Here is a 141,172-nt window from a genome sequence, read left to right as displayed (position 1 = left end):
TTTTTAAGCATACTCTATCTTATCTGTTAGTACTTTTTGAACCAAAGATGGGGTCTATATTAGCTGTGGATAATCTCTCTTTCTGTGGGGCCAGAGACTTTGGGTGTTCCGTCTCTTTTCTAACTGTTTAACCTTGGTGGCTAGGTTGAAAGCCACATAAGCAAATAGGTTATGACTCATCAACAGTATAAAACAGGTCATATGTTTCGTTCACTCCCAGCCTCTATTAGTGAAGAATTCCGTATTCTGATATATTTTATTAAATCTCTGCCTGAGCTCTTGTTCAGTTTTTATTTTATTTTATTTTATTTACGTATTTATTTTTTAGGTATGAGTGCTCTGTTTGTATCTATACCTGAATGCCAGAAGAGGGCATTAGATCTCATTATAGATGGGATTGAATCTGGGAATTGAATGCAAGACCTTTAGAAGAGCAGCCTGTGCTCTTAACCACTGAGCCATCGCCTTGATCAGCTGTTGCTTTTTGTTTTTAACATCATAAGCATGAGCTCTCTTTCTTTTTCTTTTTTTAATTAAAAAAAATTTTAAGTCACTTTACATACCAACCACAGATCGATTCCTCTCTCATCCCTCCTCCTGCTCCCCTGCCATCTCCACCTAAGCCTCGAACACACACACACACACACACACACACACACACACACACACACATACACACACACACACACCCTGCCAGCCCACCCCTCATCCCCTTCTCCAAAAGGGTAAGTTCTCCCATGGGAGGCCAGGAGAGCCTGGTACATTCAATTGAGGCAGACTCAGCCCACCCCCCAAAGGGTGAGCAAGGTGTCCAACCATAGGTAATGGGATCCAGAAAGCCAGCTCACACCCTAGGAATAGATCTTAGCCTGTCTCCTATATTCTTCACATAGCTCCAGAAACTAGGGGCGTGCCAGTGAATAAAACCAGCTGTCCTCAGGAAGGCATCATTTCCTGAAGCAAAAACACATAAAGCACACAGAAGATACATGTCTGTGAGATTAACCCCAAGAAAGAAACAAAGCAGGATGAAGGCTGAATGGGGCTGGGCTGAGGCTGGGAGCTGGGCTGGATGGGGCTGGAAGTTGGGCTGGCTGAGGCTATGTTTTCTCATGGCCTAGCAACCAGGGAACACCATCCCAGGCCCCTTGGACTCTAGAAATATAAGGCAGATCCTTTTTCCTTTTGTGTGTGTGCAGGGAGGTAGGGTTACGGGAAACAACTGGGGGAAGGGAGAGAGAACAAGACAGAAAGGGGTCCTGTGTGTCCTGAGAAGCCTCAGAGTGCGGGGACAGAGCAGGGCCTTACACCATTTAATGTTATATATTTACTATTGCGTGTGTCTGTGTGTGAGGGCTGGTGCCTGTGCCACACCATGCATGTGCAAACACATTTGAAGGTGTTTTCTCTCTTCTGCTGTACGTTTCTTGGGATTGAATGCAGTCATCTTGTTGGCCCAATTTTTTTTTTCTTGTTTGTTTTTTTTCAAGGCAGGGTTTCTCTCTGCAGCCCTGGCTGTCCTGGAACTCACTCTGGAGACCAGGCTGGCCTTGAATTCAGAGATCTGCCTGCCTCTGCCTCCTGTGTGCTGGGATTAAAGGCGTGTGCCACCACTGCCTGACGTCTGTTGGCCTGACTTCTAAGGGAAAAAATACAGTTAAAGTATTTTAAAGAAAAATCATAGTTCGTGGCCTAGTTGAGCTTATCCTCAGAAAGGATAAGGGGGAGGGTGTGGGATGTGGAAGAGGTAACGGGGAGTGTACAATCTCATTTCAAACTGGAGTGCATGACAGGTGAGTGTCTGGGAAAAAATGACACTTGAGAGGAGAATGAGTCCCCTTCTAATACCCCCCTCCTAACTGCATACACTGGAGTTTGAACTGCCCCTTTCTTTCTAGCAAACCCTAGAGCACACAGGACAACTTGTCTGCCCAGCTTCTCCAAAAGGAAGAACTCTTATAACCCTAATCATTCTTAAACCAAAAGCAGATTCATCTCATATCCCACTTTCCCCGACACCCAATTCTATCACCATATTTTTTCCACTCTGAATGAACTTCGATCTATTTTCATTGATGAGTGCCTTCTTTCCAAGGCCCCTCCCCAAAACATTCACCCATACCCCATTCATCAAATAGTCTCCTACAGCTATTTCTTAGGTTCTAGGAACAGACCCAAGGATTTGTAAGTCAGAATTGCCGTCTCCTATACCCACACCTCCTTGGGTCCATCAAGTCAAGCTCTGATTGGAATGATAACACAACACAGCCTTGTCCTGTTCTTCCCAGCCTGGAAACACTCCAAAATACACACCCTCAACAAGCTCCCAGATAGGCTGCAATAGGGTGGGTTTTGAAATATGACTCCCGGGGAATTAATCCGCCAAGGAGTCTGGATCCCAGGCATATGTTGAACATATGTTGTTGCCATGGTAACTGTGCTTCAGTTTGCTGGACCAGGTTGGCTATGGCTTGACTGTTTTCTACCCACAGCGGAGTTTGTGGTAGACAGGAGTGGGAAATAGGTCTCTCTATTCATCCTCAGTCTGAAGAGCTAGGGTGGCCACATTTATCTGTGTGGGTCTTAGATACAGCACTCTGTATTGAGATACACAGGGTTTTTAGAGATGATGGAGTCTCCAAAAAGAAGAAAAAATGCAGAACCTAGAGGAAGTCATGCCCTCTTTGAACCTGTTCCTAAACCTAGGGCTTCTGTATAACTTCATACAAGGGAGATGAGAATAACATGTTGGGAAGTCCTTGTGGATTTTGTAGACTTGTATCGATGATAAGAAATGTCTCAATATCCCATGGATGTATCTAGTCCAGTGGTTCTTAACCCTCCTAATGTTGTGACCCTTTAATACAGTTCCTCATGGTGTGGTGACCCCTACCATAAAATTGTTTTGTTGATACTTCATAACTGTAATTTTGCTACTGTTATGAATCATAATGTAAATATCTGTGTTTTCCGTTGGTCTTAGGCAACCCCTGTGCAAGGGTCATTGGACACTCAAAGGTGTCGCGACCCACAGGTTGAGAACCATTGATCTAGACTCTGAATTATCAAGTCACCAAAGGGACACAATTCTTGAGTAACAATTTTAGGTATAAAGTATGACCAGCATTGTGTCAATGCTTTTTCCCAATGCATTTAAGTTTGCAGGGTGTGGCTCGGTCTTGGATATTGCAGCCTTGTCTAGATGAGGTCTGTCACTGGCCTCTCATTGGTAGATCCTAGGTCCTAGATACAGTTGCCTTGGTGAAATCATACAGATATGTGTGGGTAGGGACAGGCTCTTCAATTTATTGTCTCCTCCTAAAAATTGAGGTTATTCCCACAGACACTTCAAATGGGTTGTGGCATGCCCTGACCTCTGTTTTCTTTTTCTCTCATGTATGTCTCTGCAAGCAAGGAAGGCTGCCATTGTTTGGGCGACTGAAAGAGCAGGAAAAGAAGGAGAAGCAAGTATCTGCCGTGTCCCAGTTAACTCCATTCTTTCTTAGCCCTTCAGCCATAGGAGAAAAATCATGTTTCAGGTAGCTGAGCAGGGATGAGGCTCTCTTTGAAGGACTCCTGCTGGCCTGCCTTTTATGATATGTGCTGCGGGGGGTGGGGTGGGGTGGGGTCAGCTCCTGTTCCTCTGCCTTCCGATGGTGAGCTCAGGGAAGTGGGGAGAGCATGTGGTTTCACACAGAGGGCGTGGAGGGTGGCTTGCACAATGTCAGCAATGTGTGGTTCCTTGAACGTCCTCTAACAGGCCAAGGGAATTAAAGTTGAGTTTGATGTTAATGTGGTAAAAACCCACTCAGGAAAGTAACTCGCAAATCCCTTATAAAATTAGGCCCCGTAGTAGTAGTTCATAATCTAAACAGGATGGTGTGTGTGTGTGTGTGTGTGTGTGTGTGTGTGTGTGTGTATGACTTATCTGAATTAATGTTCTTCTCACAACCTGTTTTGAAGGGATGATGATCTAGAAACTTCATAACATACTCTCATTATTAGTGTGATAACCCAAAGAGGTGGAAGAGGAAGTTTAAGACATTGAATTCAGAAAGAGAAATAGTTGAGACTTGTGCCAGCACAGAGCGAGCCCAGGTGAACACGTCTAGAGTCCTCCAGTGCACTTTGTAGCCCACAGGCACCTATATTAACCCAGATACTCAGAGAAAAGCTGGTGACAGATGTGGAACTTAGGAGTGAAAGGAAAAGAAAAATAAAAAGGTACAGCAGCCCTTCCTCAGGAATCAGAAAGGAAGCCAAGTTCAAGGGACTGCCTTGGAGCCCCGGCATCTATAAACTTGGGGTCCAAAACAGATGTGATTGAGCACTGTTTTTATTTCCACTTATACATACAAACAGAATGGGAGAGAGAGGAAGGGAGGGAGGGAGGGAGGGAGAATAGGAAGAGGAAGGGAGAAGATCAAATGCAGTTGAACAGCAGAATTTTTTGTTTTTAAAGGAAAGTCAGTCTTTGTTCTGTTCATCTGGCCTTCAGCTTATCTGAGAAGATCCACCCACAAATTGTGTCTTCTAGTTTATTCGAAATCTAACAATGTAAATGTGCATCCAATTCAAATACAGTTGGCAGAAACATCCAGAATAATGTTTGATCAAATATCTGGATACTGTGGCCCCACCAAGTTGACACAGTAACACTCTATCCTTACTTTATCCTGAGGTGCAGGTCCAAAAGAGAAGAAAGAAGGATCTAGAACTCAGGGATGAATAAGCTATAGTCAGAATTCAGGGACATGATCCTTCCTCCTAAGACAAGACATCAGAATCTAGAAAACGATGAATAAGCTATAGTCAGAATTCAGGGACCTGATCCTTCCTCCTAAGACAAGACGTCAGAATCTAGAAAACTCTACTGCTTGTGGCACACAGAGTTTAAGCAGGTTGCCAAGGTTACACAACACATGTGATGCTTAATTTTAGGTCATGTTTGCTGGGTTGTAGTGCCTAGCTGATTACAACCTAGAAGTTGCTATGAACTTATTTTTAGATGTGATTAATATTTAAATCAATAGGCTTAGGGTGGTGCATATTGTCCTTTGTCCTGTGGATGGGCCTCATCTAATCAGAGAACATGAGCACAAGAGCAGGGGCTGAGGTTTCCTCGGAGCTGCCTATGGAAACCACTACCTCCAGATTCTGGAGGCTCCAAATCCTGGTGGCAACACCAACTCTTGCCTAAATTCCCAGGGACCAGCAGTCTGGGGACTTGCCAGCCGCCAAAATCATGTGAGCCAATTCCTTAAAGTCAGACTGTTGGTGCGTCTGTGCTAGGCCTACTTCTAAATACTGCTCGGCCCTTTCTGTTCACAAAAGAAAGATGACAGAAAAGAAATACAAGTCCCTGCTTTCACAAATGCTGGAGGCATGGGGAGTCCAGGACCTTGAACAGGAAGGGATGTGAGCAATGGGGCCAGACCTCATCTCTTGGACAGGGCCAGAGGGCCGTGTTGCTCAGCATGGAGGGAGCCAGCCCTGAACCAGCAAGCTAGTTCCAGCCTGAGCAAGTCTCCTGGCCCTGCAGGGCACCCAAGGTCAGGTTCAGGGACCACTGTCAGCTTGGCTGCGAGCTGCACGGTCTGTTCCCAGGGCGAAAGCCAGGATATGCTTCAAAGGGAACAGACTGTGGCACCAGAGGCAGCAGGGCAAATTTACAATAAGCCTGACAATTTAAACAGTCAACACCGGCTTGTGCATCTACTCGACGATTTACTGATCACATCTTAGATACTTAGAAGAGATAAGCGAATTAAAGAAAACTGACGGCTAATACACCTTCGGCCTCGCATTTCATGCTTTGGAAGATCAAGGAACATAGAGGGCCATTTTAACGGCTGTTTTCAATTCCCACTTTAGGAAAATCCTTCCTCTCAAGAAGCTTGTACCTGCAAGGAATGAACACAAAGTCTAACCACGGGTCAGGCCTTCATCTCGTCCACAACACGAGCACTTTATAAACCAAAAAGACAGGTGAAGTCCATATATGTTGAACAATTCCAAACGTTCTACAAGCAATTGAGAGAGTCTGGGTTTTTCTTTGAAAGAAGCATCAGCATGCTTTTTAAAGGACCACTGATCAACTTGTAAGTCCCACTCTGATTTTAGAATTAGCCCTTTGACATGTATGGTTGTTTGGGATGCTGTGAAGGAGCCAGGCCAGAGTCACCTGCCTACAATCAGATCGCAACCTTCAAGTACCATTCTTCTGTTATACTACGACAACCAGGAAGTCACACGCTGGCCTTGGCACACCCTACAAGACACGAACCTCAGCAGAACTCTTTGTAACGAGCTGAAGAGCACAGGGGGATGAGGATCCTGAGAGGAGGGGGAAGGGGGGGAGACGGGGAGGAGGAGGTGGGGGAGGAGGGGAGATGAAAAGTGGAAAGGCGGGATGTTTTAAAGGTTGCAAACACACTGAGAACGTTAACCTACTTGTGAAACAACCGAGCCCCTTGCTCTTCGGTGACAGAGACATTGCTGGGGTCCCGTTGAGCTCCAACCCTCTCTGCCTCTTCTGCCACAAGCGCGTCTTGTAGGATGCTTTGGGTCTGCTCTGCATTACAACACAGGGGATTGTCACATGTCTGACAGACACTGGTGTGAACCCACTCACGGCTGCTACCCCTCTTTTCTTCTCTAAGGCTGTAACAACATAGATTTGGCCTTCTCAGATTGTACGTCAAAGGACAAACAGGACCCAGTTCACATTCTTCTGAAGAAAGATTCTGTTAGTTCATTTAAAGATGATCCAGGCGTCAGGGCCCATGCTCTCATCACAGCTCTTGAGTGGTGGAGACAGAAGGCTCAGGAGTTTAAGACCATCTTCCAGTTAGCCAGTTCAAGGCCAGCCTGGGCTACATGAAGCCCTAGCTAACACAATCATTAACTGTTGAAAATCAATACTTGCCTGTCTTGACTAGGAATAGTCAGTTTCTCTCTCTCCCTCTCCACCTCTCCAAGAGAACATACTGGCATTTTTTTCTAGATATAGAGGTTTGGGGGGGGGTACCCATTTGTGGGCTAGTGGTAGGCTCAGTGGCTAAGGGCACTTGCCATCAAACACAAGTTTGATCCCTGGGACCCAGAGGGCAGAAGGACAGCTCTGACTGACTCCGTACCTGTAAACTGTCCCCTGTCCCCTATACACACAGTAAGTAAAATGTATATTTAATAAATACCAGTTTTCCTTGAATTAAAAATGGGAACACGGGGAGAAGGAATCCATAGTGGCATCAGAATCCCTTCCAAGCATGGCCTCTTCGGTCCCTGACCAGTGATACTCATGCCTTTCCCTTCTTGGCCTGACCTGGGAGCAAGTGTCACAGGGAGGGTCCCCATGAAATTCACCAGTGGTATTCATCTCTTTCTTCTTTTTTCTTTTTCCTTTTCCTTTTTTTCTTTCTTTTCTTTTTTTTTTTTTTTTTTGTTTCTTTTGTTTTGTTTTGTTTTTGGAGACAGAGCTTCACAATGCAGCCTAGAACTCTCTATGTACACCAGCCTGACCTTGAACTTACAGAGATCCACTGCCTGTACCTCTTAAGTGCTTGGATTAAAGGCATGAGCCACCACACCCAGCTGGAACTAATTCTCTACCTCTTCAGAAAATGACCATGTTTTCTACCTTAGCTTGGGCCATTGACTTCCCTCATGCTGGCCTGAGAGGCAATGGTACCCAGCAAAGAGTTGATGATACATCAGTTACAATGTTTTGTCACCCCTCTTGGACATTTGATGTCATTTCACCAACCTGTTCACCCACCCCCGGCCTGACCTGCCTCCAGCCCATTCACACTGTCCTCTGCCTTGTCTTCCCTTCCTCTAGCTCTTGGAAGGCAGCCTCTCTCCTCCTGTGATGGTTTGAAGGAGAAAATGTCCCTCTTAGTCTCAGGTATGTGAATACTTGGTTCCTAGTTAGTGGTGCTGCTTTGGAAGGTTTAGAGGGTGTGGCTTGCTGGAGGAGGCATGTCAGGAGGGCTGGGTTTTGAGAGTGCTTCTCCTCACCCTACCTCCAGTCTGTTTTCTCTGCTTCATGCTTACAGTTCAAATTATGAGTGCTCAGCATCCAGCTCCTGCTGTACGCCTGCAGTGTGCTGCTACACTTCCCGGCCATGATGGACTCTTAACCTCTGGAACCGTAAGTCAAATAAACTGTCTCGTCTATACATTACCTACATCGTAGTGTTTTAGCACAGTAACAGATAAGTAACAAATACACACATATGAGCCCGACTCCAGGCTTGCCCATTGCAGACATATGACTTGTGAGCTATACTAAAACCTGTGAGAGGAGAGGCTCACCCTGGGGATGAGCTATAGGAGAGGTGGACTGGGGGGGGGGTGCCCTCCTGGCTGTCCCCCTCATGTGCTCACACCTGAATTGTCCTTCCAGCCCCACTCCTCTTTCCTCCTAGACAGACTATTCTGCCTCCCTCAGAGAGGGAGCTCTGCCTGAGAGCTGCTCACTCACACTCACCTGAACGTGAGTGACAGCAGCCAGCCCCTTCTGTATTATAGGAACTGCCAAGTCTCTCTGGTGTCAACATGGGCTGAGGCTACTCACACGCAGTGAAAGAAAGAAGGTGGATGTCACTACAGCTCACCATAAAGTAGCCCCGTTCTGGGCCACCAAGGGCAAGCCGTTGAGAGCAAGACGTGCCACCCAACTCTGGGGGGACGTGAGCCTTTGCAGATAACTTGCTTAACAGTCCAGAATTAGCCCCAGGTAATGTCCCTTCCACAACCAGGCTAAAACTCAAATTCTGACAGTCAAGTGCTGAGAGAGCACGGACATTATTTTTGATTTTAGTTTTCAGAACTAATGTTAGAAACCAGCTCTCCAATGCTGGGCATGCTGACACAAGCCTCTAATCCAGCACTGGGGAGGCTGAGGCAGGAGGATCTCTAGTTTGGGGATAGCCTGGGCTCTATAACAAAACCCTGTTTCACAAAATGAAAACAAAAATCACTCTCCAGTCCCATCTTGATTGTGTTGTTGCTATTATCTTTCCTTTGCAACTTTGTTACTTTTAAGTCGTTTTGGAGTTCCATAGAAATTTCAAAAATAGCATGGAGAATTCCCAGGTAGGCTTTTCTCAACTTTTCTGAATAATAACATTTTTTTTATAGCCTTACACTGATTAAAATCAAGAAACTGATGCTGGCAACACACAACACCAAACTACAGATGTTATTCATATCCCTTGTGCTTTATGGTGTTCGTTATGGTGCATTTGTATTTCCATAAGATTCTATCAGGTGTACAATTAGTGTAATTATAATCAGATTATTTCATTTTCAAATAAAATGGTATTTATGTGTGTGTTTATTTGTTATTGTCTCTGGTATATGATAGGGGGACGTGCCATGGTATGTGAGGCCAGGGACAACTTTGTGGGGTTGGCTTTCTCCTTCCACCTTTACTTGGCTGGTGAGACTTGAACTCGGGTCTCCAGGCTTGCACAGGAAGCACTTTTACTCCCTGAGCCATCTTGCCACCCTTCAGACTAATTAAATAATAAATAAATAAATAAACTTCTTCATTTCATTTATTTATTATTTATTTTTACTTTGGCTTAGTAACATTTTAAAATGTGCGGGAAAATACAGAAAGTAGTGTGATGGGGACCCATGTTTCTAACTCTCCACTTTTTTGTTTTTTTCAAGACAGGGTTTCTCCGTGTAGTCCTGGCCATCCTGGAACTCACTCTGTAGACCAGGCTAGCCTCAAACTCAAAGATTCATCTGCTTCTACCTCCCAAGTGCTGGGATTAAAGGCGTGCACCGCCACATTTCAATACATATGCTTTAGAACTGTCTTAAAGAATAATACATTAAAGATACAGTAAACATCTCAACTGAACTGTTTTCCTGGCTCTCTTCCTTCTCAGCCACGGCTATTTCTTTAGATTAAAAAAATGTAAGCAAATGAGCCAAACTCACTCTATGTTTGTCCCTCACCTAAAATATTAAATAGTCACTGCAATAAGATATCTAGCTTATGTTAAATTACCCTGTAAAAATATTTATCAGTTTTCAAAATGTTTACAAATATTTAATAACAATAAAGTATTTGACACTATAAATTGGTTTCAGTAATCATAATGCATTAATACAGAGTAGACACTATGAAGTCAGTCAGAATAATGGATAAATGATCAAATCCACACATGTCTATGACACAGAAATTCAGATTATGTTATATCCTAATGTAAGAAGATTTTGATTTAGACTTGATTTATCTACTGACTGTATATTGACTACTTTATTGAGAGCTACAAGGCTGTAGGATGGGTAACCTACCATAAACCTGAAATCCACAATGACGATCCGAAAAGCTAAGGACACCTTTTTGCCTACAAGGATAAATCTTAAAAGACACCCCGAGAAAGCTGGGCCCTTAGGACTTGGTCATGGAGAAGTGTCATAAACAAATGGAACTCAGCAGCCAACACCACTTCCGAATGTTCAGACCTCCTGTTGCAGGCCCGTGCAAGCCTCAGCCTCACGAACAGCAATGCCCTCCATTGGCCTCTGTTCCCACTGGTCCTGCATCTGCCCTAGACGCATGTCACTGTCCTAAACCAGACTTGGTCTAGTTTTCCTCCTTCAGTCCATCCTCCTCCTCACTTTTATTCTCGTGTTAGGCATCCCAAGCACATCTCAGTAGTGTACGAGCCTCTCATTGTAGAAGGAAGAAGTTGAGAATTTGGGAGACTCAACTACAGGGAAGACTGAGAGAAGAGAAACAACGAATATTTGCATGATTATTTTTAAAAGCAGCTCCCTGCACATGTAACTCACACGCCATAATATTTCCCCTTGCTTTTCGGTGTTTTTACAGGGGTGTGCGGCCATCAGGACTAACTCCAGAGCATTTTCATCACCCCTCCCCCATTGCCACAAGCATTCATCCCCTACTCCTACACCCCTACTTCCAGCTCTAGTGACCAGTAATCTGCTTTTTGTCTCTATGGGTTTACCTATTTGAGACTTTTTATTCTTCGGTGCTGGAGACTGAACCGGGGCCTGATACGTGCCAGGCAAGTGCTCTACCACAGAGCTACAGTTCCAGTGTTCCTCTGGACATTATATAAATGTAATTCTATGAATGTAATTTCATGGCATTTTGAGTTGCTTCTTTCTTTTCCGTAACGTTTTTGAAGTTCATCTGTGTTGTAGCATGCACGAAATCTCCAGTCCTTTTAATGTCAGGATGATATTCTATTGTATGGACACACCACACTTCGTTCACTCCTAAGTTGGTGAACATTTGGGATATTTCTGCTTTGGGGCTGCCGTGAGCAATGCTCCTGTGGATATTGCTATGCTGGTCTTTGTATGGACACATGTTCATTTCTTCTGGGTGGATGCCCAGGAGTGGAACTGTTGAGACCTATGATAACTTTGATAGTTTTGAAGAAGCATCATAATATTTGTGTCTTTCGTGAATAAAATTTCAGCCCGATTTCTTAACCCATTAGCACTTTATGGCTTGCACTTGAAATTACCACTGAAACAAGAAAGATATTTTAGATATTTAGACACCCCCTCAGGCTGTGTCAGAAGCTATGCACCATTTTCTTTTGTATCATAGCATCCGTTTCTACATTGTGAAAATTTTTTTTTTTGAAATCTGGACATTTTTAGTAAGCTCTAAATTAATGCTGCTTTGAGACTCATTCCTCAGTGTGAGCTGGGTTATCACAGATGTCTGGATCTGATCATAAATTGTTACATTTACTATCTCTAGAGCAAATTGTGTCCTTACCTTGGTAATAAAGGAAAAGCAAGGTGAGCAGGTAAGGGCTGAACTCCTCCAGGTGAGAGCAGAAGGCGCAGAAAGCGCCCGGACCTTTGGAGAAAAGCCTCAGGAGAAAACAGTCCACTCTTTCTGGGTAGCAGTCCCGAGAGAGGATCTCTCTGTATTCTCTCAGGGAGAACACGCCGTCGTACACCAAGTAGGGGAGCACCCGGCCCAGGTGGAAGTCCTTCAGCATCTGCTCTTTGTACCTCATCAGTATGTCTGAGAGCCACTGATTCCTCCTCTCCTTCTCCCTCTGTGCCCTTGTTCCACAGGAATAAAACCAAGAGTTGGCTCCTCTCTCCAACATGCTGGGTCCTGTAGACCTGGGGACACCTCTCCCTCCTGGTGGCTGCTGCTCCGAGGCCCCGCAGATGGGACCCACACACTCAGACACCTGGAAACAAAGGCATCCCGCTGTCTGGTGTTAATATAGATCTGCAGGGAGAAGGGGGGGAGGCATCAGATTAACCCCAGGGAGAATTCAGTGAAGACAGTCTTGGCTCAAGAGGATTGTGCTACATACATTAATCGTCAGCTCCTTATAGCAGCCAACTTCAAAAGATTAGCAGGAGACAGCCTAGATAAAGTCCATCGAATTCACGTTTTTCCCTTTCACCTCCAAATAACCATTTTCCTAGCAGTTCACTCCACTCCCCACATGACTCCTTTCGACATAATGCATCTGCCATGCCCTCAAACGGAACTTAAATCATATATTGGTAGCGATATCAGTTGGCACACTGCTACCTATATGTGGTGGGTACGCTTCCCAGCACGCATTTGGGGGCTTGAAGCCGCCTTGCCGTCAAGCCGTAGGAGGAGAGGTGAGGAGTAGAAGTCAGCTGTCAATGAACAGCCTTCCCGCTTTGTGACACTGTCCCCTGCGTGCTGTTTCTTAAGATCATAGTCCTTTCGCTTTTAAAGGCATTTAAAAACTTCGCGGTGGTCCTTTGACGAAGCAGCTCCGTCCCACAGAGGACCCCACGCCTCTGCTCTAAACCTCGTGCCCATTTAATGAGACCGGATTAGAAGAAGGGATTATCGCTGGCTTGGGGCTGCCTGCTGCCACAAACAGCGCGTCACTCAAGATTGTGCGGCTATAATACAGCTGTGCCCAGCTCGCCTTCACGTTTACACCCACCTGGAAACTCCCCGTCCCCGGGGTCACCTCGGGGCAGCACCCTGGTTGGCTGCTTCGTGCAGGCCGACTCTTGTCCTGGTCCTTGCGCTTCTGCAGACAAGTGAGTCAGGGCCACAGGACCCTTCCTCAGCTCTCAGCCCTCACGGGACCACGAGCCTGTCATGAGGAGTGATTTGAAGCTCCAGGGTTGCGGGCTTTTTCTGAGTCAGGGAACTGGTGGACAAACTCTACTGCTATGATAACATTCTTGCTGGTTTGGGGGTTATAGAAGAAACTAGATCTTTTTCTATAGCATGTGTATGGAGGATTTGCTCGGCAGTAAATCCGAACTCCCTCGAGTGATCTGAGGGTTCACAAGAAAAGACTTCACTTGGCTATTGTTTTAACCTCACATGTGACCTTGGGTTCTCGTGGAATGACATTTTGCCTTGCTGACCCTGGAGAGATGCCCCTCCTAGATTAGACAACTCCTAGAGATAGCAAAAGAACTTTCAGGAAAGTTCGCTTTTCATGAGCAAGCCAACCAATGCAGAGGCCACCCCTAATCACCCATTTACCGGGCTCTTAGACATGGGGCCACTGTCCCCCTGCCCCCACCACCCTAGGACCAGGTACCAGACACAAGGAACAGCCCCTATACTTGCCCCAGAGCCCTAAAATTATTCAAACCTGCTAATCCTAAACCAAATGCCCTGCCTCCGTTGTTGCCATAGTACCACAATAAAGGCTCCGGCTGCATCTTCCTCCTCCTGCCTCCTGGCCTCCAGCTGGGATGTGTCTTCTCTGGGGGGCTGTAATGAGCCGTCTTCCCAATAAGGTCGTCGGCTGATCTGTTGGCCTCACCTTATCTGAGTAATAATATAATCTACACTTAATGAAAACCCATTGAAAGTACACAGAGCGGCTGGGCTGGGGCAATATGGTGAAGGCCTGTGAGCTTCAGAGCCAAGGCAGAGGAAGCCACAATCCCAGCGATGTTCTCAGCACCAACAACTTCCCTGATTGGGGTCCTCATTGAAACTTCTGAGAGAAATGGCGCCATCTGGTGGTATTTTGTGGCCTCTGGTCTCTTAGCTTTGTGGTTGGTTTTTAGTTATTTTTATTTATTTTTTAGTCAGTGATTTGCAGCTCTCTTGTACCCCCAGCAAAGTTAAGAAAAAATGATGGACTTTCCACATCCCTCTCCACATGTGGCCTCACTTTCTGTCCACATCCCTGCCCACAAGTGGCCTCACGTGCGGGCAGCATCTCCCAGCAGCCTGCATTGTTCTGGTGACGTCACTATCCAGGGCCCTGGCACAGTCAGGTTCGAGCTGTATTGTGCGGTCCATGTGTTTGAAGAATGAACAACACTGGCCACCATTGTACTGCCATGGGGAACTGTTTCACTGTCCTAGACACCTCTGTTCTCCGGTCACACCCCACCCCCAGACCCTGGCAACACATCTTTTGTTGCAGGTCAATTTGACTCAGAGGCTTTACAGAGCAGCCCTTTTTATTTATGTTGGATGCATAATAGAGAATAATGATGAATAATACACTCTACCTCCCAACTGCACGGAGGAAGTAAACGTAGGGTCAGGTAAAAATCAAGTAGGTAAATGCATGGACTAGTGATACCACACAGCTGGAAAGAATATGGGCAGAGCTACCTCAAATAGAGTGGGGAGGGGGCATCTAAGCTAAAGCCTCCGGGATGGAAATAAATTAGATACTGGGCTGGAGAGAGGGCTCTGTGCGTAAGGGTGTTTGCTGCCAGGTCTGGTGACCTGAGTTCAATCTGGGACCTAAATGGTAGAAGGAGAGAACTGATCCCTGATGGCCTCTGACTTCCACATACAATGTACACACAAATACACACACACACACACGCACGCACGCACGCACGCACGCACGCATGCACACACACTACACACACATATACCACACACACACCTACACACACACACACACACACACACACACACACACTGATTTGAGCGAAGTTGAGAAGAAGTCAGATACTGGGGGAGGACAGAAAATATTAATGAGCACCTAGAAAGAGCAGAGTTGAGGATCTGAGAGCTTGATGAGTTAGCACAGGGGTTCATGGTGTGGGGTGGGGTCAGACACAGGCCGATGTTAGTTAGAGAGCATTGGGGACTTGGTCTTGCTGGCATAGTAAGTTCTGATAGGAAGCTATATGTGATGATGTTATCTCAACTGATAACCTGCTGAGATACAGAGTCACATGAGATCTCTAGGGATTATTTTGATTCGATTCATTGATGTTGGAAAAAACTGTCCCCTATGGGCGGCACCATTTTTTTTTTTGTCCTAAGATCCTAGACTATAAAAAGGGAGAGAGTGAGCTAAGCATCGGTATTCATCACTCTCTGTTTCTTGACTGTGGACGCCATGTGAGCATCTGCCTTAATTTCTGGCCTTCCCCACCATGATGGGCTGTACCTGTGAACTTTGAACTGTTTATCTCGAGCCAAAATGAATCCTTCCGCACTTAAGGTGCTTTTTATCAGTCTGTTTTTATCATAGCAACATCAAAAGGAATTGACATGCTTCATTTGCAGTAGAAAGCTCGTGAAGCCTTTACCCACAGGAGTAACATAATCTGATGGACGTTTTAAGAAGTGTGTTGCCTAATTTTATGTCAACTTGAGGCAAACTAAAGTCATTTGGGAGGAGGGAACCTTAATTAGGAAAATGCCTCCCTAAGATTGGGCTGGAGGCAAGCCTGTAAGGCATCTTCTTAATTAGTGATTGATGGGGCCACTCCTGGGCGGGTGGTCCTGGGTTCTATAAGAAAGCAGGCTGAGCAAACCATGGGGAGCAAGCCAGTAAGTAGCATCCCTCCATGGCCTCTGCATCAGCCCCTGCCTCTGGGATCCTGCCCTGTGTGAGTTCCTGTCCTGACTTCCTTCAGTGATGAACAGCAATGCTGAAGTGTAAGCCAAATACACCCTTTCCTCCCCAACTTGCTTTTGGTCATGGTGTTTCATCACAGCAATAGAAACCCTAACTAAAGACAAGAAGCCTAGACTTGACGCTACTATTTTACCTTCCCTGCGCCATCTGTTCACTCCCCTACAATTTTCTTTCTTGAGCCTTTTGGACATAAGTTACATGGTGACTAGATGTAATTCCTCAGCCTGTTTTTTTTTTTTTTTTTTTTTTTTTTTTTTACAAAGACTACAGATAGTGTCTTATCTAGCTGTTTTAGCTTGCTCTCTATTGCTGGAATAGAATGCTCTGACCAAAAGCAACTTAGGGAGGAAAGTGTTAACTTCATCTTATAGTCCATCATGAGGGGAAGTCAGGAACTCAACACAGGAACCTGGAGGCAGCGACTGAAGCGGAAGCCGTGAAGTGATGCTGCTCACTGGCCTGCTCCTCCTGGCTTGCTCAGCTTACCTTTTATACTGCTTGGGGCCATCTGGCAAGGGATGGTACCACCCCAGCTTTTATCCCACCCAGGACTCAGTGTGTGATTAGATATTGCATCTGATTGCCATGACAACAGTTCTCTTTAATTTGGAACTTTTCTATGGGCTTAGTCTTTTATGACATTAGTATTTTGAATTAAAATGCTTATTTTTATTTTATGAGGTTAAGTGTTTTGCTTGCTGATTTTCCATTTAGTCTTTGACATTGGTCTACGAACTAAGCTCTGCTTCTCTTTTGGTTTCAAAGAATTATTTGTATGAATATATGAATAACTATTTTTCAGTGGCTTAGAATTCATTATAGTACTTAATTATGTTCATGTTCAAATGGCCCCAGTTTGGTTAGTCAAAGCCTTGTGAGCTGGTTCCTGTCTTCCTGGGACAAATTGATGTCATGTAGTGCAGAGCCCTCCCTTAATCTCCAGCAAGACAGGCTCCTCCAGTGTTATCTCGCGCCTGCATGCCCCAACCTCCCCATAACCCTTCCTCCCAGGAGCTCTGGCTCCTCTACTGTGGAGAGGTGTGAGAGGTCAAGACCTTGACACCAGCTGTCCTAACTGCTACTGGGTATATACTTCTTCATTCTTCTCCTTCTATAACAGCTTTCTTCTCCAGTGAGAATGCCACATTCCCGAGTCAGTTCCCTCAGTCTTGTTCATGTGAGCCCATTTGTCCTAAAACGATGTCAGCATTTCTTCACAGTTCTTCCGCCTTCCTTGGCCAAGACTCTTTAGAGTCACTCATTCCTTCTTCCTCTCTACTGTCTTCAGTTTGGATGACGGTAATTTGAATTTTTTTAAAAGATTTATTTATTTATTTTGTATACAGCATGTATGACTGAAGAAGGTCAGAAGAGGACACCAGATCTCATTACAGATGGTTGTGAGCCACCATGTGGGTGCTGGGAATTGAACTCAGGACCTCTGGAAGAACAGTCAGTGCTCTTAACCTCTGAGCCATCTCTCCAGCCCCGGTAATTTGAATTTTTTTGCTTCAATTTTCTCTCAGTGTATCCCGTGCTTTTTCAGTTTTAAATACATTGACTATTTCAAGCCCTTGAAAAGTCAAGACTACAAAGGATGCAGCCAGAGAAGTATAGTTCTCTGTTGTCGCTCTCGCCCATTTCTCCTCGTCTGGTCCTTTGTAGATAGCTGTCTTCACTGCTTGCCGGTTTGCCGCTCACTTTCTCTCTGTACCGGTAAGCAGATGCAGACATGCTCTGTTTTCTCTTCTTTCTTGCATGGCATGTAACATGTCATATAATCTCTTTTGAACTTAGCTTTTTTCATGTCACGGTACCTCCAGGAAATGACTCCGTATCGATTTACAGAGATCTCCCTAATGCATTTTAAAGAGCTACCCAGTATTCCATTGGGTCTGTGTATTAAAACTGACGATGCCAATCTCCTTGTGGAATTTTACAAGCACAAATAACCCCGAGTTGAGTTTTTGTACAAATGCTTTTTTTGTGTTCTTAGAAATGTATCTTCAGAGTTAATTCCCAGCAGTGAGATGGCTGGGTTGGAAGAGCCATGTGTACAATAACAGGTCCTCCATTTCTGTTCATTCTGCTTCTGTAGCTCACCAGACCTCAGGCTAAAAGTATTTGGGAAGAAGGGAAGCTGTACACCATGGACACGCTTCTCTTCTCACTCCTTTCTACACAACACCACAAGTTACACTGCAGCTACATCTTCTTAGATGCTGTATGTCACTACAGATGATGTAAGGAACACAAGATTGTGTGTATAAGTTAAATGCAAATATCTGAACATTTTATGTAAAAGACTTAAACATCTATGGGATATCTTTGGGGAAGGGCTCTTCCCCATGAACCAATTACCCATGAACACTGGGGAACAACTCTTATGTAGTTTTCTTTGATATGATCATTGTTTTGTCTTGCTGGCCATTTTCTAGAGTTTTTAATTGATAACTTCTGATTTTTCGTTTTCGTCAATGTAGATGCTAGTTATTATATGTTCTCAGACGCATGCACGCCTTACATTCTTAGTATTTCATTATCCTCATTTTAAATTCTGTACCTCTCCTCCCTCTTCCTGCCCTGCTGTGTGTGTGTGTGTGTGTGTGTGTGTGTGTGTGTGTGTGTGTGTGTGATTCCTCAGGATCCATGTCTTTTGTCTTTTGAACAAAGCCTTTCACTAACACTTAGACTTTCCATTCAGGATAAGCTGGCTGGCCAGCAGGCCCCGGGGATACACCTGCCTCTGGCCACCAGCGTTGTGTTAGGATTACAGGCACACACCACCTCATGGTGTTGGGGGTCAAATTCTGGTTCCCATGCTTGCAAGACAAGCACTTTACCAAATGAGCTATCCTCCTCTCCTCTGTTTCCTCCTTTCCCTTTCTTCTTTTTGCTTTCTTTTCCTTTCTTCCATCCTTCCTTCCTTCCTTCCTTCCTTCCTTTTTTTTTAAATCTTGGCAGGATCTTGCTATGTAGCCCAGCCTGGCTCTGAGCCACTGATGTCCCTGCTTCTACCTCCTGGAGTGCTGCTGTACAGGTGTGTACCACACCTGACTGCGTTTTTCTTTCCACAGTTGCTTACCGGGTGGTTTTCAATCTCCACATGGCAGACAAGGGGCTCTCTTGCTAGGAGTGGTCTGTGATGCCAGTGAACTTAGTTCCTCAGCTCCTTCCACCCAATTCTCTAGAGTAACATTTGTCCGCCTGCCTGTCCACCTTTCTGACATCACCCAACTGTCATTTTCCAGAGCCATTTCTCACCCTCTGAACCACCCCAGCCCAAGAGAAACCTCATTTCAGAACTTTAGTGGTGTTTATTACCCATATCACACCACAAGACATGTTTGACTAAATTTTACCAATTGTGAAAGACACCAGAGTAGCTGCTTAGACCTTGGTACCAGACGTCTGGGTTGGAACCCAGTCCTGTACACAGTAGCTCTGTGACCTTGGTCAGGTGACAGACATTCTCTGTGCCTTAATTTCTCCATCATACTTGAATATAAATGACAGCATCTCTTATGATGAAGATGTAAGGAGTGACTACTTACAAACAGCAAGGCTTGGCATATTCTTGGACTTAAGAACAGTAGAAGTCAGCTTGTGCTCTTACCACGGGAAGCTTCCTGCTCATGGTCATAAGAGATACAAAGTCACATGTGAAATTATCACTGGAGTTGTTAGAGGCAAAGCCTGGATGCTGAACGTCTCAACAAGATAAGCTCGGTTATGCTCCTGCAACATGCCAATTAAGGGGGCAGTGAACAGTGGAAAGCAGAGAAAGGGGATTTGTTCATTGTGGTTACAGTGTGAGGATGAACTCACTGCAGTTACTGCACCCAAGCCCATCTCTGGGGTACTAATATGAGATTTAGGTTTGAAGTAGAGGACTAAAGGTATACACAATTAAGCAGTGCTGCTGGAGGCATGCCCCCATCATTGACTCAGGTCCAGTCTGCCAGCAAGGTGGTCTGGTAAATGTGAGAGCTATGTGAACTCTCTCCCTAGATAATTCCTCCTTTCGGGGGAGTGTAGCAGGGCTTCAACCTTTTCCTTCTCCAGGATGAGCTACCTGGGGTGTGGGGGAGACTTAATTCTTTGCATACTATTGTTTCCATAGTCTGATAGCACAAATATTTCTACTTAAAATAATCTTTCTTCTTGTCAGGACAGTTACAGACAGTATTTGTTCTAGACCCAAATAGTCAGCAATGTTGTGCTGGTCAGGCTGGAGTTTTTGTAGTGCCATTCTATGTGTCCTTGCCAAGTGGCTGCTGTATTTGCTCAGCCTTGGTGGGCATGAAGGTCCGTTTTTCAGTGGCCTCTTTTCAGAACCTGTTTGCACACTGTGGAGATTGCAAGAACTCAAGAGGGGAATAAGAGAACTTCATCAGGCTTTGCCAACACTTTGGACGATTTGGTCAAGGACATACCTCCTCTGTGCTTCAATTTCTCCAACTCCAATTTCAACAGACCGAGCACACTTCCGGTAGCACCTGGACACGCCTCCGAACGCTAGAGAAGCCCATAAAGTAGTTCCACTCCTAGTGCCTAGGTCCAGAGCGTAGTCCTCAACTCTACCGTGCACCCAACGTTGGCCACATCCCTGCCCGTGGTCCCCTTCCCCTGCCCATATACTCCTTGCTACCTGAAGTTTTGCCCAACCATCCCATAGTCCTCAGCATTGATGCCTATACTCCAGCTGGGTCTTCACACTTGGTCTCTGCAATGTTGCCCCGCCCCGCCCCCGCCCACTCCCCCCGCCCCTTCATGATGCCCGGCTCAGGCCCCGCCCCTTGACCTCCGTATAGCCCCTCCCCTCATGGGCCATCGCCCCGCCCCCTGCACCGTTGCCCAGACGCGGCTCCGCCTCCTGTCCGCACATCGCTCCGCCCCTTGCAGGGATACCCAGCCTCAGGCCCGCCCCTCTTCCTCCGTCGCCCCGCCCCGTGTGGGGATACTCCCCCGCAGACGCCGCCTCCCGGGGCTCTTCGGCTCCGCCCCGTCGCCTGGTCGCTGCAGCTGGGCCGGCGGGCGCGGGTGACTTAGCTGCCATGGCGGCCCAGGCCCTGGCGGCGCAGGCCGTGGCCTCGCGCCTGCAGCGGCAGGAGGAGGACATCCGCTGGCTGTGCGCGGAGGTGCAGCGCCTGAGGGACGAGCAGCTGCGCGGGCCCGAGCGGGGCCAAGCCGAGGGCCCGCGCCTGACGCGCGAGGTGGCCCAGCTCCGGGCGGAGAACCGCGACCTGCGCCAGCGCCTGTCTGGCCTGCGGCTGCGCCTGGCGGAGCAGCGCGACCCCGGGGCCAGGCGGGCGGCGGCGGCGCAGGAGGTAACCCGGCGGGCTTCGGGGGACGCGGCCCAGGCGCACGCACTCGGCGGCGGTCTCCAACTCTCTGCACCCCGGCGCGGGCAGGGCTGCAGGGTGTGTCCCCGCCGGCGCCCTGCCCGCTGCCCACGGCCTGGGGGAACCGCTGGGTTTTCACCCAACCTCCTAACGGACCAGCTGGGGCAATTTCTCAGCTCTTGGTTGGAGAGACTTGCAACACTTTTTCCCCTCCAGTGGCACAAACGACTGAGGGGGCACGCCTCGAATCCAGAACTCTGGAGGCTGAGGCAGGAGAATGACTGAGAGTCTGAGTAAATAGCGAGTACCAGATCGGCCAGGGCTGTGTAACAAGACACTGTCTCAAATAAAACTTTTTAAAAGACCGCTAAAGTGTTTAGGATTCATGGTCTCCCTGGGGGAAGAGGACCAACGATTTCTGTTCCCTCTGCTGGCTGGTTCTGTGCTATCTATGACAGGTTATTTTTACTGTCTTGTTTTGGCAGTCTACTTTGAGGGCTTATATGTGTTAGCAGGATTATTTGATTGCACTATTTCCGTGTTTTGGAAGATTATTAAATAAGTAATTATAAGAGAATGTTTCTAAGTTCTGAAGGCTTTCTAAAACTGAGATGTAATTTTGTTCTTTGACAAGGGTAAGCATGGTGCACTGACCACATCTAATAAAAAAGAGTCTGGTGGCAGCCACACATTTTCCAGTGACATTATTTAAAGTTTGGTGGGGACAGAGAAGCACAGAGACGTGTATTCCAGGGCCTGGCACCCATGGCTTCATGCATGTTGGGCAAGTGCTCTACTACTGAGTCACACCCCCAGCTCTTGATTTGAGGCATTTTGAAGTCAAAATATATTTCACGTCTTGGACAGAAAGGGCTGAACTCTGTTTTTTGTCTTTGTTTTTATTTTTGTTTTTTGTTTTTTCGAGACAGGGTTTCTCTGTGTAGCTTTGAGCCTTTCCTGGAACTCGCTCTGTAGACCAGGCTGGTCTTGAACTCACAGAGATCCACCTGCCTCTGCCTCCCGAGTGCTGCAATTAAAGGCGTGTGTCACCACCGCCCTCCCGGCTAGGGCTGAACTCTGAAACTTGATCCCTGAGGCTTGTAAGTAGGTCTTGGTTCCCACAGCCCAGCAGGGACTCTCAAACCTTGGGGCCCTGCCCTGAGCTGCCTGGCTTCCCTCTTTCCTTGGGTTTCAAATGTGTTGCTCTTACCTGTCATTGATGTGCCATTTCTCTTTCAGCCTCCTACTCAAAACCAAGAAAGGGACACCAAAAAGAAGAGACTGAGAGAGAGTGAGCCCGACAGGGAGGTAAGTCGTTGCTATAGAAACAACACAAACTATTCGCTGTCATTTTAAACACGGGTCTGCAGGACGTGGGGGAAGAACATAATTACTGATGAAGTTACTGTTTGGACCACATCAGTAACCTCTTGATGGAGAGCCAAGCCGGAGTCAAGCTAGCCACTGGCTGGATTCAAAGAGCTCTCCACTCTTTTTAAGGTGAAATAACAGCTCTTATTTAATATTACCTGCTTTTTTTTTTTTTTTTTTTTTTTTTTTTTAAGAGAGTGTTAAAACAACCAGCAAGGGTTTATGGAGACTCAGCACTTGTTAGGCACAAAGGAGGAATACCTAACCTCAAAGATATTAGTCTAGTTATGTAGACCAGACAGATGCAGGACAGACACTAGAGAGGCAGACTGGGAGGACACAGCCTCCTCAACATGCATGTACATGTTCCTCGTTTGTGGATTTTTAAATCCAAAAATACTTGTGAAAAACGCTTCTGTACTGCCTTTGTTGGTCATTATTCCCCAAACAGGACAGTATAGCAAGCTATTTCCCAAGCATTGTATTTTGTTTTTTTAGTAATCTAGAGATGACTTAAAGTATATGGGAGGATGTGAGAAGATGTATCAATACTATGTGACTTTATTTACTAAGGACTCGAACATCCATGGGAGTCTAGAAACCCAATCCCGAGGATACCAAGGGTTGGATATTAAGAAGTGCTGCACTGTATAACCTTGCATAAATCTACTGTAAACAGTAGGAGAGGGAGAGGTCTGTGCAGTGTTCAGAGGTGTTGGGTGGGTGGGTGGGGCTCTGCTGGAGGGGTGTGGACAGAGGGACACTGCGGGCAGGGGAAGTGGGACTGAGCAGCCGGCTCAGTAAGCTGAGTGTAAGTGAATGACTTTCAGGTGAAGCAACCGACTTTTATAAAAGAAAGATTGAAGCTCTTTGAAACATTGAAGACAGATCATCAGCTCTTACCTGCTGCTCAGGAAAAAAAGAATGCAAGCAGTGTGATCACCGTGAGGGTGGCTGGCGGGAAGACAATGCAAGGAGAAAGGTGGAGAACGACACCTTACCAAGTGGCCGCCGAGATTAGGTGAGAACCCCTCGCACACACAGACACGCGTGCACACTTAAGCACGCTCACATGCACACACGTACACATACACACATGTACACATACACCCATGCACACATACTCCTTGTGTATCTATCTGCCTCCTTCCATACCTGTTGTGAATGTATTTGGAGAGGATATACTATAGTATTAAGTAGTTGTGCCAGAGCCCACTGAAAGGTTTTTTAAGACACCACTGAAATAGTTTTTTTCCTGCCGGAGTCCAGCTCTGGATGAGGGCAGGGTCTGAAGCAGGTGGATGCCAGAGCGGTGATGGAGAAAGCAGACATGGGACACTTAGTTTGGTTTTATGGGAGATGGACAGAGAGGAGATGGACATCTCGGTATGGCTTGATCTACTCTGACAACCTGCATCTCTCACAGGCTTTATTTATGCACAAAATCATTTCCGAGTATATTTTATTCATTGATTACAAAGCCTTTCCGTGGTACATACTTTCTCTAAATTCTTCCTTGATTATATAAGCATATCAAAGTAAAAGAAGCAAAATGAGCAAACAGCAAATGTCATGACAACTAAAATCTAACATGATAAAATCAATTCTTTTAACTCAGTGACTTTTTCCTTAAAACCAGTGTTGTAAAGTTTTGCTGTTACAGAAATGCTAGACAGGATGTCTCTAAGTTAGACTAAGTCAATAGACATAGAAGTAGAAGTTATTTCCTACTACCTCTTATATCAAGCCTCTCTTGTATTATTCTATTAATACACTATAGTGAATATCTGATCTTTCTAGGGAAACCCAATCCCTCAGGCCTGGTTTAATTTTTCTTTTCTTTCTTCTGTTTCTCTTTTGTATCTGACATGAGACCTCCATCCTTTCCTCTGACTTTTAAAGCGCTGCTCTCTGCCCGTTATTCTTTCTACAATATCAGAAAAGTCCCTATCTGACAAGTCTGCTCAGGATCCCAGGCAGTTCACTGATCCAGAATATTTCCTTTTGTGTCACTGTCATACCCCTGTCTCAATATGGTCCCTATCTTTATTACAATCCTGCAAAGGATAGAAGAACAACACCAAGGTTCCTAAAACTGCTGGCTTTGTCTTCAGGAGGGTACCAAGGCTTGTCATTAATTTTATAATCAAAATCTTTTCCTGTCCATGCTGGTTCTGTGGTTCTAAGGCAGAACATGAAAACTTAATGATCCAGTTATAGTTTGTCAGCTTCTAAATTTTCCCTAAGTTTTTCTTCTTTAATGATTTTTTCCAAATCCTATGTCTCATGCTTACTAATGCCATTTAAGTAATAGGGTCTAATGAAGACTCAGTTTCTTGCATAGCTGATTCTCCTGAGGAACTGCCGTAAGTTTTATTCTTAACATCCGCTTCTATAAGAATTGTTACATTATCCCAGCTCTAGCCTTTGGTGAGGGGCTCTTAACAGGAGGGAATGCAAACCCCAAGACAAGGGCAAGAGCTGTGTAGCAAATTCCACCAAGGGCAGTGAAGGGTGAGTCCCAGCCATCCAGACACTAGAGCTTTGTCAAGCAGCACCTTCAAGACACTTGGCATCACCTTTGTTCTTATTCAACTAGCTAACTAAATTAAATATAATGACTATTTCCCTCTGACTCCTAAAAAGACCACATAATCAAATGCAAGATCATGATCTCTTCCTGTGTAAAAGTCCAAATTTTAAAGTTCTAATAAAATATATACACTAGAGAAAAAAATGTACCCTTGACAGGTCATCCACACTGGCTGTATTCATGCACCAAGTAATTTTCATAAAGTTTTACAGTTTTTCAAGTTGTGATTTAAAGATACAAGTTGACACTGTTGTCAGTCACAGAGCAGTACTTGTCCTTCCTAGGAACTAGATACATTAATAAAGTCCTGATTGACGGAAGTTCCTGCTCACCCTATTTGCTTCCTCCTGCTCTGATGAACACAATTACCGAAAGCAACTTGGAAAAAAAGCAAGGGTTTCTGGCTTACAGGTTACAGTCCATTGTGAAGGGAAGCCAAGGCAGGAGCTCGAGGCAGGAACTAAAGCCGAGACCATGGAGGAGTGTCGCTTATCCTTGGCTTGCTGGCCACCTTCGTTACCCTGCCCAGGTCTACCTGCCCAGGAATGGGACTGCCCACGGTGGCTTGGGCCTCCTACAGCAGTAAGAGAACACCCCACAGACTTAGCACAGGCCAATCTGATGGAGGCAGGACCTCAACTGAGGTCCCTCTTTCTAGGTGTGTCGAGGTGACAACCAAGATGAGCCACCACGCTGGTGTTAGTGGAGATTATTGGAGTCTGGTGGACACCTGCCAGATTTCCAGATTCTTTTGTCTAGGAGCAAAGCCTTGGGCCTGGACACACATTTACTAACAAATGGCACACTTCCAGGGAGGGAGTCACAGGCAGAGCTGGGAGAAAGGTTAGATACTCAGTGGCAAACACAGAACAAAACTGGGACTTTTAAGTCCCCTATCACACACAGGCTTTTGGATCATTGAATCACTGGCCTTTGTCCATTGTCCTTGGTGGTAGTCTTTTTTTCCATCAGCAGGTTTTCGGGTGCTAATTTACAGCCTAGCCTTCAAACACCCTACTCTCCACCTTACACTCCTGCCTCAGTCACCTCCTGAGAGCTGTGGTCCCGGAGATCCTTTGGGGATGCTGAAAGAAATTGATTCATTTTCTATAACTGCTTACACAGTGATTAGGGGCATAGCCCTGCCTAGAAGGACCAGGAAACTCTCACCCTATTCTAATTTTGTGGAGAATCTAGTGTGTGGTAGGAATTTACTGGAATCCTTGCATCACAAGGAGTCTAGTCTGAACTGGAGTATTCCAGAAGACACATATTTTACAAGGGTGCTACAAACGCTGGTCCAAACAAGAACAACATGGTTGTACCAATGAATGGTCCCCAAAGGGCAAGAATTAGAAAAGCCATGGCTACAATTGGCCCCTGAGAGCAATCTTCATATACCTTGTTCCCAAGGGTGAGATCCCTTGGTTATATATCAACAATGTGGCAAAACACAAGAGAACAATTTTAAGAAGGAATCAGGTAAAAGAGCAGAGTATCCAGGACAGAGTAAAGGAAAATGGTGTGAGGTTGTAAGCATTGAGTACATATTGTATACGAACAGTGGCAAGAGCAAAAGAATGAAAACTATATATAAAGGCAGGTTACAGCTACTGATAGACTTGTAAATGGGACTTACCTTTGTATTTAAGAAGTTAAGGCATCCTTGTTTGTTTCACAGAGAATTTCTACATCATTCAAGAGTTTGCAGGTAGAAGACATCTGTGTTCAGGATGATTTTTGAAGCCATGGAAACTTGGAAGTTTTATTCTAGAGAATAAATTTGTTTTAGTCCGAATGAGGTAGGCTTCTGTCCACCAAGAGAAGGTGTCAGCACCTGTCAGAAGATATTTAAGTCTTTGAGAAGGTTCATCGACCTGCTTTGCTGTGGGGTCTATAGGCTGTAAGCATCTTAGATGACCATATGTTACAGAATAGCTGGAGAGGTTAGCCATGTCTCTAGGAATGTCCCCTGACTTTGAGATGAAGTTTGCCCATGTACATGCCATGCTGCATTATCAGGCCATATTATGGAGTGAGTCCCGAGACCCCAATGACAGAAATAAGTCCTTTGGCTTTTGGGTATTTCCATCTGTATCTGCATCTACAAGTTCATTTGGTAGGATATCACGATGGTTGTCTGCAGTTGTTTGAGTGCGGACTTTTACCAAGGCACCTTGGGAAGTATCAGTCTTCGAGGGCCACCCTCATTGGAGATGAAGGTCCAGCCTCTCTTTAGAGCAGTGGTTCTCGACCATACTAATGCTGTGACTTTTTAATACAGTTCTTCATGTTGTGGTGAGCCCCAACCATAAAATTATTTTGTTGCTACTTCATAATTGTAATGTTGCTACTTCTATGAATCATAATGTAAATATCTGTATTTTCCAGTGGTCTTAGGGGACCCTCATTAAAGGGGTTGGTACCTACTGTTTTAGAGTGTAATATTCTCCTCAATATGGTTCCCCTCTTTTTAGAGGGGCAATGCCCTGTTTCTTAGAACTCTGCTGAGGTCCAATACCATGTCCTAGTGCCTAGCTTGAGAACAGTGGAAAAGCACTCTGTGCCTCTGCTGTTAGGAAAGTTTAGCATTGTATTCCAACAGAAGCCATTAGCACTTCATTGCCCTTGACATCACAGTTTTACTTTGAATTTTTTCCTGAGAAAAGAATGGCTACTAACGTGTGTGTTCAAGAATGTTTATTACAGCAACAACAAACCAAAATCCACAAAATATAACCAAGATGTTCAGCAAGTCTTGGTTCTCTTGTAATGATTAAATAATGTGCTTTGGAAGTCTGTCCACCAATAAAGACAATGCCATAATTTATTGTTAATTTTACAAAATGGGTTACAAAGTAACATATACAAAAGGATGATATTAAAAATTTTATATTGGTGTATGTATAAAAGATTATGGAAGACCATAGATCAAACTGTTAACAGTCCTTTTTGAGAGATATGATTACAAATATCCCACACTCCCATCTCGTGCTTTGCTAGGTTTCTTCTTATAACTTTATAACTCAGTAGTTTTCAAACCATGAAAGTTATTTTAAAACAGGAAGGGAGGGAAGGAAGGAGGAAGGAAGGAAGGAAGGAAGGATGGATGGCCGGTCTCTGTGGAAAATAGGTAAAGGAAGCAGACAGTTCACTAACAGTAAATTAATCATCAAATCAAAGCACCAGTCTTCAATATCCCACTGACAAAGATTTGAAAAATCATGTAGGGTGAGTGCAAGTGTACTAGACTGTATTTATCATAAATCTGTGGGGGTGGCTGCCCTCAGCCTGCAGTTCTAGTTCTGTGCACTTACAGGGGCACAAGGAGGCACGTGCTTCGAGGGCGGTGCGTGTCCCCTAAGAGAGCAAAACCTGAGGAGACGAGAGTGCAAAAGCAAGGGCTTCCTCAGTGAAAGGACACCTCTAGGCTGCGTGGGGTCGCTGACTGATAGCATGGCAACAAAACGTAGACTATAAAACTATGTTCATAACTAGTTTTTCTTTTAACATGGATAAGAAGCTGATATAGAAAAAGACTAGATAGTGATGTAGCAAAATGTTATGAACAGTTATTTCTAGGAATAAGGGGTAGGATTTGTATAAGATTTTAATTTTATTATTTGTGCTTTCTTTATTTTTCAAGTTTTAAAAATAGCAAATGTATATGACTTTTATACATAAAATAATTGTTACAAAATAAAAGATCTCTATCCTATTAGTTCATATTTGTACTTTCTAGCTTTCCTTTTGAGCCCTGAAAATTATTTTAAGCTTTTCTTATAATGAATTATAATGTGATCAATGTTAACCTCAAATGGTTTTTCTCCTACTAGTCGAGAATTGGCTGAAAATACAGTAATTGCCAAAGTGAATGGTGCATTATGGGACCTGGACCGCCCCTTGGAAGGGGATTCCACTGTTGAGCTGCTGATGTTTGACAACGAGGAGGCTCAGGCTGTAAGTATTTAAAAACCAATCTGCCAGAGTCGGCTCTTTATGATACAAGAATTACAGGAAAAGCCATACATTGAAAGCAAGGTGATGACACTTCTGCTTCTCAACGTTTAAAATTACAACTTGGCATTTAATGATAGCTAATGAATATTCGCAAAATGTGTACTCAGATAAGCAGCCCATGCTTGTTATTTCTTAAAATAATCGTTTCCTTAGGTTAAATGTTTATTAACATCTATTAAATCAGTGTGTATTCAAAATTAATTCCTAGTCAGCTCTTAAATGTATGCACCTGTAATTTAATATCCATGGGAGAATTTTGACAAAAATCCTTTAAATAGTTGTAAATGCAGTCTTTTATATGATAAGTGCCACATTTTGTATGTCTCTGGTATGCATATCACCTTAGCTTGTAGCCTCCTTTCAACTGACTTATTGCCTCTGTAAAAACCCACCTATGGTTAGCTGAGGTTATATTATCATGCTTTCTGGATGGTAAAAACTGTATAACTTCTGGTTAAAATATGCCACGGTTATTAGTTATTTTGTGTCACTGTGTTAAAACATCATGACCAAAGGCAGCCTATGGAAGAGTTTCTTTTGGCTTAGGGATCTAGAGGGGCAGTCCATTATGGCTGGGAGGCGTGGCAGCAGGTGGCTGGAGCAAGAAGCTGGCTGATCACATTCCCATCCACATGCTGGAAGCAGAGAGAGCAAACGAGAAATTGGGCAAGGCTATGAGCTCTCAAAGCCTGCCTCAGTGATATGCTTCTTCCAGCCAGGCTTTGCCTCCTAAAAGTTCTGAGATCTCCCCGAACAATGCTATCAACTGGGGACCAAGTGTTCAAATACCTGATCCCAGAAGGGACAGCTCTCAGTAGACTGCTACACCAAGTCTAACCATCAAATTGTTAAGCAATGTAGTATTAATAAAGCCATGTTCAAAAGTGATTCTGAAAAACGTAAGTCCATCAACTGTCCACATCTTGCAGGTGTACTGGCACTCCAGTGCTCACATCCTGGGGGAGGCCATGGAACTTTACTATGGAGGCCACCTGTGCTACGGCCCACCCATTGAGAATGGATTTTATTACGACATGTTCATGGAGGACAGGTAAGGCTGCCGAGTGCTGAGTTCTGATTGCATGTGTACATGACATTGTTTTATAATGGTTTCATATTATAGCTCAGTCATAGCGCATTGTGTGGTTATCAAGTGATTATTAGCCAGTTATGAAAATTGTTATCATATGAGCCTAGATTGGAGAGTAACTTTCAATATATTTGGTAGATTGTGTCACTAATTCAAACCAGAGTCATGTGCTCCATGCTAGAGAGCAGTTGTCCACTTCTGCTCACGATGGTCGAGGCACTGTCAACTTCACTGAACGTCTCATGCATGTGAGTGCCAGGTGGTGGTTCACAGGGGTCTCACACTCAGTAGGCCTGGGCTAGAAATCAGCCCTGTAGCCCTGCCCTCATCCACCCCTGCTCTGTCTCCTTCACAGTTCCCAGGGACACCACCAGTGGCCAAAACTGAAACCTCAGTCCTTCTAATTCTTCTGTGATCCCTAACACCCCCATCTAGCAGCCCTGTCCAGTTCAGATTCCCTGTGCCCCTCACCATCCATCCAGCAGCCCTTCCAGTTCAGATCCGCTATGGTCCTCGCCATCCATCCAGCAGCCCTGTCCAGTTCAGATTTCTGTCTTCTTTCACTTGTGCTTTCACTCAGGCTCGCAGCATCTCTTGCTTGGGCACATATAGAGCATTTTGACTTTGTCCCTCACTCTCAGGCTGTGTAATGGCCTCCTGAACAGTATGTCTGGCAATATGTAGCTGGGGTTTTTATTTCTTTTTTTAATTTTTGTTTGTTTATTTGTTTTTGAGACACAGTCTCACCATATATCCCTGGCTGGCCGGGAGGGAACTTACTTTGTAGACTAGGCTGGTTTCCACATGATGATATTAAAGGCATGTGCCACCATACCTGGCTTATGTCACTATTTCTTATAGTCTTCTCCCGTTTTCACCAATAAGTTTAGAGCAGTAGTCCTCAACATGTGGGTTGCAACTCCATAGGGGCGCATATCCAGATATCCTGCATGTAAGATATCTACAATACAATTTATAACAGCAAAAATACAGTTATGAAGTATCAATTAAATAATTGTATGCTTGGAGGTCACCACAACATGAGGAACTGTATTAAAAGGTCAGAGCATTCGAAAGCTTGAGAACCACTGGTTTAGAGTATGTTTATTTATAATACTTTGACCGTAAGTATATGAGGTTTTTGTTTTCCCCATGTAATAGTTGATTCTCCAGCCTTCTGGATACCAACCAGTCATTAACCCAGACCTTCAACTCAAGCCTCAGGCCTATAAGGTGGCCACTTGCTGATGCCAGTCTCACGTTGAGGCTTTCTACATGTCTGACCCACTACCTGAGTTCAGTAGTTGGTAAACTGGCTTATAGAAAACTATTGCTTTATTGTAAAGGCTGTTCCAAAGGGTACAGATGAGCAGCCAGGAAGGGTGTGGTGCTTCTCATGTCTCTTGGGCTGTACCACCTGCTTCACAGCTCTTGGAGCCTTGTTGTTCAGTGATTTTCAATGGATGTTTCATAACATGCACATATTCATTGTAATCACTGGCCATTGTTAATAGAGTCCTCTATCCCTTCTCCCTTTCTGGAGGGGGGTTTGGGGCTAAAGTTCCACACCTCTATTAATGCCTTCGTCTTCATGTCTTTAGTACAGTGAAGGCATGGATACAGGTCGAGACACTCTGTTATCACAGTGGCATGTATAGTGTCCTCTCTGTCACCATACCCCAGTTTCATGTGGGCAACAAGAGCTTTTTCACTGTTTACCTGACAATCTAAGGCAGTGGCTCTCAGTCTTCCTAATGCTGCTCACACACACCTTCCTGTGAGGCTAGCTCCTGCCAGCCAACAAGGGCAGGGATATGGGGAGCCCATCATACAGCTCTCTGAACAGAAGTGTACGTGCCTGAAGCCCCAACTCAGTTTAGAAAGCAAATCAATTAGTAATGAAGGCTGCAGGACCAAGGAGGAAGGGGTGGGTGGCATCTAGATCGTACTGAAGTGCAGGGTCTCTTCTTTGGTTTTTAGAGTAGTATCCAGCACTGAGTTGTCTGCCCTGGAGAATATATGTAAAACTATCATCAAAGAGAAGCAACCATTTGAAAGATTGGAAGCCAGAAAAGACTCACTCCTGGAAATGTTTAAGGTAACTAGGAAAACTTAGCATGAAGTTCTCTCATTAGGAAGGAATATTAAAAGCTATTAACATAGACTAGCTTTTTCGTTCCTGTTGTTTTTCTTTTGGCTTAGCAGCCACACCTGAATCTACTGATATTTTAACTACCATTGTTATGCCCGGATCATAGGTACCCCAAAAGACCACCATGGAGACCGAATTCCATATGTAAAAGCAGAGAGCCTTTATTTTCAAGCTCTGAGCTTGGTCTCTCTGTCTGTCCCACACAGCAGCTCAGCAGTGGCATGAGCAGAGAGCCCAGGGGTAGGGATTTTATCATAACAGAGATTGGGGTGAGGGGATTTCCAGGGTTCAGGACCCTGATAGGCTGACATTTATCTAGGTTTATAGGGAATGTTTGGGATGTCAGGTATTTCCTCTTAGATGTAGGCCCTCCCTGAGTGAGGTCAGCTTATGCTTTTCCTGGGTCCAGGTGTTGCCTGCCAGAAGCTGTGTCTGGGCTTCTAAGCCTGTCATGGCAGCTGTGTGGTCAAGATGTTTTGGCGCCCCCTATGCCACCTGTGTCCCACTGCCCTGCAGTCAGCACCCCCTGCTCAGACCACGCCTGGTGGGATTTCTCATCCCACTGGCACTGGCTCGGCCACAGCTACCAAATGTAGGGTTTGGGTTTCTTTTGGTTTTTGGTTTTTTTTTTTTTTTTTTTTTTAGCCAGGATTTCTCTGTGTGGCTTTGGTGCCTGGATCTCGCTGTGTAGACCAGACTAGCCTCAAACTCACAGAGATCTACCTGGCTCTGCCTCCCAAGTGCTGGGATTAACCACTGCCCAGCCAAATGTAGGTTTTTAACTAAGTCTCTATCATTCTATTTACCAATAAAGACTCAGGAGTCAGATGTTGGGGTGAAAACCTGCTACCTCAGAGAAGCTGAGAAGCAACCGGCTGACCTTTCTTTTTGGTGGGAGACCCAGCAAGAGAAGCATCTCTCCCCTCATCCCAAACAACAACCAAAAAAAGACAGAAAATCTCTAAGTCCCTCCCTATTCCTTCCTGTGTGTCTCTCTATCCGTGTTCTTCAATCCTCCATCCTCTCTATGGCTAATTCCTATCCACTAGTTGCTGGCTCTGCCCACTGACCCAAGGTTAATTTTATTAACACGGTTTTGGAGTTTCACAGTGTGATGTATCTCACATGTCCCTCCCCGTAAATAAGTGACTATTGCCCAGCTGCCAGTTGTATATTCTGGAGAGCTGTTGTGAGGTGTCAGCGGTCACATGGACAGTCTGCAGAGCTGTTGTGGGGTGTCAGCGGTCACATGGTCACATGGACAGTCTCCAGAGCTGTTGTGAGGTGTGAGTGGTCACATGGACAGTCTGCAGAGCTGTTGTGAGGTGTCAGCGGTCACATGGACAGTCTGCAGAGCTGTTGTGGGGTGTCAGTGGTCACATGGACAGTCTACAGAGCTGTTGTGAGGTGTGAGCGGTCACATGGACAGTCTGCAGAGCTGTTGTGTGGTGTCAGTGGTCACATGGACAGTCTGCAGAGCTGTTGTGAGGTGTGAGCGGTCACATGGACAGTCTGCAGAGCTGTTGTGTGGTGTCAGTGGTCACATGGACAGTCTGCAGAGCTGTTGTGAGGTGTCAGTGGTCACATGGACAGTCTGCAGAGCTGTTGTGAGGTGTGAGCGGTCACATGAACAGTCTGCAGAGCTGTTGTGGGGTGTCAGTGGTCACATGGACAGTCTGCAGAGCTGTTGTGGGGTGTCACTGGTCACTTGCTGTACCATTTCCCTCATATTTCCTGAGACATTTCAGGCAATCATTGGCAGGTAAAGAGCCAGGAGAGTAATTTTTGTGTATGTTTATAGGTCTGATTAGTTTGGAGTATGAATAATATGGCACTGCTGGGATTACTGATCCACTTGGAGAATGACATGTTGTTTAATTCTAAAGCAGAAAGTATGGCCAATTAACAGTTGAACTAAAACATCTGACCACTGCTCCTAACAATATCTATTTATAATCCTATACAAACTCCTCCAGTCTACGTTCCCTCCCTCCCTCGAATTGTTTATGTGCGTAGGTGTTACCTGAGTGTATGTCTGTGCACCATGTGCATGCTGTGGCTATGGAGGCCAGCAGAGGGCATTGCAGACCCCGGAACTGGAGTTATAGATGCTTGTTAGCTTCCATGTGGGTGCTGGGAATCGACCTGGGTCTTCTGCAAGAGCAGCCAGTGCTCTTAACTGCTGAGCCAACATTTCAGAAGCCCCTTTCTGAGTTCTTAATTAATTTTCTTGTTTGTTTTAAATATCTAACCCAGAGTGACTTGCATAAAACTTTAAGGGTGTCTCTTTTTTTTTTTTTTTTTTTTGACCAATGCACTTAAATAAATTAGATTTTTCTGGCCGGGCATGGCGGCAGGCAGATCTCTGTGAATTCGCAGCCAGCCTGGTCTACAGAGTAAGTTCTAGAATGGGCTCCAAAGCTACACAGAGAAACCCTGTCTCAAAAAACCAAAATAAATAAACAAACAAACAAACAAATAAATAAATAAATAAAATAAAAATTAGATTTTCTTTTCAAATTACACATATCAAAGAAAACCCATACTTTGAAAGTACAGCATTGTCGGCTGAGGGGCTTGACTTTAAGAGCTAGATGGTTTTGATTAAAGGTACAATTATTCCTTTTTGTGTGGGAAAATATGTAAAAGTAACTGTCTTAGCTAGGGTTTCTGTTGCTGTGAGGAGACACCATGACCATGGCAACTCTTGTAAAGGGAGACATTTAATTGGGGTGGCTCACAGTTTCAGCTGTTTAGTCCATTATCATCATGGTGGGACATGGTGGTGTGCAAGCAGACATGATGCTGGAGAAGGAGCCGAGAGTTCTACATCTTGACCCACAGACAACACAGTGGTTTGAACTAAGCATAGCTTGAGCACAGGAGACCTCAAAGCCCGCCTCCACAGTGACACACTTCCTCCAACAAGGCCACACCTCCCAATAGTGCCACTCCCGATGAGCTCATGGGGGCCCATTACATTCAAACTACCACAGAAACATTACCATTTTAACCGTTTTTGAATACACAGTTCTGTGGCACTGAGTAGATATGAAAATATCAGCACAGTCAGCTCACAGAACGGTTTCACCTTTAGATTGGAAACTACCATTAAGGCCCAACTCTCCACTCCCCCACTACCCACCCTGGCATGCAGCCCTCTGCTTACTGTTCTGTGAGTTTGAGAAGAACCTCACCCACTTCAGTGAATCACACACTGTCTACCTGTGACTGGCTTGTCACTCACTGTGAGGCCCTCAAGAGTCGCTAGTGGTGCAGAGTACGCCAGTTTCCTCCTCCTCCTCCTCCTCCTTCTTCTTCTTCTTTTTTTTTTTTTGTAAAAGCTAAGTAATAAACCCCCCTCCGTGTGTGTGTGTGTGTGTGTGTGTGTGTGTGTGTGTGTGTGTGTGTGTGTGTGTCTTTGTGTTTGTCGGTTCATCTGCCCATAAATACTGGAATTGCTTACATTCCAACAATTGTGTATATACTGATATGAATATGAGCATAGAGATTTCTGATGATTTTTACTTCATATATGTATATACATACTTTACACACACACACACACACACACACACACACACACACACACATCAGAAATGGAATTGCTGGATCATGAGGAGCTCTATTTTCAATTTTTTAGCATGTTCCATAGCATTTTCTATGGCAGTCTCACCATTTATAGTCTGTACAGTTTTTCCACATCCTTACCCACAAATCTAGTTTTCTGGATTTTGTATTTTATAACAGCCATCCACTGGGTGTGGAGTGGTGTCTCATTGTGTCTTGATTTACATTTTCTTAGGACATGACGATGCCGAGCCTCTTTCAGGGCACTTACTGGCCATTTGTATACATTCTGTTAAGGCCTGGCAACTGTCTTTGAATGACAACAGGCTGTTTGCGGGTTGGGTTGACATTATAACAACTTATATGTTCCTGGTGTCAGTCTGCACACCAGCCAGTCACAGATGTTACTTCCATTCTGTGGGCTGCCTTCACTTTTCGGCTAACTCCTGAGAACTAACCATACCAGCTTTTGTGAAGGAGGATGGCTTGACTTGAACATACTGGGATGAAGCAGTTACATTGTACAAAGGCAGGCTTTTTTCTCCCAACAACTTTCTTTAGTTATTTAATATGAATTAATACTTGATACTGTGATTATTGCAATAAAAACAGAGAAAAGGGTGAATTACCTTAGTATGCTCACTGTAATTAATGATACCATGTCTTTTTTAGCAAATGAAATGATGTAATATAAACTTGGTTTTTATGAAAATCATGGAAATGTGCCCTAGGAATTGGATTTATTTTATGTAGTTTAAATGGGATCTTCTAGAAGAGTACTGTCCAATAGAATCTGAGCCAAGTGTATAACCTTGAATCATATGATAGCTACGTTTTAAGAGTAAATAAAGATGGGATTAATTTTAAGCACATAGCAGATATAAAAACACGTGCACTCCACCTCTGTGGTCCTCTGTGTTTATACTCATGGCGTGGTCGTAGGTGAGGTTTTACCAGCCACGTGACTCTGGAGTCCTGTACTGGACAGTGTCGCTCTTTGCTGTGAGCACAGCATGTCCATAGTGTCCCAACACCTTGAACAGAGTAGAGTGTCTCTCAGAGCTTCTTAAAAGGAATAGTTTTCCCATTAAAACATTTGTGTAATAATATGTAAACTTTTTTTTTGTAGTACAATAAATTTAAGTGCCGGATTCTGAAGGAGAAAGTCGACACCCCAACGACCACTGTTTACAGGTCGGTGTGCACCAGCTTTAAGTGGCCCAGTGGGGTCTTGGAGCTTAGCAGCAGCTGCCCTGAGTCCTGGTGGGGAACAGAGGATGGCTTTCTGGTTTATCACAGCGATGGGACAGTTAAAAGGATGTCTCCGCACATAGTGCCTTCAGAAGATCTTTTGAGCTGTTGGAATTTGCATAGAGGCAGTGATCTGTGATCTGAGGCTCGACGGGTCGTTCCTCTCACTGACCCTGAATGAAAGCTCGCCCCATATGTGTAGACAGTGCATCCTTTAAAACCTGTGTGTCCTGGCTGCCTTGCCACGGCCGTAAGAAAACACGCCGAGCAAAAGTCAGTTAGTGGAGAGAATGCTTTATTTGGCTTACATCTGTGGGCCACAGGCAGCCACTGAGGGAAGTAAAGGCAGGGATCCAAGCAGGCACTTGAAGCAGAAACCACGCAGAAGGAAGGCAGATGCAGGCAGAGCTCTGTCTTCAAGGCCTGTCTGGTCTACATATTGAGTTCCAGGACAGCCAGGACTGCATAAAGAGACCTTGTTCCAAAAAAAAAAAAAAACAAAAACAAAAAAAACAAATGAACAAACAAAAATAATGATGGAGGGAAGGAGGGATAGAGGGAGGGAGGGAGGATAGAAAGAAAGAAAGAAAGAAAGAAAGAAAGAAAAGAAAGAAAGAAAGAAAGAAAGAAAGAAAGAAAGAAAGAAAGAAAGAAAGAAACCCTGCTTCCTGACTTGCTCTCTGCTAGCTTCTTATATGGCATGTGACCATCTGCCTAGGAAGGTGCTTCCCATGGTGGGCTGGGCCCTGCTATGTCAATTAAGACAAGACAAATCCCTCACAGACAAGTCCACAGACCAACCTGATAAAGGCAGTTACTCAGTTGAGACACTGTTTCAGTTGATTCTAGGCTGTGTCAAATTGATAGTTAATGCTAATTGGGACAATATGATAATGTGGCTTATAACGAACAGTCCAAATATAACTATGTCTGGGCATGTCTTAATCTCTCATTATAGGTGTGGTCCACTAATCGACCTTTGTAAAGGCCCCCATGTAAGACACACTGGAAAAATTAAAGCCATAAAAATTTTCAAGGTAAGGATTTTTTTAAGTTTATAAATATAGCAAACAAGGTAAACTACATAAGGGATTTCCCTCATGTCTGCTGTAGTTTGAACATGATGGTATTTTAAAACTCTTCCTTCTTATTTCACTAAAAGTAATGTTTTAGAATCTTGAAAATTAAAACACTATATAGCTTCTGATGATTATTTAATCTTATTCTAAATAGTATAATGCATATCTTTTTATATGGCCATTTCTTTATTTATTTGTTTATTTATTATGTATATGGAAGAGGGAACCAGATTTCATTACAGATGATTATGAGCCACCATGTGGTTGCTGGGAATTGAACTCAGGACCTCTGGAAGAGCAGCCAGTGCTCTTAACCTCTGAGCCATCTCTCTAGTCCCTATGGCCATTTCTTAAAGCTTTATTTTTATGTATATGTGTGTGTGTGTGTGTGTGTGTGTGTGTGTGTGTGTGTGTGTCCCTGCAGAGGCCAAAAGTGAAGTTACTGCCTGAGGTGGGTGCTAGGAGCTGAACTCAGATCTTCTGGAAGAGCAGCAAGTGCTCTTAACTACTAAGCCACCCCTCTAACCCGCTATACAGTTTTTAAGTATACTGTTCCTTCTTTAGATGCCCCTGTATCCACAGGTTTCACGTCTATGGACTTAGTCTATGGAAATATTTGAAGAACAAATTGTGCCTATGCTGAGCATGTATAGACAGACACCTGCATGGCTTGCATTAGGTACTCTGGAGATGGCTTAAAGCGTGCTTATACAGGCTTGCAAATGTAGTTTTATAGAAGAGACTTGAGTGTCTGCAGGGTCAGGTGCCTGTGGAGGAGGGAGAACTAGCCCTCTGCAGTCACCAAGGACAACTATGCAGAGGATTTCTTGGATTTCCCAATGAGAACAAGAGCATCTTTCTGCATGTGAGAATGATGTACCATAGTCGAAAGAGACAAGCAGAAGGGGTGGAACCCTGCCCTGGTGATCATAAGCAGCGGGGCTGACTTTCAGGCCCCAGACTTTCTGCACTTTGATTTTCTCAAGGTGAAACACAGGTTTGAATTACCCATCACCCACTGATGCTCATCATCTCAAGCCATAGACCAGAGAGGCTGACACTCCCATGAACCTCTGGCCTTTTCTGGTTCCAGCTTGGTGATCACAGTGGCTCCTCAGTCTTCCCTCCTTCCTGCTACCTGTCACTTTCATTCCTAGAAGTCACAGCAGACTTTTTATGCACTTCACTGATTGCTGCTATAATTTGGATGAAAAGTTTCTTATTAGACTCAATTTGAGACTCTTCCAAGCACTACAAGGAAATCTGTAACTGAGCATGGTAGATTTTAGAATGGAAAATTGCATACATGTTGTAGAGTGGTGTTACTGCCTAATGTTTGGTTGTTTTTGCTTAGAATTCCTCAACATATTGGGAAGGCAATCCTGAAATGGAAACATTGCAGAGGGTCTATGGAATATCCTTTCCTGATAGCAAAATGATGAAAGGCTGGGAGAAGTTCCAAGAGGAGGCCAAGAGCCGGGACCACAGGAAAATCGGGAAGGTATGCCCACACCATCGTCACACAGACACCCCTTTGTTGCCCATGAGTGCACCTCACAAAAGACAGTCTTAAGAGGGGTATTTCTTCTTCCTTTGTGTTCCGTTCCCTTGACACTTGTTGTCTGCAGCTGAGTTCTTCAGACCCACACCAAAAGTTGTTAGCCAGTTCCCATCCTCTGTCTTCTGTTGGGGGTTTAGAAGCTCTTGTGAGAGTTTACTTTATCATGGTATAAAAACAAGGTAGGTGGACCTAGGGTTTTAATCTCCATCCTGCCAGGATTGAGCTGTGTCCTGTGATGGGCAGAACATTGTTTATGAAGCTGTCCACATCTGTGGTGAGAAGTGGTTGGCGGTGCTGCTGGGAGACACCCTGTGCAGAGGGCAGACTCTCAGGGGTTGGCACCGTGAGAAGGTCACATCACCTGAAACCCACCTTCTGCAGTGGACTTTCTTTCTCATCTTATTACGTTGTCCCCGCATGAGACCTATGTTCTAAATGTCTGAAGAAAACTCAGTCAATTAGCTACTGACTTACACTTTAAAAAATTAGTAGTGAAGAAGAAAAGTAATTATAAATGTAACTGACAATTTTTCATGTGCTGTTGTATATGCATTATATACCTGGATAGACACTGAGGGACTTTGGGATGCCTAGCAATAAACGATGGGAGGAAAAAATGACATTTTATGACCGTCACATCAGATATGATAAACATTAAGCAAGAGATGAAATTTGAAATGCAATTATTGTTTCCATCTAGGAACAAGAGCTTTTCTTCTTCCATGACCTGAGCCCTGGAAGCTGCTTCTTTCTCCCCAGAGGAGCCTTCATTTATAATACACTTACAGAGTTCATACGAGTAAGTTAGTTTTTAGAAATATTCTTATTGATCTACATTCTACATCTTACTATCTTCTCTCATAATAAGGGTTTCCATTAATTTTTAGTAATGTAAGAATTTTGGAACTAAAAACAAAATGCTAGATTCTACCTGAAGACATGGAGATGGTTTACTTTCTTGAATTTCATAAAATACAGGCATTGTATCCTAAGTCTCTAAGGATGTGGAACATTAAGGATCTACTGAGTGTAGCTCTCCTGTGGCAGAGAATGCTGCTCTGAGAGGCACTGCTTCTCCAAGGTGACTAGTGGGCCCCAGTGCCTTCTGCTCACTCGGCATACTACCAGGTAACCAGACATCTCCAGGAGGGGAGTGAAGTTGTGTCTCACCCCCATGGTTGAGCATGCTTAGTGTTGCAGGCTTAGGGCTTTGAAGATACTGGTCAGAGGTGGGCCGTTGGGACTGCTGGAGCTAATTTTCCAATCTTCCCTTGTTTAGTCTTTCCTCTAACAGTTACTGCCTTGCACTGTGGCATGCTGTTGACATGTGGTGGTGATTCCTTAAGAGTGTGTTGTCCAGACTATAGTGGGCAGCCTTATGGTCCCATGGTTTTCAGTTCCTGTTGTTTTCTTAGTTTGTGTGAGGGGACTCTTGGGTTCCCACAATCAAACTGCCCCTCAGTGCATTTCTCAGAACATACCCAGCAGTGAGTGAGGTGGAATCTGCCTAAGTTTTGCTGCCTGATTTCTATGTACTGATCACTGATCGCTCTCAGACTCCCTCCAAAGACCATTGTGCTCTCTACAGCTCATTTGCAGAGGTTCCACTTGGCTCAGTAAATATTTCCTTCTTATCTGTTATGAAGAAAACACTCCAGACTTACCTTCATGCTTAGACCCTTGGGACCTCATGTCTTACTTAGCACCTCTTCCTCCTGTTCCTCTTCACCCTGGTTGCTGTCTTCATGTCTCAGATTTTGGAATCCTTCTGTTCTGAGCATGTCTTCCTCTTGCCTGTTTCTCCCTAACCCCCATTCGAGGGATCGCTTTCTTCAGGACCTTTCTGGGGAAAGGGGCATCCATCATATGTGCTGGGCCGTCGCTATGGCTACAGCTCTTCCTTCTCTTCCCTCCCTTCTTGCACTGTGCCTGTGGAGGCTGAGGTTGACCCCTATGGAGTAGCACTTGGCCTGCATTCCTTGCAGTAAGAAGGACCACTATAGGCAGTAGAACAGAGGCAGGGGAGTGAGGCCTGAAGAGTGATTGAAGAGTCTGGAGGTTTGGGTGGGTGGTAGTGATCACTCACTGCTGCTTCCCTGTGCTCTTTGCTTTGGCGTCAGCATAGCCCTGGTCCCTGAAACTTCAGGCTAGGTGTGGATGAAGAAACACAAAGCTGTTCTGGTGGCCTAAAGGGCTCTCTTGTCTTTTATAGATGCAAGACAGGCATGGCTGATGGTCAGGCCCAAGTCTGATTGCGTGGGTCGCTGCATTGGAAAGCATTTAAATACACAGCCCCAGTGGTCTCTAATGCTAAGGGAAGGGCTGAGCCCCTTAGGTTCCCAGATACCCTTGTGTGAAGTCATGGTCTCATCATGCATAAAAGAACTTCCAAATGACCTCAGCTAGTTTTTTATGTTTGTTTTTTACTTGCTTTTTTCTTTCAAGGGACTCATGTAGACCTGGCTAGTCTTGAACTTGCTATATATACAAGGGTAGATGAAGTCCTGATTTTCCTGCCCCACTTCTCAAATGCTGAGGTTACAGCAAGTGCCACCATGCCCAGTAACCCCAGCTAGTTGTGACCCTAATTCTCAGTCATGTGATTTTGATTCTTTCCTCCTCTAATAATTTTTCAATTATGTGTCTTATATAATACATAAAATAACTAAAGAGAATGATGCTGTCTTCCTGTGGGATGTTCACCCTCTGCCAAGATGGAAAACAATAACTCAGTGACCTGGTTTATTTGTTTGTTTGTTTTATCAACTTGAAACAAGCTGCAGTCATATAGGAAGAAGGAACCTCAATAGAGAAAATGCCTCCATCAGACTGGCCTGTAGGCAAGTCTGTGTTCATTTTCTTGATTGATGATTGATATGGGAAGGCCCAGCTCACTGTAGATGCTGCCATCCCTGGGCTCCATGGTTCTCTATATCTCCATTTGACAGGCTGACAGGTCTGGGTCTCTCGTCAGCTCCCAAAGACTCCAAGAAAGCAGTTCTGCCCCACTCTTATGTTCTGCTAATGAGGAGCAAACTATTAGAAGTCTCATCTGGTTGACACACCACTGAGTGTCCAATAAGATCTTGTTTGAGAGCAGATGAGGTTCCTTAGTATCAAGTACATTCCCTCTCTATCTTCAGACCTTTGAGTGAAAGATCTATGACACCTCCTGGCCACCTCCTTCTTCCCCCACATTATATAAAGATGATGGAGGGAAAGGATACAGAAGACAGTTCTCTTCGGAGATGGCAGGAGGGTAGGAGGCACTTGGTGGTGGCCAGGCTGTAGAAGTTCTGATGTCTACCACTTGTCTCTGCCCCCACCTGGTCTTCCCTCTGCTCACAGATGTCAACACAGATTAGCGTTGCCTGATCTTAAACTTCATGCAAGTGGGATCACATTGTTGTGTTTTGGTGCTTCTTTTGTTCAACTTTGTGTCTGAGATTCAGCCAAGCTGTGGTGGTGTGTTAGGGGTTGGTGGTGTTATTTCAGGTACTTCATTTTGTGGGTGTAATACATGATAATCCATTATGCCATAGGTGTTTAGATCACTTCCAGTTTAGAGCTACCATACACAGTCCACCATGAACTTTCTTGTCTTTTGGTACATACAGCTACTCACTTCTGGGAAATAGAAATCACAAGACAGTCGTTTGGACTAAGATTTTATACTAGACTAACAAGTCCAGATGGAGTCAACCATGCTAAGGTTCATCACCAATCAAGGGCCTACTGCTTACCTCACCTTCAGAGAGACCTGGGTCAGAGAGGGAATAGCCAAACTCCTTAAACAGGCCATTGTCTGTTGGCATGAGAGTGACATTTCCCTCTGTGTTCCTTCTTTTTTTTTTTTTTTTTTTTTTTTTTTTTTTTTTTTTGGTTTTTCGAGACAGGGTTTCTCTGTGTAGCTTTGCGCCTTTCCTGGAGCTCACTTGGTAGCCCAGGCTGGCCTCGAACTCACAGAGATCCGCCTGGCTCTGCCTCCCGAGTGCTGGGATTAAAGGCGTGCGCCACCACCGCCCGGCTCTGTGTTCCTTCTTAATGGAAGTAATATTAGTGAAATAGCCAAGGCTACCGCAACAGTTGTTTTCTGTTCCCTGTTCCCTCCTGGCGAGGGAAATCATTTTGAGATGAGTGGTTCACTTTTGGGTTTTGTTTCCTTTTTAAATCTTCCTCTGTCCTTGAAAGTCCTAGAGCAGAGAGTAAAGCCATTGAAGATAACTAAATTGCTATAATTTTGTCTTTGGTATTCTCTAAAAATAAAATTGCTAGGTCATGGGGTATTTTTATTTACTGTAGATTGATTTTGAGTCACAGTCTTCTATATCTACATCAGTCTCAGACTTGCAATCCTCCTGTGTCAGCCTCCCATTTCTGCATATTAAAGATGCATACCACCACACCCACGTAAAACTTGTTTTGCACAAAACCAGATATGTAGATCAACAAAATAGAACAACAACAACAAAAAAAAAAACAACCCAGATTTAAGTTCATGCAAAGATGCCACAAAGAGTGGAGAAAAGATAACATCTTCATCAAAGATGTTGACAGGTAAAACTGGCTATCTACATGTAGAAAAATGAGATTAGATCCCTGTCCCTCACCCTGCACAAAACTCAACTCCAGATGGATCAAAGACCTCAACATTAAACCCGAAAGTGAAACTGCTAGAAGACGCTAGGGTGTATGCTACAGGATACATGTAGGCATAGGCAAGGGTTCCCAAATGGGACGCTGGTCACTCAAGAAATGAGGCCAACAACTGACAGATGGGGCTCAGGAAACTGAAGAGCTTCTGTGTAGAGAAGGGAATAGTCAAACAAGCGAAAGGTGTCTGGCAGAATGGGAGAAACATTTTGCCGGCTACTCCCCGCCCCCACCCCTGCACCGTGTGCTCCAGGCTATCTGGTCCTCAAGCTCTGGGCGGTTCTCCCGCCTCCACCTCCCATCTTGAAGTAGGAATGCTGGGATTACAAATGCTCACTGTGGCCTCTGGCTTTTTTTTTAAAAAGCGTGGGTTTAGGAGATCACACTGAGGTTGGCAGGCTTATCTGACAAGTGCTTTTCCTCTCTGAGCCATCTTGCCAGCCCAGTTTGGCTATCGATTTCCCTAAAAATTAAGGCAGTATTAACATAATATAGCCAGTCACCTCTTTGGGTTATATAACATAATATAACCAATCAATTCTTCTCCTAGCTGTGTATCAAAGAAAAATGAACAGGTGTTGCTACTCAGTGACCTGCACTGGGCTGTTCCTAGCTTTCTTTCCTAATGGTGCAGAAAGTCACCAGCTTGTGAGAGGCTGGGCATCATGCTTGTCCAGTAGACCACTCCTCAGCTAAAAGAAGCAAGGTCCTAAAACTGCAGTGAGGAAGCAACCTCCAGACATTATTGAATTACATACTTCAAACTGGTGAACTTTCTTGCATGTAAATTGTACCCCAATAAGGTTGTTTTGTGGTAAAATATATATAGAATCAATATTGACAATTTAGGCATTTTAAACTTACAGCTCCTTCTCATTGAGCATGTTTATATTGTTATATAGCTATCACCATTCTTCCCCAGAATTCTTTTTCTCTTATAAAACTCAAAGTCTTCAGGGTTTTGTCATGATCCCAAATTGAAATTCTGTACTCATCAAACACTAACTTTCCTTTGCCCTCCCCAGTGTCTAGAGCAGTGGTTCTCAACCTTCCTGATGCTGTGACCATTAATACAGTTCCTCATGCTATGGTGACCCCCAACCATAAATTATTTTCACTGCTACTTCATAACTGTGATTTTGCTACTGTTATGAATCGTGATATAACTATTTTTTGGAGATAGACGTTTTCCAAAGGAATCACGGCCGACAGGTTGAGAACCACTGGTCTAACACCCCCACTCTGCTTTCTGGCATTGCTCAGAAGTGAAATGAGAGGATAGTTGACTTTTTACAGACTTTTTTAGTCTGTTTTGCTATTAATATAGGCAAACGAGCTCTCATATGCTTTAATTTACATAATGTCTTTATTTTCTTCCTCTCTCTGTTTCTTTACTTAAACTATATCTTTTGTAAGAGGAATGTTGTGTAGTTCACCTTCCTGTATTTGGCTACCTATGTCTTCTTTTTCCTGTGTTCTCCCTGTGAGCCTCTGTTTTTGTGAATTATTATTCAGGAGAGGGCTTGCACAAGGGGCAGATTCTCGGCAGTGCCAGGCTGCCGAGACCGTCTGCCGGCCCGATAGCAACAGCCTCTAGCTTGATGCCAAGTCCTCGTCTGCCCAGGTGAGGGCAGAGAGATAGGGATGTGTGGTGTGAGTACAGTGAGCCTCTGTGGAGGCAGTGTGGGCAGGGCCTGTCCCCTCAGAGCTAAGGCTGCCTTTCTGTGGAAGACCATACAGGCAGCTGGGTGGGCTGGTGGGCACATCTTCCAGACACAAAGGAAACTCCAGAGCTCTGAAGTCAGATGGCTCTGGCGTGTAGTGAGTAACGGTGAGGCACTTTTGTTTGTATTGGCTACCAACTATCTGGACAGCAGATCATGCATAAACAGTGATGCCCTGGCACCTCTGCCCATCCAGTTCTTCTCCCTTTCATCTTGAAAATTGTCTATCCACTGCCTCTTCCTTTACCCCTCTTGCCTTTAAAAGAATCGTTTTAGCCGGGCGGTGGTGGTGCACGCCTTTAATCCCAGTACTGGGGAGGCAGAGGCAGGTGGATCTCTGTGAGTTCGAGGCCAGCCTGGGCTACCAAGTGAGTTCCAGGAAAAGGCACAAAGCTACACAGAGAAACCCTGTCTCGAAAAACCAAAAAAAAAAAAAAAAAAAAAAAAAAAAAAAAAAAAAAAAAAAAAGAATCGTTTTTATTTCAAAATTTTGTGCGGTGAATTGTGCTTTTTGATAACATGGAATAGTTTTATCATCTCTAACAATTCCCTCTTGCTACCCATTTTGAGCTGAACCCTCCCCTCCCCTCAATCTTAGGTAAACTCGGTGGATTCATTCCCTATCCCCAAACTTTTGGTATATAAATGGGATTATAACTGTATAGCCTTTTGAAAATGACTTTGTATCTGTTTGGTTTCTCAGTGGTCCACCCTTTCCTGCTGAATGGTATTCTGTTGTTCAAACACACAACAGCTTATTTATCTTCTCCTGACTGAAGCTCATTTGGATATTTGTTCCCAGTTTTGACAATTGTAAATATTTTGCTATAAATATTCATGTATGGGTTTTTGTATGAGCATAAGTTTTCATTTTTTTTTTTTTTTTAGCAAATATCTAGGAGAGTCATTCCAGGGTCTCATGGCAAGCTATGTTGAACTTTAAAAGAAAACATCACCCTAGCCAGGCAATAGTGGCACACACCTTTAATCCCAGCACTCGGGAGGTAGAGGCAGGAGGATCTCTGTGAGTTCAAGGCCAGCCTAGTCTACAGAGTGAGTTCCAGGACAGCTAGGACTGCTTCACAGAGAAACCCTGTCTCAAGAAAGAAAAGAAAAGGAAAGAAAGAATTACACCAGTTTCCATTTTTAGTGACTATTATTTTTGTGTTCCTTCCAGCACTATATGAGGTTCCCTTTAGGAATCTTGTCAGTCCTGTGTTTTGAATTTCCAGATCCGCCTGACTCCCTGAGATTAGGGACATAGAAGGAGAGGTTCTCATCCTCAGACTCACTCACCTGTTGGCCTCCTCTTTCCTCACAGTGGCAGTGGATTTCTTTGCAGACATGTAAAGTCTCAGAACACTATCTTTCCATGGGGGGGGGGGGGTCCTGAGGGATGCACTCAGTGGTTTAGCTGAGAAGAGTCTGCTGAAGGAAATAGTGACAGAGAGGTCTATCTAGAGGAGGGACTACAGAGGGACGGTGGAGCACACAAGGATGACCCAGGGGGAGCTGCTTCGTCTTCCCTGTCAGGTCTGAAGAGGGAGAGGATGAGTAAGATACCCAGAGAGCTGAAAGCCACAGAACAGAACTTAAGTAGAAAACAATGTCGGGACCAGTGTAAACTCAAGGCAGAGAAGGAGCAGGGAAGGAGGCAAGTACCCCAGCTTCCCTCTGCTGTTCTTGGAATCTTCAGAGTTTTCTATTGGCCAAACCCAGCCAGAAGTAACAAGAGAAGTATTAAAGATTTGCCTGAGAAACAGACCAATTGGGCACACAGAGGAGAAGACTTATTGTGCGGAATTGCCATCGAGAGACGGGGTGATGTAAACCCAAGTCCAAGGGCAGGAGACTGCCTCTACCAGCCCAGTAGGCAGTCAGGAGCCAAAAGAAGCCAATGTCTCCCTCTTTCGCCTGCTGTCCTTTTCACACACTCAGTGGATTAAATGATGCTCATCCACATCTTCAAGGGTCATCTATTTACCCTACCAACTTCAGATGCTGGTCTCAACCAGAAACTCTTTCTTCGATGCACCCCAAAGCAGTGTTCCATCTGAGCACCCCTCAGTGGAATCAAGCTGACAAAGAATTAACCATCACAGCTTATGGGGTGGGGTGGGGTAGATGGGGTCAGTGAGCATGCCCAGCACCAACACCCCTTGTGCCTCAGCACCCATTCATTCTGGGCTTGGATAGTGGCATTTGTTCCCCACAGTCTCAACCATGTGTCATCAAGTGATCTTAGTGCAATTTCACTTCAGATCTGAACTGTAGGTTCAGCAACTACTGGTGTGGGAATGCACACGAGTGGGCATCGGCACCACATACACACAAATAAACAAACTTTATAGTTATTTTAGTGGGACTTTGTGAAAGAGCTCTTGATGCAGAATTGCCTTAGCTTTTATAGAGAGAAGATATGTGAAAACTTTTTCAATAGTACTGATACTTAGGGGCCACTGAGATGTGTTTGAGTGACCAGGTCACTAGGCACAGGCAGAGAGATATGACAGGAAACTGTTACTTCAGGAGGCAAATGTGGTTCTCAGCACCCAGTCAGTCATCAAGATTCTGCAGGAGACCAGATGGAGGTGCCTGGTGCTGGGTTATGGGCAGTGCTGGTGAGGTGGCTAGTCTTATGTCAACTTGACACAGGCTTAGTCATCTGAGAGGAGGGGACCTCTCAATTAAGAAATGCTTCTATAAGATGGGGATGTGGGCAAGCCTGTAGGGCATTTTCTTAATTAATGATTGATGAGGGAGGGCCCAGCCCATTGTGGGTGGAGCTATCCCTGGGCTGGTGGTCCTAGGTTCTATAAGAAAGCAAGCTGAACAAGTCATGGGAAGCAAGCCATGTTGAGCAAGCCAGTAAGCAGCTCCCTTCCATGACCGCTGTACTAGTTCCTGCCTCCAGGTTCCTGCCATTTGAGTTCCTGTCCTGACTTCCTTCAGTGATGGATTACGATGTAGAGGAGTAAGCTCAATAAACCCTTTCCTCCCAACTGCTTTTGGTTGTGTTTCATCACAGCAATGGAAACACTATCTAAGACAGCTGGGTCATGGGCACTGCTGGATTCAGGAGCTTGCTCTTTCTCAGCAATTGCCTTTCTTTGCCCTTGAGAAATTGACAGCATAGTGTCAGACATATTTTCCCTCAACTTTTTCTTTTGAAAAGTTCAAATCTGTAGAAAAAGGAGCAGTGAGCATACACTGTTTTCATTGGGATGTATCAGTAGCATTTTGAATTTGTGCTATCCTATATGTGATTCTATATTATGTGTATGTTATATTATAGAGAGATACATATCACCTATGTGTGTATATTTTATATTAAAATGTAGAATCTGTTAATTTCCAGGCATGGTGGGTATGCCTGGGAGGCCAAGGCAAGGAAGATGATGAGTTTGAGGGCCAGCCTGGGCTGATGGTGAAGCCCTGTCTAAGCAGCAACAAAAGGTTCCTCCTTAAATAAATGTAGTATCTACTGATGCTTTGCTTCATAGAAAATTGTCGTATTTGGTCCTGTGTGCCATAACAAAGTTCTAGGGACTTAGTGGCTTATAAATAATAAAAATCTATTTCTCACAATCCAAGGGTTAAAAGTCTCAGATCAGGTCCCAACAAAGTCAGGTCTGTTGAGGGCCTGCTCTAGGTTGCAGACTGCCGCCTTCTTCTGGTAGCTTCATAAGACAGAAAGATGCCCAGGAATCCCTTTGTTAGGGATACTAATTCTTTAATATCTTTATGGCCCAATCAGCAGCCTGAGGCCTCACCTCCTAATGTCATCTTTTAGGGTTAAGGTTTCAGTATATGAATTTGAGGAGAGAATACAAAACTTTATTCAAGAATAATTTGACATAATTTCCAAACACCTTGATAAAATATTGATATCTAATATGAGTGTATTCATCATGGATAACTTTTTGAACATCTCCTTAGTTCAGCCTTAGAAGAGGTCTCTAATAAACACAATACATACTCACATATGCATATACACACGGACTTTTGGTTTCCAAAATCATCTTTATTTAAATGTATAGAACTTTTTCTGTCATAACCACAAATAATTACCACCATTCATATGACATACCACTTTGTCAAGGATTTCTAATCTAGACAGACATGAAGGATGGGTAAGTGCCTTGCTGGGTAGCTGAGGTCCAGCATGTCCACCATTGTCCTGGGAAATGTGTTCCGCTGAAAAATACCAGGGGCAGCTCTTTCCATCATAAAAGTATGCCTTTTTAAAAAATATATGAGAAATACTTTTTAGCTTGTTTGAAATATGGTTGTCTAGATTTGTGTCATGTGTTCATTAAATTTTTTTACAAATGATTTATGAATATCTAAGGAATAATCAACCAAACTGCTATGTTGAAATTTAAAAATAGAAATAAAACTTTAAAAATACTTGGGGGATTCTCCTCTCTTAGCCCCACAGATTTAATGAAGGAAGCTGCTAATACGTGGGAGAAACTGCTGTGGCTTAGTAGATACAACACTTGTTGTGTTACACATTAAAACTCTCAGTTTTATTGCTGCTTAAAACTAAATGGGCCAATGCTATAACGTGGAACAGGGCATTCAGATTTACAAGTTTTAAAATTATTAGGTCTTCTAAATCATAGGGAAAAGTGTTATAGTTTATTAGACTTCAAATTTTTAGTTATAGTGAAATAAGACACTATGTATATAGAATTTCAGTTACTAAGTTTGAAAACACTGAAACATTTGTGTCTATACTATTTGCATCTGTTTGAATTTTTTTTCTGTAAGATACCGGAAACAGTTTAAAAGAGGAAGGACTCATTTTGGCTCCCAGCTCAGAGAGTCCATTGTTGGCTGGCTCTGCCATCTGGGGAGCTGTGCTGAACCAGAGCATCATCTTAGAAGGCTGGAGGAGCAAAGTGACTCACCTCCTGACAGCCAGGAACAGAGGACAGAGATGCAGGGGACCAGATTCAGAAGATGCAGATCCCAAGGAGACATCCCAGGGATGTACATCCTCTAATTAGGCCCTGCCTCTGAGAGTTTCCATTACTGTCCAACAATGTCATCAAATTAGGAATCCACTGATGAAGTCAGAGTTCCCATGGCTCAGCCATCTCCCAGTGCTTGAATCCACCAGCTGTGGACCAAACCTTCAACACATGAGCCTTCTAGGGGATACTGAATGGCAGTACTGTGGTATGCTGTGAAATAAATATACTAATGCAAGGTTTACTGTGAATATGCAGACTTTTTGTTCATAATCCACAAAACTGCCAATCTTAAACCTGTCACACCTGAACCTGAGGAAACAGGAATTAATAGAAGACATGACTTGAGTTTTAAAACAGGAGTTCATAGTGTTAGTCTTCTTGGAGTTGTGCTCTAACCTGGCAGATTTTAACATCAACCATGTTTGTCTTCAAGGAGGAGTATCACAAGCGTAACTTCACAGAAGTGCTCTCTCCTAACATGTACAACAGTAAACTCTGGGAAACCTCAGGCCATTGGCAGCATTACAGTAACAACATGTTCACCTTTGATATTGAAAAGGACACTTTTGCCCTCAAACCCATGAACTGTCCGGGGCACTGGTGAGTACTGGACATGAAGGGGACCCTGCACATGTACGTAGTCCTTCATCCAAGTTAGCTTTGCATGTTGGTACTTTGCTTTTTAAGTGATTTCCTGTAACAGGAAGTGTGGAGGCTATTAATTGCCTTACCTCGTTATTTCATTCTAGAGAATGGAGCTCCTTTTTAAAATGAGCCTGGCAGGCATGGAATGTTAGCTGGGAACTGTAGCTGGAAGTTTTCCTGTGTCCTGCCAGACCCTTAGGTCCCACAGCTACTTACAAAATAATCACTCAGAAGCTTATATTATTTGCCAACTGTATGGCTTATGGCAGGCCTCTTGCTAGCTAGCTCTTTCATCTTAAGTTAACCCATTTCTAGTAATCTATGTTTTGCCACGTGGCCGTGGTGTTACTGGTCTGCTGGTGTCTTGTTGCTCCTTGGGCAGCCAGCTCACATCTCCCTCGACTCTGATCTTCTTTCCGCATCTCTGCTTGGATTTCCCACCTGATTCTAAATTGCCTTGCAATAGGCCAAAACAGCTTTATTTATTAGCCAATGGGAGCAACACATATTCACAGCATACAGAAAGACATCCCACAGCAGGGAACTCTCATTTGCTGTACTTCTCAGAGGCTAATAGTGTGTGTTGATTTTATAGATCATTATATTTGCCTTCCTAATTATAATATACTTCAAAGATACATGTTCATAGGATATTTAATTCTTGCATACTGTTTGGGTGATTATAATAAGATCCACAGAGTCTTGATCAGTGGACCATTCTGGAAGTACCTTTCCCTCTACATTTCAATGTCTCTGGACTGTGATACATCTTAGAGTTGGTGGTGTGTTAATATTCATCACAATATCAATCAACAGTTACTGTCTAGGGCTGGGGAGGCGGCTCGGTGGGTAGAGCGCTTGCTGTGCAAGCGTGAGAACCTGAGCTTGCATCCCCGCATGCATCCCTAGTGTAGACATCAAAAGCTGTGCACAGTGACACATGCCTCTAATAGTCCCAGTATTTGGGGACAAGGAGAGGGCAGTTGTTGGCATGCCAGTTTGGCCAATGAGTGAGCTACAGTCTCCTTGAGATATCTATTCTCAAAATTAAACAAACAATGAAAAGGTGGTGTGTGATAAAGATGATACCCAACATTATCAACCTCTGGTCTCTACATGTGACTCAGGCATCTGCATGCCCATAAAGATGTGCATACACACATACACACACACACACACAGAGTTTTTTTTTTTCCTTAGTGGCACATGAAATAAATGTATGTCCTACAATCAGTGCTGTTTTGGATTCTATGAAAGATTATAATTATAAAGTTAGCATGCAAATTCAACCTCCTAAGATAAATGGATTTTACAAATAGAAGTGAATAAACACAATATTCTACACACACACATTCCCAAGCTTATAGTTTTTCTTAGCAACATACATAGTTTCTAGTACATTGACATCAGAAGCCAGCTATCAAAACAAATCTCTAGACATTCAAGAAAGCCTTCTGCCTTTTAAAGAAAAGATTAAAATAAATTAGAATTTAAGATGGAAGCACATAAAAAATGTGTTTGTAACTCTAATGTGGAAACTGTCTGTAGATAATCTCCATCCTCTTCCAATGAAGTGGGGCCAGCTGGTGCCCACATTCGCAGAAGCATCGTTAATTCCTCAGGATCCCTTCCCAGTAAGTTCCATTTCAAGCTGTAGCCTGTGGTCCCAACTCTAAGGAAGGCTGAATGAAAGCAGAGAATGTACCTTTGCATCTTCCTGCCTCAGGATAAGAGACTGAGAACACGGTGGCTGGGTGGCGATGAGATGAAGGAGCCAGGAGTGTTTTCTATGGAAGAGGACGCTCTCATTCGGCCGGGAACCTTAGTTGAGCACGTCTCATGCTTGGTGCTAGAAGTCATTAAGACACATTCTCTTTTCTCCCGGAGCTCAGAGGAGACCAAGAACAGATAGGTAGATGATCATGTACAACAACAAAACTAGACCAGCACCATGTCATCCTGCTTGAGGTGTTGCTGGAACCTGAGGAGAAATTCACCAGCCTGCTGGGGGCAGCATCCAGGGGGCAGTCACTGAATGGATGAAGACAGGGGCAGCATCCAGGGGGCAGTCACTGAATGGATGAAGACAGGGGCAGCATCCAGGAGGAGAGAGTGGCCAGGACTCTTTCTCAGTGCTGCTGTGATGGCAGTTCACAGATGTCTTCTAGAAGAGGGCTAAGGTTGTCAGTCACTTATATGGCACATCCTTAGTATGTGAGGCATAGGGTTCCATCTCCAGGTCAAAAAGATAAATAAAAATAATCACAGGAGAAAAAAAAGCCTGTTGATCTAAGACCCAGCACAAATCTAATTGATTTAATATTTGCACATCTAGACACTTAGTGTCAGAGTGTTAGATGATCACTTTTCTCTCCACCATGTAAAGTCTGTTCAATTCTATGTCTTTTCAAGTCTAATGTTTGCGCATCGCCCACGATCCTGGAGAGAAATGCCTGTTCGATTTGCTGATTTTGGAGTTCTTCATAGAAATGAATTGTCAGGAACTCTAAGTGGCTTAACCCGAGTCAGGCGCTTCCAGCAGGATGATGCTCACATCTTCTGCATGGTGGAGCAGGTAGGCAAGGACACTGGGGAGGGCTGGCTCCATAGACCACACTCAGGCTCTTCCAGTGGTTGTGCAGTGTGATGTGTTTGTACCCTTGTCTCTGCACAATCACTGAGAGAAACCTTTCCTGGTCCTCTGGTTTAGAGTTAAGAGGCCAATCATTTCCCAGAGTGGAGTTTACTGTTTTCCTTCACTTACTTTATTAACTCAACTTCCACAAGTGGGGTATTTTAAGGGAACTTGGGGTGTTTGTTTTCAATGTATTGCCTGGAACTTAGTTTTATCTTTTTAGTTCAAATTAAAATTGCCATGCAAAGGTCATTGTCAGACACTGCCAGACAGTTTGGCCTGGCATAGAACAACAGCACATGGAAAGTTAGCCAAGAGATTCTGCGCTGTACGACAAGTCTCAGGAAACTTAAAGGATTTGTTAAAATAGAATGTTTCCTGATTACTGAAATCACTGTAAAAACTAATATCAGTAATTTCTTTGGAAACTTTCAAATGACCCATAGATCAAAAGAGAAATCCAAAATAAGATTAGAAAATATGATCTATGCAATAAAAATAAAAACACATGTATCACAAATTATGGGATACCATTAAAATGATGTCTGCAGGGACATTTATACACCCCAGCTTCTACTTAAGAAGCCAGGAAAAGAAAAAGAGCCAGTTACATCCAGTGTAAGACAAGGAAAGAAAGTACAGTGATTATGAGTGTGCTGGCTGGTTTTTATGTCAACTTGATGCAAGCCAGAGTTTGGATGAGGGATCCTCAACTGAAGAAATGCCACCACCAGATGGGCCTGTAGACAAGCCTGGGGTGAATTTTCTTAATTTATGGTTGGTATGGTAGGGCCCAGCTCACTGTGGGCAGTGCCACCCCAGGGATGATGGTTCTGAATTCTTATAGAAACTGAGCATGCCATGAGGAGCAAGCCAGTAAGCAGAACCCCTCCATGTCCTCTACTTTAGTTCCTACCTCCAGATTCCGACCATGGCTTCCCTCAGTGATGGACTGTGACATGGAAGTGTAATCAGAATCAACCCTTTCCTTCCCAAGTTGCTTTTGGTCATGGTGTTTCATCACAGCTATTGAAAGTTTATCTAAGACAATGGGCAAACAAGAGACTATTATTTGGTTCTTAAATTCCCCTCAAGTTTGTTACTGAAGGCTTGGTCCCCAGCTGGTGGTGGAAACATTAGGAATTAGAGCCTTGGGAGGTTAGGTCGTGGGGTGTACCTTAAAGGATCTTGAGTCCTAACCCTGTCCCAAGGTCATAACATGAAGCAGCCTTGCCCTACCTACTACAGGCTCCTTGCCAGGACGCTTGGACTGGCACAGTGACAGAAACAGCAGAGCCGACTGAAAACAGACAAATGAAGAGAACACCAACAAACCCAAAAGCCGGTTCGCTGAGACGATCACAACATTTGTAAGCTTTTAGTCAGGTTTAAAGGAAAAACGCGAGTTTCCAGCATTAGGAATGAGAGGTGTGATTGGTACAGACTCCGCAGATACTCAGGAGATAAGGCATATATTTTTATCACTGCAAAAAGACTTTATTAGACCAATAAATAAATAGACTAAGTTTAACTATTTGGTTAGAAAGCTACCAGGCCTTTTAAAGCTGCCAAAGTCCAGAGTCACATGCTTCAGGCATATTTATGAATAACCTTATGCCAATAAATTTGGCAACTCAGATAAAGTAGACAAATCATTGAAAAATGCAAATGACCAGCCTTTGCTCAAGTAGAACTCAATGAGTAGCCTTCGGCCATCACAGAAATCAAATTGACAGTGCATGTTGGTTTTACTGACTCCAAACACTGAAGGAAATTCTAGACAGAATCTTAAAGAAAACTCAAGAGTCGTTATCAACTCCTCCTAAGAGGATTCTAGTACTCTGAAACAAAGCATGACAAAGACATTTCTAGAAAAGACTGATCTGGGTGTGGCACACAAAGGACAATGCATCTTAACCAAGTAGACTGTCCTAGAAATGGAAGATATATAATATTAGATACAGGTGTAGTATTATAAAATGAGCCATTATAATTCACAATATTATCCAACTGAAAAAAAAAGACTTATCTTGAAGCTGAAGAGATGGCTGGGTGGGTGGTCAAGCACACTTGCTGTTCTTGTTCATTCCTAAGAGCCCCGAGTTTGGTCCCCAGCATCCACATGGCCTCTATAGACACTGCATGCACATGATGTACAGACATCCATGTGGGAAAAACACTCATACCATAAAAATGATTTTAAAAAAGAAAGAAGGCATATCTCAATAGTTATTCTATCAGTGGATGCTGGAAAAGCACAGGGCAAAACCCAGCATTTGTTTCCCATTGAAAACTCTTTTTTTTTTTTTTAAAGATTTATTCATTTATTATGTATACAGTGTTCTGCCTACATGCATGCTTGCAGGCCAAAAGAGGGCACCAGATCTCATTACAGATGGTTTTGAGCCACCATGTAGTTGCTGGGAATTGAACTTAGGACCTCTGGAAGAACAGCCAGTGCTCTTAACCGCTGAGCCATCTCTCCAGCCCTAGGCTCCACCGAAAACTCTTAAAAAAGAAGGAAGAGAAGAGGACTTCCTCAACTCAATGGTGGGCACTTCTGAGAAACCTAAATCAGGAGTAAGATAAAGATGTCACCTCTCATTGGCTTTATTAGTAATTATTATCCTGGGGAGTCTCTTGATGTGAGAGAGATAAACAAGCAAATAAGCAAGAGAGAAGTCAGCAAACATCCAGATTAGGAAGAAAAATGGAAATGTTTTACTTGCAGACTGTATGACCGTGCCCAGTAGTGTTGAACCAGCCATGCACTCTCGTGTCTAGAGCCAGAGGTACCAAGCCATTGGGCAGCAAGGAGGAGCCCATTCATCCTTGGGAGTCCTGAAGAAGAAACTCCACTTCCACCCAGGAGTAACCAGGCTGGAACAGTGTTAGTAAAAGCAGCCAAAACAGTTTTCTGATCCAGAATCTTATGCTAAATGCCCAGGACTCAGAAATTAAAAACACTCATTGTGCTAACAATCAGGAGAATCTCACCTTGAGTGAAAAAAGACAACCCTTGAACAGCAACACTGTTCAACACTGTTCTCTCTCTTGCATCAAGAGATTCCCCAGGATAATAATTACTAATACAACTAATGAGAGGTGATACTGTTCTATTGCTCCTGTCTCGGTTTTTCAGAAGTGCCTGTCATTAGGTTGAGGAAGTCCTCTTCTCTTCCTTCTTTTATTAAGAGATGACTGCCATGTTATCATTATCTGATGAAGGCTTTCAAGATTTGTTCTCTCTCTCTCTCTCTCTCTCTCTCTCTCTCTCTCTCTCTCTCTCTCTTGCGCGCGCACGTGTGTGTGTGTGTGTGTGTGTGTGTGTGTGTGAGAGAGAGAGAGAGAGAGAGAGAGAGAGAGAGAGAGAGAGAGAGAGAGAGAGAGAGAGAGAGAGAGAGACAGAGACCAGTAGAGGGTGCCAGACCCCCTGCTAAAGTTACAGGCAGTTGTGAGCTTCCTGATGTGGATGTTGGGACTCTGACTTGAGCTGTCTCTCCAGCTCCATGACAAAGATATTAAAGCAACCATTATAAGAATGTTTTGGGGAACAGTTATGAAACCATTTCAAACTAATGAGAACTATTCTAAGACTCAGAAAAGGGAAAATTCCAAGGAAGAAATAAAGATCATAGTGAAGAACTAAGTAGAAATTTAGTGAAATGTGTAATTAAAAACTAAAATAAAAGCTTAGTAATTGGATACATGAGCAGAACAGAGGAGACTGGAAGAATCTATAGATATAAAAATAAAAATAGAATCCTAAAGGCAGGAAGTGAAAATGGGGAAGGGACTGGCCATGATGGACCTCCACCTGACCTCATGTCATCACCCTCTCTGCAGGGAGATGGGAGGGGATGGTAAAAAATGGCTGAGAACTTGTCAAATCCATTAAAAGACACAAACCTCCAGACTCAAGAAGCTAGGTGAGCTCCAAACAGGACATACCCAGAAAAATCTGTGCTAAAATGTGAGTTAAATGTGAAAAAAATTAAAAGACAGAAAATGAAAGGCAGAGCAAAGGAAATGAGTTACCTCAGAGGAGGAAAAAAAATCCAACTTGAATGACAGCTTCTCACATGGGGGTCAGCAGTGGTCCAGCCTTTACAAGGACTAGAAGAGAGGACTGTCAACCTAGAATTCCCCGTCTAGAGAAAATATCTTTCAGAAGTGGTGAAAAAGTCAGGACATCAGCCATCCCTCAGAAGGATGCTATGGGTAGAGAGTGGTAGGCAGAGTCTTAGAACATGGGGGACTTTAAAATTGTGAAAATAAAAATAGGCAAACATTCTGTTTTCCTTCTGAGTTTTCTAAGTCATACTCAATGGTTGAAGCAAAAATATACCCTTGCCTGATGTGTTCCTAAGTATGTAGAGAGGAAATGCTTAATCAAATGATGCTGTTAATGGAGAAGAGTAACAGGAAGTGGAGTTTCTACACACATTTGAACTTGTAAATCATGATACCTGTAGGTTACAGTGCTATATAGAACCCCAAAAGAGACAACTAAAAACTTATGTGCAGAGATATACTAAGATGCCTGTGTATAAGTCTAAACGAAATTCTAGTCAGTGTTAGCAATGGAAGGTGTCATCTGCTGGTATTAAAGCCAGGCTTTGTGGGCCTGGAGAGATCGCTCATTGGTTAAGAACACTGCTGTTCTTGCAGAGGACCCAGATTCACTTCCTAGCACCCATATCATAGCTCACAACTATCTATAATTCCATTTCTAAGGGATCTGATTCCTGCTTCCAGCCTCTGTAGACGTCATGCATGCATGTGGTGCACATACATACAGGCAAACACTCATATTCACATAAAAAATTTCTAAAAAGCATTTAAAATCAGTTTTCATGACTATTTGACACAATTTATTGTTAAAAATACTGTAAATGAATGTAAGTTGGTGTTCCTCTTGAGTGTTTCATCTCCTTTAATTTCAGATTGAAGAAGAAATAAAGGGGTGCTTGCACTTTTTGCAGTCTGTTTACTCAACGTTTGGCTTCTCCTTTCAATTAAACCTGTCAACACGGCCTGAGCACTTCCTAGGAGAGACTGAGATGTGGGATGAAGCTGAAAGGGTAAGTATTGTGACAAATGCCTGAGAAACCACGCTTCCCTGGGGATTTCAACTGAGGAGTCAGGGCGTGAGTGTGCAGACTGTGGCCTGTGGCTAGCCAGTTCTCACCGCTACAGTGAGCATCTGTTCCACACCTGGAAGCTGACGTGGGTTTTCATTTACAGTCTTCAGTGCTGGTCCACCTTTTCCTAGAACATTCACAGAAGCTAAGCATGTACCAGGAGGCAAGAGAATGTGGGGCACTATATGGAGAGGGGGACTGTTACTTTCATGTTGTCAGGCAGAGGTCACAGACGCAGGCAGGCTAGGCTTGAGCTGTAATAGGGTCTCTTCCTCACACGTACGCCTGCCCTGTGTCCTAACTACACTATTCTTCCCTCCCTTTTGAATGGAGAATCAAAGTCTATTGAGATCTCCTCCCCTGGGAAGGATGCTGACTCAGTTTACCTAAAAGTCACATGGAAGTAGAAAGAGACAAAGAGGGTGCAGAGCATGGCTCAGCATTTCCACCTCTTCACACATGTCAGCTGTGGGGAACAGCATCTCTCTAAGGACCAAGACTGAGATGAGATGTGATGGTGGTGACTGTGCTCAGGAACTTCAACGAATTCATGTATATGAGCTCATAATGGGCAGAGTGCTAGACACATGTGCAGCTGGTCCGTGTCTGTGTCCTCATAGTCCAGGCAGATGTGCAGCTGGTCCGTGTCTGTGTCATCATAGTCCAGGCAGATGTGCAGCTGGTCTGTGTGTCGTCATAGTCCAGGCAGATGTGCAGCTGGTCTGTGTGTCATCATAGTCCAGGCAGATGTGCAGCTGGTCTCTGTCTGTGTCATCATAGTCCAGGCAGATGTGCAGCTGGTCTGTTTCTGTGTGTCATAGTCCAGGCAGATGTGCAACTGGTCTGTGTGTCGTCATAGTCCAGGCAGATGTGCAGCTGGTCTGTGTGTCATCATAGTCCAGGCAGATGTGCAGCTGGTCTCTGTCTGTGTCATCATAGTCCAGGCAGATGTGCAGCTGGTCTGTTTCTGTGTGTCATAGTCCAGGCAGATGTGCAGCTGGTCTGTGTCTGTGTCCTCATAGTCCAGGCAGATGTGCAGCTGGTCTGTGTCTGTGTCATCATAGTCCAGGCAGATGTGCAGCTGATCTGTGCTGTGTGTCATCATACTCCAGGCAGATGTGCAGCTGGTCTGTGTCTGTGTCCTCATAGTCCAGGCAGATGTGCAGCTGGTCTGTGTCTGTGTCATCATAGTCCAGGCAGATGTGCAGCTGGTCTATGTCTGTGTCATCATAGTCCAGGCAGATGTGCAGCTGGTCTGTGTCTGTGTCATCATAGTCCAGGCAGATGTGCAGCAGGTCTGTGTCTGTGTCGTCATAGTCCAGGCAGATGTGCAGCTGGTCTGTGTCTGTGTCATCATAGTCCAGGCAGATGTGCGGCTGGTCTGTGTGTCATCATAGTCCAGGCAGATGTGCAGCTGGTCTGTGTGTGTGTCGTCATAGTCCAGGCAGATGTGCAGCTGATCTGTGTTTGTGTCCTCATAGTCCAGGCAGATGTGCAGCTGGTCTGTGTGTCATCATAGTCCAGGCAGATGTGCAGCTGGTCTGTGTCTGTGTCCTCATAGTCCAGGCAGATGTGCAGCTGATCTGTGTTTGTGTCCTCATAGTCCAGGCAGATGTGCAGCTGGTCTGTGTCTGTGTCATCATAGTCCAGGCAGATGTGCAGCTGGTCTGTGTGTCGTCATAGTCCAGGCAGATGTGCAGCTGGTCTGTGTCTGTGTCCTCATAGTCCAGGCAGATGTGCAGCTGGTCTGTGTCATCATAGTCCAGGCAGATGTGCAGCTGGTCTGTGTGTCATCATAGTCCAGGCAGATGTGCAGCTGGTCTGTGTGTCATCATAGTCCAGGCAGATGTGTAGCTGGTCTGTGTGTGTGTCATCATAGTCCAGGCAGATGTGCATCTGGTCTGTGTCTGTGTCCTCATAGTCCAGGCAGATGTGCAGCTGATCTGTGTTTGTGTCCTCATAGTCCAGGCAGATGTGCAGCTGGTCCGTGTCTGTGTCATCATAGTCCAGGCAGATGTGCAGCTGGTCTGTGTGTGTGTCCTCATAGTCCAGGCAGATGTGCAGCTGGTCTGTGTGTCATCATAGTCCAGGCAGATGTGCAGCTGGTCTGTGTCTGTGTCATCATAGTCCAGGCAGATGTGCAGCTGGTCTGTGTCTGTGTCCTCATAGTCCAGGCAGATGTGCAGCTGGTCTGTGTCTGTGTCCTCATAGTCCAGGCAGATGTGCAGCTGGTCTGTGTCTGTGTCCTCATAGTCCAGGCAGATGTGCAGCTGGTCTGTGTGTCATCATAGTCCAGGCAGATGTGCAGCTGGTCTGTGTCATCATAGTCCAGGCAGATGTGCAGCTGGTCTGTGTGTCATCATAGTCCAGGCAGATGTGCAGCTGGTCTGTGTCTGTGTCCTCATAGTCCAGGCAGATGTGCAGCTGGTCTGTGTCTGTGTGTCATCATAGTCCAGGCAGATGTGCAGCTGGTCTGTGTCTGTGTGTCATCATAGTCCAGGCAGACATGCAGCTGGTCTGTGTGTCATCATAGTCCAGGCAGATGTGCAGCTGGTCTGTGTGTCCTCATAGTCCAGGCAGATGTGCAGCTGGTCTGTGTCTGTGTCCTCATAGTCCAGGCAGATTGCAGCTGGTCTGTGTCTGTGTCCTCATAGTCCAGGCAGATGTGCAGCTGGTCTGTGTCTGTGTCCTCATAGTCCAGGCAGATGTGCAGCTGGTCTGTGTCTGTGTCGTCATAGTCCAGGCAGATGTGCAGCTGATCTGTGTTTGTGTCCTCATAGTCCAGGCAGATGTGCAGCTGGTCCGTGTCTGTGTCATCATAGTCCAGGCAGATGTGCAGCTGGTCGTGTCTGTGTCATCATAGTCCAGGCAGATGTGCAGCTGGTCTGTGTGTCATCATAGTCCAGGCAGATGTGCAGCTGGTCTGTGTCTGTGTCCTCATAGTCCAGGCAGATGTGCAGCTCGTCTGTGTGTCCTCATAGTCCAGGCAGATGTGCAGCTGGTCTGTGTGTCGTCATAGTCCAGGCAGATGTGCAGCTGGTCTGTGTCTGTGTCCTCATAGTCCAGGCAGATGTGCAGCTGGTCTGTGTCTGTGTCCTCATAGTCCAGGCAGATGTGCAGCTGGTCTGTGTCTGTGTCATCATAGTCCAGGCAGGTGTGCAGCTGGTCTGTGTCTGTGTCATCATAGTCCAGGCAGATGTGCAGCTGGTCTGTGTCTGTGTCATCATAGTCCAGGCAGATGTGCAGCTGGTCTGTGTGTCATCATAGTCCAGGCAGATGTGCAGCTGGTCCGTGTCTGTGTCCTCATAGTCCAGGCAGATGTGCAGCTGGTCTGTGTCTGTGTCATCATAGTCCAGGCAGGTGTGCAGCTGGTCTGTGTCTGTGTCCTCATAGTCCAGGCAGATGTGCAGCAGGTCTGTGTCTGTGTCATCATAGTCCAGGCAGATGTGCAGCTGGTCTGTGTCTGTGTCCTCATAGTCCAGGCAGATGTGCAGCTGGTCTGTGTCTGTGTCGTCATAGTCCAGGCAGATGTGCAGCTGGTCTGTGTGTGTGTCATCATAGTCCAGGCAGATGTGCAGCTGGTCTGTGTCTGTGTCATCATAGTCCAGGCAGATGTGTAGCTGGTCTGTGTCTGTGTCATCATAGTCCAGGCAGATGTGCAGCTGGTCTGTGTGTGTGTCGTCATAGTCCAGGCAGATGTGCAGCTGATCTGTGTTTGTGTCCTCATAGTCCAGGCAGATGTGCAGCTGGTCTGTGTGTCGTCATAGTCCAGGCAGATGTGCAGCTGGTCCGTGTCTGTGTCATCATAGTCCAGGCAGATGTGCAGCTGGTCAGTGTGTCATCATAGTCCAGGCAGATGTGCAGCTGGTCTGTGTCTGTGTGTCGTCATAGTCCAGGCAGATGTGCAGCTGGTCTGTGTGTGTGTCGTCATAGTCCAGGCAGATGTGCAGCTGATCTGTGCTGTGTGTCATCATAGTCCAGGCAGATGTGCAGCTGGTCTGTGTGTCGTCATAGTCCAGGCAGATGTGCAACTGGTCTGTGTCTGTGTCATCATAGTCCAGGCAGATGTGCAGCTGGTCTGTGTTATCATAGTCCAGGCAGATGTGCAGCTGGTCTGTGTCATCATAGTCCAGGCAGATGTGCAGCTGGTCTGTGTGTCATCATAGTTCAGGCAGGTGTGCAGCTGGTCTGTGTGTCATCATAGTCCAGGCAGATGTGCAGCTGGTCTGTGTCTGTGTCATCATAGTCCAGGCAGATGTGCAGCTGGTCTGTGTCTGTGTGTCCTCATAGTCCAGGCAGATGTGCAGCTGATCTGTGTTTGTGTCCTCATAGTCCAGGCAGATGTGCAGCTGGTCTGTGTGTCATCATAGTCCAGGCAGATGTGCAGCTGGTCTGTGTCTGTGTCATCATAGTCCAGGCAGATGTGCAGCTGGTCTGTGTGTGTGTCGTCATAGTCCAGGCAGATGTGCAGCTGATCTGTGCTGTGTGTCATCATAGTCCAGGCAGATGTGCAGCTGGTCTGTGTGTCGTCATAGTCCAGGCAGATGTGCAACTGGTCTGTGTCTGTGTCATCATAGTCCAGGCAGATGTGCAGCTGGTCTGTGTGTCATCATAGTTCAGGCAGGTGTGCAGCTGGTCTGTGTGTCATCATAGTCCAGGCAGATGTGCAGCTGGTCTGTGTCTGTGTCATCATAGTCCAGGCAGATGTGCAGCTGGTCTGTGTCTGTGTCATCATAGTCCAGGCAGATGTGCAGCTGGTCTGTGTCTGTGTCATCATAGTCCAGGCAGATGTGCAGCTGGTCTGTGTCTGTGTCATCATAGTCCAGGCAGATGTGCAGCTGGTCTGTGTCTGTGTCATCATAGTCCAGGCAGATGTGCAGCTGGTCTGTGTCATCATAGTCCAGGCAGATGTGCAGCTGGTCTGTGTGTCATCATAGTCCAGGCAGATGTGCAGCTGGTCTGTGTGTCATCATAGTCCAGGCAGATGTGTAGCTGGTCTGTGTGTCATCATAGTCCAGGCAGATGTGCATCTGGTCTGTGTCTGTGTCCTCATAGTCCAGGCAGATGTGCAGCTGATCTGTGTTTGTGTCCTCATAGTCCAGGCAGATGTGCAGCTGGTCCGTGTCTGTGTCATCATAGTCCAGGCAGATGTGCAGCTGGTCTGTGTGTGTGTCCTCATAGTCCAGGCAGATGTGCAGCTGGTCTGTGTGTCATCATAGTCCAGGCAGATGTGCAGCTGGTCTGTGTCTGTGTCATCATAGTCCAGGCAGATGTGCAGCTGGTCTGTGTCTGTGTCCTCATAGTCCAGGCAGATGTGCAGCTGATCTGTGTTTGTGTCCTCATAGTCCAGGCAGATGTGCAGCTGGTCTGTGTGTCATCATAGTCCAGGCAGATGTGCAGCTGGTCTGTGTCTGTGTCATCATAGTCCAGGCAGATGTGCAGCTGGTCTGTGTCTGTGTCCTCATAGTCCAGGCAGATGTGCAGCTGGTCTGTGTCTGTGTCCTCATAGTCCAGGCAGATGTGCAGCTGGTCTGTGTCTGTGTCCTCATAGTCCAGGCAGATGTGCAGCTGGTCTGTGTCTGTGTCATCATAGTCCAGGCAGATGTGCAGCTGGTCTGTGTCTGTGTGTCATCATAGTCCAGGCAGATGTGCAGCTGGTCTGTGTCTGTGTCATCATAGTCCAGGCAGATGTGCAGCTGGTCTGTGTCTGTGTGTCATCATAGTCCAGGCAGATGTGCAGCTGGTCTGTGTCTGTGTCATCATAGTCCAGGCAGATGTGCAGCTGGTCTGTGTCTGTGTCATCATAGTCCAGGCAGATGTGCAGCTGGTCTGTGTGTCATCATAGTCCAGGCAGATGTGCAGCTGGTCCGTGTCTGTGTCATCATAGTCCAGGCAGACATGCAGCTGGTCTGTGTGTCATCATAGTCCAGGCAGATGTGCAGCTGGTCTGTGTGTCCTCATAGTCCAGGCAGATGTGCAGCTGGTCTGTGTCTGTGTCCTCATAGTCCAGGCAGATTGCAGCTGGTCTGTGTCTGTGTCCTCATAGTCCAGGCAGATGTGCAGCTGGTCTGTGTCTGTGTCCTCATAGTCCAGGCAGATGTGCAGCTGGTCTGTGTCTGTGTCGTCATAGTCCAGGCAGATGTGCAGCTGATCTGTGTTTGTGTCCTCATAGTCCAGGCAGATGTGCAGCTGGTCCGTGTCTGTGTCATCATAGTCCAGGCAGATGTGCAGCTGGTCTGTGTGTCATCATAGTCCAGGCAGATGTGCAGCTGGTCTGTGTCTGTGTCCTCATAGTCCAGGCAGATGTGCAGCTCGTCTGTGTGTCCTCATAGTCCAGGCAGATGTGCAGCTGGTCTGTGTGTCGTCATAGTCCAGGCAGATGTGCAGCTGGTCTGTGTCTGTGTCCTCATAGTCCAGGCAGATGTGCAGCTGGTCTGTGTCTGTGTCGTCATAGTCCAGGCAGATGTGCAGCTGGTTCTTGTTTTGTCTTCATAGTGCCAGGCACTCTGTCACCATCTTGTGTCACCATCACCATCATCTGACTCTAGTCATTAGAATTGGGTGGGTTATAGGCATTAGAGGAGGGATGGACCTGGCATGGGAACAATGGGCTGGAAGACTTGATGTTTTCTCTTTTTGATTGACATGTCTCAAGTTTAGCAGGCAAGCCTGAAGTCTCCCGGGAAAGTGGCATTACAGGATAGACCTTCCTCTACTTCGGGGCTTTCTCCCACACTGGCCACCTTTGATCATCTGGGAGTCAGTGACATGCACACCTAAGGGGTTTTGTTTATTGTTGCTGCATTGTTCATCATCGCTTTCTCCTTGAGTCTCTGATGGCTTGAAAGCAATCCAAGCTTTCTTAGCTCGCTCTAGCCAGCTCTGCTCCCCTTGCACTGCTCATCCTGTCCCCAGAGGCCTGACAACCATGTGGTGACCTCTGCTTCATAGTCTTCTCCAATCCTTGGCCTGTCTTTGGATTTTTAATACTTTGGGAGCTCCAGGACTCTCCAATTGCTGTCACAAGGACTCAGTTTCTCTGTCTAGTACCCCTTCTCTTTAAGAAACAGTACAGTCAAGTAGGGACCTCCCAAGCCTGTGAAGTACCTCTGTGCAGGTGGTTTTTCTTGGTCCTCAGAGAGGGGAGGCTGCTCCTGTAGAGTTAGGTCCACTAGGGATGTTGCTGACATCTCAGGAATGAAATTCTCTCTGTCAAGAACACACCCTGACTGGGATCCTGGAAAAGCCCACCATAACCCCAGGAATCAGTTTCTTGGTAATTTCAACTGCAGCTCAGAGGTACCATTGTTGCCTTGACTTCCCAAAGAACCCCTGTATTACCAAGTGTCAAGCCCTTCCTTAGCTCCAATATATGGGATTATGACAGGAACCTGGGTGGAGTTTTGACATATTTTGTCTCATGCTTTCCAGGGAAACTGACCCAAGGCTTCTTCTATTAGTACTTATCTGGACACCCATTAGGCTACATCTAAAGCCTGAACTGGCTTAGGCTGAAGGCTGAAGTGAGGTTCCATCCCCATACCCCAGTAACTCATAAGGGTTGCCCCCCAGTTGAAGCAGAGGCCAAAGAAACAGAAAGGGAAGTAGTGGCATTCTTCTGTCTCCACATTCCACCCACCACACACACGGTGAGAAAGGGGAAGCAGAGCCAAGGCTCTCATGCCTCATCATGTGTGAAGCCCCACCTCCAAGGAGACAGAGGTCTCAGACACATCATAAGAGACACATTGTTCTGCTTTGTTTTTATCAACTTGTCACAAACCTAGACATATCTTGGGAGAGAGAATCTCAGCTGAGGAATTACCTCCATCAGATTGGCCTATAGGCATGTCTTGTGTCTGTGGGACATTTGTTTGATTGCTGGTTGATGTGGAGGCCCAGCCTACCGAGAGTGGTGCCACCCCTGGGCAGGAGGTCCTGGAAGGTACAAGAAAAGGAGCCAAATATGAGCCTCAGAGCAAGCCAGTGAGCAGTGTTCCCCAAAGGCCTGTGCTTTGGTTCCTGCCTCTTGGCTCTGACCCTGACGTCACTCCATGACGGACTGTGGCCTGGGACTTGTAAGATGAAATAAACTGTTTCCTTCCTCCGGTTGGTTTTGACCATGGATTTATCACAGCAACAGAGAAGCAAACTAGGAGACACCTCTGTCAGTGTGCAGGACAGAGAGGCCGCACTGGAAGGAGTGCCTCTTCTGGAATCCCAGACCCTTTATGAGAGAGTGCATTGTCCCAAGTGAAATGTACACACACGTCAGAGCCAGAGCCATTGTGACAGCCGTGCACTGCCCTCACTCGGCAGTTGATTGAGGGCCAAAGACAGGATGTAATTAATGTGTATAGGTACTTATGAACTATGTGGCCAAAAAGATGAATATGTAAAAAAGTAGAAGTGTTTAATGATCTCTTTTTTAATATAAAATAGCAACTACAGAATAGCTTGATGGAATTTGGAAAACCATGGAAAATGAACCCAGGAGATGGAGCATTCTATGGCCCTAAAGTAAGTAGAACATGTGCCTAAAAAAGAGAGAGAGAAGGTTAAAAAAGTGAAAACTGTCTCTGAGCAAGCATTATTTAATTTACAGATTGATATACAAATTAAAGATGCTATTGGCAGATACCATCAGTGTGCTACAATTCAGCTGGACTTCCAACTGCCGATTAGGTTTAATCTCACATATGTTAGGTGAGTGATTCTAACATCTTCACTATTTGTCAGAAGCTCATGGGCACTGTTGAGTTCTCCTGTCTGTGTTACGCACTATGCATTTGTTTACTTCCATGTAATCTGGGATTTTCCTCACTCATTTATATTGCTAGGTCAAAATGCTCAAGGCTGGGTACGTTATAAAGCAACGAGACATATTTGGCTAAAATTCTGGCAGCTCTAAAGTCCAAAGAGCATGGCAGAGGCATCTGGCACAGGTCTTCTCCTGCTTCTCAGCATGGCAGAGACAAAGGAAAGGAAATAGCTCTGTGTAGAAGACAGCAAGTGCAGGAGTGCCCTGCTTTATACAATTTGTTCTTGAGAACTAACCTAGTTGGGTGAGATCTACAGTAATCCATTCCTGGGGCGTCCCCCTTGACCTAATCACTAGACCTCTTCAATCTGCCGCCTCCCCAGCACTTTAGTGATAGAGTGCCTGCTTAGCCTTTGCCAGGCTTTGAATTCAACACCCCCCCAAAGAAAAAGAAATGTTCCCAATATTTCTAATGTCCAAAGAGTTTTATCAAGAATTCTGTTATGCTGTTTTCTTTAGCTTATTTATAGGATAGACAGTGTTTATTTAGAATACTGACCCAGCCTTGCACTGCTGAGATAAAGCCCACTTGATCTTGACCTGCCATTAGTCTGTTGAGAGTGTCTGAGCGCATGATCGTACAGGAAAGTGCTCTGTAGTTTTGTTTTCCTGGACCAGCCTTGGTAGGTCTCAGTATCTAAGAATGCTAGTCTTTTAAAACAAGTGGGAAGTGGTCCTTTCTGTTCTGTTTTCTGGAAGAGATGAGGCAAATTTGGTGTTATTTCTCTTATAGATAATTGGTAGAATTTCCACTGAAACTGCCCACAGCTCTAAGTTTCCCTTTTGGGGAAAAAGAGTTATTGTCATGTTTCAAATCCTGTAATTTTCATAGAATGTTATTTCCCATCAGGGTTATTATAATAAACAACAATAAGCTCTTTTCACTTGAGGGATGAGTGAAGGGCAACTAAGTCATCCATGCAAGCCGTCCATCCTAAGTGCATGGAGGGCAGAGAGTAGGAGAGCATTGGTCTGTACACAGATCAGAGATGCTGGTGGTTAGAAGCAGGTGGTATCAGGGAGATGAACCAAGTGGTGGTCTTTGTGTGTCTTCTGGAAAAGGGCTGATGTAATTTGTTGAGGCCTAAGGAGTAGCAGAGCGAAGCATCACCATGACTGCATGCCTTAAAATAGCAGGGGGCGGGCGGGCGGGCTTACTGTGGAGACACACCACGTTAACCTGTTGCGCACACAGCCTCTCGGAAGGAGGTCAGACAAAACTCAAGAGCCACCCTGTGAAATGATGCAAATACATCTCCCAGTTATGATAAGGAACATTTGTCAGCAAACAACAACAGCATCTCAACAGAACCAGGGAGGCGGTGAATATGTTACCTGTTTTATTACTGTCCAGAATTATCCCAGGAGTGCAGATAGTCAAAGCCTTTGTGCAAGCTCTCATGTCTAAAATCCTGCAAATCAAATGGAGAGGAGTCAGAGCTAGTAACAAAGGGAGCGATCAGTGACTCTGGAGTGGCCTATCCAGTCTGCCTCCCTGCATGTCAGCAGTCAGCTGCTGAGAGAAATAAGACAAAATCATTTCAGAAGTGACAGAGGGCGTGATATTTAATGGTGCTCCCATCATGAGATTGTATCAAAGGCAAAACAGTTACTTAAGAGAGGTTCAAACCACGTTCTTGGAATGGGAGGAATCAGTCTGGCGGAGTTACTGGCTCTCTTTTAATCTACATACAAAGTCTAATCCACAGAGATTGTTTGGAGAGACTTGGTGGGTATGCTAAGGCTTGTTGGCTAATGTAGGTGTGTAAGCATAATTTTCTGTTCTAGTCGACTGAAATGATGATGAGACAGAAAATGTTGGATACACAGAGGCCTGCAAAGAGGCTGTCCTACTTCCCTTTCACGTCCTACACAAAGCAGCAAAGAACATTTAGGAATATTCCATGCCGCTCCAGCTGTGGAGTAGGTGACATCTGCATAGGTCCACACAGGAATGAGTTCAAGCTGCTCCTGAGTGTCTCCTCCCCACACTGCAAGCTCTCTGGGATCTCCACAGACTAATGCCTGAGCCTGCAGTGACCGTCAACAGGAATGATCAGCAGTGACAGTGTCCAGTTTTAACACATGTGAATTGGGGTTAAGTGAGGACCTCTCCGTATTTGTTTGTCTCGGGTGTGTTTCAGAAGTAGCTAACTGCTACAATTTTGAGATAAAGTTTCTTGGAAGAACTTCTTCGGTGTTGTGGATTACACGTGCTGAGCAAACTGAGCTTTACCTTCTGAGAGTGCGCTCACAGATCTTGGTGCATCTTGCTTCATTGAAGTTGGCAGACACAGTTGGCGTCATCATTTTTTTCCTCTGGGGAATGATGAACTGTAAAGTCCATGTCATGATGGTTTGTGGTCTGTGAGGTACATTTGACTGGTGGACTTCCACAGTAATATCAGGAATATGTGGAAAAATGAGGCTTGCAGTGGGGCAGTGGATGAGGGGAGGACTGGATTAAACAAGGCTGGCTGTGAGTGGATGTCTGTGGAGCTCAGAGACGTGCGTGGGGTTCACTGTACCACTCAGCTTTTGTGTGTTTGCATGTCCACTAGTAGAGTGATTGAAAAGTAGGTGGAAAAGGATTAGTGCGTAAGGCAAAGTCTCGAGGACAGCTGCCAATAAAAACAGTTTCCTGAAGGAGACACCAATGAATAAATAACAGACAACGGAGAAGACAGGGCAGGAGAGAAACTTACTGCCGGCCTTAGGAAAATACCTAATGTGCGTTTTTCGTTTTCCAGTAAGGATGGGGATGACAAGAATAGGCCTGTGATCATTCACCGTGCCATACTGGGATCTGTGGAGAGGATGATAGCCATTCTCTCGGAGAGCTACGGGGGAAAGTGGTAAGTGACGTGGAGGGAACGCGGGGACTCTCCAGAAACCAGTTCTCAGCTCAGGAAGTTTCTTCCTCATAGTTAGCAAGTGTCCACACAGCAAATGGAGAATTCATGTTCCATTTGCAGACTGGAAACAGAAGAATGCGGCCAGAGTGACATAACACTGTGCTGGTGTCCTTGAAGGAACTCGGACTCTGTTGAAGAGTTCTTTCCCCCTTTCCAAGCCCACCAGAGGTTCAGGTGTTGTCAGGAGAACATGTCCTGTCTCCCATGGTTCCATGTCTTACCTCTCTGCCTTCCCTTTCAACTCTGATCGTTACCTGGGGGATCCCTGTGGCCAGCGGCCCACATCTGACACACACAGTACCCCAGCACCCGTGCAGAGAAGCTGCCCCAGCAGTGTGGGCCCAGTGAGGAAAGGGAATGTTCTTGGGGGCCCCAGCTTCGGGTCCTCTCTCCTGGAAGAAGAGCTGGCCACAGGTGTGGTGAGTGGGTGCCATTCTGATCGCAAGGCCAAAGATGGAGAAGTAATCAGATTGAGAAAATGGGTGACCGGCTTGGGGAAAAGGAATGGTGTTGATATCACCCATGGGCATGTGCTGGATGGTCTTATGTCAACTTGACACCAGCTAAAGTCATCTGAGAGGAGGGAACCTCAGCTAAGAAAAAGCTTCCAGATCTGGTTGGAAGGCGTTTTCTTAATTATTTCTTAATTAATGGTAGGGAGGACCCAGCCCATTGTGGGTAATGCCACGCCTGGGCTGGTGGTCCTGGGTTCTATAAGAAAGTAGGCTGAACAAACCATGGGGAGCAAGCCAATAAGCAGCACTCCTCCACGGCCTCTGCATCAGCTCCTGCCTCCAGGATCCTGCTCTGTCTGAGTTCCTGTCCTGACTTCCTTCGGTGATGAACAGTGACTGACGTGGAAGAGTAAGACAAACCCTCTCCTCCTCAAGTTGCTTTACATGGTGTTCATCACAGCGACGGAAGCTAAGACAGCTCTGGTGGTGGCATTGCCTAGTGAAAGGCTCTCACTATTGAGGAGTTTTTGAATATTCAAGAAGACCCAGTCAGTGGTTCATGAACTGTGACCAACAGTGGATATTCATGGACTCCACCTCATGAATGTGACCTAACTGGGTTCCACATTGCTAAACCTCTTCTGAAGACTCAGTTCTGACCACTAGTGACCAGTCCTAATCTGGGGGAGCAGCAAGCTAGTTTGGGGCAGTTGATTGCTTTGGGTCCCTTTCATCATGCGAGGCCAATGCCGAAGGATAGTGACTGCCTTAGAAAAGCTGGCAGCCCTGGCTGTTGCTTCGTTCTCTTCTGCCAGCAGTGCCCTGGGGCAGTTTCTTAGCAGAGAAGTAAGGAGTGAGCCGGCCTCACTGGACTCGCCAACCCCCGTGCTTAGAGACAACAGCCTCACCAACAGCCATAGCACCGCTGGTACCAACGGAACACCCTGGGATGCTGATGCTGCAAACCAGCACCCACTCATGGAGCGTTAGCTCCCCACTGCTCACGGAGCTTAGTTCTGTCCTCAGAATCTGCTCTCTCCAGAGCTACGGTCCCTACAAACAGTCCAGCTCCCACAGTGGACAGCGGGTGCCACTGCCAGGTCCACTGCCTCAGTCCCTCCGAAAGCTCTATGTCATTGCATCAACCTTGCCAGGTGATGATGCCTTCTCCGTAACGCTGTCCCCAGGCAGCATGCTGTGCTCATCTGTCTGAGCAGTAAAAGTGAGCTGGGAAATTTCTGAGCTGAGCATCTCGCAAAGGCCCTGCACAGCTAGAAAGGCTGTGTGTGTCCCTAGTAACTGCTCTAGAGCAGTGTGCTGTGATCTTGTAGAGCTTCTGAACTGTTAGTTCTGCAAAGCCGAAAGTGCAGGCATGAGGACGCGTGCTTCTGAGTATGGACTGACATGTTTCCATTTCTGGTTTAAGTGGGTGGAAAGAGGCGAGGTGATGGTGTCTTGTACTAGAATGGAGTAGTGAAGTGGGCCAAGACCTAAGGGACGCTGGTGGGATGGGGACCTGCAGAAGGGGACAGAGGGTGATGCTGTGTGGAGTGACCAGGCTCTCCTCACACCTTGTGCATTAAGACTTCAAATACCTGCCAGATTCCTGATGAAAATGTCTCTGAAAATGAGGTTCCCTGGGGGATGTAGGATAGGGATAGGGTGAGACCAGAGCATAAAAGGAGACATTTACCTTTCACTTTATACACTCCTTTATGAGTTTGCCATGTGATTATGTTTGTTATATGTATGACTTTATTTCTGTAATTTAAGAAAAACGTATGTGACTGTGTGTATTCATAAAGCAGCAGCTGGCAAGAGTCCCCACTGCACTCCATTCCACCCTTAAACTAAGTTCTCAACACCACGAAGAAAAAGGGAAATGTGACTCGCATTCAACATTGCCTTCTATATTTTTTAAAACAGCACTGTATTGTGACACAATCATAAGTTCACATGTAGTTGTAAGAAGTAATACAGAGAGAAGTATAATTTGCCCCCTTCCCCTGTGGTTACATGCTGCAGAATTATACAGTACCTCACAACCAGGACATAAGCGTCAATGCTGCCAGCCCTGTTCAGATGTTACCTTTCCACATGTGTTCAGTTCTGTGCACGGGTGTGTTTAGTCCATAAGATTGAGTCACAGGTAAACATGAAGTCATTGTCACCAGTCATGGAGCTGAAGAGTCCATCATTGACAACAACCGCTTGTGCTGTCCTTTCATGGACACACATGCTCTATCCCACTGCTATCAACGAGTCCAGCAACCATACCCCCGGTTTTCTCCACGGTTCTCTTAGTTCAGGAGTGTCACATAAATGGGGTCGTGCAGTATACAACCTCCTGACTGCTTATTTTTCACTCGCTAGAACTCCCTTGAGAGCAGTCTTCGCTCTGTCAGTTCACTGTGGTTGCTCTTGATATTCCGAACTGTGGTTGACCGTGTTGGACTGTTCCCATGCTGAAGCACGATTGGCTGTTTTCAGCCTGGAGTGTTCTGAGTAAAGCTGCTGTGGGTATCAGTGTGGAGGTGCTGTATAGACACAAGGCTTCTGGGATGGATGCCGAGGAGCGCAAGAACATGTTCTTTTGCCTCTCAAAATTCCAGGTTTCCTTTTCCGTCTTTTCTTTTTTTCTTTGTTTTGTTTGTTTTTGTTTTTGTTTTTTTGTTTTTTGTTTTTTGTTTTTTTGAGACAGGGTTTCTTTGTGTAGTTTTGGTGTCTGTCCTGGATCTCACTCTGTGGACTGACTGGCCTCGAACTCAGAGCTGCCTGACTCTGCCTTCCGAATGCTGGGATTAAAGGTGTGTGCCACCACCACCCAGCTTTTCTGTCTATTCTTATGTCTTCCAACTTAATAAAGTTTTGTTTGCTTCTGCGCCGTTTTACCAATACCTCTGTCTTATAATGCTCACCTTGAGAAAGTGTTGCTTACTTTTGAACACGTAAGTGGTCATTTTGAAATGGCTTTGAACATACATATTTTACTATTTTTCAGGCCTCTCTGGCTGTCTCCTCGCCAGGTAATGGTCATCCCTGTAGGTCCAACTTGTGAAGATTATGCACTTCAGGTAAGACTACAGACATTTAAAGTGTACAGTAACTTGTCATGTGTGCTCTGTAGGTCATTGACTTGAAATGTCATCCATGCTGAGGGTAACGTCTAACCAGCGTGTGGATGACAGCCTGTGCTCTGAGTTGTTGACGTCGGCAGAGCTGCGTCACAAGTGCTTTCTTGATGCTTTGGAGAAATGGGTGTGTTGAGCACTTCACACTTGCTCTTTCCCACGTCTCTTTACTGGGGAAGAAACCTTGTTATCTGCAGCTTTTAACAACAGATATTTATTATCTTACTTTCAGGGGAGAGGTCAAGAGTGGGAGCAGCTTAGCTGGGTGGTTCTATTTTTAAACTTTTTTTTAAAAAAAGATTTATTTAGTTAGTTAGTTAGTTTTGTTTGTTTGTTTGTTTTGTTTTGTTTTTTAAGACAGGATCTCTCTGTGTAGCCCTGGCTGTCCTGGAACATAGACAAGGCTGGCCCTGCCTCCTGAGTGCTGGGATTAAAGGCGTGCACCACCACACCTGGCTCATTTATTTTCTATGTACGAGTGTCTTCCTGCCTGTCTGTATATGTACCATATTTGTGCCTGGTGCCTGGAGAGTTTAGAAGAGAATACCAGAGCTCCCAGAATTGGGAGAAGTGGGTATTGAGCCATGATGTGTGTGCTGGGAACCAAATCCAGGTCCTCTGCAAGAGCAACACTCGCTCTTAACTGCTGAGCATCTCTTCAGCTCCCTAGCTGGCTGGGTCTAGCACGGCATCTCCTGAGGCTGCAGCTGAGGACACAGGCACCATGCCCATGTGTGAGCTGCTTCTCAGGCTGTTGAAACGCCCTCCGGAACAAGGGATCTGGACAGAGTCAAGTGGCAGGCTTTGCCTACCTGGATTTAGTAGTAATGTGCCCTCTTTTCCACGCCTCTCTGTGACTCCCATAGACCAAGTCTGAACAAAGTGGCAATCACTGCAAGGGTGTTAGTACTGGGAGATGGGCTGCTGTGGAGTCTGGCTACCATAAATGACAGAATGACAGAGATCCCTCTTTCTTCTAGGTGTCCAAGGAATGCTTTGAAGAAGGCTTTATGGCCGATGTGGACTTAGATGACAGTTGTACACTGAATAAGAAAATCCGGAATGCACAGCTGGCTCAGTATAATTTTATTTTGGGTAATTTAAACTCATACATTTTTTTTCAGATGCTCGACTTGGGGCTTTACTTAAAGAAAAAAAAAGGAGGAATATGGTGTAACCACTTACCACAAATTGACTGTTGAATTGTAGTGCATGAAGAAGTGTCCTGCAGCTCCACGTGGAGCCCACAGTGCAGCGTCCCCAGCTCCACATGCACTCAGCGGCACAGCGTCCCCAGCTCCACATGCACTCCGCGGCACAGCGTCCCCAGCTCCACATGCACTCTGTAGCACAGCATCCCTAGCTCCACATGCACTCAGTAGCACAGAGTCCCTAGCTCCACATGGAGTCCGAGATGCAGCATCCCTCACAAAAGTAAACATTTAAGCCCAAATGGAGACAGACGCCAGGATTACTTCTGCAATGGGATTGCACTGCTTCTACCGCCCTGAATGCAAAGCCCAGATGCTCCCCTTTGATTTTCTGGTTTATTAGAAGCTTGGGTTAAACTATGTAGATGTAGAAAGATTCCACGTTTTAAATGATCAAAAGAAAAGATGAATAAATAACATTCTTAGAGACATGAAATTGGGCACAAAGTCCAAAAATTTGGCTTTAAAAAAAGAAACAAATGAAAATCAACAATAAAACCATGAGAAACTGATACTGACATGCTTAGAGGTGTGGTATGGCTATGTCCTGAAAGTTAAAAGGTTCTGTAGCAGAAAGAAAAAAGAAAATGCCCGAGTTCTTCTGTCACTGGGTGTTCCCTGGGGACATTTGCCTTGTAGAACTGAGATGTTTCCATCGGGCTTTTTGTTGTGTTAGAAATCTTGTATTATCTGATTGGAAGCGTACCAGAGTGACGGCTGACAGAAAGGTGGGACTCAGAGCCAGGCTATTGAACGAGTAACCAGGAGCTCGGCCCTCACTAGGACCGTGTCTCTCCGTTTCTGTTCTGGTTTGCTCTGATCCTTTTTACTTTTAAATAGCTTCTAATTCCACTTAACAGTTTCTTCTTCCTATGTGGAAAGAAACATGGATACTGATTCCTACATCTTCTCACAGTATGGGTTACCAGAGAGAACAGGCTTTCCCCCACATTCTAGAGAATTCTGGTTGGCTTGCCTGGATCCAGCCACATGATATTTCCTTGGAATCATCAAATAGGAGAGGAAGAATCAGATGTCCATAAACACTCCCTTCCCATTTGTGTCCCAAGACCACACAATGTATTCTGGAGTAGACAGGAGACAGGCTTAGACACTTAACTACTGAGGGAGACCCTGATGCTCACTAGACTGAAATTGAGTAAGTAATATGGAGGGGGAAGTCAGGCGTGTAAACTTAATGATTGGTAATTCATTAATTTTAAAAATGTTTCTTTCACTTTCTTTTCTACAGTGGTTGGTGAAAAGGAAAAGATAAATAATGCAGTCAATGTTCGAACAAGAGACAACAAAATTCATGGAGAAATTTCAATAGCTTCTGTCATTGAAAAATTGAAGAACCTGAAAAAATCACGCACTCTAAACGCTGAGGAAGACTTCTGAAGCCTGTTCCTTGTGCGTCTACATTTTCCTAACTACTTACAATATTAGTACTTCTAAGAACCTTGGGGCCACCGGTAGGCCTTGAATGAGTTCACCTAGAAGTAAAATGATTGATATATTCAAATTTTTAATTCATTGTGTTCTGAGACTAAATAGGAGAAGCTGGAGAAATTCACAAGACTCAAGACTTCAGAGAACTCACTGGCAAATGGTATTCATTCGAAGAGGGAAACACTAGTGAGAATTATCAAAAATTATGCTGTGTTCTTTTTCAAAAGACATGCTTCCAGCTTGGGGGGCTATAGGTTTGTGACTAGAGCATCTGCCTGGCATGTATGAGGCCCTGGACCCCATCCCCAGCCGCGACCACCTCTCAACCAACAACAAAAATATGCTTTAAATAAAAGCCCACGGTCCCTTTTGAACATGGGGTTGGGGATCTTATTTTCTAATATACATGTCTCAGGTATTTTTATGGCTGTTTTACTAAAGTCCACACTGAAATTTCACTTCCAAATTTGGAATTGTTACATCGTTTAGCCAGCAATGATAAGAGATGTACTAATATTGTGTTAGTGGCAATGGACTATGAACCTCAATTTTATGTTAGAGACAGATTCCTTTCTGCATCTAATTTGAAGAAATTTTGTGGAAACTGTTATTTGCATTGTAGGTTAAGAGTTGCAGTTTTAATGCTTCTAAATCATAATTCCTTATTTATCATTAGAAAAAATAAAGTCCCAAATAAAATGCATCACGTGGTGTTTCTAGGACCTCTACAGTGTATATGCCATGCTAGGTTACTTTGCTAGGGTTGGATTACTGCTTTCATGGGGTGTTTCACTTATTTGCTGAATCAAGTGTATTTCTGACTTTTTTTCTTTTTAATTAGACAGGGTCTCAACTATATAGTCCTAGCTGGTCTGGAACTCAGAGATTTGCCTGTCTGTGCCTCTGGACTGTATTTCTGATACTTTTTATTTTAGTGTGTGTGTGTGTGTGTGTGTGTGTGTGTGTGTGTGTGTGTGTATGGCTGTTTTGTTTGTATGTCTGTGCACTTCAGGAGTGCCTGGTGCCTGCAGAGGCCACAAGAGGGTACCAGATCCCTGGAACTGTATGGATGGTTGTGAGCAGACACGTGGTGTGGGGAATCGAACCTAGGTCCCCTGGAAGAGCAGCCAGCGCTCTTGACTGCTGAATCGACTCTCCAGCCCCTGTATTTCTGATTTTAAATGAAAGGATTTAATTAGGTTCCAAACTGTACTGTCTTGGAACCTAATTAAAACAGCTTTATGCCAAAGAGAATTTAGTCACAAATTTATTTCAGTAGATGCTGCAGACTTCAAATTAGATGCAGAAAGGAATCTGTCTTTAACATATTAATCATTTATCTTCCTGGGAACAAAAGAATGAAGCTTAAGTTAGTGTCATAGATGAGATCAATGTGATGGTGTAGGGTGCAAATTGTGACGATTTTTAAAGCTAACATTTACTTCGGGGTTTGTTGAATGCCAGACACCATTTCATGTAATTTTTCACTTACCAGATGTGCAAGTGGGAAAATGGGTAGTTTGAGGACCCCAAAGTGCAGGTCAACAAAATACAGGCATAGAGAAGAGAGGCATATCAATAACATGTTTCCTAAGATATGCGTGATGGAAACAGTTCAGGTCAATGTGAGCAGCTCTCCTCCTCATGGTTGGTGGTCTCTCATGGTTGGTGGTCTCTCTTGGCCGGGCAGGGCTGGGACTCTCTTACGTGAAAATCCCACACACTTGGCTCTTGTCCCAGGCCCCTGAGGCCTGACCTGCTTTTTCCAGTCTCAGAGGAACTGTATGAACCGCATGTCTCCTCAAAGTTAGACTGGTGAAACCTAAGGCAGGAGTCCTGGGTCCTGGCGCCTGCGACCCCAGTCACCTGTCCCTCTTGGAGCTACTTCCCTAGCTGCACTGGCCAGCCGAAATAGAATGGGTTAACATTCCCACCGTCTCCCAGTGGAAAGAGGGGGACGCCTCTTCAAAAGGCGTGAGGGCAATTCAGGTCCGAGCCACCTCCTGCCGCTGCGGGGCCCCAGTTCCACTCAATTCCCCTGACCAACAGCACTCAGATTTGCCGTGGCTGAGATGCCACCCAGCATCGGTGCTGGGAACCTGCGAGGCCCGCGGGCGGAGCCCTGCAGCAGTGCGCCTGCGGGCCGCGCCCGGCCACGCCCCCTCCGGCGCTCCCCGCAGCCCCGCCTCCTGGCCCGGAAGTGCGCACGCGCACCGGCAAGATGGAGGTTGCGGCGGAGCCGCTGCGGTCTGTCCGCCGTCTGTCCCGCGTGCTGCTCTTCCTCTCCCAGTGCTACATTCTGTCGGGCGATGGTGAGTTCAAGGCCAGGGGCCGCACCGGGCGAGCTGGCGGCACGAGGGCCCCAGGACCCGCGGGAGGCCGGCGACAGACGACCGGGCCCCGCAGCCCTCCGGGCCGAGGCCGCGCAGCCGGCCCGGAAAGCCCGGTGTTCCCTAGCGGAACCCGAGTCGACCTGGTTGTTTCCGTTTCATGAACCGTATCTGCCCTGCGCAGCCCCTACCTGTTAAGCACACAAACCAAGGGTACCATATCCCAGGATAACGTGTTTCTCTAATTGTAGGATCCTTAAATTTAGAGCATTCGCAGCCGCTGGCTCAGTCAATAAAGGATCCGGGCCCAACACGCACATTCACAGTAGTCCCCAGGGCAGCAGGTACTAGACGTTTTCTATTCTAGTAAATGTGCATATTTATATCGAGTAGGTTTCCCCCTTCTCTCTGTTTTCGATAAACTTTTCTTCAGTATCCGAAGTCACCTTTTGATTTTGGCTATTTGATGTGTTGTTGTTTAGATAAGTAAATTAGGGGCAGATAGCCGCTTTCAGTGGACCTTTTTGATATTGATACCTTTTTGAAATCTACGACTCACCTCTTCATCCTGCCCCACGCTCCTCATTTCTATTTATTTATTATTTCCTTCTGTCTCCTAGTGCCTTAACCACTGCTGTTTTCCTTTGCATTAAAAAAAAAAAAAATCTACAATGCCTCCCTGTTGCTGTGCATACACAGGGATAAGAAGGGCCAGATAAATACCTGGAGTATAACCCGGGTGGGGTCGGGCTGTTGGGAGTTTGAGGCAATTACGCTCTAGGGCCTTCGTTTCCTCAATCTTTCAGGCCACTGTAGTTAGCATGACCTATGGTCATTTCAGTTCTGCCATTTGAACCGTTCAGCCTCAGGCCACATGGAAATAGGGACAATAGGGGGAAATGATATTTTATAGAGTTGGCCACGTTAGGGTAGTTTTCAAGTATTCCTGTTTTGCTAAACGGATGCTGGTCCTGTAGGTTCATCTCTTTGAAGTTCCATTATTTTGGTGACTTGGACTTGAAACTGGCAGAGGTAGTTCATGATTTTTATTTGGGCATACATGCTAATAAAAGTATTTTCTAGAATTGGGTGCCAGTGACTTCGTTTTTCTACCAATAAATTCGGACGTTGGATTGGATTTGAAGAGATGTGTGGTCTGGTTCCAGTTCTGTCAACTACTCCCTCTGGGATTTTACAGACTCTGCCTTGTCCAAGCTTTAGTTTTTCATCTGTGCCTGTAGCTGTTGAGTCTTGAACTTGGACCCAGCACTTTCCCTGAATTATCTGTCAATGAGCACTTTGAGTTTTCACGACCACTTGGGAGGCAGGGATGAAATGCTTTCTCCTAATGTCACACAGGTTACCAGGTCATAGCTAGCTGGTGACAGAACCCTCTTAGATCCCAGGTGTCCCAGGGTCCCAATGCTGTTTACATTCCAGTACATGCGTCATTGCTAATGGTTGCTCTCTCCACCTTAGAAAATTGTCTTTCATTGCTAATGATTGGTCTCTCCTCTGTCTTCCACTGTTCTTCTGCTCACTCTTCATAGAGAATAAGCTGCTCTCTCACCTCACAGAAAGTACTGAAATCCCCCCTTACATGATGAAGTGTCCAAGCAATGGTTTGTGTAGCCGCCTTCCTGCAGACTGTATAGACTGTGCGACCAATTTCTCCTGTACTTATGGGAAGCCTGTCACTTTTGACTGTACAGTGAAACCTTCTGTTACCTGCGTTGTAAGTATTGCAGTTTACTTATTCCAACTGCATGGAGTGTAGCATTAAAAATGTAGCGTACACTGGTCAGACATGTGCCAGGCTATATCCGGAAATGATTTGATTATGGTCTGTTATGACTGCACTACAGAGTATTATTTAAATGTTGCACTTGGTTCTAGGAATATATCTCAGTGGTAGAACACATGCTAGTATGCATGAGGCCCTGCCCTCAACAACCCCTGACCCACTGCCATTTTATTTTTTCCAAAAGCGAAAGTCCTGGGCTGAGAAAATATCTCACTTGGTAAGGTGCTTGCTATGCAAGGACAAAGGCTGGAGTTGGGATCCCTAGCACCGTGTAACTCTAGACATGGCTGTGTGGCCTGTAATCCCAGCGCTGGAGAGGCGGATACAAGAGGACCTTAAAGGCTGGCTGGCTGGCTAGCCCTTCTAGCTGAATCTACAACTTAGTCAGTAAAGCAAGTGCTGCGCAAACCTAAGGACCTGAATTTGGAACTCCAGGTTCCGTAGAAAACTATCAGGGAAGATGCTGGATGTCAGCCTCTGTCCCCCACATGCAGGTATACAAATGCACACACGAGAACACACATACCACACATGAGAACACACATACCACACACATTGAGATAAACAGGACTATAAATAGTCTTCCCCTTCCTTCCACACCAGTTAGCCCTGTGGTGTGAGTTCTAATGTTAAGACAGGCTGTTGGGTACCAGTGTTGCTCTGTGGGGATGGAAGGTGTCAGTTTACTAACCTAAGTCCCTCCTGAGCTTCTGTGTTCTTAGTGAGAACTGGGGCTCAGAGGGATGGTAATGTCTGTTTACCACAGGTGAGCTTACAAAGGGATCAGTCTTGTCAGTGGGGAAGCAGCATAGCACTGTGGCCAGTGCCCCGCTAGGGACCTCCCACTTAGATAAAGCCATATCCATGACTAGACCACAGAGAAGGCTCTAGGCCAAGCCAGAGTGAAGCAGTGTTTATTAAAGTAGGGATATGTGATGTGCACACTGTAGACTTCAGAATGGGTGTTGAGAGAGAGTCAAGAAAAGGACACTGTGTACTTAAGACAGTGTTGCTCTTAGGTATCTTCACAGTGGCTGTGTAACTTTCTAAGTTCCATGATTAAAGGCTGTCATTTACAACAAGATTTGAAGACTCCCTGGTTAAAATTTAAATGCAAAGTATGAGCTGGCTTACTTAGTTCTCCTACAGCCTGGCCTTTGAAATGGACTTGTGCAGTGGTTCCGTGGAGTGTGCTGTTTAGAGCTGGATGGGAGAGGAGTCCTGATGGAGGTCCAGTCACGGCCTCGAGTGAGGAAAGGACACTGCCTCTGTGGACATTTGGGTTTTAAGAGCTGTCAGCCTGCAGGAAACAAACCAGATCCCAGAGCAAGGGGCTTTGTCCCCTCCCCGTGTTCCCACAGGTCCTTCTCTCTGTCCCAGAGCAAGGGGCTTTGTCCCCTCCCCGTGTTCCCACAGGTCCTCCTTCTCTCTGTCCTGTCTCACTCCTAGTGGTGTAGAGATGGGTTGAGGAGAGGCATGGGACACCTGGCAGCTCTCTGGGAAGTAAGGGAGTGAACCTGCCAGGTAGATGATGGTCAGGTGATGGTCTTTGTTGAGAGACACTGAGCTCTGGCCCCAGGCTGGTCCTTATGTAAAGAAAGTACATGCAGGGCCTCACCTCAGTTCTGAGCTGCATCTGCTCTTTCCTGACTCGGTCTTTTGGGTTGTTTACTTACTCCATGAGCCCTTGACACATCAGCTAGAGTGCAGTCCAGCTGAGAGCCACATGATGGCAGTAACTCAAGCTCTCCATGTCGTGTTTTCCCTGAGCCCTGAGGTGCTGAGGTGACATAGAGTGCTCGCTCGCTCTCTCTCTCTCTCTCTCTCTCTCTCTCTCTCTCTCTCTCTCTCTCTCTCTCTCTCTCTCTCTCTCTCTCACACACACACACACACACACCGCCTTCTTTCTCTTCCTCCTCCATATTTTTTTCAGCGTATGGGTATTTTACCTGCATGCATATCTGTGCAGCCACATGCCTCTGGTGCCCTTGGAGGCCAGAAGAGGACATCAAATCCTCTAGAACTGGAATTAGAGATGGTTGTGAGCCACCATGTGGGTGCTGGGAATGAAACCTGGGTTCTCCGGAAGAACAGCCAGTGTTCTTTTGCATTTTTGGAGGGGGGGGGGAGTTCCTTTTTTAATTGAAAAAAAATTTTTTCTTAATGATATATTCTGATCATGCTTTTCCCCTGTTCCCAGATCCTTCCCACCTCTGACCCCACCCAACTCCACACCCTTTTTTTCTCTCTTTAAAAATAAGCAGAAACCCAAGAAACACACGTGTGCTCGTATTCTCTGTCTGTCTGTCTCTCTCTCTCTCTCAAATAAAATGCACACACACAAAATTGGAAACAGATTATTATACAAGCAAAAGACCAGTAAGACAAAAAATGTCCAAACAAACTATTTGAGACAAAAAGTCTACAAAATCTCCATTGAGTTCGTTTTGTGGTTTTGTGTTGGCCATCATCTACTCCTGGGCGTGGAACCTCCCTTGAAGCATAGTCAGTATAGCCAAGGAGACTGGTGGGGAGGAGTAATTTTTCCCTTGGAAATGGGTGTCAGTTGCAGATAGTTCCTTGGTTGGGGTGGGAGCTGGTGTCCACTCCCACTCTGCACCCTGGGACCCTGTCTGCAGCCAGTGTCCTCAACCACTGAGCCGTTTCTCCAGCCTCTTTATGTATTATAAAAGTAGGAATGTACATTATTTAAACGTTAACGAAAGTGATGAACTGCCACTCTGAAATAACTCTTTCTGGTTCTTTTCTCTGTGTAGCCTTAGCTGTCCTAGAACTCACTACAAGAACTCACTTAAGCTCAGCGAGCTGCCTGCCTCTGCCTCTGCCTCTGCCTCTGCGGTGCTGGGTTTCAAGGCGTGCGCTGCCATGACCCTTTACCCTTGTCCATCCTTTCTTTTTTTGTTTTTGTTTTGTTTTTTTCAAGAAGGGGGTCTCATTATGCAACCCTGGCTGTTCAGGAATTCACTGTGTAGACCAGGCTGGCCTTGAACTCACAGAGATCCACCTGCCTCTGCCTCCCAAGGGCTGGGGTTAAAATCATGCACCACCACACCTAGTCCAAAGCCGTTTTTCTTTAGGTAGACTATATAGACGTTTTTCCTCTTGATACTACTTATGAACCTGCTTCCTTTACTTACTGCTAGGTCCTAAATATAAATGTTTTAGAGATGTGTCATGTGACTGTGGTCTATTGATGTTGTAGCAAGCTGCCATATTATAACCGATTCACTTTGTGCTTTGGTCCTTAGGATCAAGACCTCAAACCCCAGAGGAACTTCATCATCAACATGACTTGCAGGTTTTGCTGGCAGCTTCCCGAAACAGACTATGAGTGTACCAACTCCACCAGCTGCATGACAGTGGCCTGTCCTCGGCAGCGCTATTTCGCCAACTGCACAGTGCGAGACCACATTCATTGCTTGGGTAAGGAGCAGAGTTCGAGGGAACTGTGAACCAACTATCGCAGGTCTGAAACAAATTGAAGCTCACGGGATTAGCCAGCGCACAGTACTGATGGCATGTTTATCCACCTGAGGGCGTGGCTCGCGTTCATCCTCTTGATCTGTCTTCACAGAGGTGACTCATCTTCTGGACCTAGTCCCTGCCTCCTTTCAGGAGTGTCCGTCTCCCCGTAACTCTGTCTTCCAGAGCGGCTGCCGTCGTTAACGTTCCCAGCAGTGGGTAGTCCACGCTGCTCTTTTCCAGTACTGCTGTCTCTACCGACAGCGGCTGGGGTTTGTTTACACTGCTCGGAGCAACCTTCTGTAGCCCAGGTCCTTTCCCAGGCTCTGAACTCCATTTCCTTTGGAAGGTCTTTGAGAAACAGAACATTGTGTGGTGGGGTGGAGGCCTGGGACTGGTGTTGGTGCCTGCCTTGATTGCTCTTCACTCTGTTGAGGAGAATCCAGTTCCAGCTCTGGCTTGTCAGCTTGGCGGGTGGGGCTCTCCTCTCCCTGCCTCCTCAGTGCTAGGATAGCATGCCTGCCCCGCTTTTTGATGAGACCTAGAGATGCGAACTCTGGTTCTCATGCTGTGTGCACGTCACATGCACACTGTATCCCTGGAGCCATCTCTCCAGCCCTCACAGACAGAACGTCGAAAATGCACTTAGGGTCAGAAGTTTAAGTTACTTTCAGAATCAGCCCTTTACCATGTGTTTTTATTGGTTTCCTACTCTGGGTACATAGAGATAAAAGGCATTTTCTTTTAAAACCCAAGTTTGGCTTTTCATATTTAGATCTCTTATCCTTCTGGAATTCATTTGGTAGATGGTATAAGGTAGATTCGGTTTTATATCTCTCTCCACATGGTTAGCCCTAAGTTAACTTATGTAGGCACCGCATCTGTTCAGTAAATGAGGATTTTGTTTTATGCTGTTCGACGTAGTAAATGTTTTTGTAAAGAGACTTCAACTGCTTTCAAACTCTAAATTACAAGACCATTGTTCATAAGTAAGTCCTGTGAGAGTAGTATTTTATGTGCCTATGTTTCAGTATAATTTTTTTTTTTTCTGTAAGGTAACCGCACTTTCCCAAAACTGCTGTACTGCAACTGGACCGGAGGCTATAAGTGGTCAACTGCTCTGGCTCTGAGGTACGCTTTGGTCCTGCTGAGTTTAAATGCTCCTGGGATTTCTTTTGGGTCCATGGGATCTTCCAGATGTTATACTTAGCCAGGCTCGTCTTCACCCGAGCCTCCCACGTAGGGTAGGTAGATGGTAAGAGACAGTGGTGGGACACTCTGTGGAGGGCAGCGTTAGCTTTCCTTCATCCCCAGATGTGACATGCTGGAACTCCTGTTACACTTTGTCACGTTGTTAGAGACAGCCAGGGTTTCACAGCCTGAACCCACCTGAACCACTAAATACTTACTGTAGACTGTTTGAAACAGGTCTGTAATGTATATTGTAAGTAATTTACTGTAGAGTAGAATGTGCTCGAACTGAAAACTAGGAAAAAAAGAAAATAATTTAAACATTTTTGTTTTGGGGTGTGTGTGTGTGTGTGTGTGTGTGTGTGTGTGTGTGTGTGTGTGTGTGTGAATGAGCGTGTATGAGTGTTTGCACAGCATCCATGTGGAGGCCAGAGAACAATCTGTGGAATCATTTCTCTCCTTCTCTTTCTTGGGTTCTGGGGATGAGCCCCCCGGGGTCACCAGACTTTTGAATCAAGCACCTGAAGCCACTGAGCCGTCTTGCTGGCCCCAAAAAAAGTTTTACATTACCTATAATTCTACTGTCTAGACAGTTGTACACCTACAACTCTTGCCTAAAAGTGAGTGTGTATTGGATGGGAGATGGACGATTCAGTATGTGGCATGCTTGCTGCATGAGCCTGAGACCCTGAGTTCAGATTCCCAGCACCCACTGCAGCAGCCAGTTCTGGGTCCCGGTGCTTCCCAGGGGCTGAGGTGAGCCTCAGGTGCAGTCAAGTGATACGGTAATTACTAATAGAGCGAGGCCGCTGAAGTGAGCCTCTGGCCTCTGCTCTGCGCATGCGTGCGCACGCACACACGCACGCACGCACGCACACCATGTACTACACTCACAAAAGGAGAGAAAACACTTGTGTGTTACTAAATTGTTCACAGTGTGGAAGAGAGTGGACCAGCTCTTCCCGTGAAAGGAGAAACCGGGAGGGACGTCAGAGAAATGACTGATGGGAAGTTGGGCCCTTCACATCTGAAGTCTTGGATCAGGCCCGAGACCCTGAGGCCTGCGGTGTGTGACGCTGGGCAGTGCTCCTCACCTGTCCACTGTTGATTCTTTGTCTTGGGCTGCCCTGTACCTGCTGGAATGCCTGCTGGCAGTTGTCAGGACACCCAGTTTTGGTGATCAGACTCTCCCCGTGCGTCGCCAGAAGTCCCTTGGTGACGACAGTGCCTCTGTTAGGATCTAGGCTGAGGACAGAGAAGGACCTGTCAGGGAAAAGGGTAATTGAAAGCTAACCGAGGAATCCACGGTGGAAGCTCGGAGCACAGATACGGTCCAGGAACCGGCTGTCCGTGGGCTTTGTCTGCAGTGACTGAGATTAGAACGCATGGCTTTCAGGATGCTCTGTTCGTTCACTTTGCTTTTTGAGATAGCTTCTTGCTGTGTAGTCCTGGCTGACCTGCCTCAGCCTCCAAGTGCTGGGTTACAGGTGTGAGGCACCAGGCCCGGTGAAACAACAAAGCAGATCTCATCTTAATGTAAAATAATCTAGTCTGACAGAAAAAATGCAAACACGATCGAGAGTTCCCGTGACGCCCGTCACCTGGGATCCCTTACATCGTCAACATTTTACAGTGAACAGTGACTGAAATCATGGAAGCTTTTTGTCACAGCTCAACATAGGTTGTTCAGAACGTTCACTCTAAAGAGAAGATGTCTGCGGGTTTGCTCCACAATGCTGTTGGTTCCGCAGCCCCTTGATCTCAAAATCCTAGGCGCTCAAGTCCCTTTTACCAAATAGTGTAGTGCTTGCACGGACCCATGCACATCCCATCTCGTCTCCTTCCATGGGGATAGCTTACGCTGTCCAGTGTGAACGCTGCTCATTTGTTGTTTAGGGGACAGTGACAGGGAAAGGTTGTTCTTCAGTATAGACGCAGGGCTTTTTCTCTCGAGTATTTTCGTTCAGTTGGCTGAGATGCAGAACCTTCCTGCGGATACAGACTGCTCTGCACTGGGGGAGGGCATGGACACCAGCAGACTTGGCTGTGGGTGGGTACCTGTCCGAGCTGGACCACGGCTCCTCTCCTTTGCACTCTTATGTATGCATTGGGCTTTTCCGTCACATCCTAACCTTGTTAGATCTTAGAATTTAAAGGGACTTTAAGACTCTGTGCTAAATCTTGAGAGGGAAGTAACTAAGATGAGGTGACTTGATCTGGGTCTGTCAGGTGTCAGTGCCTCCGGAGTCAGTTCCTGACTCCACACCAGCACTCTGCAGGCTGGGTCCCTGCTGCGAGAAAGCAGTGATCTCAGCAGAGCTCAAAATTGTGTGTTTCCTGATTTCCCCTGCTACCAAGACTCGAACCCAGGGTGTCGCACATGCTGAATTCTGTTTGTCATTGGCAGTCTTCTTGGCCATGATGAGTTGGTGGTGTAAATGTGTAGTCGTGGGGGTTAGATCCTCTCAGACCCCTTTCCTACCGTGGTGGTATAACTACCCGGCTGCACTTACGGAGTCGGGGCCATTCTGTGTTTCTTTTGCAGCATCACCCTTGGGGGATTTGGAGCAGATCGCTTCTACCTGGGCCAGTGGCGGGAGGGCCTCGGCAAGCTCTTCAGCTTCGGTGGCCTGGGAATATGGACGCTAATCGACGTCTTGCTGATTGGAGTTGGCTACGTAGGACCGGCGGATGGCTCTTTGTACATTTAACTGTGATTATGTGCTCCAGAGAGCAGCGTGTAGAACAAGTCCTTTGTGTGGAGATGGGTGTGGTGTGAGAGGAGTATTTATGTTTTTAATGTACAGCATCTGTACTTGGCTTGCCTTGATGAAGGTAAAATAAAGAAATGGAACACTGAATCACAACCTAGAATTTGTTTTTTTATTTGCCTGAAACCCTTTTTGTTGTTTTGTTTTTCCTGTGAAAAAAAGTTCATCTTAAAGCCAGAAAAACAAAATGGTGGAAAGTCCACTGTTGACAGTCCTGCCTGAGTCACACGCACTCTGTCCCTTCATCTCCCACCTTCAAGTCCTTCAGCTCAGCCATCGGAAGGGGGCGGGGCTATTCTGCCAGGACAACTTATTCCCGTAGACTTCCATCATCTGTAAGGCGTGAGTGTAACATGGTCACAGTATGAGCTTTCCGTAGAGTATTCTGGGTTGACTTTGCCATGTTGGATTCTATCAGCAACGTAAGCAGATGCAAGAGTACTGAAAATGAATAGAATTGCAGACCACAGTAAATCTAGAACAGCTTTTTGTGTTCCCCATGTTGGAATGTCTTGAATAATTATCATGGCTTGCTTATAGAAGTAAAATGTTGATTTTTGTTTTCAGCACATCCCTCCAGTCTAACGGGGAGTCGGTCATAGTTATCTGGATCATTGACACAATGGAAGTGTGTAAAAATCAGTGTACTTGTGTGTGACAAGTATTTTTGAGTGGTTACAGATCTAGGCCTTTCACAGGAGAGAAAAATAATAGCAATTTAGTCCAAAAGGAGCCTTGCTTAGCGCTGGTTTTATACGGTCTGCACTTCACATCTGCACGAGACTGTCAGCCAACATGCCAGATCTAAAAGCTGTAAAACAGCTCTGGGAAAATTTCTGCAAGTCTCAGGGGTGGCTGGCTGTGCTACCTCGTGCCTTATCCCAGCACTTGGGAGGCCGAGGCAGGGAATAGATCACAGGGATTCTGAGGATAGCCTGGATTACATAGTACATTTCAGGCCGGACTGTCTGCAGAGACAAACCCTGTCTCAAAGGAAGAAAATCCCAGAGACAAACCTTCTGGAGATGATTTAGTGAGTGTAGGCTGCCTGCAAGTGCCATCAGGTCACTGGCACAAGGATCCTTTAAGAACAGGAGTCATCACATCTCTGACTAGGGGTGTGGGTGTAGCCGGGAGCAGTTCCAGTTCTGGTCACTAGAGGGAGCGTGTCCCTTATGTTTATGTTCCAGTGCTGTTGCTGACATCGCCAAGCTGAGTTTCCTCTCACCCAGGAGCCCGCTGTGGGCAGACCACGGCGGCGCCGGCAGCGCTGTGGCCTGTTCTAAGCGCCGGTGATTGCTTCTCCGAGAGGTTGCTTGAACAGGTGTTTCTGTAGAAAATAACTTTTTTTCAAGAGGCAGCCCCTTGCCAATGATCTATTCCTCCCCTTCCTTAGCTCAAGACTGTAAGCTTTTCCTTTTGGACCCGAAGGAGGTGGAACAAGTCAAGGACTTAAACATGGTCATGAAGGAAATATGAGCAACGTGCTGGACAGGTGACCATCCTCATGGCCTCAGGTCTCAGGTAACAAAGCAGCAGTTAAAAAGGTGAAAATACAAACACTCAGAATCCATAAACGGAGTCCTGCGGGAACTTCTGCCCAAAAGACTAGTGTGCTGGAAGGGACAGCTTTGGGCACCAGTTGGGCTGTGGTGTGCTCAGAGGTCTGAGACAATCTTTCAAAGACAGTTTAAATAAATTCACAAACAATGGGAGTCCTGAAACAGTGGTGAACTCATGCCTGAACCCCGAAGGAACCCACAGAAAGAACCACACTTGCGGAGGCTACCAGCCTGCTGGTGACGGGAGCCAGGTTTGAGTTTGACTCTCAGATTCTCCTGTGCTCATGGACTGCTCTCACGAAAGGTGTAACTAGCTTGCTCATACTTTGTCCAGTTGGAGGTCTTGGTGGTCCGAGATCAAAGTGCTAGCAGATGGAGGGATACTGAGGCCCCCTTCCTGTTGGCATTGCCTTCTGGGTCTTGACGTCGTGTTCATATGCAGGGTCCTTCTGGGGCTCCTGAAATCCATGAGGGGTCAGCCCCCATGCCCTAATCTCTTCTTATAGGCTCACTTCCTCAAATCACCTAGAATGTTGAGGTTTCCACGGGTGTGGAGGTGGGAGGACACAAGCTTTTATACCCTAGCACGTGGGCCATGCGTATTAGGAAGCCAGGAGTCAGTCAGTCCACCTCTCCTGAGGCAGGGCTGGTCACCACAGCATCCGTCTGTCACATCATTCCTGTCTCCTCCGTGCTTTGTCAGCACATTCGCTTTCGGCCATAATTCCTCCTGGGAAGGTGTCAGTGTTAGTTATTTCTAACACCCCTTTGTCTGTAGCATGACATCTTATTCACATAGGCCCTCCATAATATCTGCTGAGTGAGTTAGATCCAGGGGTGCCTTGAAGGCATCCTCCAGTACTTCAAGGACTGGCAGTTGAGGTGTCTGCTGGGAGATAAGACATACAGGTTGGCTTTGGGTAATATCTGTCAGTAACACCATGTTTATCTATCTATATCTATCTATTTATCTATCTATCTATCTATCTATCTATCTATCTATTTATCTATCTATCATCTATCTATCTATCTATCTATCTATCTATTTATCTCTATATATCCATCCATCCACCCACACACCCATCCATCCATCCATCATCTGCCTCTCTCTCTCTCTCCATCCGACCTCCCTGTCAATGCCACATCATACAGGGCTTCCCCCTGAGCCACTGTCCAGCCTGTGCTAATCTTTATTCTGCAAACTGCTGGGGAAATTTTTGGTTTATGGTGCTCGTAAGAGAGACTTTTAAAGTGTGCAGACATCGCTGCGCCACTTCTGAGGACGAGGCGACCTCCCTCCCTTGTGCCGTAATTGCATTGATACCGGTGCAGCAGCACATCAGTTGCTAAGGAATCCGCTTTGAATTCAGAAGCAACAGTGGAAATGAGCTGTGTCTGCAAAAGTTTTCCAGATGTGGGAGGAGAGCTCAGAGTGATTATCGATCCCTCGTGATGTATCCAGTTAAGATACTCGGGGTGTGGTGATTTGGAAGAAAATGGCCCCACAGAGTGTGGCGCTATTAGGAAGTGTGGACTTGATGGAGGAAGTGTGTCACCGTTGGGGGCGGGCCTTGAAGTCTCCTATGCTCAAGCTAGCTTAGTATGTGGCCTACAGTTGCTTCTGCAGCCTGCGAATCAAGATGTAGAACTCAGTTCCTTCTCCAGCACCATGTCTGCCTGCATGCTGCCGTGAGGATAACGGACTAAACCTCTGAAACTATAAGCCAGCCCCAATTAAATGTTTTTCTTTATAAGAGTTGCCGTGGTCATGGTGTCTCTTCACAGCAATAGAAACACTAGTAAAGACACCGCGTTAAGTATGACGTACCATAAGACTGTGGGGGGATGGCTCAGCTGTTAAGAGCATTGGCTGCAATCCCAGAGTTCCAGAGTTTGCCTCCTAACATGCACATGGCTGCTCACAACCACCTGTAACTCCAGAACTAGGGGATCTGAAGCCCTTTTCTGGACTCTGTAGGTACTCACATCACACACACACACACACACACACACACACACACACATTAAATAAACCTTTTTAAGTGTAGAAGGAATTTATGTTTTTTTCTCTTATCATATTTGTGTGGATGCACTCAACTACTGAGCCACATCCCCAGTCCTTAAATTTTTAAAAATTGCATATGTTGATAATATACATGGTATGTTGATATAAAGAAGCCAAGAAAAATTAGCATACCTACCCTCACACACAGTCACCTTTATTTTTTTGTGGTAAGGCCATGTAAAATCTACTCTATAAATTTCCAGTCTAGAACACAGTAACTAGTTCCCACATACATTGTATATGTAAGCTATTTTCTTTTTTCTCTGGTGGTGCTGGGTGTTGACAGTGTTGCACTGTCAATGAATTATGTTCCTGGCCTGTGTGACCAAACTTCTGACAGAGATGATTGATGAGGTGTATTTTAGCTCATGATTTCAGGGGGTTCAGCCTGTCAAGTTCAAGTTAAAGGAGGCAGAGACACAGAAGCAGCCCCACCCTTTGCAGTGGGGGCGGGATGGTACACACGGGGAGAAGCAGGTTGGAACCAAGGGTAGGTGTAACTTTGAAATGGCCACACCTAATGACTGATTTTTACCAACCAGGTCCCATCTTCTAAAGATTCTGCCAACTTCAAAATGGCACATTAAGGTGGGACTGAGCATTCAAACCTCATGGGGAATATTTCACTGTAACACTGTACCTCTGTCGGCCCCCCAAAGGCTTATAGTCATCAAAATGTATTTAGTCCAATTTCACAAGTCACATGTTTATATCATAACACTGTTCAAAAGTCCAAAATTTCAGGATCAGCAGGTAAAGGTGCCTGTATCCAAGCTGACCCTGGGACCCACATGGTGGAAGGAGAGAGCAGACTCCCTCAAGTTATCCTCTGGCTTCAACATGCACTCCATGGCACATGCATGTGCCCCCCCACACATAAATACATGCACACATATACACACACACCAAATATAAATAATAAAATGCAATTTAAAAAATTAAGTCCAAAATCTCTTCTGAGACTCAAACTCTGAAATGTGGACCCCTGTATCAAAAAACAAAGTATATTTTTCCAATATACAATGATACACATGAAACATTCCCATTCCAAAAGGGAAACATTGGGTCACAGATAGGAAAGATCGGACCAAAGCAAAATCAATATTTATCTTTGTCTGGATAAATAGTAAATCCATGTTCATGTTCCATGTTCAAATATGGGGCACATAATGGCATCACCCATGCCCCAGCAGGGCTGGGTGGCCCTGCCCTATGGTCCTGCTTTCTGTAGCACCCATGGGCTCTCTCTCGGGCTATATCCACTCAATGCCTACAGCACACATTCCATATTTCTGGATCACACGTAGGTCACTGGAGCTTCTGGCCTGAGGTCTGACCCTTCCACACATTGCCTGACGTCACCAGCTTTTCTCTGGAACCTTAACACAAGCCTCCTTTACCTCATCACTCTTTATTTCTGTATGTCTAAAAATCTTCTGTCATGGTGAAATGTAGCCATGGCCCCCTTTACCAAAGCTGCATTGATCTCTGAGTGCCTGGGCAGCTGGACATGGGAAAACGCTCCCGTGTGGCCCTTTTCCTGCTGCATACCCTGGAAGTTTCAAGTGAATATGTATTTTTATACCTTAGAGCAGGGATTCTCAACTTGTGGGTCATGACCCTTTGGGCGGGGTCGCCTAAGACCATCAGAAAACACAGATATTTGCATTATGATTCTTGAGGGCAGCAAAATTAGAGTTATGCAGTAGCAATGGAAATAATTTTATGGTGGGGGAGCAGGTCACCACAACAGGAGGCATTGTATTGAAGGGTCATAGCTTTAGGAAGGTTGAGAACCACTGATCTAGAGCCTTCCATGGAAGGAGTCTCATCCTCGGAGCACCTTTCCTGTTGCCCAGTTGTATTGGCTTCCTTTGACCAATTACTGAAGCTTTGTCCAGACTCGGCATTGTCCACAACTTCAAGCATATTCGCTTACCTTTTTTTTTTTTTTTTTTTGCCAAACTTCATGTTTTCCACATCTTCCTACTGTGATTTTTACTCTCAATCCTCACTATCGTCCACCTAAACGTACCCAGCATTAACTGCACTACAGTCTGCGGACTATGCCATCTTGCAGTTTTCTTCTCCAAATAAGTTAGCTCTTTAGTTTCAAGTTCAGCTTCACTCTAATTTTCAGGACACATCACTAGAGCATTATTATTTGTTAGAATGTAAAATAATCGGCCTCCAGCCACAATCCCAGTTGAGTCCTTGTTCCCATCTAAAACACCGTGAGTACATTCTTCACCGGCTGCATTTCCATTAGCCTTCTGGTCTACCCGTAATTACCCACTAAATGAGGCTTATAGCATCCAAAGGCCTCTCTACCCCACAGACCCAAACTCTTCCAAGTTTCTCCTGCAAGCCAAATCCAAAGGCCAGTCCTGTGGTTAGGTCATCAAGCCAGCAGCCCCGTTTCTCCTGTACCAATTTCCTCAACAGTTACTTTTATTCTTACTGTGACCAAACACCCAAAAGAAGGAACGTTGGAAGGAAAGACCTGTTTTGGCTCCTGGTTCCACAGAAGTTTCAGTCCACCAGGAAGATGTAGCATCTGGAGTAGCTGCCTGCATCGATGCAGGAGCATGAAGCGGTGGTAGTTCATAGGGTACAAACAGGAAGCTAAGAGCATAGCCTAGAACCAGATCTAGATATGTCCTTCAAAGACGGCCCCCAGCCACCGACTTTGCCAGCTAGCTTACAGCCTAAAATCTATGCAGCCTTCAAAACAGTGCCACCAGTTAGGAAATGAGGATTCAAAACATGCGCTTCTGAGAGACAGTTCAGATTCAATCCAGAACACCTTGTATATTGACTTGATAATCTATAGAAGTTTGGTAGACATTCTTGAATTGTACGTATTCAACTTACCTTCTATAAGCAGTGTTTGCTTATAAAATAATGAGATTTAGTTGGAGACATGTGAACAGAATTTATGCAGACGTGTAACATAATTTACGTTCCGGGAGAACAGTAAGACTGGTTCTCTGCTACAGCCCACTTGAGCCGTACCTGACATAAGCGAGGTACACACTGGATAACTGAGCAGTGGACCACTGGGCGTGTCTGAGAGTAAGCTGATACCTACAAGCACTGCTAAGATTTTTGAAAAGGTGATAAAGGGCTAAAGAGATGACTCAGCGCTTAGGGCACACTGCTGTTGCAGAGGTCCTGAGCAAGGTCCCCAGCAGGCATGTTGGGTGGCCCAAAACTGCCTGTTACTGCGAGCTCCAAACAATCTGGCGCCCTCTTTCGGACTCTGCAGGTACCCAAATACATACACAAATGTGTGCATACACACGTACACATAATTAATATTAAACAAATCTTTTTTTAAAAAAAAAGATTTTTAAGGCCGGGCGATGGTGGCGCACGCCTTTAATCCCAGCACTCGGGAGGCAGAGCCAGGCGGATCTCTGTGAGTTCGAGGCCAGCCTGGGCTACCAAGTGAGCTCCAGGAAAGGCGCAAAGCTACACAGAGAAACCCTGTCTCGAAAAAAAAAAAAAAACCAAAAAAAAAAAAAAAAAAAAAAAAAAAAAAAAAAAAAAAAAAAAGATTTTTAAATGCTGGTAGTGAACAGCTAGATCATAACATCTCTCTGGAAGAAAATAAATGAATAAATAGACAGAGAAAATAGTGGAAACCAACACACCATTTCCCCAAACATGTAAGTGAGCAGATGAAGACCAGCTAAAAAAGAAAAAAAGAAAAAAGAAAAAGAAAAAGACAACCAAATGACAAGAAAAGGTGGTGAAGAAAGAGGGAAAAGATGATCAAGGCTGTAAACTACTGCAAACTGGCCAGCACATCCGGGACTCTCACAGGCAGGGAGGAATAGATTGATTTGCTGAAGGAGACAATGTTTTTATCTTCTCTCTTCCCGCTGAGAAGAAGCCAGGGAGAGAGCTGCTGAACATCGGGATGGAGACTCTGACACATGTGGAGTCGCCAGGAGAAATCAGAGGCAGAAGCAGCAAAGCCTGGGGTGAACACTATCAGTCATGAAATCCCCTCCCAACACAAGCGAGGGAACCTTGGTTCGGCACAGTTAGAAAATGCTGGCAGGTAAGTCAGGGCCCATATATTATAGTAAAGATACTGCTTCAGCTTCTCCGGGTCACCTCTAGCTGTTAGCCCACAGGATGCTGAATGGAACGCCGTGAGAGCCCACAAAGATCCCAACTTGTGGTTTGACTCAAGGTCAGAGTCAGAGTGTATGTTGGTCTCCAAGGCTGCATAACAGGGTGAAAAGGCATGGTTGCTGGGGTCTTGTACTTCAAGGCCTGATCACAAGATGCTTTGCCGTGGGGCGTGGTTACCAGATGTTTTGAAGGGTCTACACTTGGTTGTATATTGTGCTTTGATCTTGAAAGGAGGAGACCTTTTGCCTCTCCCCTTGCTGGTGTATAAAAAGCCCATTAGGAATAAATTCGAGGCTGCTGGGTATTGACCCAGCACCCCCGCCCCCCGCAAAGCTATCCTGTGTCTCTGTCTTTTTTCTTCCTCTACTTCTATATTTCCTATCTAGTATTTATCACTACCTCACTCCCCGCTTCAAGGGACCCTTTGATAGGTCAGGGCTGAACCCCAACACTGGACCCTGACAGAACACAAAAATGCTGAGAGAGAGAAGAGAGAGAGAGAGAGAGAGAGAGAGAGAGAGAGAGAGAGAGAGAGAGAGAGAGAGAATGAGTTTATTAATACAATATTATGAACTTGTCTGCATCACTCAAGGACAGGAATAAATATCATAAAAAAGGAAAATAATGAGTATTGGTGAAAATGTGGAGAAATGGCAACCCTCAGATACTGTTCTTGTGGTTATGAAATGAGTCAACCATCTTGGAAAACTGCATGACAGTTCTTAGGTGTGTTAAATAGAATGACCATGTGATTGGGGAATTATACTTTGAGATGCAAGTCCAGGAGAAGTAAAACTATACATACACTCAAAACCTTATTCATTGTGACATTATTCCTAATGGCAGCAAGGTAGAAACAACCCAAATGTCCGGCTGATGAGTAATTCATAAACTTAAGTTCAGCACTAGCTGAGTAGTTATTGGCTCTTGATGCTGGGAAAGGGAAAGTCAGGTTGTTTTTTTTTTTTTCCCCAATGGAGTGATAGCTGATGCATCAACCACCCTAGGGCAGAGCCCATACCCAAGAGTAGTCAGCCAACGTGAACTGGGACTCAGTGGTTTGTTTGTTTTGAGAGAGAGGTGGAGGGGGAGTGTACATGAAGTTGAATGGGAAGGGAGGCAGCTGGGGCAGGGATGAATAGGATAACATATTCATACAGTCACCCGCTTCCAGGCCTTCAGCCTTGGAGTAGATGGCATCATTGCCTTCTCTCCCGAGGCTTCCATCCCCGTAGAGCAAGCATACCTAAGGTTTCCCTTGCTTTCCTGCCTGCACAGGGCCACTGGAGAGTGTTCCACCTCTGATGCTGTGAGCCAGTCTATTCAATCTCTCATCATTGTCTGTCTGTCTATCTATCTATCTATCTATCTATCTATCTATCTATCTATCTATCTATCTATCCATCCATCCATCCATCCATCCATCCATCCATCTATCTATCTATCCACCTAATCTGTCTTTTTCCTAGTGGTTCTCCAAAGGCCCCTAATTAATACATATACTTTCTGCACCCTTCATTCCTGTTGCTCTGAGGTTCCTTCTGCTATCAACATCCTTTCTGTTTGAAAAAAGAAATCATCTGAGCATGTTTTGTTTCGTTTTGGAGTACAAAAACGCACTTTCTTCAATTTCCTTTGCCTAACCACACCTTTATTTTACCTTCATCCCTGGGAGATGGTTTTGTTGACTACCTATTCTGGGTGATGAGTTTTTTATGTGGGCATTCACCTTTGCTGTTCTGCACGAGGTGCACCTCTTCTTTGACAACCTTCAAGCTTTATTCTTTGTAAGCAAGGGTGCAGTGAAACCACCAGACTGGATCACTCCATGGGTGGGAACGTTTATTGTAAATATGAAACTTGTGTGTAACTGTCTCTCAGGTGGTAGAGAGAGAATAACTGGAGAGATTTGGAGGACTCCAAAGCTGCCATGGCTACTTCTTGGGAGGCAGAGAGGAGTAAAGGCATGTTCAAGGGGGTGAGGTGGTAGGGTGGGGTGGGTTTCCGGTTATGAAAAGAATGGGGCGGGGACTAGCTGCAGGGAGGGAGTTGTGCCAGCTAGAAGAGCCTGGGAACCGCCTTTCCTGCCAGCAGAGCCCAGTGGCTTTGATATGCATTACAGGTACACTGTTCAAAGGGGCCTCGAGTTAGCTAGGGCTTTGTATGTAACTAGATGCCCCATTTGCCTGAGGGAGGGAGACCAGGGAAGTGGCTCTAGTTCCTGAGGATTCTGGGTGCCAGCTTTTATCTATCTGGCCAGCAATGTTTCTTTTTACCCTGTCAGCATCCAGCCTGAGCTGAGCCCAGACTGTCATTTTGGGGGTTTGGGGCCTGACATTTTTTACCGTCAGCTTTAGGCAGCTTGGCATCAATGTGTGTAGAAGTGTTATGGGTGTAGTGTAGTAGTGATATACTGTGGTATGTTGCTCCTTTTCTTTTTGGTATTTGGCTTTGGGTCCTCTGAGATGTGTGGCTCTCTGGTTTATTGTTACTTTTGAAATAGCTTTCACTATTATCTCTTCAGCATAGCTTCTGCTCTCTTCTCTCCTATCCTTCTGTGACTCCAATCGCATGTATGTTTGACTGTCTAATCATGTCCTATAGTCCTTAAATAGTCTGTGCTATTTTTATTGTATTTTCTCCTATTGGAGTGATTTCTATTTTTGTAGTTTCAAGGATTTTGTTTTGTTTTTTAAATTTACCCAAAGCTGTATTTATTCTACTTACATGTCTAACTTTCACTGGTGATATATATATATGTGTGTGTGTGTGTGTGTGTGTGTGTGTGTGTGTGTGTGTGTGTGTGTGTAGGCATAGTTTTCCGGTCCCATACCCACTCTCAAATAACTGACTTGGGGACTTAATATAAATTATAAATGCTTGACCAACAGCTCAGGCTTGTTGTTTTAGCTAGCTCTTAAAACTTAAGTTAACCCATTTTTATTAATCTATGTGCTGCCCCAAGGCTCATGGCTTGTTACTTCATTACATACACATCTTGCTCCCTCTGCATCTGTCTGGTGACTCCTCTGACTCCGCCCTTCTTCCCAGCATTCTCTCTGTCCCCAAAATCCTGCCTAGCCATCAGCCAATCAGCTTTTTGCTGCAGAGGCAAAGGGAAGGAAGATGAACTCATGTTGAAGGGAGGTACACCATGTGGCAGAGGGTAGATTAAAAATATGGGTTAATTTAAAATGTAAGAGTTAGCTAGTAACCAGCCTGAGCTATTGGCCAAGCATTTATAACTAATATTAAGCCTCTTTGTGGTTATTTGGGAGCAGGACAGGAAAACTCCACCTACATGCCCTGCCAAAGGATGCAATAAGTGGCTTGAATCCAGTTTCACAGTAGGGCCAGATTCACCTGAAATTCATCTTATTTGATGGCTTACATCCCCAGATCTCTGCTACATCAAAACAAAGAAAGTATAATTTTGGTGTATCCTGCTTATTTTTTGTCACTGATTTCTGCAGCTTTCCCAGTTCTACATGGATGGGAGCAAGAAGGAAAGGTTGTAAATCAAAATTGCTACCACTGAAACTTGTCTGAAGATCTATCAAGAACACTGTACTATTTTTTGTTTGTTTGTTTTTCTTCAATTACATTGTTCTTGTGCAGTGGTTCTCAACCTTCCTAATGCTGCAACCCTTAATATAGTTCCTCATGTTGTGGGAACCCCAACTATAAGATTATTTTTGTTGCTACTTCATAACTGTAATTTTGCTGCTGTTGTGAATTATAATGTAAATATCTGTGTTTTCCAATGGTCTTAGACAATCCTGTAAAAGGCTCTTTGGACTCTCAGTGGGGTCACAATCCACAGGTTGAGAACATCTGTTCTAGACTGAGGAAATATATTTTTAACAGAGTTGTTTTTTTTTAAATATGGCTGTGAATGACATGCTTTTCTTCTCATTTTGCAGCCTAGGTTGTCAGCAAGAGCCAGGGGTGAAGATTATCCCTTTGAAAGAAATTTCTTCCAATCATGTGTCAACCCTGAGATTTCTCTTTGCTTTGGAAATTCTGAAATTGTCTCATTTAAATTTATGTGGGGTCTCTGCAGTCAATGAAGGCAGCATGTCCCACAGGTTCTTAAGAGAACCTGAAATGTGTTGTCTTTGTTTTTTTTAGAAAATATTTATGCGTGTTTTAGATTTGCCTATCTGACCCAGCTAGTGCTAGAGTCATTTTTGTGTTTGTTTAATGTCCCAACTTCTATGGGTATGTAGCAAATTACCTCAAATCTTAGTGGTTTAAAACAGTCCTTTATTTTCAAAGATTCCTGTGGATTGGGCATTTGAATAGGCACAACTTAATGGTTTATCTCTGTGACCCCACAGAGAGGGAGACTCAGAGGCTGGAGCCATAATCATGTGAAGATGTTAGTCATGTGCCCGGAGGCTCCTCTGCATTGGTCTCTTCACGTGGGTGTGGTTTGGCTTAGCCCTGGTGTGGTTGTGCTTTGGCCCCCTAAAGGTTGGTGTGCAGGAAGCTTGATCCCAGTGTGCAGATGTTAAGAGTTGGTGATGTTTTCAGGAGCCAGAGTCTAGTGGAATTTGTTTAAGTTATGGGGGCGGGTACTGACCTTGGAGGGATTGAGGTAGTTTCCATGGGCTCCTGAGTCAGTCCTTGCAACAGTGAGTTATTATAAAGGAACGAGCCAGACTCCTGAGTCATTCTCTGACTGTTTTATCACCACGATCTCTCCCTTTTGCATATGTGCCCAGGATGCCATCTGCCATGATGTCCTCACCAGAGCCAAGTCAACAGCAATGCCGTGTTCTTAGACTTCCAGAAACATGAACTGAATGCTCGTTTGGCTTCCCTCTTCCGTAGTACTCACCTCAGATGTTTCTTGTCACCATAGGAAGCAGGCTAGTGCTGTTGGCTAGGGAACAGCTGTCTTGCCTGTCCTAACTCAGCTCCAGAAGTCACACATCAGCGGTCATTCAACAGACCATGACTGATCCAGTTACAAAGCCCCACCCACATTTAGGGGAAATAGACAAACCCTAGCTCTTAATGAGGCAAATAAAAAGATTCAGGAAAAAATCACTACAAAACTAGAGCTATCATAGTGGGCATTTTCAGAAAATACAGTTTGCTATATCAATCTTTAAGGGATGGAGAAGATGAAGGAAAGCTGACCACCTTTGCCTAGGAGCCTGTTCAGAATCCCTTAGGATTTTCTTGCTGTGGGATGTTCTGTATGGCAAATGTGTTGCTCTGATTGGTCAATAAATAAAACACTGATTGGCCAGTGCCCAGGCAGGAAGTATAGGCGGGACTAACAGAGAGGAGAAAAGAAAGAACAGGAAGGCGGAAGGAGTCACTGCTAGCCGCAGCCATGACAAGCAGCATGTGAAGATGCCAGTAAGCCATGAGCCACATGGCAAGGTATAGATTTATGGAGATGGATTAATTTAAGCTATAAGAACAGTTAGCAAGAAGCCTGTCATGGCCATACAGTTTGTAACTAATATAAGTCTCTGTGTTTACTTGGTTGGGTCTGAGCGGCTGTGGGACTGGCGGGTGACAAAGATTTGTCCTGACTGTGGGCAAGGCAGGAAAACTCTAGCTCATTTTCTGTTTCTTTTCCCCTTAGAATTTGTTGTTGTAAGGCTTTTGGGAGACATTTAAAAAAAGTCCATTCATCTCAGATAAGGACTGACAATAGACCAAAGTAATGATTCTTCCCAAGTCTACATTAGTGAACCAGGAGCGTAGAGAACTTACAGGTAGCTGGATCACTGAAAAACCAATGATGAGTGATAAGAACACATGAAGGCTACAACTCTGGACCTCCCTGATCAAATTGTAGTCAGCTTGACAGGTCAGACAGTCTCTTTTCCCCAGCAGTCCTTACTGTTTATGTCACCCTGGGGAGGAATCATGAGTCCTGTATACTTTAGGAACTTCCCTGAGATTTGTGAATGGTTTACTTCCTGAATCTTAAAAGCCCTCCATAACCAGGCATAGTGGCATACACTTTTAATCTCAGCACTCAGAAGGCAGCGGTAGGCTGTTCCCCCTGAGTTTGGGACCAATCTGGTCTATAAAGTGAGTTCCCAGAAAACCTCCATGATGGGATGCACATAGATGATGTACTAATTTCCAATTACTCTTTTGTTTTCAACAGCCAGTGTCCCTGTCAGGAATTCCTAGTTCATTTTTGTTTTCAAGCATTTGTTAATCCCATGTCATATTTCGAGTCATGTCAGTTAACCCACTTTTGTCCAAGTTGTGTGGATGAAATCAGAAGGGGCTAGGATGTGCTTGCCTGGCATAACTACCTCTCATCACAGAAACTTTTCTTCATTGACTGAAACTTAGAAAATCTTTTCAGCAAATACTTTTAGAGTCTGAACTGAGTTTAGTTTTCTCATATCAAGAGAATAACATACACCAGTGGATTGTCCAAATTTCTTATTTCTGTTTGTTTTTAAGATACAGCCCCCAATAATAATAATAATAATAATAATAATAATAATAATAATATTGTCTCTATCAAGAGTTATCCAAAGTAGACACTGCAACTTTGAATTGTCCTTGATGGTATGTAATGTCCCTAGGGAAATACAGCCAGTCTTCCACAGTCCACACCCAGAGATTCAACCAATTGCAAATTGAAAATATCAAAAAAAAAAAACCCAAACAAACAAACAAGAAAACAAAACCCAACACCTGTGTCTGTACCAAGCATGCACAGGTTTTTCTTTCCTTTCCATCATTTGCTAAACCACCATTTCCAAAGCATGTATATAGTGCTCACATCACGTCGGGTATCATAAGCAATCTAGAAATGAATTCAGATATATAGGAGGGTGATGGATGATATGCAAGCATGACATCACTTACCTAAGAAGCTTGGCGGTCTGTGAATTTTGATATGGATGTGTGTAGGGGCAGATATTCCTAGAGTCAATCCCTCCAGGCTGACGGATGCCATTCACCTGAGTTAGAGTCATTTTGTGAAAGTATGGGGCAAACTAGGATCCTGCCTGGAAGAAACCCTGGCTTGGATCAAGACCAACCCCGTGAGAACACCAGTGGTTGGTAAGAAGGGAGTGTCCAGAAGCCTCGTCTTCAGAAACTGCCCTGTTACAAGTTTGGATGTAAGAACTCTCCTCTTCTCCGCCTGCTTTTTGTGTCTCCAGGGTTACCTGTAAGAGGCCATCTGTAGAGGGGGCAGCCTGGCGAGCTGGCTTGAGGAGAGCCTCCTCTGCTCCTCTGTCTAGATGGGCGATGCTCAGTTCGCCAATGGGTTTGATGAAATTCTTGGATCTTAGCCTCAAACTTAACACCAACAGACAGTGCTCAAGGGACCCGTGATAGTGAATATCGACTGTCAACCTGACACAGTGTGGAATCTCGTGGAAGGCAAACTTCTTGGCGTGAATGTGGGGGAGTTTCTGGGCTGGGTTCATTGAGATGGGAAGACCCACCCTAACTGTAGTGAGCACCATTCAAAGGACTGGGGTCCCAGAGTGAATAAAGGAAAAGGGTGAGCTGAGCACCAGCGTTCCTGTCTCTCTGCCCTTTGCGGGGACAATGTGAACAGCAGCCTCATGGGCCTGCCGCCATGCTTTCTCTGCCGTGATGGACCGTACACTCAAACCAGGAGCCAGAACAAACTTCTGCATCCTTCAGTGGCCTTTGCCAGGTGATTGTCACCACGGCAAGGACACTACTCACTAATGCAGATATCAACTGTGTGTGTGTGTGTGTGTGTGTGTGTGTGTGTGTGTGTGTGTGTGTGTGTGTGCTTTCCAAGTCAAGACCCCAGTATGTGTGACTGGGGGGAGGTCTCAACTGTATCACATGGAGCCATCACCTGCTGTAGCCCACCGACTCAAGACCTGGAAGAACACATCTCCTGAAGTCTGGGGACACCCCCAAGTTCGTCCATTGGAAACTTAATCTTTAAGTCCATTTGTTGATGTATTCAGAAGGACCTGACTCCGGTGGTTCATGAGGGTAGGGGCCCCAGGATGGCACCAGTGGCTTGACCAGGAGGAAGACAGACCTGAGCTAGCACGATTATTCTGTCTCACCATGTGATGTCCTCCATCATGTGATGGTTCAGCACCCTCACCAAACACCTAACAGACATGGGTACCACACACTCTTGGACTTCCCAGCCTCCAGAATTGTTTGCACAGTTAACCTCTATTCCTTTACTCAGCCTGTGGTACTCATACATAGCAAAAGAAAATAAATGAAGACAACATCTTTCACTCTAAAGAGGGAAGGTTCCTCAGCCTGCTGCAGCGAGGAAAAACTTCCTGTGGGTGAAGCTGACCCCTGAGTGGCACACTTACTGGGGGCCTGTAAATTGCCATTGACTGCAGGGAACTGTGGGGTGTGGATGCAGTAAGAGGGATCCCTAGGGCCCCCACAGTGCCAGCTGCAGAGGCCAGCCATGGCCACCAGCTCTGCTTTCCATCCTGGACACACTGTGCCTAGAGCTATCATGTCCCTATTTCCAAAGTTACCTCCTCAGCCCCAGCGGTCACAGCTGCTTCCTGGAGTTTTGAATCATTTTTATTCACTACCCAGCCTTGTGTTTCCCTTATTCCACATTCTATGTGTGGATTAGCATCCTTTGGCTGACTCTCTGAAATGCCTCCAAATGCCAAAGCCTTTTGAGCGTCCACGCAGTACGCAGAGGGTGTCAGATCTGGGAGCATTTCAGATTAGTGACACTCAACCAGTAAAGACTATGCAAATGTTTCCAAATCCAAAACCTCCCCAGCACTCCTGGTCCTGAGCATTCCAGACAAGGGAGACTCTCCCTGAACTTGTATTAACCCCTTCCTGTTTGGTGCACCCAGTGCAGTTTCCAGGGTTTGTTTGCTTTTCTCTTTTAGAATGGACCCTGCCTGCTGCTTCCTCTGGCTTCAGTGGAGAGGGAAGAATGACCTCTGCCACAAGGTCTCACTCAGAGAGGCAGAGCAGAAAGATGGCTCTTCCCTGAGCACACGATGGCGCTCCCACCCCGACTCCAACTTGAGCACACGATGGCGCTCCCACCCCGGCTCCAACTTCATTTTTCCACAGCAGAAAAAAAAAATCCTTCCTTGTTTAAGCCACACTTCGAAGCTGTTTCTAGCTGAGCTGACCTCAGCTCCAGCGTGTAGCAGGGACGGATGGGCGATGGGTGTGTAGCACATGAAAGGGGATTCCTGAGGAAGCAGCTCAGCGAATGTGAGGTCCCCGGGAGGGAAACGTATTGTGGGTATACAATGAGGCCAAATGCTTCAAAAGGCTTTGCCAGCCCGTGACACTGGTGGAAAAGGCTACAGGTTTTGTTTTTCCTTGTTTGTTTTTAAGACAGGGCGTAACTGGAGGCAGAGCGTTCTGTCCCATAGGCCTGATTATATCCGGCAGCCACTTCCCAAATTACTGCACAGAGGCTTATATTAATTAGAAATGTTTGGCCTGTGGCTCAGGCTTATTATTAACTAGCTCTTACATTTAAATTAAATCATTTCTATTAATCTATTTATTGCCATGCAGTCTGTGGCTTACCTGTCCTCAAGCATCCTGCTTCTTGGGTGGCTCCCTGCTGCGGCATCTATCTGGACCCACCCCTCTTCCTCTGAGCCTAGTTTGATCTTCCACCTAACCTCATCCTGTCCCGCCGCTGGCCAAACAGCTTTATTATCAACCAATGAGAGCAACACATATTCACAGCATGTAGAAGGGCATCCCACAGCTACAGAGTCTTTCTATGTAGCCTTCACTGTCCTGGAACTCGCTGTGTAGACCAGGTTGGCCTCTAACTCACAGAGATCCACCTGCCTCGGCCTCCCAAGGGCTGGGATCAAAGGTGTGCCCACGGTTGCAGTTCACCCTATTCCCCAGCCCCTCTCTCTTGAAGTGAAGTCAGAAACTTAGTAGGGGTGTCAACCTGAGCAGGAGGCGGGGTCAATGGAGGAAAGCAAAGAAGATCCAGAGCTTTCAAAGACATGACAGTGATCTTTAATGCCTCAGTCTCTTCCTCTGCATTCCGGGGATGAACCAGCTCAGGAGTTGATGTGAGCATTCAACAAGACTACATAAAACCCCGACACGGTGTCCATAATCCACTCTAATGTACAAACTCAAGGAATGCCCATTCATATCAGTGACGACTGTCTCTGCTCATGGCTTACAGTACCCTCCAGGGTGACATGGCTTACATTACCCTCCAGGGTGACAACAGTCACCTCAGCATTGCCTCCTGATTCTTGAGATTCTGCGGGAGAATCAGGCTGAGGACTGAGATAGCTCTCCACTTTGTGGGCATGGCCCTAGACACAGAGCAGGGCAATGCTGGGGTTTCCATGAATAAGAATGACTACCTGTGGCAGGTACCCCAGGCCTGGAATTTAGGGGAGTCCAAGGGCTGCCAGTGAGCGAGTGCCCCCAAACAAGGCAACAAGCGTTTGCCCCTTGACCCCTCTGTGGATTATAGTGAGGCAAGCCCTTCTGAAGCTCCAGGAGCCTGAACAGTCTAGAAGGCAGTGACATGTAAACCCAGCCAGAGCTGGAAGAGGCTGCCTTCCCATGAAGCACCCCGCCTCCTCCTTGGTCCCAGTTCCAGCCACTCTGGCTGCTCCTGCAAACCTAAACCAATGGATTACAAGATTGATTGCCTGTCAGCTGCACCAAAACAATTCAATTGATTACAGCGATGCTCACCTCGGCTATTTTGTGATAACTGACCCTCGTGGATGTTTGTAAATTGCTGTGGTCACACAGTTCCAGCTGACCATTAAAATGAGAACCGATATGTGAGGCTGACAGATGTAGCCACCTGGAGCCTTTTTGTGGGAACCAGATGGTCACACTTAACTCATCCTCATTGTACCCCAGGGAACAGCCCAGCTTTCCAAAGAGGACCAAGGGTCAGGAAGGAAAATGAAATTGTGTTTTCAATAGTTTAGTTAAGGTTAATTTTTTTCTGATAAAAATACCAATTTGAATGACTTCAGAGATAATTGCCATGAGCTTGAGTACACTAATTGACATAAGTAAGGGTGTGTGGTTAGAACCCTGGTTTTGCCTCTAACACCATTTATACATCTTTGGGTGATCTCGGCCAAGATTCCAGGCTAAAGTCAGAGCATCCACTCAGTGGGCCCCAGAGCCAGGGGGCGCCCCATGCAGGTTTGTCCACTCTCCAGCCTCCTGTCCCATTAAAGGGAAGGTGCTCTGTGGGTGGGTCATCAATGCCACCACCCATGCTGGTGTGGGTGGGTCATCAATGCCACCACCCATGCTAGTGTGGTGGGTCATCAATGCCACCACCCATGCTAGTGTGGTGGGTCATCAATGCCACCACCAATGTCAGTGTGTGGGGGTCATCAATGCCACCACCCATGTCATTGTGTGGGGGTCATCAATGCCACCACCCATGCTGGTGTGGGTGGGTCATCAATGCCACCACCCATGTCAGTGTGGGCTCACATCTACAGCCTCCTCTTGCACTGTCTTTCCTGCCCTGTAGAGCTGCTCCCTCCTCCACGTTTCTGCTCCTGAATCCTCTGAAGATCGCTGTACCCATTTCTTGAGCCCTCTAGGTCATACACTGCCTCCATCGAGCCACTTTGTAGCAGGACACACGCCCATCTGACTGCAAGGCACCCAGGACTGAATGGGCATGGTGTTCTTCAGGACACTGTTGAAGCTAGAAGTTTTCCCATGTCCTGCCCAGTCCTGCAGCTGCTCAGACTGAAACACACAGAGGCTTTTATTATTTACAAACTGTATGGCCATAAGCTTCTTGCTAGCTAGCTCTTATAACTGAACTCGGCCCATTTCTATTAATCTATATGTCGCCACATGTTCCGTGGTGCTACCTGTGTGCCATTACATGCTGATCTCTGGATGGCTGGTTGGCATCTCTCTGCCTCTGCCTTTCTTCTTCCTGTCTGCAAGGTGGATTTGCTACTGGTCAGATCAGAGGACAACTTCTGCTGTCTACTCTGTTCTGTAATCGTGAATATATTTCCTCAATTTATATCTTAATAAATTCTGTTACCCATTTAATAGACTCACGTGGATTGATCGTAATACACTGTCATGAGCTGCTGGGGTGGTCTGGTGGGGTGCAGGAAGGCCAGACTAAGGGATTAGAAGAGGTGAGCTGTCCAAGGCAGGTCTCAGAGTGGCCAGATAGGAGAGCAGGTGGAAAGGTGGGATGGCTGGGAAAGGGCGCTATATTTCTGCTATGTTGAAATTTTATGAAGACCAAAGCAGAGGAAATACCACATCAAAGCGTAGCATATAGAAGGGTGTATGGCTGCTCATGGAACTCAACCAAAGACCAAAAAGCCCTTCCCCCACCCCCCAGACTATGATGCCCACAGCCTTTAGGATTCTGAATCCCTAGAGCCGCATTATAGACACTGAAGGCAGCTGTTCTTCTGATGGGGTCTAGAAGGATAAGCAATGGGCTGAGCTGCCCAGGCAGAGCTGGAGAGGTTATAGCCCCACACAATGCAGAACTCAACTGCCTTTTTGAAAGCACCAGGCTGCTTATACGCCTGCTCACTGGAGGCGGTCTTCTCGCCCACAATTAACCTCTGCCCACTGCTTTTTCCAAGAAAATGAGACTGAAGACATGATAAGCACATGAAAAATGCTTAGACGATAAGGCTGACGACATGATAAGCGTGTGAAAAAATACTAAGGAAACGAGGCTGGTGACAGGGTTAGCATGTGAAAGTCCTGCAGCGCTCTCTCCCAGCCAGGTCGCGGGGATTCTAAAGACCACCGGGACTCGGCCAATAGAACAAAGCAGTCGCTGAGGTTGTTGGTGCAGACTGCATCTGGGGTAGGAGGGCTCACCTTTCTATCCCTGTTAGCATGTCCCTACACAGCCCAAAGCCCCTCTGCAGGGCTCTCCAGGACCACCTCTGCCCTGGCTGCAGCACACACAGCTGGTGTTGTCCACAGGCCAGAGTACTTTATACCAGTCTGAAATCTATTGTCAGAATCTAACTGGGGGTCTAAGAGAAGACCTCACCTCTGCACCCCTCTCTCTCTAACCTCGTCTCTCTTTCCTGAGCCTCTCCTCCTCCATTCTTCCACCCCTCATTCCTGCACCCCATCATCTTCTCAGTCATCATCCCTGTGCCCCATAGTTACACCTGCCATACCTACTTCTTCTTATCCTCCCACTGCCTCATCCTCCCAACTGAATCCTGTACCCCCTGCCTCATCCTCCCAACTGAATCCTGTACCCCCTGCCTCATCCTCCCAACTGAATCCTGTACCCCCTGCCTCATTCTCCCAACTGAATCCTGTACCCCCTCATCTTCCCAAATGAATCCTGTACCCCCTTGCCTCATCCTCCCAACTTCACACCTGTACTTTGTTTTCCTCCTGCCCTACTCCCTCATCCCGTGGTCCTTCATTCTGTATCCCTGTATCTTCATCCCAACGGGATCAGATGATAGAAACTGGTCCAGCAGGGCAAGGATCCTCTGGTGCTTTGAACAAGAATGCCCCCCATAGGCTCTGGCATTTGAATACTTAGTTCCCAGTTGGTGGCACTGTTTGGGGAAGCCTAGGAGGTGTGGCTTTGCTGGAGGAGCTACATGGATGGGCTTTGAGGTTTCAACACCTCACGCCATTGCCAGCTCACTCTGCTTCCTGTTTGCAGTTCAAGATGTGAGCTTGCTGCTCATGACTCCCTGCCTGCCTGCTGTCACACCTCCCTGCCGTGATGGTGATGGATTCTAACCGGCTGGCACCATAGGCCTGAATCAACCCTTCCTTCTATAAGTTGCCTTGGTTGTGGTGTGTTGTCATGGCAACAGAAAAGCAACTAACACAGAGCGTCAAAGCAGCAGGTCAAGAGTGTCCCTCCTGGAGGAATACCAGCAGAGAGCTCTAGTCTCCACTTCCTTGTTAACTCATACCATGCTCTTCTGCCCAGAGGCTGCATCCACACGGCCACAGGACAAAGACTGAGAGCAGGTACCTGGACACCTCTGGGCCAACTGGACTGACTGGATCATGTCCATACCCCACCCCAGTTTCTGTCCTAAGTCCTTTAAAGAGCAGTTAGATGGTACCCTATTTTCTCTCACCTGTGAATCTATGATAAATTTCTCTCAAAACCATTCTCTGCCATCCATGAATTTCATTTTTCACATGAAATCACAAGATAATACCCCAAGTACCACTAGCTCAGGAAGGCTTTGGTGGCCACTGAGTTGGCAGGAACCTAGTTCCCTAAGAAAGGCTCTTTCATTCTCCAGGACACTCAGTTTTCCCGTATCCATCCCCATGTCTTCCTCTGTCCCCTCCTGACTCTCACACCCCCTTTTTCATCTCTGCCTTTGCTTCTTTCCTCTTCCTGTCCGTCCTCCTTCCTCCTTTTTCCTCTTCCTCCCTGTCCATTAGTTGTTCTTGCCCTGCCCCTCCCCAGAGGCCACAGACATGGCAACCTCTTCCACCAGATGCTCAAAACCAGTTCTTCTGTGGTAGACTTTCGGGATGCAAAACCTCTCTCTTGTACCCGCAGGAGGTGCCACAGCTCACATCACCCCTTGCTGGTGTCCCTTGGGTCTGCAGGTTTCCTCTGGAGCGGGATCTGTCTGCTCAAGATGACCTGAACTCAGGTCCCATGGGCAGCATCTCCTCCGTCCTGCTTTGGGACAAGTAGGCTATTCCTCTAGGGCACGTCTCTACTACCAGCCACCCCCATCGTCTACACCATGAGCTCCCTGGGCCTCCTCACTGCTCTTCTTCCTGTCTTGGGAGGTGGTAGGACTCTTCCTGTAAGCTTCTGCACTGAGCTTGATGTGGGGTAGGGGTGGGGAGAGGTAGACAGGTGACCCCTTTCTCCACTCCCTAGCGTGGGAGGAAAGACCTTACCTTAGAGCTCCTGTCGTGTGGCTTCCAAAGTTTCTGAACAAAAGCCTGTCTCTCCCCAGCAGCCTGCCTAGACTCACCCTCCTCAAAGGGTTCCAGGAGGTTTAGGGCCTTGTTAACAGGTCTCCATCGATGGAGCAGTACTTACATGTATCGCCCAGTGTGCTCAGGGTGTGCCACACTCTAACAACCGACTGCTCTTTGCTATGACAAAGTGATTAACTTATAAGGGGGAAGGATTCGCTTAGTACACAGTCCTGGAAGTTCAGGACGCGGTATGTACAATGGCTCAGTTCCGGTGAGAACCTTGTTGCCAACGGCGCTAGTGAGGATTGCTTCGCTGTGCTGTAAGTTTCTATCTGCTCTCCCTTTTAGTCCTGTGGCCCTGTAGATACAGCCGCTGGGCAGAGGTGCTCATTTAGGCAGGAACAAAGAAATAGGAATGTGATACAACTTTCAGCCACCTGAGGAATGGGAGCATCAGTTTAAGAATTGCCCCATCACAATGGTCCACGGGCATGTGGAGGGGCATTTTCTTGATTAAATATTGACGTGGGAGGACCCACGTGGTGGGCAGTGCCACTTCCATGCAGGTGGTCCTGGGCTGTATAAGAAAACAGGCATGGCAGGACAGCTAGAGCAAGCCAGTGAGCAGTGCTCCTCCACGGTCTCCGCTTCAGTTCCTGCCTTGGGTTCCCTCCATGATGGATTGTAACCGGTGAGCCAAAGAAGCCCTTTCCTCCCAAGTTGTTTTGGCCAGTGTTTTATCACAGCAAAGGAAGCAGACCGGGCCACTCACCAACTTGAGCCGGGAGCAGAGAGATGAGTGACACCAAACTCAGACGTTTTGTTTGTTTGTTTGGTGTATTTTGTTGTTGTTGATGATGATGATGTTGTTTTCAGAGAGGGTTTTTCTGTGTAACCACACTGGCTGTTCTAGAACTTGCTTTGTAGACCAGGGTGGACCCAAACTCACAGAAATCCACCTGCCTCTGCCTCCCGAGTGCTGGGATTAAAGATGTGTGCCACCACTGCCCGGCTAATAGTTTATCTTTTTTTTTCCTCTTCCAAGACAGGGTTTCTCTATGTATCCCTATCCAGGCTGGCCTCGAACTCAGAGGTCCACCCGCCTCTGCCTCCTGAGTGCTGGGATTAAAGGCATGCGCCACCACCGCCCCAGCCCAAACTCAAACTTTTATAACAATCCTTTCATGGGAATTACCAGACAGTCAGTCCCATGAGAACCACTACACACCCAGTAATTAAAGACTTCCTGCCGAGGCTTCTACCTTCCGCATCCTGTCACCTCTCAATAGCACGGAGTATCTTACGATCAAGCCTTTACCACACAGGAGACATTTCATGGTCCAGGGGCACAAACCACAGTCAAGTCACAGCAGGCCCTCAGCGCTGTCCCAAGCAGGGTAGTGGCTGCTGTGAGGCGGTGGGGCCCCATCACGGTCTGCTGTGCACTGTAATCGCTTGCCGGGGCTCCCTTCAGGACTGTAATTGGTCTCAGCACCCACCCTCCATCCTTTCACTAGGAAGTCGCTCTTTCTAATGGGTGTGAAGGCTTTCCAATTTTTCCTGACTCATTTAACCAGTCTTGCCTGGGCATGTAATTAGATGTCACATTGCTGGGATAAAAATCCCGTGCTTACTCATTTGGACACGGGTACAGACCTATCAATGAGAGTCCTGAGCATAGCTCCCCATCTCACTTGCTGGTAACTTGCTGTATGTTGATATCACCAGTCTGGGCTCATCGGTAGGCCTGGCTACCTGGCTTCCTCTGGCCAGCCCCACAGAGTGAAGTGCTCCTTCACCAATTTGGTCTTAATCAGGGTGGGCAAGGCCGGTCTGTACTTGAGGTAGCCAGAGTGAGCTGCTTAAAGAAGCACTAATGATGATGAGCTGTGGTAGTTGCCAGCAGAACGTATTGAGTAGCGCCAGATGGAGTCCTAACGCCCTAGAAGGAGGAAGCGTGAAAGGTCAGTTAGCATGTGCCTTGCACCACAAGCAGCACATTTTCTCTGACTGCAGCCATGGTTAAAAACACGAGGCCTCACCATGCCTGATCCTAAACAATTGCCAAGAGCCTGAAAGGGAAAGCAGTGCCCTGGGAACTGGGGGAAGGCACTGTGCTGGGAACTGGACACAGACTGGGTGCTGTTGTAGACCGGCAGCTGGAAGGACAGGTTGTCGGGAGCAGAGTATTTGTGGCAATCCGAGTGCCCTAGATCTAGGGTCCTTGCAGCAGGCACCTAAGCATGGGTATTCCTGGGCCTCTTCAGGACATCCCAAGTGCCCAAGAATAAGCCAGTGCCCCTGCCCCAAGCATACATGTATGGATATGTATAGATACATGAACATACATGTGCATACACACATTCACGTAGGCCTGTACATCAATGTGTGCACTGGTATATTTCTATCCATCCCTCCTAAATAACCTTCCGGTGACTTGGACTTAATTTTCATCTTTTCATCTGTCTTTCACTCATGAGACCAAGAAAAGCCTCATTGGCTAACAAGTCTGTGGACCGGTGACTTTATCCACACTGGGATAAAGGCAGAGGTGAAAAGAGGAAGAGCTGATTATACAGGAGGCTCCCTGGACAGCAGGGTCCCACAATCTGCCCATTCCTGCCGGTCCAGCTTTCTCGGAATAAACCAGATGGGGTCTTAGGGATGTGTTGGGGGGGGGCGCTTAGGATGAGGCCAGGAGACAGGGGTGGTGCGGACAGGGCAGGGAAGGGGTAGGGCATGGAGGGGGTGGCTAGAAGCCAGGGCGAGTCTGGGGCAGGGGAGTCTCTTCTGAGACCTTCCCCTGTGCCCCCTCCAGGTCCTCCTGGGTTTGATTTGCCAGAGGAAGACCTTGTTCCTTTGAGGACACGGCGTAGTATGGCGTTTGCTAAGGCCTGGACTACTCAACCTCGGATGGGCCCCAGCCCCAGGAGGGGGGAAGCAGGAAGGAAAGGACCTAGCAGGGAGAAGGGGACCATCTTGGCAGTGACCAGGGGCTCGGGTGGGGGCAAGAGACACTAACTACAAATCTCTAGGGTCTCTGCCTGTGTTCTTCTGAGGTAACCTCACAGGCATGCTCAGGGATCACTTTCTCAGAACCTTTCCCTAGCGCCTTGCCAAGGCACAGCCGGGCCAAGGCCACCTTCTCACTGGCCCTGCCCAAGCTGGACCCTGGACAGTGTTTGTGAGGTTCGGTGTAGCCTAATTCCCTGGACAGCCCAGGATCCAAGCAGGCAGCAGGTAGGGAACCTCAACCAAGGCATCTCAGCTCTGTTCCCAGCCAGCTGGCCACAGGGATGCCCTAGAAGGTCATAGGGATAGGCACAGGGCATGTTTCTATCTCTACGAGGGAATAGCTCATCTGGAGTTAGATGTTAGAGGCTCTTCGGTCCCTGGGAAACATGCAAGAGTAGGATCAGATGGCTTGCCTGCGTCTTGTTTTCTGTGGGGGAAGGCTACGCTATCTGATATCGTCCTGTGATCTGGACCCGCTGCTGGTTCCCAGGAATAGGCTTTCCCAGGGAGTGTGCAATGGGCCCCAGCAGGGCTGCTTCAGCTCTCAGGCCCTGTCCTTGCTTCCTAGTGGTCCCACCCTCACTGGACCCCGGATGCACTGAGTGCGCATGGGTGCTGGATGGTTGGCTCAGAGTCCCTTTGCCAGCCAATAGTGAGGCGAGGGCTTTGCATACCTAGGTATGACCGCCTGCTAACAGTCGTCTTTACCAACCACACTTGGGAGCAAACCAGCGGCCACCAAGGCACTCATTGCTCTAAGATGCACGGAGTAAGGTAACACTGCTGTCCAGGAGTGCAGCTGATGCCAGGCTGGATGGGAGGTAGATACCGTCACAGAGGAAGACCTAAGAGACAGGTGTCTTCAATAGAGGCTCCTCCTGGCCCAGGTTCTACCCCGGGGGGGGGGGGCATCAGAAGGCCTGCTTTGTGCCCTGCAGAGGCTAGCTGTGGCTGGAAACATGCTCAGAATCCTCGGCATGTTGCCCAAGGCCTCTGTCCCAGGGCCGGCCTGCAGCTGGTTTGTGTTGCTCAAGGGGAGCCAACTCCCAAGTGGTCTGGAATTTTGTGAACCAGTTGTTATACACATGCAATTAATTATGTGAACTTGCAATTAAGAATGTTAGATGAAAACAAACACTATGAAAACAAACACTTCCTAATTATTTTGACCACATTTTTTTTTAAAAAAAAAAAAATTGCTTATGCTTAGGGCCTGTATCTCTGTGTATTATATCAATTCAACAGAAACTGGAGATAATGGCCACAAGACCATTCTAAACCCATGTTCTGTGATGGGTTGGTAGCTGGAAATTGGCAGTGAAAGGGAGATTTACACCATGGAAATTGGCCAACACTACAAGTGAAGGCTTAGATATTGTTTTGTTGATTTTCTAGATTGTGATGGGAAAACAGTAATACAGATTCAGCTTAAAAGTTGATCTTGGAATCATACATGGTAGGCTGGATCTAAGCAGCAGACAGACCTCACAGGGTGGGTGGGTGTGAAATTAATATAGAATCATTAACCACAGTAAAAGGACAATTTATTGGGGGACTTAAGGGAGCTACCCACACATGACAAAAGTTGTCCTGGATATAGACTTTGCTGGACGGAGGGAGACTCGGCTACAGGATGGTAGAGCAGGGATCCACTTTGCGGAGGCCAAAGTGACCAGGCCGGAAGTAGGTGATCAGCAACGGAAATTCTGGGTTTGTGGGAGCTCAGTGGGAGCTTGCAAAGGCGCCTGAGGCCACTGATGTGGCCTGAGGCACCAGGCAGGCTTCATGGTGGGGCTAGGGACTGGTATCTAAGCAGGGAGGGCTGACCACCATGTTTGCCAAGCAAGACTACAGATGGTAGTGATCTAAGCCTGATGCCCCGGCACACTGCCCCGGATCTGAGCCTGATGCCCCCGGATCTGAGCCTGATGCCCCAGCCAGCTCTGCCAGATCTCCTCACATCTGCATTGCTGGCTCCTCCTCAGCTACCCAGAAATGTCAGGAAGCCACAAACAATGACGAACTTGGTGGCTGAAAATAATGCACACAGATTCTCCTGCAGTTTGGGGCATCCGAAAATTTGAAGCCCTTTGGCGGAGTAGTCAGGCGAGGTTAGGAGAGCCCCTCCCTCAGGCTCTCGGAGGGGGACCATTTCCTTGCCTTCCTTGCCCACTAGGCAGCTTGGAGTCACATGTCTATTGTCAAAAGTAGCAGCTTTGGGCGAGGCCAGATGGCTCAGTAGGTAAAGGCACCTGTTTGCCAAACCTGACAACCTGAGTTCTCTACCAGGGCACACAGGGTAGAAACAGAGAACTGACTTCTGACTGTAAAAAAGAAATAGAAAGGAAAAAAAAAAAAAAAAGAGCTGGGCAGTGGTGGTGGACGCCTTTAATCCCAGCACTTGGGAGACAGAGCCAGGCGGATCTTTGTGAGTTCGAGGCCAGTCTGGTCTACAGAGCAAGATCCAGGAAAGGCGCAAAGCTACACAGAGAAACCCTGTCTCGGGGGGGGGGGGGGGAGAAAGAAAGAAAGGAAAGGACATGACTGCTCCTAGGTATGGTGGAGGAGAAAGTTAATTCTAGGTAACAAGGAGAGCATAGGCAGAGACAGACATCCGGGAGAGTCCAGAGTGAACACGACCCTGAGCTCACTCATGTGAGGAGAACGGGGAGGGGAGAGGAGAGAGGAACTGCCAACTAAGAGAGGTAGCCTGGGCCAAGACAGGCAGAGCCAAAATGGCTGAGTTACACAGGGGCCAGAGGATCTGCGGGGAGGGCAGCCCAGCCCAATACCTGGGCTGGAGAGTTCAGGATAGAGTGCGGGGTATGCCAGCCAGGAGGGCCCTTTAAAGGTAAAGACTGAAGGATGCTGGGAGAACCTGGCAGCCAGTGTCAGCTTGGATATGTTGATGGACATCTCAACCATTGTCCCAGGTTTGAGAACTGTGAAACCCACTGCTTGAGAATAAGACCACTACCACAATTTTGAGTCAGAATTTGAAGCAAGCTTTAATTAAATCCTGGCCAGGATGATGGATTCTGGCCAGGACCATTCCAGGGTTCCCAGAAAATGGCCATGAGACACATTTTGCAGAGACTTATAAAGGAAAACCTACAAGGCTGTGTATTTCCCACCAGATCCAATCGGGGGCAAGCAAACATCCTGATGTATTTCCTGCCGATGAACCTCCCACCCACATGTGATCAAGCACATCTGGTGCAGATGGGTCAAACAAACTTGTCTAGGGGAGTGAAAACATGTGGCTTGTTATCTTCTAAAACAATGGCCTCCAGCATTTCAGGAAGTGTCTATCCTTACACAAGGGGCTTGCAGGTTAAAGACATTTTTGTTTTATGGATGTCTTAGGCACAATAATTAAAACTTAAAATATAACTTTGGTTCTCACAATTTCAAAAGTTGTCCTCTTACCTCCATATTCATGCTGTGGCATGCACCCATACACATACACCAAATATATATAATATCATGGTTTTTTACCTCCACATTCATGCTGTGGCATGCATCCATACACATACACCAAATATATGTACTATCATGGTTTTTGACCTCCACATTCATGCTGTGGCATGCATCCATACACATACACTAAATATATGTAATATCATGGTTTTTGAGTAGCAGGTTGGCTACATTTTCAGCCTGCCTCCTCTGTGTCAAACATCTCTGCACCCCTCCTTGGAGAACACTTCTGACTGCAGTTAAAGCCCACTAGGTTGACCCAGGATAATATCCCTGTGGCGGTTTGAAAGAAAATGGGCCCCAAAGGGAGTGGTACTATTAGGAGGAGTGGCCTTGTTGGAATAGGTGTGGTCTTGTTGGAGGAAATGTGTCATTGTAGAGGCGGGTTTTGAGATCTCTTTTGCTCAAGCTTAGCTCAGTGTGGCACACAGTACTTCCTGTTGCCTTTGAGTCTGCATGTAACAGCTCCTTCTCCAGCGCCTTGCCTGCCTGCATGCTGCCATGCTCTCCACCATGATGATAATGGACTAAACCTCTGAAACTGTAAGTCACTACCTCAGTTAAATGTCTTCCTTTATAAGAGGTGCCATAGTCATGGTGTCTCTTCACAGCAATAGAAACCCTAAGACCACCTCTATTTGATCCTTAATCTAATGGCATTTGCAAAGTCCTCTTTGCCATATACAGTAACAGCCACAGGTTTTGTGGGTTAAGGCCTGTCTATCTTTGGGGGACACTATCTTGTCGCATATTCGAACTAGCACAATAAAAATGAACAAACAGAAAAATCTGAGAACAAATAGTGACAGCTAGTTTAGAAAATTCCAGAAGACTCTCCTGATGTGATTTGGCATAGAAGTCATCACATCATTGATGTGAAGTTCCAACATTTATTTATTTATTTATTTAGAGGAGTCTTCCAGGACCTTATAAAATGATCTAGTATTCACATATAACCTACAATAATACCCTTCCATGTATTTTACATGATCTCTAGAGAACATATAATATTAAAACAATGCTGAAGTATAAATAATTTTATAAGATATTGTTGGACAGTAAATGCAAAATCCTCTCCAAGTTCTCATCCCTGAGATTAGAAAGACATCACTAGCTGGTCAGTAACTGCAGAACTCTTCTCCACCAAAGATGAACTTGAACTTTGACATACTTAGTGAAGCTGTCTGCGAACCCCACTGCCACTTTTGGATACATTTTCGAACTTGAAATGCAAAAATTACTCCAACTAGATCTGGTTTGTCCAGTAGTTGGTCATATCATGGTCCCATGTGATAGGTGAGAAGCAGGTGTCTTCCTGTGGTACCTTCTGAGGTCAGCCTAGACCTTCCTTAGTCCCTTAAAGGCCTTGGGGGTTGGGTTGGAAGTCAGAGTCATTGGCACATAAAGCAAAGGCTACCCCCTCCCTTACCCCAAGTTCCTTAAGGGCATGGAGAAAGAGAGTGTCAACAAACGACATTTCCTTGTGGATGGGCTCCTCATCCCTGATGAGCTCGGAGTATACTTTTAAACTCTTGAGAATATTTTTAAAAGGAGGTGATCTCTTATGCAAAAGCACCATCTCTCCAAAAAGATGTTCTCATGCCCTGCTAAGAGAGACACAAATTAGGGTTGGAGATTTAGCTCAGTGGTAGAGCACTTGCCTAGCAAGCTTAAGACCCTGGGTTCGGTCCTCAGCTCCAGTTAAAAAAGAGAGAGAGAGAGAGAGAGAGAGAGAGAGAGAGAGAGAGAGAGAGAGAGAGAGAGAGAAATTTAACCCCTAGAATCCAAAGGGAAACCTTGAAACTTAAACAAGACAGAGCTCAGGCCACAGATTACCATAATGCTTTTTCAGAAATTAAAAAGCATGTATTATCCCACAGCTTCTCCAGGTTGGAAACCCAGGTGTGTTTTTAAATGACTTCTGACTCCCAAGGCTACACTAGGTGCTGGCCGAGGCTGTGGTGGAATCCAAAGGCTCCCTTGGAGGAGAAACACTTCCAAGCGGGCTCAGTGACAACCACTGAGGCCTCGAACTCAGGTTGTCAGGCCTCCATGGCAAGTGCTCTTACCTGCTAAGCCATCTCTCCACCCCGCTTTTCTCTTTTTAAAGCTGATAATTTCAGGTATCTATTAGTGTTGTAGTTCCAGGAAAGCTAATAGAATAATTTCATATTCTTTTTCCTAAGGGAACCTTTCAGTTATATGAATTTTTGAGTTCTGCAAACCTAGGCCTGTTCATTCAGAAGTCATTTTTTGGACCATGGATACCAGCTAAGGGCCTGGTTAGAGCTTTCTGGAATCTATTGGATTTGGTTTGGGGAGAAGATGAACTAATGAAATCTATAAGATCTAGATGCTATAGCCCTGCAAAGAATATTAAAAGAGATGGCTCAGTGTTTATGAGTACCTGCTGCTCTTGCAGAGAACCCAGGTTTGGTTTCCAGCACCCACATGGTGACTCATAACCATCCATGACCCCAGTTCCAGGGGATCTGGTATCCTCTTCTGGATTCCTCCAGTACCAGGCATGCACACGGTACACTTACATACATGAAGTCAAATACACACACAAAATAAAACAAATATTTTAAGAAAAAAAGAGAAAAAGACTTGGGGGCTGGAGACATGGCACAGCGCAGCAGTTAAGAACCCTTGTTGCTCTTGCTGAGGACCCAGGTTGGGTTCCCAGCACCCATAAGATGGCTCACAACCATCTACAACTCCAGTTTCAGGGGCTCCCATACCCTCTTCTGACCTCTGCAGGCACGAGGCATGCACAAGGTGCACATTCAGGCAAAATACCCACACATAGCATAAAATAAATAAATCTAGCATATACATACATACATACACATACACAATATATGTATATGTATACGTGTATGTATGTATATGTGTATGTATATGTATGTGTATGTGTATGTGTATATGTATATGTGTATGTGTGTATATGTGTATGTGTATGTATATATGTGTATGTATATGTATATGTATGTATATACTATGACTCGGGAGGTTGAGGCCCCAGAACCATTGTATTGTAGAGGCCCAGGCATTCTCTGTGCAGATATTTGCCTTGCCTGGCCTGACATTCCTTAGATCCTTCGTAGTCTACCTAGTCTGTCACAAACTCCATGCAGTGCCTCGTGGGAATCCACCAGCCTGCTGGGAAAGGCAATTGCTTGGAAGGTAGCACTCACAAAGTAGAGGTTGTGTAAAACATATGGAGAATATTTAAGAAAATATTATAGGGAGTCCTCAGTGTGACTCAGGTTCTCCAGAGAAACAAAACCAAGAGGAGATGCATGTGCATTGTGAGGGCAGGGATTAGATTTTGTCACCTGATAAATGCTGAGAAGGTCAATGAGAAGCCATCTTCTGAGTGCTGTGGGCTGGAGCCTGGTCCCAGAAGTAGCAAACCTCAGAACCGCACAGACCAATGATGTGGTCCCAGTGTGAGGCCAAAGGCCCAAGAGCAAGTCCAAGGGCCAGAGTCCCTGACACTGATATTCAAGGGCTGCAACTTGAGAAACATACCAGGTCTGGAAGGAAGGGCCAAAGGGAGGGAGGGAGGGAGGGAGGGGAGGGAGGGAGGAAGGGAGGGAGGGAGGGGAGGGAAGGGAGGGAGGGAGGAAAGAAAAAAGGGGCTGTGGAGAGAGGCACAAACAGAGAAGCTCTCTCCTTCCATCGTTCTGTTCTGTCAGGGGACACACCCCCACCCCCCCCACCCCTGCTCCTCAACTCTGTAAACCGAATGGTGCCCCACCCAAACTCAGGAGGCGTCTTCTTCACTCGGTCTGATGACCCATATGCCAGTCTTCTTTGGAAACATTCACTGTCACACTGAAGCGTGCTTCCCAGCTCCCTTGGCATTCCTCAGTTCAGCCAAGCTGACATCCCATATTAACCATCGCACTTAGGGTTGTCCACTACATTTACTACATTATATAAATAGTGAATAAACATATAAATCTGCTGGATTTGGGGTACACATAGGTAAATGATGCAGGGTTTCAAGTCTCAGGATTCCCAAAAACATGGGACAGACAAACAGCACCTGGACCCTGGGAGAACATAATGGGCCCACCAGAGACACCCTTAACAATTTTGATTGACAGTCTCGGAAGGGAGGGCCACTGGCTTCGACAATTTTCTAATTGGTTCATTCTTGGGGGGGGGGGCAGGAACGGCGAGATGGCCTCACTGGCCACCGAACAGATATCTCCGACCTAGAGAACATGTCGCTGCTGGTGGCGCTTCAGGAATTCTCGGCTGCTGGTAAATGTTACATTCCATCGTATTTGCAAAGAAGAAGGGAGGTTTAAACCTACAAGTGCGACATGTATCAAAAAAGCTTCTTCTTGCCTCCCCCGCAGGAGTCACAGAATATAAATGAAAGTGTTCTTTTGGGTTCTAAATTTGTATGTGTCTACCAGAGCAAAATAATAATAATGATGATGATGAAAGCCTAAGTCACATTTCAAAATGCAGCCCTCGGTAGATGACATGAGGAGCTTCGTCAGAAACGTTGATTCAGCCTGGGGTCGGAGGTATCCCGGCAGTAGACAATAACGTCGATGACTTCAAATGCAAAGAGACAGCGGCTGCAGGTAGGCAGGCGTGGTTAACTTCACTGGGTGCTCAGAACGCTTTTGTGATCTGATGTCTGTTTTCAAAAGGCTTTAAGGAAATAGCATCTTTTATTTATGATGGGTGCTAGGTGTATCTCGTCTGGCGCTTGGAAATGATGGAACGCGACGTTTCTGAGCCATTCTGATCTTTAAATCACTCATGTCAGCTAGTCCCTAAAGTCCACTTACCAGATCTCAGGTAGAGACATCGGATCTGAAAACTGCAATCACTGGACCTTTGAGGTAAGAGAGAAGAAGTCTGTATTTGTGGAGTGCTTGCTCCAGGCCAGGCGTGGAGCCTCAGTATCCATGAGTCCTCTCTGGGAGGTGCTTGATTATAACATGACTTCTCATTTCAGGGGCAAGGCAGGCAGGCACGGGCAGAGAAATGTTCCAGCCAGTGGCCACCCATGTCTGGGTCTGTCTGGATGTCCCACTCACTCCCTGCTGCCCAGTGCCATCCCATGAGGAGAGGCATTTCTACTGGGTAGGGCATGGGAAATGGGATGCTCACTTGTATGGGCTCAGTTTGTAGCAGAAGAGACGTAGGGAATAATGCCCACCAGGCCTCTTTTCAAATTTTCATTCCAGTATTTAGCATGCAGAATAATGAATTTTATCATGACATTTTTATACATGTACACCATTGTACTTGTTCGTATTTCTCTGTTAGCTCCCCTTGTTCCCCGCTCTGTGTCGTAGCATGCACACACAACTGAGGGAAAGGGGGCAGCACAAAAGGACACCTCCCCTCCCATTCGAAAGGAAAATCAACGCAGTTTTCTAGACGATGCATCCTTATATATTATTGGCCAGAACTGGTCACACGCTTGTTTCTAAACCCAGTCGCTGGTAGAGGGACACATGATTTTTTTGAGGCTGATCATTTTGCTACTTACTTTCCTTCTTGCTGTGTCAAAACACCTGACAGAGGGAACCTGAGGAAGGAGAAGTTCCAGAGTTCGAGTTCCAGTCCATCATGGCAGGAAGGCTGACAAGTCGGAGCCTGAGGCAGCTGATCACATCGCTTCTGCAACCGGGAAGCAGAGAGGAGATGGCGGGGGGGGGGGGGAGCGGGGGGATGCTTGTGTTCTGCATACTTTCTCCTTTTGCCTCGGTCTGGGAGAAGCGCATGATGCACTGCTGCCCACCTTCAGAATATGTCTTCTCTCCCTGTTTGAACCTCTCTGAAAAACACCCTCTCGGACATATTCAGATGTATTTTAATGGGGATTCTAAAATTGGTCAGGTTGATCAGTGTGCTAGATAGTTCTGGGTCAACTTGATACAAGTTAAAGTCATCTGAGAGGACAGAGCCTCAATTAGGAAAATGCCTCCATAAGATCGGATTGTAGGCAAGCCTCTAGGACATTTTCTTAATTAGGGATTGATGGGGGAGGGCCCAGGCTATTGTGGATGGTGCCATCTCTGGGCCGGTGGTCTTGGGTTCTGTAAGAAAGCAGGCTGAGCGAGCCGTGAGGAGCAAACCAGTAAGCAGAACTCCATGGCCTCCTCATCAGCTCCTGCCTCCAGGTTCCCAGCCTTCTAAGTTCCTGTCCTGACTTCCTTTAGTGATGGGCTATGATGTGGAAGTGTAGGCCAAATGAACCCTTTCCTCTCCACATTGTTTTGGTCATGGCGTTTCACCGTAGCAATGGTAACCCTAAGGAAGACAATAACGAAGAAGAACCACCACACTAAGTTGTTATCCAGACACAACCAGAGTCCTGTTGGCAAGGAAATTGGAGAATGGATGGGTGGGCAAAGGATGGGACTCACCATGGTAGGAAGTCATCCCCAGTCCCATAGAAAGCATTGAGCTTTCTGGGTGAAAGGTCTACAGTTTGGGGTCTTCCCTCAGCACTCTTGGAGAGGATTTGCGTGGTGTGTGCATGTACACTCACGGTACATGTGCATATATTGCAGGGTTAGTGCGCAGCCCTGATGACTGCTCTCATTCCATACAGCTGAAGGAAAAAATAACACCATCTTACCACACAAGAATGGGACATCATGGACAAGTTATGTATCCTAGATAAGTGTCCTACCAACTACACCTCTAAACTCAGGAACAGGAGTTCTTGAGTTTCATCAGAAAATTTCCGCTGCAACACGGGCCTGTTGAGGTGGCCTGAGGATTGCATGACAGATGAGCATCCGTGAGATTAGCAGGAATAAGGAAGAGATGAGCTGGCTGTTGGCAAGTACATCTCATCTCTCTATCTCAAGTGAAGTCTTTGTGACATTCTTCTTCCCTTCCCCGGGGAGCTAGGAAATGACTGGACTCCCCTGTCTGTGTGTAGTTTAATATAAGTGCCCGTTAAATTTCTTCTGCAATTTAGGGAACTCTATCTGATTGGTTGTTTTGGTCAGCTTTAGGATATTGGTCTGAAAAGGGGCCATAAATTTTGTTTTCAATTTTGTTTCTGTGCCTTTTATGCTTTAATATGCCCCTGCAGACTTGCTGAGCCTGATGCTCAAGCTGGGGAGAGAAATGGTTCCAGAGAAGAGTCATTCAACCTCTGAAAGAATTTCAACCCAAGCAAGAGTCTTTCTTGACCTTTAAAGACTTGAAGCCGCCGGGCGGTGGTGGCGCACGCCTTTAATCCCAGCACTCGGGAGGCAGAGCCAGGCGGATCTCTGTGAGTTCGAGGCCAGCCTGGGCTACCAAGTGAGCTCCAGGAAAGGTGCAAAGCTACACAGAGAAACCCTGTCTCGAAAAACCAAAAAAAAAAAAAAAAAAAAAAAAAAAAAAAAAGACTTGAAGCCTAGTTGGGACTCAACTAGTATATGGTGTCGTGTTGAAGGTTCACGCGTCTCATCTGACCACCTCCTTCAGCAGATTCCTTCTACATTCCCCCCATCAGGGCTCACCCCACTCTAGCTGCAGGGTTTGATATTTGATTCGGAACAGGCCATTAGAGAACTCACTTCCTTGGGGTGAGAAGGGACCACTAAAGCTGAGCCAATCATAACCTTCCCTGGAGCTACTGAGCAGCAGGCTGCCCATCCCATGGGTCCAGCTATGCCTGAAGCCCAAGTTTCCCCTGGAAGTTCCCATTACACGAGACAGTAAGTCCCTCCTGGCTCCCCTCCCCACCCCCTCCCTCCCCCCAAAAGCATTTTGAATTGGAGTGTCATTGTTTGCAACTGAAATAGTTATGAATGACCCAAATGGCACTTGGGTCCCTTTGAGTTCCAAATCTAGGTGCACCAGTGTGCCTGGGATATCACCACTGTCCTCCACTCCCTGTTCTTCCATGGAAAAATGCTAAGTGGGTTGAACAGCTGCTGGCTTCCACCCTTGGCACTACACATGCCAAGACCACCCAAGGACTGTCCTCTGTGCCCAGCCCGGGAGCTCTGCTCTGAAAGGACTGCCTACTGTTGAGGATGGCAGACAGAGAAGTGGAACTCCCAAGCCCCTTGGAGCCCAAAAGATTACGATTAAGTCCCAGACACCGGACACTAGCTTTTTATACTGTTTCATGAGGGTTTTGCTTTGATTGGTTCATAACTATATCCTGGTTCTTTTCTTTAGAAGTAAGAAGGCATTTACCTTTTTTTTTTTATTTTGTAGGATCTCACAGTTAAGAGACTTTGGATTTTTAAAGATAACTTGGATTTTGAAAGTGTTGAAAAATGTAAAACCGGGATTTTTAACATTGGACTGTGTTTTATATTGTGATATTAACATGAGATTTGGGGAGTAAGCAAGGAAAGGTTATGGCTGAATAGTGTATGTTTGCGTGTGAAAGGTGACAGGGGGTGAAATGTCATAGTTTTTGCCAACTCAACACAACATACCTGGAGAGAGGGAATCTCAATTGAATAATTGTCTCCATCAGATTGGCCTGTGGACCTGTCTATGAGACATTCGCCTGATCAATGTTGAAATGGGGAGGCCCAGCCCACTGGGGATGGTGCCATCTCCAGGCAGGTGGTCCAGGGTATATACAGAAGCAAGCTGATCAAGCCACGGGGAGGTAGCAAGCCTGTAAGCAGCACTCCTCTATGGTCTCTGTTTCAGTTCCTGCCTCCAAGTTTCTGCCTTGAGTTCCTGTCCTGGCTTCCTTCAGTGATGAACTGTCTGTTACCTGGATTTGTAAAACGAAATAAACCCTTTCCTCTCCAAGTTGCTTTTCATCATTGTGTTTATCATAGCAACAGAAAACCAAGTTTGTTTTCTAAAGACCTACCTTAGAGATCTATGGAAATTAAATGGGAAGCGGAAGAGAACACAAGTTCAATACCTGATAAGCCTTCAGATGTGTCTCTCAAGTTCAAAGAGCTCTAGCCTGGGAGGTTTGGTTGCTTTGGATGCCAATACCTAACCTGTTGTTGCTCTTTTGGGGGGCTGACCACCCAAATAAATCACACATGGAGGCTTATTCTTACTTATAAATGCCAGGCCTTAGCTTGGCTTTTCTTGCCAGCTTTCCTTCATTTAAAATTACCCCATCTACCTTTTGCCTCTGGGCTTTTCCCATTCTTTTACTGTAATCTTACTTTCACTCTTACTCCGTGACTGGCTGTGTAGCTGGGTGGCTGGCCCCTGATGTCCTCCTCCTTCTCTTGCTCCTAGATCTTTCTCTCCTACCAGTTTTTTCTTTCTATATATATTCTCTCTGCCTGCCAGCAACCCCATCTCTCTCTCCTGCCTTGCTATTGGCCATTTAGTTCTTTATTAGACCACCAGGCATTTTAGACAGGGATAGTAACACAGCTTCACAGAGTTAAACAAATGCAACATAAACAAAAGTAACACACCTTAAAATAATATTCTACAGCACTAAACTCCTCATAACGAACTGGAATGTGGCTGCCCACAGCCTGTGAATGTCAGTCCCTTCTCTATTCTGGGTCTTCTTGCATCCTTGGTTTTTCCTAAACTACTTCCAGGCTGATCACGCTCAGTGGTGTTCTTGTGCATGTGGCCTTTGCATCACTCAGCAAAAATAATCAAGTCCACACAGAGAAGGGATTCATGAAGTTCTCATAGAACCCTGATTCATTCCCACAAGCATGGTTGTTACAAAGTTAATAGGCCTGACCTGAACTTCTTCTACAAGAGGACCCCTCATTGTCACAAAATTATCCATGGATTCAAAGGACTGAGTAGTGGTAACAAATGGGTCACAGCTAATGAAGGCAGGATCCCAGTGGGAGTGGGCTGAGGCACATGTCCAGTGGCCATTTTTCCTCATCCTATCTTCTTTGGAGACGCATTTTTCCATCTGGAAAGTCGAAGCAGTATCTCCTAGGAAGCTAGAGTCAGTAAAGGTGTGGCAAGGGAGGGGAGGCCGAGGCCTCGCTTCTGTTGTTCCCATTTCCTCACTGATGAGCACAACGAGGAGGTGGGTCATCTTTTTTTGCAGCAATGAAACTGATGGACTTGTGTTTGCAAGAGTCAGGAGAGGAAGCATGTCGCTGGTGTGGACTATAGCAGGGGCGCCGATGTCCTAAAGGTGAGAGGGGGTGGGTTCCTCAGTCAGGCCTGTGGGGAAAGCCAATGGCTGGCCTCACTCTTTCTCACTTCCTAACCATGCTAGAGACAGAAACACAGCTTCTGCAGTGTCAACCAGTCCTGAAGCCATGTGGAGAGCCTGTTCCTTTAAGTGACTTATCACATACCCAACGCCCTTGATGAACTCGTGATCTTGATCTATTTTATGCTGCTGTAATACAACACTTGAAACTGAATAATTTGTAAAGAACAGAAATTTCCTACAGTTCTGGGAGCTGAGTCGTCCAAGTCCAGGGGCCTACATCTACAGAAGCTTCATGCTGCTTCCTCCTGTGGCAGAAAGGAGTGTAGAGTGCATGCATAGGATGTATGCGTAAGAGAGAAGATAGGGCAAAACTCACACTTTTCTTTCTTGAGACAGAGTTTCATGTAGCCCAGGCTGGCCTCAAACTCTATATGTAGCTGAGGATGATCTTAGCTCTTGATCCTCCAGCCTCCACGGTCCCAGGGTGTTGAGAATCACAGGCCTGCGCCACACATCTGGTTATACAGTGCTGGAAATCACAAAAAGTTAGAGGCAAGAGGTTAAAAACAAAAGGAAGATAATTTCACAATACATACATACATACATACGGAAAGGAAGGAAGGAGGAAAAGAAAGAGAGATTGGGAGGAGGGGGAGGAAGAGAGGGAGGGAGAGAGAGATTTACCCACAATCAAGATATGCTTAGGCCAAGAGGAAAGCTGTTTGGAAGGACTGGACAGGAGATGGGGTGAGGAGAAGTGGGTCTGGAATCCCAAGGATGCAGCTAGAGGTGGGAGCATCCTCGTTGCTGGGTAACAAGAAAGCTCCGGAGCTGAGAATAAGTGCAAGTATCTGTATTTCTGCTAAATCAGCCCACGAAAGAAGGGGAGCTGGAGTGCTTGCTCTTCGATGCTCCTGAGACTAGTCACGGATTGTAAATTGATGCATTTACTCTCAATTTGTTCATGAACTTTCTTTTCTTCTTCCTCCCTTCCTCCCTCCCTCCCTCCCTCCCTCCCTCTCTCCCTCTTTCCTTCCTTCCTTCCTTCCTTTATTTTTTCTTTTTGTTTTTTTTTTGAGACAGGGTTTCTCTGTGTAGCCCTAACTTTTTCTGTAGACCAGGATGGCCTCAAATTGACAGAGATCTGCCTGCTCTGCCTCCTAAGTGCTGGGATTACAGGTGTGTACCACCACCATCCAGCTCTTTCTTTGTTTTTTTAAACAGGATCTTGCTATGTAGCCTAGGCTAGCCTCAAATTCATAGTCCTCCTGCCTCAGCCTTCTGAAGGTTGGGATTGCAGACAAATACCATCATGCCCCAAACTATTTTGTTTTCCTGGTGAGTTGATTCTGGCTGATTATTTAGAAATTCCTAAACAGTACAACATGCATGGGAAGGATGGATGTTGGAGTTCCTTTCTCATCTCTTTTGTTCAATCTTTGATGCTCCAGCAGAGATGGGGTTGAGGCAGGGACTCAGAGAACTAGGAGATAGGTAGAGTGAAATTTTCTGTTGGGGGTGAAGGGCAGGGAGTGGTGAGGGCCATACAGGGAGGGATAAAAGACAGGAAGACCAGACAGAGAAGAAGGCTGCTTGGAAGGGCTGGGCCCCGTTGTCCTAAGCAAGCCCCGTCATCCATCCCTCTGGTGGATGGATGTAATCTGTGAAAGTTGCCAATTTAAAATGGAGTCACTTGCATCTGGGAGGCCATGGAGTGGGGAATCTCATGCATATTTTGCTGATGAGAACAACTACTGGAAAAGACTGCTGAGTATAACCTCGCAATCAAGACCATGCCTGTGAGGACATCTGTCTAGTCACAGCCAGTCTGGACCATAACCTTCACGACCATGAAGCCAGGGATATTCCTCTGAAGACATCTCCCCGGCCACACTGAGTTGCTGGGCTGTAACTAGCAATGGGCATGACCCCCAATCGGCAATACTCTTTTGCGCCCTTGATCTTCATTTCCAAACAGCTCCCATGGACTTCTCTTTTTCCCCTTGAAGTTTCTGCTTTCCTCGAGCCCCTGAGGTGTGATCAGCCATAGCGTGCATCTCTCAGATTATAGCCCCTTGCTCGTTCCTCAACAGATTCGCTTTTCTCGGCAAAGTCTCTGGTTGTTGTTTAGGTTGACAAAACCTCCCACCCGTGACCAAGACCAGACCATTACCAGCTGTCATGCCAGGCTCATGACCGGACCTGCTGCCTTGAACTTCCTCTTTGGTATTCGCCAGTCTTCCTTACTGGGAAGTCTCGACCACAGGCCTGTCTTTGTCTCTACACAGCAAGCACACTTCAACCGGGGCATCTGCCTCCTCACCCTTTCCTATGAGCTCTCCCTCACTAGCATGCTTTCCCACCAGTCTTCAAGCCCCGGCTACCCACCTCCATCTTTGCCATGCTGAAGGGTTGCTCAGGGTCACATTTTGATATCGAGTGTGCTTGCACACGTTTTCCTGCACCTGAAATTCTTTAGCAGATTGCCTGCTTCTTTGGTAGGTTGCCTACCTCTAACCTTCATCCACTTCTGGTAGGCAATTTCTTGTTCTTTCTTGTTTTGTTTTGAGGTCTTGCTTTGAAATGCAGGCTGCCTTCAACCTCAACTCTCTCCTTCCTCAGCCACCTGGGGGTTAACTGTGAGCTGTTTCTACTCTTGCTGGTGTGAAGTACCTTTTTCTAGTGTTCTGCACATTAACCCTTGATCTACTGTCCATGGCAAACATTGTCTCTCAGCATACGCTTTTGGTTTGTTTGCTGCACACAGTTCTGTTTAGGAAGACCTGAGTAGGTGGCACAGAGCCCTCCCATCTGTTCTCTTCCCCACCCTTCCACATCCCCTGCACTGTCAACATCCCCATGGGTGGACATTTCTAACAGTTGATGAGTTGACACAGCACTACAATGGTGTTGATACACTGTTAACCCACGGAATCCATCATTTACATGGGGGTTTGCTTGTGACATTGCATCATCTGTGGGTTTGGGTGAGTGTGTAATGTTGTGTATCCGCCATTCCAATATCATGAGCGACAGTGCCACAGCCCTGGCCAACTTCTGTGCTCTGCCCGCCCGTCACCCCTCCCCTAACCGCTGGCCACCACTCATCTCTTACCTCATCTGTTTTCTTTTGGTTAGTGGGAGTTTTCCATTGGGGGGGGGTATGGGTGGGGAGTAGTAGGGGAGTAGAACACAGATTTCTAACTTCTGTGTACTCAGTTCTAGGTCTTCCTTTTATGGCCTCAGACTCAGAGACCCACCTGCTCCTAACCTCCTACTGCTGGGATTGAAAAGATGCACACTACCACACCCAGCCAACATGGCCTTCTTTTTGGATCTGCTACCGGTATCCCTGGCGCATTCTGAGAAATGGTTTCAGACTCTCTCGCTTTTCCACTATACTCAAACCTATGACACCTCTTAGGCTTCTTGGTATGTAAATCATATCTTGTCTATTCTGTGTGGAGGGTGAAAAAAATGTAGGCCTCACTCAACACAAGCTTGTTAGTTCTCTGGGATTCCACACTGCTCAGACCCAGTTTCGTTCTTGGTCTCAATTCCTGCCCAGATGTTGCACTGATTGAGGCCAGGTGCTTCACACACAAGTCATGACGAGCCTTCATCCTCCAGCCTTTCCCTGTCCTTCCATGCCACGCCTTTGTCGTAGCTTCCCATTCATCTGGGTCTTCAGCATATGGTTCATCTTTGCTATGGATCCTCCCTCCCAGAGCTCTCCAGCCCTTGGCTCCAGTATAAAGTGCTTCACATCCAGGCTGCTGCTCAGACGCAGTCCTGGGGCTTCTGTCTGCCCGTCTGGATTTGTGGTCATTGGTTTCCCTTGGGTGGTTTTCTTTGACTTGCTTTACTAGAATATTCTCTTTCTTTTTAAGGAGAAAATGCATGATTATTTAATGATTATGTTTATGTTTGCGCATTTGGTACATGCATGTACGTGTGTGTGTGTGTGTGTGTGTGTGTGTGTGTGTGTGTGTGTATGTGTGTATGTGTCTGTATGTGAGTATATGCCTATATTTGTGTGGGTGCACCTACCCATGCATGAGTATGGAAACCAGAGGCTGACACTAAGCATCTTCCTCTTTCCACCTAAGTATTTGGGGCAGGGTCTCTCACAGAACCTGGCCTTGCCATTTAGGCTAGCCTTGCTTTCTACCTAGTAAGCCCCCAGGAAACACCTGTTTCTACCTCCACAGCACTGGATTACAGATGCACAGCACTACATTTGTTCTTGTGTGGGGGTCGGGGCTCCAGACTCAGATTTTCTTGCCGGTATGTTCAGCAGGCATGTTATCTGCTGAGGCACCTCCCGAGCCTAGGCGAATGTTTTTAATTCAGAGGTGTCCCAGCGTGCATCCTCTCACTTGGCCTTCACTTTGGCTGCATTGTTGGGTTGCCGCCATCTTCCTTCAGTCTTTGAAGTTTCTGTTCCGTAGTTCCCAGCTCCTGGCGAAGCCATAAGTCTTCTGCGTGTCTGATTCTCATTCTTTGGGGGGCTATCTGTCTTCTCTCTGCTGGCAGCTTTTTAGGATTTTCTTTTCTTTGTAAGATTTATCCTGGCTATTCTGAAAATCCATCATGTGTGTTTAGATGGGGATCAGTGTGTCCCTCCGAATGCTTTCAGCTGCAAGTAATTGAGCACCCACTGTGTGGCAACTTAAAAGATAAGGACACGGATTGGCTCACACACTACCAAGCTCCACAGGGGTGCAGAACGGGCTCAAACCCCACCATCTCCCTGGCCTTTTTCTGCTAGTCCTTTCCTAACCTCAGCTAACTCCCAGTCAGCGCTAGCCCTTTCCTAACCTCAGCTAACTCCCAGTCAGCGCTAGCCCTTTCCTAACCTCAGCTAACTGCCAGCCAGTGCTCCCAGGCCTCACTCCCCGCATTCTTGCCTTGCAACATCCAGAGCAGAAGAGGAGACTGCCTTTTCCTCGGGTCTTGTTTTAAGGACATAGAAATCCATCACAGAATCCCTCCTGGGAGGTCTTCCTAGTATCTTATCATCTAAGAATTGGGTCCTAAGTCTCTTCTATTCTTGTGGCCAGATCTGCCATAACTAGATTAGACCAGTACAGGCCCAGGCTTTAGGGTACACAAAACAATTGTGAAGAACTGAAAAGCCAAGGTTGTGCTATAAGGAAGGAGAAAAGATATCTGTTCAGTCTAGGGTATTTCTTTTCAAAACGTTTTCACGTTTCTTTAGTGCTTTCAAACAGAGTGAGTCAAAATCGTCTTAAGACGATGCCAAACAGTTCTAAATGTTCAGAAGTATGTCTTTTTAGTTTACTCATTTAAATAATGGTGTGATCTGCATATGTGGTTTTCTTAGGGGCGAGGATAAAGAGACAGACAGATTAGGAACTAGTACCAGTTCATGTGTAAATCTATTCCCATTAACGTCTCCAACCAACCCTCTGTTCTCTTATTAAGAAAAATGTAGTGTTATCTCATTAAATAAAGTTCCATTTTCAAGCTATCCAGAAAATAAATGTCTTCATCATACCCATAAGTTTTAAAAACACATGATCACAGTACCAAGACTTGCTACTAGGAATTTCCCCCATGCTGTTCCTATTCTTAATGCTCCACCACTGGGTACTACTGTAGAGTACCATCCCCTGCGTGAAACAGTTTCCCCTTCATCAGATCAGCTGTGCCTGTTGACTGGTGACATCCTGTCGTAGACGAGAGAGTGGAGAGGGTCACTGGACCCTCACCAAGATTCCCCCCTCCCTCCCGCACCTCCCTGTCACTAGTATGCAATTCCATCCTATGGCGCATGGTGGGTGGCAGGAGGTGACTGAGTATGTCTGCTGGAGGACACTAGAGGAAGGCGCTCCATCTGTGAGGCAATGGGGGAGCCAGCAGCCATGCTGGGTGACGCCTTCACAGTGCGCCTGCTCTGGGTCACCCATATTCCTAGAGCCTCTCATTCACCCTGTGAGTAAAGCTGATGAACTCACTGATGAACTTTGATAGAGTTGTACTTTGGTTTGTGGCTGGAACCTTGTAAGGAGGGGACAGACATGAAGTCTCCTGGGGTAGGAATTCTCACAGCGTACCCTGGAGGGAGGATGCTGAAACTGGACCATGGCAAACCGAGGTTCATCCCCATCCAGTATGTCCATGCTGCTGACGCCCTGACAAGGGCAAAGAAAGCCCAGCTGTGCGGACACCTTAAAGTTAGAGGAAAATCCCCCTCCCCCCTCCTCTTTGTTACCTACAGTGAAAACTCTTCAGCTGGGAAAAGTTGGGGGCACTTCAAGAGGAAAACATGCCTTTATGGCTTTTAACTTTTGCTAAGCTGAGATTCAAAGCTGTCCCCTGATCCATTTCGGCCTGCTCTTCTCTACTTCTAGGATATTTTCTTGCAGTGTGTTCTGAAAATTAGATATATGAACTTGATTGAAAATAGCCTTTGATTTTGAGTAGAGGTTATACATTCCTTTGTGTGACCAAGGAATCATTTTGAAATTGCTAATAATGCTGCAAATGTACTTCCAAAAATCAAAGACTTTACTTAATCTCATGATAAAGTCTTTCTGTGCTTCTCACATTAAACTCTGAATTTTCACTCCTCCTAAGGAACTTCTGGAAAGAAGTTTTCCTTGACTTAAATCCACATCTCTGTGTGACTCGATTGTACATATATATGTGTATATATATTACCCCACATTGTTCCAAATATTAAAAAATCTGTCTCCAGGGTGGTTGTATTGGGAGGTGCTGTGTGCCTTTATGGTGAGGCCTAGTAGGAGGTCCTTAGGTCACTGGGTAGTCTGCCCTTAATGCTAGTGAGACATTCCTCTCTGTCTGTCTGTCTGTCTGTCTGTCTGTCTGTCTGTCTCTCTCTCTCTCTCTCTCTCTCTCTGTGTGTGTGTGTGTGTGTGTGTGTGTGTGCTTCCTGACTTGTGGCATGGGCACTTTCTCTGTGAGCGTGGTGTATCACCCTTGGCAAAGGCCTAACCCAAGGCAGCCCACAGAGTCTTGGATTCTAGCCTCCAGAATCATGAGCCACAACAAGTCTCCCTCCATTTGGAAGGCAGCCGATGTCAGGTGTGTCATTATAGAAGCATGAAGCTGCCTCAGAGAGCAGAGCAGATCTAAAATGGAGGTCTGGAGCTCTGGAAGTACAACAGTGAACAGGTCTCCCCTTTCCTCCTTTTCCTCACCAGCATTGGACCTTTGCTTCCCTAGCAGCAGCTGCTCTGAGGGGGTGAGGGGGAGTCTCAAAGCAGTTTCAGTGTGCATTTCCTTGACAGCTAAGGATGTTAGAGAATCTCAAGTACTTATTGGCCCCTTGCGTTCTCCTTTCAAGAACTATGTAATTAGTTTCTTAGATCATTTATTGATTAAATGATTGTAATAAATATTTATTCTTATTTGTGTATGGGTGTGTGTGTGTGTGTGTGTGTGTGTGTGTGTGTGTGTGTTTATGCCACATGTGTGCAGGGCCTGTGGAGGCCAGAAGAGGGTGTCAGATCCCCCTGAGCTGGAGTTACAGGAAGTTGTGAGCCTCCAGACCTGGGTGCTAGGAACTGAATTCCAGTCCTCCAAAAGAGCAGGGGGGTGTTTGCAACCGCTGAGCCATTTCTCAGCCTCTTATTTGGTTTTCTAGTGTTAATTTTTTTTTCTTTTTGGAGACAGGGTTCCTTTGTGTAATAGTTCTGACATTCCTGGAACTCACTCTGTAGACCAGGCTGGCCTCGAACTCACAGAGATGAGTAAATGCTGGGATTAAAGGCACCATCTGCCTCCAGTGTTTAATTTTTGCAATTCATTATATATCCTAGATGTCAATCCCTTGTCTGATGTATATTTGGCAAAGATTTCTCCCCCATTCTGTAGGCTAGCTATTTACTCTGTTTATTCTTTTTTGTCCAGAAGCTTTGCAATTTCACATAACCCCATTAGTCAATGAATTATTTCCTACAATAATTGAAGTCTTATTCAGAAACTCTTCATCTATCCTTATAACTTGAAGTGTTTTCTTTCTCCACTTTCAGAGTTCCAACCATTTTAAATGACTTTTTATGCAGGCCAAATCATCTGGAGTTTCGTTATTCTCCATGTGAAAAATGCAGTTTTCTGGTGTCATTGGCTGAAGACACTATCTTCTCACCAATGTATTTTTTTGACAATTTGTCAGTAGCTAAGGGGCTGTAACTATTGATTTATTCCTGGGTCTTCTTGAGTATTTATTAGCCTACATGCCTATTTTTGTGCCACGGTAATTTTGTTACTATGGCTCTATAATATAGTTTAAGATCAGGTACTCAGCACGACTTTCTGCTAAGGATTGCTTCACCTGTTGGGAACATTTTGTACTTCAATATGAATCTTACCATTTTTTTTCTAGTTCTATGAAAAATGTCACCAGAATTTGTCTGTACCTAGTCCTGTCTTCAGTCCAAAGTGGTGCTTTCAATAGTCTCTGTTGGGCTGGCTTGGTAGGCACGGATTCTTTTAGCTTGTTTATATCATGAGAATTCTTCTTTCTCCTTCAACTATGGCAGACAGTTTTGCTGCACGCAGTAATCTATGTTGGCATCCACTGACCTTTAGAACATTGTTCCAGGCTCTTCTGGCTTTTAAAGTTTCTATGGAGAGATCAACTGTTGTTTCTGTGGGGGTTTCTTTGTATATGACTTGTGTTTGTTCTCTTGCAATTTTTAGTACTCTTTGTTCTGTACACTTAGTGTTTTAACTATGATGTGTAGTGAGGAGTTTGTTTTCTAGTCCTGTTGGATGTTCTGTGTGCCGCTTGGACTTGCATAGTCTATGACTCTGTTGAGGATCTGGTCTATACCATTGACCTGGGATTCTTTCTCTTTATCTATGCTCATAATTAGAAGATTTGGTCTTTTCCCTGTGTCCCATAATTCCTGCATTTTCCTTTCATGTTTAAACTTCTTTTGTACTTGCTTGTGGCTTCTAATTCATTTAATTTATCTTCAAGTCCTGATATTCTTTTACTAGATGCATTCTGCTTGTAAGGCTTTCCCTTGAGTTTGTTAATTGGGTTATTGGCTTTTAAATGCCATCTCCATTTCTCTTTAATGTTTCTCTCTCTTTATTGAATTCAGTTTTCTTTTTTAAATTAATTAATTTATTTTTATTTTATGTGCATTGGCATTCTGCCTATATGCGTGTCTGTGTGAGAGTGTCAGATCTTGTAGTTACAGACAGTTGTTAGCTGCCCTGTGGGTGCTGGGAACTGAACTCATGACCTATGGAAGAGCAGTCAGTGCTCTTAACCTCTGAGCCATCTCTCCAGTCCCAAATTCAGTTTTCAAATGCTAGTTTGTCTTCACTACTTCAGTCAGCCTTCTGTTTGTGTTCTCTGGGGTATCACTCGGGGGTTTATTGCTGTTCTCTTCGAATTTCATTTTAAGGAGTTGTTTGCCTTTAAAGTTGAGTTTCTTACAGAAAACAGAAATGCTGTGGGATGGTCCGTATGTCAAATTACTGATTGGTCAATAAATAAAACACTGATTGGCCAGTGGCTAGGCAGGAAGTATAGGCTGGACTAACAGAGAGGAGAATTAAGGGAACAGGAAGGGAAAGAGAGACACTGCAGCCACCGCCAGGACAAGCAGCATGTAAAGATGCCGGTAAGGCACAAGCGACGTGGCAAAGGTATAGATTTATAGAAATGGGTTAATTTAAGATATAAGAACAGTTAGCAAGAAGCCTGCCACGGCCATACAGTTTATAAGTGATATAAGTGTCTGAGTGATTATTTTATACGTGGATTGTGGGACTGTGGGGCTTGGTGGAACCTGGAGAGAAGCCCTCCAGCAACACAGAAAGATGAATTTATTTTATTTTATTTTATTTTTTTCCAGAGACAGGATTTCTGTACATAGCCCTGGCTGTCCTGGAACTTCCCTTATAGACCAGGCTGGCTTCAAGTTTTGCGATCCACCTGCCTCTGCCTCTCAAATGCTTGGATTAAAGGTGTGCATCACCATGCTCAGCTTGCTTTTTGTTTGTTTGTTTGTTTTTAATTCTTAGTCCATTCAGTTAGACTGTGTCTGTTGATTGGGGGCTTGGAGTCATTGTTATTATGGAATAAAATTGAATTATTGGATAATTATGAAAAGGTGTGTGTTGATTGCTCTAGTTCTCTTGCAGTTTTTAGTACTCTTTCTTTGCAACGTTCTTCAGCTTGATCTTTAAAGCTTCCTCTGAATCTTAAGTCGCTGCTACTATATTGATACTTCCATGTTGCTCTGTTTGTTTGTGTGAGGGGAGTGTAGAATTGTGCTTTAATACCAGATTGATCTCAAACTCTCTTTGTACCTCTGGCTAGTCTTGAACTCATGAGCCTCTTGCCTCTACCTCCAAAGTACTAGGAATCTCCCCCCCTCCTCTGTGTGTGTGTGTTCATTACTTTTTGTTTTGCTTTAATAGAGTTGACATTCTAGCTTTCACCAATCCTTTCTCTGTGCCTTTCAGAAGGAGCCAATCCATTGGCCTGTTCACCTCCCAGTTGAGAGAAAATACACCTCTGCGGTATCTTGTTAGGGGGTCTTAGCAAATGAATGCATCTACTCTGGACGTGTAGTGGAGTGGAGGTTTCTCCGCAGTTAATGCTGCGCTTCAGCTGGGTGGGGCCTAGCTTATTTATCCAGCATCTTTCCAACAGGGAAGAGTGTGTTCCCTCCAGTGTAGTGGGTGGTTGCTTGAGCCTCACCCTGAAGCACCGCCTCTAGAAGGTATCAGGTAGCTGTTATACCTGCCTGTGATCTTGAGGTACACGTCCCTCTGGGATGGCCGCCAGGAGGGATTCTTAAGACCTAGGATGCCCGTGGCTCTCTCTTTGCTTTGCTACCTCGTGGTTTTGGAAACTGGTATGAGCCAAGGCAGAGCTCGCCAGAGAACCGCTTGGACTGTGCCTCACCTTTCCAGGATCCTGCAAGAAATTCCTTTATTCTGTCTTGTGAGTTAACCCCCAAATAAATTCCTTTGATCATTAAATAGACTCTATGGATTAATCCCACCACTCCAGGTCCTTCCCATCTGCTCAGCTCTCTTGCCCACCTCCAGCTCTGGTCCTCTCAATCACACCACCACTGAGGGAGACTGAGAACTGAAAATACTAAGCTAGCCATGCACAGTGGGCCTTCTGTCCTAACTGTCCCATCCTAAGCCTGCTCACCACCCTGCCATCTCACCCCTGGCTCTCTGTGTTCTGAACTGGTTCCATGGTGCCTGCCTGATCTGAGAAGTTCCAGAGCCTTTGTTCTCATGGCATGGGCTACTTTTCCTATAACATACTTGCTTTCCCACCATGATAGATCATCTGTACCTCCGCCATTTCTCTTGGAGTTCCATTTCTATGATTCCCTATTCTTTCACCATTGAAAAATGGTCCCATGCTGGTATCAGCATCCATTTGAGAAGGACACTCAAAACATAGGTCTCACTTTCTGCAAGCCTGAATCTTTCTGACAGAGATTAATAAGTTACAGCACACACACTGGAACTTGAGCTCTGTTCCTTTTCAAGCCTCCAATAATTCTGAGCTCTCTCTTATAGGCCACCGTACTCCGTGTTATTCTTGAACACACAGTAGAGAGCCTCGTCTCCTGGCTGCTGACACAGTTACTGTTTCTCACTTTGGGGAGAAGTAAGCATACCGTTTTGTAGCTGCTGTTTGCTCCAACACTGACTCATGTTCTATTTGGTTGACTAAACGAAATATCATCCATTTACAGAAGACACGTTGAGTAAGAAACAGATAGTTACATTTCCAGTGAGTTGCCCATGGCCAAATGGTAACTTCTTCCTTTCCTCCCCTCTAATGACAGCGTTTGCCTCTCATCTGAGTGAGCTTTCCAAGTCTTTATACAAAAAACAAACAAACAAACAGTGATGCAATTCCCTAATGTGAGGAATTAGCAGGGACTAGGCAGCCAGGGCAGAGGTTGAGAAGAGCACATGCCCACATAGCAGCTGGAATGGAAAAAGAGACACCACCACCACTCTGCAGCTGGGATGATGTCTGCCTCACTTTGTTATCTCCGCATGTTATCTCAGCAGATCATGGACCATCAGGATGGGGGAGATGACGTAATAAGAGAGGGGAGGAGGGAGTTGGAAGAAGAAAGGGGACCAAAAGAAGGGGGGGTCCAGGTGCACTATACAAAGACCAGCCCAGAGATCACTTGGAGGTTCCCCAGCTCTGGAGACCCCACCATGGTTTCTGCTTGCTTCGATAAACACTTGCACTTTCTTTGAGCAATGGAGCAAAACTCCACCCATTCCTGAACACCCAATTCCTTGCTCACCTTTGGAAAGAGCTCAAACCCCTAGACAACCAACCCTGGGCTCAAGGGAGTTCACACTAGGCAGGCTGCTGACTCTATTTACACCCGAGCTCCTGTCGGACCGTGACCGGTGTCCCAAAGCAAGCTTCTCTCCTCTGCAGCAGTACGTCTCAGAGGCATTCTCAAAGGCTGATGCTGGGCAGTCCTCAGTCTGTCCATTTTCAGGACCGTCTTCCTGGCCACTGAGAACGCTTGTGGTTATGACCAACACCACAGGCTGCTCGCACTCCCATTTCTTTGTTTTTGTTTTTGTTTTCCTGTGAT

The 141,172-nt window shown here is 45.9% G+C and overlaps 2 protein-coding genes and 1 long non-coding RNA gene across 5 annotated transcripts; all 3 read left to right on the top strand.

Moving 5' to 3' along the window:
• The first annotated feature begins 20,868 nt into the window (after window positions 1-20,868).
• Window positions 20,869-78,390, top strand: Tars3 (threonyl-tRNA synthetase 3). Of its 2 annotated transcripts, XM_028872821.2 has the most exons (19): window positions 20,870-21,217; window positions 22,472-22,540; window positions 23,434-23,624; window positions 29,033-29,156; window positions 30,146-30,267; window positions 32,287-32,404; window positions 37,158-37,222; window positions 38,238-38,316; window positions 39,713-39,859; window positions 40,620-40,718; window positions 51,712-51,878; window positions 54,336-54,498; window positions 59,505-59,642; window positions 68,145-68,222; window positions 68,308-68,408; window positions 71,274-71,378; window positions 74,895-74,967; window positions 76,005-76,119; window positions 77,488-78,390. In XM_028872821.2, the coding sequence occupies exons 1-19, from the start codon at window positions 20,945-20,947 to the stop codon at window positions 77,634-77,636; spliced, it is 2,376 nt and encodes a 791-aa protein (XP_028728654.1). In that variant the 5' UTR covers window positions 20,870-20,944; the 3' UTR covers window positions 77,637-78,390. The 2 variants fall into 2 exon arrangements, with proteins under 2 accessions (XP_037054741.1, XP_028728654.1); XM_037198846.1 differs by lacking the exons at window positions 51,712-51,878; window positions 54,336-54,498 and having other exon boundaries at window positions 20,869-21,217.
• A 1,468-nt stretch (window positions 78,391-79,858) lies between these two features.
• On the top strand, window positions 79,859-89,362 carry Tm2d3 (TM2 domain containing 3). 2 transcript variants are annotated; one of them, XM_028872819.1, is made up of 6 exons: window positions 79,859-79,999; window positions 80,269-80,361; window positions 81,568-81,752; window positions 85,091-85,265; window positions 86,360-86,435; window positions 89,041-89,362. In XM_028872819.1, exons 1-6 carry the CDS (start codon window positions 79,909-79,911, stop codon window positions 89,204-89,206), a joined length of 786 nt encoding a protein of 261 aa, XP_028728652.1. In that variant the 5' UTR covers window positions 79,859-79,908; the 3' UTR covers window positions 89,207-89,362. The 2 variants fall into 2 exon arrangements, with proteins under 2 accessions (XP_028728652.1, XP_028728653.1); XM_028872820.1 differs by lacking the exon at window positions 80,269-80,361 and having other exon boundaries at window positions 89,041-89,356.
• A 33,391-nt stretch (window positions 89,363-122,753) lies between these two features.
• On the top strand, window positions 122,754-124,098 carry LOC119087704. Its single transcript, XR_005091208.1, has 3 exons — window positions 122,754-123,042; window positions 123,153-123,306; window positions 123,995-124,098. It is a non-coding gene; the product is annotated as an uncharacterized LOC119087704 (long non-coding RNA).
• The last annotated feature ends 17,074 nt before the right edge of the window (window positions 124,099-141,172 follow it).

This window comes from Peromyscus leucopus, chromosome 1, assembly GCF_004664715.2.
Source record: "Peromyscus leucopus breed LL Stock chromosome 1, UCI_PerLeu_2.1, whole genome shotgun sequence".
NCBI classification, from domain to species: domain Eukaryota; kingdom Metazoa; phylum Chordata; class Mammalia; order Rodentia; family Cricetidae; genus Peromyscus; species Peromyscus leucopus.
This window is presented reverse-complemented; position numbering and strand designations above follow the sequence as displayed.

Excerpts from the sequence above, each read along its gene's own strand:
- Tars3 (XM_028872821.2), top strand. The coding sequence starts at position 20,945 with ATGGCGGCCCAGGCCCTGGCGGCGCAGGCCGTGGCCTCGCGCCTGCAG. Across the intron at positions 30,268-32,286 it reads GACATGTTCATGGAGGACAG|AGTAGTATCCAGCACTGAGT; the intron begins GTAAGGCTGCCG and ends TTTGGTTTTTAG. Across the intron at positions 59,643-68,144 it reads TGTGGGATGAAGCTGAAAGG|CAACTACAGAATAGCTTGAT; the intron begins GTAAGTATTGTG and ends AATATAAAATAG.
- Tm2d3 (XM_028872819.1), top strand. The coding sequence starts at position 79,909 with ATGGAGGTTGCGGCGGAGCCGCTGCGGTCTGTCCGCCGTCTGTCCCGC. Across the intron at positions 80,000-80,268 it reads CTACATTCTGTCGGGCGATG|GATCCTTAAATTTAGAGCAT; the intron begins GTGAGTTCAAGG and ends CTCTAATTGTAG. Across the intron at positions 81,753-85,090 it reads AACCTTCTGTTACCTGCGTT|GATCAAGACCTCAAACCCCA; the intron begins GTAAGTATTGCA and ends TTTGGTCCTTAG.